The 140,515-nt window shown below is 39.8% G+C and overlaps 3 protein-coding genes across 4 annotated transcripts; 2 read left to right on the top strand and 1 right to left on the bottom strand.

Annotated features, from left to right (window-relative positions):
* Positions 1-19,332: 19,332 nt before the first annotated feature.
* On the top strand, positions 19,333-39,461 carry SLC39A6 (solute carrier family 39 member 6). Of its 2 annotated transcripts, XM_058830569.1 has the most exons (11): positions 19,333-19,419; positions 19,977-20,274; positions 20,754-21,535; positions 22,720-22,900; positions 23,190-23,359; positions 24,642-24,851; positions 26,510-26,579; positions 27,852-28,229; positions 33,367-33,447; positions 35,838-36,028; positions 36,134-39,461. In XM_058830569.1, exons 3-11 carry the CDS (start codon positions 20,783-20,785, stop codon positions 36,284-36,286), a joined length of 2,187 nt encoding a protein of 728 aa, XP_058686552.1. In that variant the 5' UTR covers positions 19,333-19,419; positions 19,977-20,274; positions 20,754-20,782; the 3' UTR covers positions 36,287-39,461. The 2 variants fall into 2 exon arrangements, with proteins under 2 accessions (XP_058686552.1, XP_058686553.1); XM_058830570.1 differs by lacking the exon at positions 19,977-20,274 and having other exon boundaries at positions 19,346-19,419.
* A 136-nt stretch (positions 39,462-39,597) lies between these two features.
* On the top strand, positions 39,598-44,570 carry ABITRAM (actin binding transcription modulator). Its single transcript, XM_058830571.1, has 6 exons — positions 39,598-39,730; positions 39,806-39,857; positions 42,030-42,159; positions 42,871-42,947; positions 43,019-43,088; positions 43,157-44,570. Exons 1-6 carry the CDS (start codon positions 39,667-39,669, stop codon positions 43,283-43,285), a joined length of 522 nt encoding a protein of 173 aa, XP_058686554.1. The 5' UTR covers positions 39,598-39,666; the 3' UTR covers positions 43,286-44,570.
* CTNNAL1 (catenin alpha like 1) lies at positions 44,518-100,540 on the bottom strand. Its single transcript, XM_058830567.1, has 19 exons — positions 100,313-100,540; positions 79,878-80,067; positions 73,602-73,789; positions 68,733-68,852; positions 66,453-66,542; positions 65,973-66,143; positions 64,754-64,954; positions 62,814-62,900; positions 59,627-59,785; positions 58,064-58,156; positions 57,602-57,752; positions 51,579-51,616; positions 48,317-48,367; positions 48,066-48,220; positions 47,153-47,201; positions 46,274-46,330; positions 46,042-46,161; positions 44,779-44,862; positions 44,518-44,679 (listed from the first exon to the last, which is right to left on the bottom strand). Exons 1-19 carry the CDS (start codon positions 100,436-100,438, stop codon positions 44,518-44,520), a joined length of 2,292 nt encoding a protein of 763 aa, XP_058686550.1. The 5' UTR covers positions 100,439-100,540.
* Between the last annotated feature and the right edge of the window lie 39,975 nt (positions 100,541-140,515).

Raw genomic sequence — 140,515 nt, 5'->3', positions numbered from 1 at the left:
TAACTTCACAGGTAGCTTGTGTATTTGTCCTGGATGTCTTCTTGCTCAAGCTCATGTATACTCTTTGTGAACCAAGAGATATTTTTATTAATAGGCAGTCAAAGGTACAGATCATACTGAAGACAAAATGTCAAGGTATAGAATGAATTAATTACTTGATCAGTTCCTATTCCCTACAGGCTTTCTAAACAGTAAAAGATTCCTTTGGTTCACGATCCATTCAGACTTTGAATTCTGCACAGAATGACAATTTAGGACGGCTTCCTAATATACACACAGCGCTCTCCGATGTCAAGGGTTTTGGCAGGAAGTGCAAAACTCTAATCTGTACAATATATATAGTACGTGGGAAAAATTATGACTCCTGACAATTTGAAATTCTGCCAATGCTATAGAAATTTTTATAATAGCACTAAAAGACACCTTTCTAACTCAAAGACTCTTTCCTGCCAAGCTCCGAAAATATGCTGCTAATCATGATGGAAGTGGAGCTGTTAAAAGTTATAACCATTTTATTTTATTACAGAAAGCACTAGACAAACTGTATTAGAGGCTGCTACTCCTTCTATCGCAATGTCTATATGGTAATGAAATAATTATGTCAAGCAATTACTTTAAAAAATATTCTTGCAAATTTTGACTATATGGTTCTAAAAAGCTATCTATGTTGAAGACTGAAAATGCAGTGCTTACATTTAGTTTGGTAAGTTACCAAAGATTACAGGCTTCTGACAGGCTGGAATTTTTCTTTTTCTGGGAATAAAAAGGGGCATTCTCTTTGTAGCCACAAAGTAAGTGGCTGTACTTAAGTACTGGAATGCTGTGATGAGATGCCTCCAAGCCCTCTTGTCTCCAGGGGGTGACTAACTCCAGTGCTTCCCAAGAGGTCAGGTTCTCCCATCCTTTCGTTGTCTTCCTGGCCCACCTTCAGATGCTCTCCTGTTAGTCCATATGTGCCTTGAGCTGTGGGGACCAGAACTGAACACAGTATTCCAGGCGTAGCCTGATATGTGCTGCATAACTGATCATGTGGATTTTACAGGCTGGAATGGCCCTGATTAATGTACTTATTAATCTCCTTTATTGGTGTGACTTCAAACACTATTTTTAATTATATAAAAATTAAGGAAAATGCAAACAGTTGCTCATTTAAATCAGGCTTAAATTAGGCTCAAGTAAAGAGCTTTGGGAAGACAGGCTATGCTTCAAAGGAAACAGTAAACCATGCCATTTGTAAGACACAAATCCTGCAGTGTATATAAAAATTTACTGAGAGAAAAAGTCCACAGAATTGAGTTGCAGATCCACAGTTGCGGATTTGGATCAATGCACACCATAAGCAAAACTACCTTGGGAGAAGAGATAGAATGGAAAAGAATGCTGCTTTGTCCCTTTTGGAGTATGAAGTGTTAAAACCACCAGACTTTCTACATAGAGACATCATAAATTACACAGTTGTAACAGTAGCAAAGGAACTGATGTTTTTAGGGGAAAGAGTTATTAGCCATGTTTTTCCTATAACTGTAAAGAAGAAGCTTTGAGTCAAAATGACTATTGCAAATGTGGTTAAAGACTCCACAGATAAACTGCTTTTAGAAGATTTATTTGCAAAAAAAAGAAAACAGAGTTTTAGATATTAACAATGGAGACCTACTAAAGCTTCCACAAGATTACAGTATCCAAAATATTAAAGATTGGCAGAAGCATTTTTTCTTTTCTTTGATGCACAATATATGTCTTTTTCCCCACTGTTGAGAAACAAACCTTCTGGTCTAAAGAATTCATTACTGTCCTACCATTTTTAAAGCTTTCAAACCCAGCAACTTTTAAAGCTGCTTTTCTGGTTTTGCTTGCTACTTATCTATTTTCAAGGAAGATTGTAGAGTTGTTTAAACTCTCTGCTTGTCAGTTCCTAATTATAAGCTTTTGCCTTGTTAAAATGTTTGCATACATATTCTTCAAAAATTATTATTTTTCCACAAAAAGGACCCTAAATATAAAAATATTGTGTCCGGAGGCAGTAAAATTTAGTTTTTGAAAATAATGTTCAAAACATCTGCGGAGAGATAGAAGGAAGAGAGTTTAAAATACTGTATTCTAAAAATTAAAAGACCTTGCCAGTAATGAACACTGACAGTAAACTGAACGATATGATGATTTTGCAGCTGCATTCTCAGCTGTCCATAATTAGAATGAATACTACACATATATAGAACAATAATTATTGAGAATCTGTCCCAACATTGTGTCTCAGCTTCAAATGAACAATATCCATCCTACATGGACTTGTAGGATATGCATTCAGGCATGAAATTATCACCATAGAAAAGTGAAAATTAACATCTTAAATTAAGAGTTGCTTCATGATTAACAATGTTATTTACAGTAGGATTTGGAAAGCTAGGGTATTCCATAAATAATATTCTATTCAAAAATGCCATTTGGTTGCCATTATTCTATTAGCAACAGAGTTTTCTTCCTCTTCCACTTGGTAAAAATGTTGTGTATTAATTTATTTTAGTAAGCATGAGGAAGAATAATGTCCAGAACCTTCTGTTACTTGAGTTAGGCAACCAAATACATCAGGTGACTGAGGGGTTACCATGGAGCAAAAGTAAAGGACACATATGACTATTTACAAAAGACCTGTTCAAAAGACTGTGGAACAAAATTGTCTAGGGCTTGTAGGGCCCAGGAAGACTTCAGAAGGTACCAGACTTCAGAAGTTAGGTTAATTTCTGATTCTCCACTTCTTTATTTTGTGTTAAGTAAATGGTCTGATCCATCTTTTCGACTACTCATCAAGCTACAAGTTTTTAACAAGTTTTGGGACTACTACCATCACCCTTCCCAACCCTCAGTTTGATTCCTGACTAAGGCACAAGATAAATTGCTGCTGCCAGAAGGCACAAAGTCAAACACTAGGTCTTCCATTACTTTGGTGCTTGAACAAATTTTCAGTAATAATGACTCAGTGGTTTAACCCCTTGCAGTTCACACAAGGGACAGGAAGATCTTACCTAGAGTCAAGAGGATGACTGACAACTCATACCTCTACATCTTCAACTAAATCATTCCAAACAACACTTATATGTATGCACATATGTATGTACGACTGCTTACTTACATATTTGACTATTAAAATTGCTTCAGCTCCCAAACCTACTGAGCCTGAAATGGGCTGCCCACAAAAAAGAGTTTAGTTTTAAACTTTGTGTAACCTTGTGGGCAGTTGCAAGCTTGTTTTCATTACATATATGTGACTGCATTAGTGTCTGGCACCAACTGTGAACTAATAAGCTCTTCAAGATGTCTTGAGAGACAAGTGGTTGCTAATGTGGTCCCTGGCATTTTGACTAGAGCAGACTCGTGTGCTGTTTACTCATAAAGCAGAGAGCTTGTTCATACCTGCTGTCCATACATCAAAACAGCTCAGATAAAGAAACATAGAACATCCTGAGTTGGAAGGGACCTAAAAGGATCACCAAAGTCTGAACCCTGACAAAGGACAACCCCAAGAATCACACCATCTTTGTATAAGGAGCATTAAGTAGGTATAAGAGATAACTGGAATATGCAGGTCACAAGACAAAGTGATGAGGGAAATCTCTGCAGAAAATAATACAGAAAACATTGCTCTAAATACAGTATTAGATCTTTCTTCATTTTGCATCTTTCTGTCTTTCTATAGGAGCCTTCTCCAGCTTCTGACTGCAGAGCTAGAGATTGTGGAGATTTTATCATGAGTCCAGAATTACATGATAAAGTGTGAAATATGCTCCAGAAATATCTGGTGTTCAACTTTGAGTTATTTGAAAAAGCCTATTTTGAGTTTCCAGGCTCATGTTTGCAAAAAAACCCTGAAAGTAGAGATTGCTGAATCATCTGATATCAGGAGCCAAATTTTATTATTATTTTAATCTTGAAAGAGTGGAGACTTTTAGTCACTCAGTCCTGTTTTCAACATTGGGCTCACTGTTTTTTAACAATTATGATTAGTCATATTTGGCCTTCTCCATGCTCATTTCTGAAATACTAAAGTGCATGTGAATCAAGTTTCCTTCCTTCCTTCCTTCCTTCCTTCCTTCCTTCCTTCCTTCCTTCCTTCCTTCCTTCCTTCCTTCCTTCCTTCCTTCCTTCCTTCCTTCCTTCCTTCCTTCCTTCCTTCCTTCCTTCCTTCCTTCCTTCCTTCCTTCCTTCCTTCCTTCCTTCCGCCACTTCCTTCCTTCCTTCCTTCCGCCACTTCCTTCCGCCACTTCCTTCCGCCACTTCCTTCCGCCACTTCCTTCCGCCACTTCCTTCCGCCACTTCCTTCCGCCACTTCCTTCCTTCCTTCCGCCACTTCCTTCCTTCCGCCACTTCCTTCCTTCCGCCACTTCCTTCCGCCACTTCCTTCCGCCACTTCCTTCCTTCCGCCACTTCCTTCCTTCCGCCACTTCCTTCCTTCCTTCCGCCACTTCCTTCCGCCACTTCCTTCCTTCCGCCCCTTCCTTCCTTCCTTCCTTCCTTCCTTCCTTCCTTCCTTCCTTCCTTCCTTCCTTCCTTCCTTCCTTCCTTCCTTCCTTCCTTCCTTCCTTCCTTCCTTCCTTCTTTCCTTCCTTCCTTCCTTCCTTCCTTCCTTCCTTCCTTCCTTCCTTCCTTCCTTCCGCCACTTCCTTCCTTCCGCCACTTCCTTCCTTCCGCCACTTCCTTCCTTCCGCCACTTCCTTCCTTCCGCCCCTTCCTTCCTTCCTTCCTTCCTTCCTTCCTTCCTTCCTTCCTTCCTTCCTTCCTTCCTTCCTTCCTTCCTTCCTTCCTTCCTTCCTTCCTTCCTTCCTTCCTTCCTTCCGCCACTTCCTTCCTTCCGCCACTTCCTTCCTTCCGCCACTTCCTTCCGCCACTTCCTTCCTTCCTTCCTTCCTTCCTTCCTTCCTTCCTTCCTTCCTTCCTTCCTTCCTTCCTTCCTTCCTTCCTTCCTTCCTTCCTTCACTTCCTTCCGCCACTTCCTTCCGCCACTTCCTTCCGCCACTTCCTTCCGCCACTTCCTTCCGCCACTTCCTTCCTTCCTTCCGCCACTTCCTTCCTTCCGCCACTTCCTTCCGCCACTTCCTTCCGCCACTTCCTTCCTTCCGCCACTTCCTTTCTTCCGCCACTTCCTTCCGCCACTTCCTTCCTTCCTTCCGCCACTTCCTTCCGCCACTTCCTTCCGCCACTTCCTTCCTTCCGCCACTTCCTTCCTTCCTTCCTTCCTTCCTTCCTTCCTTCCTTCCTTCCTTCCTTCCTTCCTTCCTTCCTTCCTTCCTTCCTTCCTTCCTTCCTTCCTTCCTTCCTTCCGCCACTTCCTTCCGCCACTTCCTTCCGCCACTTCCTTCCTTCCTTCCTTCCTTCCTTCCTTCCTTCCTTCCTTCCTTCCTTCCTTCCTTCCTTCCTTCCTTCCTTCCTTCCTTCCTTCCTTCCTTCCTTCCTTCCTTCCTTCCTTCCTTCCTTCCTTCCTTCCTTCCTTCCGCCACTTCCTTCCGCCACTTCCTTCCGCCACTTCCTTCCGCCACTTCCTTCCTTCCGCCACTTCCTTCCTTCCGCCACTTCCTTCCTTCCGCCACTTCCTTCCTTCCGCCACTTCCTTCCTTCCTTCCTTACGCCCCTTCCTTACGCCCCTTCCTTCCTTCCTTCCTTCCTTCCTTCCTTCCTTCCTTCCTTCCTTCCTTCCTTCCTTCCTTCCTTCCTTCCTTCCTTCCTTCCTTCCTTCCTTCCTTCCTTCCTTCCTTCCTTCCTTCCTTCCTTCCTTCCTTCCTTCCTTCCTTCCTTCCTTCCGCCACTTCCTTCCTTTCCGCCACTTCCTTCCTTCCGCCACTTCCTTCCTTCCGCCACTTCCTTCCTTCCTTCCTTCCTTCCTTCCTTCCTTCTTCCTTCCTTCCTTCCTTCCTTCCTTCCTTCCTTCCTTCCTTCCTTCCTTCCTTCCTTCCTTCCTTCCTTCCGCCACTTCCTTCCTTCCTTCCTTCCGCCACTTCCTTCCTTCCTTCCTTCCTTCCTTCCTTCCGCCACTTCCTTCCTTCCTTCCGCCACTTCCTTCCGCCACTTCCTTCCGCCACTTCCTTCCGCCACTTCCTTCCTTCCTTCCTTCCTTCCTTCCTTCCTTCCTTCCTTCCTTCACTTCCTTCCGCCACTTCCTTCCGCCACTTCCTTCCGCCACTTCCTTCCGCCACTTCCTTCCGCCACTTCCTTCCTTCCTTCCGCCACTTCCTTCCTTCCGCCACTTCCTTCCTTCCGCCACTTCCTTCCTTCCGCCACTTCCTTCCTTCCTTCCTTCCTTCCTTCCTTCCTTCCTTCCTTCCTTCCTTCCTTCCTTCCTTCCTTCCTTCCTTCCTTCCTTCCTTCCTTCCGCCACTTCCTTCCTTCCTTCCTTCCGCCACTTCCTTCCGCCACTTCCTTCCGCCACTTCCTTCCGCCACTTCCTTCCGCCACTTCCTTCCGCCACTTCCTTCCGCCACTTCCTTCCGCCACTTCCTTCCTTCCTTCCGCCACTTCCTTCCTTCCGCCACTTCCTTCCTTCCGCCACTTCCTTCCGCCACTTCCTTCCGCCACTTCCTTCCTTCCGCCACTTCCTTCCTTCCGCCACTTCCTTCCTTCCTTCCGCCACTTCCTTCCGCCACTTCCTTCCTTCCGCCCCTTCCTTCCTTCCTTCCTTCCTTCCTTCCTTCCTTCCTTCCTTCCTTCCTTCCTTCCTTCCTTCCTTCCTTCCTTCCTTCCTTCCTTCCTTCCTTCCTTCCTTCCTTCCTTCCTTCCTTCCTTCCTTCCGCCACTTCCTTCCTTCCGCCACTTCCTTCCTTCCGCCACTTCCTTCCTTCCGCCACTTCCTTCCTTCCTTCCTTCCTTCCTTCCTTCCTTCCTTCCTTCCTTCCTTCCTTCCTTCCTTCCTTCCTTCCTTCCTTCCTTCCTTCCTTCCTTCCTTCCTTCCTTCCTTCCTTCCTTCCTTCCTTCCTTCCTTCCTTCCTTCCTTCCTTCCTTCCGCCACTTCCTTCCTTCCTTCCGCCACTTCCTTCCTTCCGCCACTTCCTTCCTTCCGCCACTTCCTTCCGCCACTTCCTTCCTTCCTTCCTTCCTTCCTTCCTTCCTTCCTTCCTTCCTTCCTTCCTTCCTTCCTTCCTTCACTTCCTTCCGCCACTTCCTTCCGCCACTTCCTTCCGCCACTTCCTTCCGCCACTTCCTTCCGCCACTTCCTTCCTTCCTTCCGCCACTTCCTTCCTTCCGCCACTTCCTTCCTTCCGCCACTTCCTTCCTTCCGCCACTTCCTTCCGCCACTTCCTTCCGCCACTTCCTTCCTTCCGCCACTTCCTTTCTTCCGCCACTTCCTTCCGCCACTTCCTTCCTTCCTTCCGCCACTTCCTTCCGCCACTTCCTTCCGCCACTTCCTTCCTTCCGCCACTTCCTTCCTTCCTTCCTTCCTTCCTTCCTTCCTTCCTTCCTTCCTTCCTTCCTTCCTTCCTTCCTTCCTTCCTTCCTTCCTTCCTTCCTTCCTTCCTTCCTTCCTTCCTTCCTTCCTTCCTTCCTTCCGCCACTTCCTTCCGCCACTTCCTTCCGCCACTTCCTTCCGCCACTTCCTTCCTTCCTTCCTTCCTTCCTTCCTTCCTTCCTTCCTTCCTTCCTTCCTTCCTTCCTTCCTTCCTTCCTTCCTTCCTTCCTTCCTTCCTTCCTTCCTTCCTTCCTTCCTTCCTTCCTTCCTTCCTTCCTTCCTTCCTTCCGCCACTTCCTTCCGCCACTTCCTTCCGCCACTTCCTTCCGCCACTTCCTTCCGCCACTTCCTTCCGCCACTTCCTTCCTTCCGCCACTTCCTTCCTTCCGCCACTTCCTTCCTTCCGCCACTTCCTTCCTTCCGCCACTTCCTTCCTTCCTTCCTTACGCCCCTTCCTTACGCCCCTTCCTTCCTTCCTTCCTTCCTTCCTTCCTTCCTTCCTTCCTTCCTTCCTTCCTTCCTTCCTTCCTTCCTTCCTTCCTTCCTTCCTTCCTTCCTTCCTTCCTTCCTTCCTTCCTTCCTTCCTTCCGCCACTTCCTTCCTTCCGCCACTTCCTTCCTTCCGCCACTTCCTTCCTTCCGCCACTTCCTTCCTTCCTTCCTTCCTTCCTTCCTTCCTTCCTTCCTTCCTTCCTTCCTTCCTTCCTTCCTTCCTTCCTTCCTTCCTTCCTTCCTTCCTTCCTTCCTTCCTTCCTTCCTTCCTTCCGCCACTTCCTTCCTTCCTTCCGCCACTTCCTTCCTTCCTTCCTTCCGCCACTTCCTTCCTTCCTTCCTTCCTTCCTTCCGCCACTTCCTTCCTTCCTTCCGCCACTTCCTTCCGCCACTTCCTTCCGCCACTTCCTTCCGCCACTTCCTTCCTTCCTTCCTTCCTTCCTTCCTTCCTTCCTTCACTTCCTTCCGCCACTTCCTTCCGCCACTTCCTTCCGCCACTTCCTTCCGCCACTTCCTTCCGCCACTTCCTTCCTTCCTTCCGCCACTTCCTTCCTTCCGCCACTTCCTTCCTTCCGCCACTTCCTTCCTTCCGCCACTTCCTTCCGCCACTTCCTTCCGCCACTTCCTTCCGCCACTTCCTTCCGCCACTTCCTTCCTTCCGCCACTTCCTTTCTTCCGCCACTTCCTTCCGCCACTTCCTTCCTTCCTTCCGCCACTTCCTTCCGCCACTTCCTTCCGCCACTTCCTTCCTTCCGCCACTTCCTTCCTTCCTTCCTTCCTTCCTTCCTTCCTTCCTTCCTTCCTTCCTTCCTTCCTTCCTTCCTTCCTTCCTTCCTTCCTTCCTTCCTTCCTTCCTTCCTTCCTTCCTTCCTTCCTTCCTTCCTTCCTTCCTTCCTTCCTTCCTTCCTTCCTTCCTTCCTTCCGCCACTTCCTTCCTTCCGCCACTTCCTTCCTTCCTTCCTTCCTTCCTTCCTTCCTTCCTTCCTTCCTTCCTTCCTTCCTTCCTTCCTTCCTTCCTTCCTTCCTTCCTTCCTTCCTTCCTTCCTTCCTTCCTTCCTTCCTTCCTTCCTTCCTTCCTTCCTTCCTTCCTTCCTTCCTTCCTTCCTTCCTTCCTTCCTTCCTTCCTTCCTTCCGCCACTTCCTTCCTTCCGCCACTTCCTTCCTTCCGCCACTTCCTTCCTTCCGCCACTTCCTTCCTTCCGCCACTTCCTTCCTTCCTTCCTTACGCCCCTTCCTTCCTTCCTTCCTTCCTTCCTTCCTTCCTTCCTTCCTTCCTTCCTTCCTTCCTTCCTTCCTTCCTTCCTTCCTTCCTTCCTTCCTTCCTTCCTTCCTTCCTTCCTTCCTTCCTTCCTTCCTTCCTTCCTTCCTTCCTTCCTTCCTTCCTTCCTTCCTTCCTTCCTTCCTTCCTTCCTTCCTCCACTTCCTTCCTTCCGCCACTTCCTTCCGCCACTTCCTTCCTTCCGCCACTTCCTTCCGCCACTTCCTTCCGCCACTTCCTTCCGCCACTTCCTTCCTTCCGCCACTTCCTTCCGCCACTTCCTTCCGCCACTTCCGCCACTTCCTTCCTTCCCCTGGAACTGCAAGCATTAGAAATGTATTTTAAAGACACTAACAGTGATACTCATTTCTAAAAGCATTAAATAAGCTGTACCTTAGGGTTTTTAAAATAGACACCAGAAAACAAAGTTCCATGTAGAATCATGAATTCACAACAGGTAGATATTAAGGTTTTTATACCAAACACACACATTAAATGTAAATTCTTACATGTCTCCATTCCTCTCTATGATTTAAGCTGTAACTGCTTAGGAGACAGAGCACACAGAATACCTGAAGGCTTTTCTGATCTGCCAAATTTGAGTCAGCAGTGTGAGAAATGAGATCATGAAAAAGCACCTTTCTCCTTTTCTCACAAATTACATTGTTAGTTAAAACATTCTCCCTGGAGGACAGAACTTCTCTCACTTCAGGTCTCACTTTTGCTTCATCCTTTCACCAACTTGTAAGAGTCAGTACAAGTTAATTATTGGGCATTGGTCAGTGCCTTCAGGTAAGCAACTGAAACGCCTTTCAGTGAAAAATCAGACTCAATAGTGCTGCACTAAATCAGCACATTCCTATTCCATCCGGGACACCCACAGAGGACTGGTTTCAGCAGATGGTATAGGCAATGTTTGTCATGTATCTATGATGCCCAACCCAAACATCTGATCTCTGCATTTGGTGAATGAAGCAGACTGAATGCACCGTCCTTTCTCAGGACACCACTTAGGAGGGGATTATTTCCAGGAGGTTCAGTGACTACAATTGAATTGTGTAACTGCTATACCTTTTTTTTTCTTCCCTGGTAAAAATATTCCAGTGACACTCTATAGAAAATAAACTTTTCTCATCTGTGGAGGAGGGTGAAGAAATGTGGTCATTGGGTTAATGATTATACAATACTCATTTTCTGGATGCTCACTTGCTACTTGATTTACAGACAGGCCAAAAACCTCACACAGGACCAACTGAGCATCAGTGCAAAATTTTCCTTTTAAGAAGTTAGTCAGAAAAAGATTACAAACTTGGTGCCTAGACTATTTTTCAGCCAATGTAAAAATTCTTTTTATTCTGAATGCTACCAATGCAGCAGCTCTGCAGGAGTTCTCAGTGTTGATAATATTGTTGAGCAAAATCAGTGAAAAAACTCAGCACAGAAAAAATTATGAAGACTTGAACTGAATATTCTTACATGCAGAGAACGATTTTTTTTTTGGCTGTCATATCAACAAAAAAATGCTCTCATGCTCTATTCTCAATTTTTTTTCTCAGTTTTACTTTTGCACAGACATCTTAAAAGCATAAATGGTAGGAGAATTAGTATCTATTATCAGTACATAGAGTTCTGTTACTTTTTGAATATATAAACATTAACACATTTGAGTAGCTTTGTGAAATTGACTCAGATCTGTGAATAGCATCATCCAGTCATACACTTGTAACTGTATTACTATGGAATGTTGTGAAGAAGCTTGCTCTCAAGCTGAAGGAAGAAAAACAGGCAACTGCCTTACAAGAGGAAAGTTCAGGAGTGAGCAGGATAAGAAACATGAGACAGCTAAAACTTGGAAATTCTCTTATGTACCAAACAGAAGAGAGCACTGAACTGCCCACACCTCACAGCAGAATATGAAGTGTAACACCTCAGAGAATCCCAATGACTGAACCCAGACAAACTGTGACATCTTAAGTAATGCACCAGCGCTCGCTTTGCAGGGCTGAAGAAAAAACATTCAGGACATTAAGGGACAGGCTGCTATTTTTCCTGGAAAAGATTGTTAAGAGCAAAACCAGCAAGCACGGCTGAAAGCAAAGGAAAGGTACAGAATTTGACAGTTATGACATCAAAAGTACCTGTGCACTTGAACATTTCAGGCAAATAGAATTGTATCTGAAAAGCTTAAGGTAGGAGACAGTTTTAGCAATAGCTCTCAGGCCATTGGATCACCTGAATCAAGGCAGAATGAAAAAGTGAGTACAGCACAGCATTTAGTGTGCTGTCAGTGGCCAATAACAGATACACTACTTACTGAGCTGTGGTTTTGTTGTCATTGTCTGGCAGCAAGATCATTTGTTTTAATGACCTTCTGCCATCATGTGAAAGCAATAGCTCTTTTGATTGGGCGTGTGGTAAAATTAAAGGCTAATTGGTATTCCACTGACAATATACAGTAGGTGCCTCATTGTTCTGCTGACAAGATCTGATGGATGCTGCTTCAGGTTCAAAGGAAATTAGTTTGATAGGAAAAAAACCCTGAAAACCCTGGCTGTGCCAGGTTTTCAAGTTATCTACTAGTATTCTATTTCACAAGAGATATTATACCATCCAAATGTAATACATACCAGCCAGACAATAATGCTGAATATTATTGTGGCATCTGTTCACTGTATGAGGTTACTTTTGTATCATAGTTTTGAAAAAAAACACACCACTAGGCAGCAAAAATTTAACAAGAGTTGCAGACATCAGTGTAACAGTTCATCAAAACAAGCAACTCTTGAGACAATATCAGGTCTCTTACTTCTAGAAATGTTACAAGAAGTGTATCTAAAGTGTAATAAGTGCTACATGCAGTTTTAGAGTTAATCTGGTTAGGTACAATTAGTACAACACACTTTGGACACTATCTGTTCTGCAGAATGTAAACAAGCAGCTGTGGCATGTCCCAAGAGCTACCCAACGCACACGTTGCTATTTCTTTCCAGAAGGTGCCAGAGAGAAATACAGCAATACTTTTAATGTATAGATTATGCAGTAAACAACTCTATCTGTGAGCCAGCCTTTGTGTCAGAACAGGTTTACTTCTTACATTACCTTAATGGGATTCATAAAAGCTTTACTTTATGGTCAGAACTCAAGCTTACATTAAAAACAAGCTTTTAAAATTGTATGGGAGCACTGGATTTGGACTGAAGAATATAAATAAACAGGTTTAGATTCTGAGATGCTGAGTGCTCATTAGCTTCAGTGATTTCAAAGGCATTTGGGCTTGAGAACTAATTTTAAACTTGGGATTAGGAAGACAACTTCACAAAGGCACGCCTTTCAATTTTCTTCTGTATTCAGCAGAGAACTGAAAATACAGTAAAAATTGCAGTGCTCATACATGCTTTTTGAAGCCCGCCTTTAACTGCCCTCGCTTTGCAAAGTACCATGAACTCCAAAAATTTATTCCAATAGTACATTAAGCAGCTATGATTTCCGTTATTACAATCCATTTTCAAAACATAGAAACTAAAGTGGCATCATTTTTCTGTTAGGACAAAGCAAAGCAAGGTACAAAAAAAGAAGCAGGCTGTGTCAAAGGGAAGGGTGGCCTATTGAAGTACAAAACACTTGCTCGCGGTGAGAGACTTCTCCAGGGTCAAGCTGTTCAGGTATAAGCAGTTTATTACATGGGTAAAGAGAGGGAGAGACCTGTGTCTGCCACCAGCCTCAGCATCCAAGTGGTCCAGGGGAGGGGAGAGAGTGCGGGGAGAGCAGGAGAGAAGAGGTTAAAGAGGGGGAGGGAAGAAACAAGAGTAACAGAGGGAGAGCGGGGAGAACTAGGGAGGCTTAGGAGACAGGGGAGGACAAGAGCGGGGTAAGAGGGGGAAAAACCAAGAGGGTAAGAGTAAGAGCGGGAGAGGGGGAAAAACAAGAGCGAGAGAGCGGGGAAAAACTAAGAGGGTAAGGGAGGGAGAAACTAAGAGAGTAAGAGTAGGGAGAACAAGAGAGAGAAGTTCCTGTTACCATACAATATATGTCTTTCTATAGTGAATATTCTAATTCCCAGTAACCAATCACTACGAGATACACCCACTTAAGATTTTACATACAGCCTATAAGAATTACTACATTAACATACAGGGTTGCATTTCAAACTCTAAAAAGCTTTACAAATTCTTCCCTTGCTTCTTGACCTTTGGATTCTCTATCAGCAGAAGGAGATTGTTTCATCCACAGGGATTCTCCTTTAGCTGGCTAGGCTATTGTTCTTTGGTCATATAGTAACTAGTACTCAGCATCTTATGACTCAAAGCAAGCTTTCATTTCTATTTCGATTCTAGGCTTCATATTTTCAGAATCTTCTGCCAAACAATCACATTCATAAGGTTTCCCTGTTTCATCCTCCCCAACAGTGGCCAACCATAAATCCAGTCCTGTGTTCAGCCCAAATAAAAGAGCCACAACAAAGGTCATCCTAGCACAACATCCCTTTTACAGGACACTGCACCTAAAGCTGGAGAGAATATGCTGCTACCACAAACATCATTCTTCACCGTGAATTTTCTCATTGCAAAAGAGTGTTGGATGGTTGTCTCAGGTAAAAAGATGAAGGCAATCAGTATTGAAAAGCCCAGTGTTAACCCAGTGAAGTTGGCAGCCCATCTTTGCTGACTGAGCCAGGGCATTTGAGATTCAGGCTTCTATTTACACAATCAAATGTGTAAAAAATGGAACAAACAAATGAGGAAGCTATTGCTTCCGTGTTTTTTAAATATAACTTTTTCTAACTAAGCAGAAAGTTGTTGATTAAATAATTGCTACCCCTGTATTTTAGATACCCACGAAACATGCACATTCTATGATACAGAATCTCTTTGGCAACTTTTAGAAGTAAAGAAAAGCTCTAAGCACCAGATTATAAACTGTACTCAGACATTTTAACTATTATATTTCTATGGCACAGGCACAAAGGAACTGAATCGGCATCCTGGGATACCTTTTAATTATGTAGAAAAGTCTTCTGTGAAGATACATAATAACTTATGCTACTGAAAACATGCCATGCATGAATAAATGCTGTTACTCTCTTCCTTCAACATCTTTCAGTCAGTAACACCTACAAGAATGCATAAAATTATTGCATATTATTGTACTGTGTATATATAACCTTGCTATATAACAAAGTGCGGTTTTTTCTGCAGTTCTGAAAAGATTTCTCTGGAAATCTTGGAAATCTCTGGAAATAATGTGTTTATATATATATATTTTTTTTTAACTCACTTTCTCCATATTCTTCTCTAGTATACTTTGCTGCTGCTTACACTCTTTTCCTGAAAACTCAGCCTTTCTGCATCTGAGATCTAATGCCACCACAATACCCAAACAACAATAATTGCTAGAATTTACCAAATCTCATTACCCAGTATAGGCCAGGCTGTTGCTGCTCTGGATCCCACAGCAGGGAGGCTGAGCAGGTTTTCTCAAAAAAAGATGGAGATGCACAGTACCCACACAGAGCCAGTGATAGAGATACACAGACCAAAACAGCCCTCATGCAATCACTACAGTACCAGCATCCACATCCTGTTCCCCCATCTGGATGATTAGGATGAAAGCCTGTGAGCAAGGACTGCATACATGGATATAATACAGATCCCTCCAGCAGCAGACTCCATCTGTCTAGTTACTGGCTGCTGGATCTTCTGGCGTCTCCAATTGCTGGCACCTGGAAATAAAAGCCCCTGAGGCCCATAGCCCCACAGGCTGCTGGCTCCCAGACCCACTGGAGCATGTGCACACATGCACACACTGACACACACCCTGTGTCTCTCTCTGGTCTTAGTCAATCTATACTCAGCTTCTGAATCCCCTGGCCTGACACTTGCCCCATGTACAAACAGGCTCTCTCACAGCTTCACCCCCTAATTCCATGGGTCCTTCCAACAGCTGGCATGGACCTCCAGCTTAATGTTCATTAGTAATTAATTACACACACTGATGTATACACCCACAATATGCAGGCACTCCAGTCTTTCCAGTTGCTGTCACTTCAGACACACAAACACCTATGACATACTTACGGCCACCTGTCCAATTGCTGGCACTCAGACCTCTGCACATTTATCTTTCCAGCTGCTGGTGTCATAAGCAAGGGCCCCTGTAATTCCTAGTGTCCTCTCCAGCCACTGGGATTTACTTATCCACCCACACAGAACAGACAGACCCTCATCCACAAAGTTGCCAATGGAGTTCAGTAACATGCAGAGCATGTTCAGCTACTTACCAGCAGCCTTGCAACTGGCCCTTATTGTCACCTCTTCCCTATCTTCTCATCTTTGTCCATTCTCAAATCACCTCAATCCTCCTTTTACCCACCTTGGTCTTTCCCCTAAACATTTTATAATAAGCCTTGCACAATCCCAAGAATCCCCATCCCTGCATCCCATAATGACTTCAATGTCCTTCTCAGGGTGATGGGATGTCTGTAGTGATCCAGCCAGCTTCTCCCATTAACTTATTGGGTGAATTTCACACTTGTTCCCAAGGCTGATCCTTCTCCTTTGACAGTCCCAGATGCAGATCAGGACTTTTCCCTTGTGCTTACCCAGTGACTTGGTCACTGGAGTTTCCCCTCAAGTCATGGCAATGAGCCTCTGATACATATACACAAATAGCTTATGCCAGGACACTTTTCTGTGTTATATCATTACATTATCAAGCACAGCTTAACAGTTTACAAATTATTTCCAATACTGACATTCTACATGCATCATAAACATTGAAGAACACAAAACATAATCAAAATTACCAAACATATAAACTGCAACAGACCCAAACTGCAAAGTTTCTGGTTTGTATCGGTGATCATATGTTCAAATCCCTAAGGACTTTTTCCACAGACTTCAGTAACTGACAGATGAGGCTAAAGGCAAAAGATGCTCTGCAGGGGGAAATAGCATAACTTTAATATTTTATTTCTGTTCTTTACTATTTAATTAATTTCAGGGCTTATTTTTCAGAAATTATTTGCAAGCAGGTCATGTCTATAGCCATGATTTGTAAGAAAATGTATGATACAAGTCAAAGCCCCACCCTGGCAGTCAGTGCTTCCCCAGACATCTGTGCAGCTAAGCACAGCACAAAAGGATCTTGCTGCTCTTGCTGTGAAGCTTCCAGATAATTATTTCTTCAGCTAAAACCTCTCTGTTAAAGAGGTCTTCAGAAAAGAATTTGTTGACATGAGAATGAGCCACTAAAGACAGGAGCACAGGAGAACATCATGGAGATTCTTACATAAGGAATTCTGTACTGACATATATTCATATATGTTTTTCTACTTAAGAAATGACTGTTATGTATTTGTGCTAATTAAAAAAAGAAAATGAAAAAACAAACCAAAACTCCCCTCCAAAGCTCAGTTTGTAGGCTGCAAAAAATCTGTAGCCATTTGGGAAACATAACTAGTAACACCAATTTTATTTTTTTCCAGACAGAATTCTAAGGATTTTGAAAACCACCATAGAGTGCAAACGCAAACAAAGGACAGTGCTACATTAAAATGTATCTTTAGGACTTAGAATACAATAACATCAAATATGCAATTGCCAGCTTGTTGTTCAGCATAGTACTGAAAAGAGGAACCTATTGGAACAATAAAAAGGAGTACCTGATTCAGGGATTTCTTTACAATTGTGAAGTGTTGTTAATAGAATAAAAGGATTACTGGAGATTTTAAAGAAAGATATGGGAGTTTTGTGTGAGGTTTCAGCTGTCCAGAAATTGTATGGTAACAACTTTGCAGTTTAAACTAAAATCAAATTTTTTAACTTTCAGAGTATTCATTTATTTTATAAAACATTTAATACCTCTAATCACATAGCTGTTCTCAAAAAAAGTTAAAAGGCAAGGAAATAAAAAGCCTTCCAAATCTCAAGAAACTTTTAGGGGTAGAAGCTTTGGACCACAGAAGGGTGGCTCTCAGCAGCATGCTCAGGCCCACTTCCCTATCATCACCTCCATTAAGAGTATAATATTGAGTTCCCTGATGGACTAAGACAGCAATCAAGCTGCTTCCTGGTTTGTTCTCCACCAGCTCTCTAATTAATGCTTCCCATTTGTCCATGGGCTGAGAGATTTTTATACATTCATTAAGCCATCCACAAGGATCACCAAGACCTTTGTTTTATGTAACCACAACTGCTCCAGTGCCCATGGTTGGGTATGTATTCAGACTAAAACACTCAACAACAGAATGGGAAAAAAATATTAAAGTACTTTAATTTTACCATAAGAGAACCATACTGAGATCAGTTCAGGTAAAATAGACCTCACCTGAAATGTTATTGCAAGTAAGTGTTTTAGGTGAATTGTTTTTACTGTAAAATGTATTTTATTTTTTTTTTGCCTAGCTGATGTGTGTTAACTACTCAAATTAAATAAAAAAGATAGAGAGCACTAAAGACTAGTTCTGTGTGACCTAAGCTCTGACACTTGGGTTTGTAAATGACCATGACAAGATGTGAAGGGAAACTCCAGATTTGACACAATGAAACAAAGACAGTCAATTCATTCAAGAGGCTAGAAACAGGGGCTGTATCATGTAGCAGCTGTAATTTCAAAAGATAAAAAAAAAAAAAGAAAATGATCCAAAACCAAATGCCTAACATTGGCGTCTTAGATATAAATGTTGTGTTACTGAAATAACAGAAAGGCACCTGGTAAATAGTATTCCTGAAAAATGAATTAGCATTAAACAAACAAACAAAAAAATCCAACCCCACCCACTCCTGCATTTAAAGCCTCCCTCAGTTCCTTTGGGGGAAAAGAAAAGGGAAAAAAAAAAATACTAGGGGTGAATGACAGAATTTTTTCAATACTTCAAAAGCAAGTGCATGGAACAAATCCATAACCTTCTGATGTGTTGCTCTCTATTTCTGGAGTTTCACAACGCACACTTCCATTCTGTCCTTCAGTCAGATGAACTCAAGAACAAAGAGGTTGAATTCAGTCAGTGAGTGGGAGGTATTAGACATAAAGAAGAGACATCTGTCACCTCCTGACTGGTGAGCAAGGTGGCTGTCAGGAGCTCAGGCAGCAGGAGAGAGATGGCTGAGAATCGTTTGGATGTTAAGTTTAAGTCACTGTCATAACATTCAGAAGTCATCAGTAAAGCCAGATACTAGGGCAGGATTCAGTGCTGCCTTTGCACACTAGCAAGCTGAAAAACCTTGGCAACTGATCACACAAGAGAGGCCAAATTCCAGAGGCAGCGGGCATGGGTAAGCACAACTGCATCCACTTTACCAGCCATATTAATCACGTGGTGATAGAGAGAAAAACTCTGGGAATGTTGGAGAAAGAAATAGGAAGTGTAAGAGAGCCTGTGTCTGGGACTCAGCGTGGTGAAGGGCTAATGACCATTTAAGTGCCACAGCGAAGTAACATTCGAAATATATTTTTCAGAAGAAAGCAGCATGTTTTTAGCAAGTTTCAAGCCTTTCTCCATGGTGATCTCAGTCCTTTCTTACGTTCTCTTTGTCCTGGTGCACAGAGTGATTCTTATGCCAGAAGATTAATTATAATGACAGGTTTGACCAAGCAGGGCTCACCGCAAAGGCTTTGTGGATGCCGTGGAAACCCGGCATCCCTTGCCACTTACCCGCACCCTTTGCTCACAACCGGCCAGCCCAATTCCGGCCCTTGCTTGCCCACACACGTACTCTTTTAAACACCGGGACAAATCCCTTTCCCAGCCTCCAAGTGTGTGTTGCCACACCCAGCGCCATCATCCAAAACAGCGCTGCCAGCCCTCAACGACTCGTGTTTTCTGGGAGGAAGAGACCTCTCTGACTCTCATCCTTTTAACTCTCTGGCAATTATTCACACCTCCCACGAAACACTAAATTCAAACTTCAGTGTTTTCTGAAACAGGGAGCCTCTTGGGATCCAGCCTTCCTCCCGGGTCACCTCCTCCTTGCTGCTGATTCTGTGTCCTAGCGTGACTGCAGGCACCCCTTTGGAAAACCGGGAGGCTCGGCTGCGGGCCCTGGACAGGAGCGGTGGGACCCCGGGCAGGCTCCCGGGGCGGCTCCGGTGCCGTGAGGCCGCTCGGGCCGCACGTGAGGCGGCCCCGCCTCCACCGGAGCCGCCGTACCCGGAACAGGAAAGGGAAGGGAAGGGGCGCGGCGCGGCCGGCGCGGGCAGGCAGCGGCGGGAGGGCGGCTCAGCCCGGCCCGGCGGCGGGAGAGGTAACCTCGGGCTTCTTTTCCTCCCCCTCCTCACCCCGATTCCTGCGGCGGCCTCTCGAGGTGCGGCGTGTGCCGCACTCAGGGCAGCCGCCGCAGCCGCCGCGCTCAGGGCAGCGCGGGCGGCCGGGGCCGCCTCCGCCGGTGCGGGGCCGCAGCGGGGGCCGTGGGCGCTGAGCGGCTCCTGCGGGTCGCAGAGTGGGGGACAGGCTGTGAGGGACCACGGTGGAGAGTCTGGTCCAGCCGCCCTGCTCCAGCAGGGTCATCCCCGAGCACGTGGCACAGGATTGCGTCCAGACGATTCTTGACTGTCTCCAGTGAGGGAGACTTCACACCCTCTCTGGACAGTCTGTTCCACTGCTCGGTCACCCTCACAGTAAAGTTCTTCCTCATATTCCGGGGCCACTGCCTGTGCAGCAGTTTCTGCCAGTTCCATTGCTGGGCACCACCGAGAGGAGCCTGGATCCGTCCTGTCGGTACTCCTTCAAATACTTATGGACAACGACGAGGTCCCCTCGCAGCCGTCTCTTTTCCCCGTCTTTTTTTGTGGTGTTTTTCAGGCTGACTAATATTTTGGCAACGGAGGTTCTCCATCTCTCCCTGGAAGAGGGCTGAGGCAGGATAGCCCTGCGTGCAGGCTCCGCGGGAGTTGATTCGCAGCCCTGCTGAAGTGTTTGTGGAATGAAGCGCACAAACTCTCACACTTGTGAGCACGCGGTCCACAGCAATGCTCTGCTGCCTCGTGGAAGGAGCCGTGCGACACTAACGTTACAACAAAGACGGAACGTGACGGCATAAAAAACCAAATTTTTGTAGACGGCTGGAAACACTTGCCCAGCTGGTTTGCCAGAACCTCTGGTGAGAGAGAGGCTTGTGATGAACCAGTGATGAAGGGTTGGGAATTTCGATTTTTAAGCAGGAACGTGTAATTTATTGCTTATTCATTGCTAAGAGAGAAATTACAGGGCTTCTTTTAAGCACGAGAAAACCCTGACCTAGAACTTAGTTGGTGCACCCTTGAGGGCTCTCATTGTATAGCCCATATTAGAGTGACTCAGAGCTAAACAAAGGCAGGCTGGCACCTGGGGAGGTGTTCATGGCCAGTGACCTACCTCACTGTGGCATTCAGCTTCTTCTGTTGCCCGAGGCAACACATCTGGGAGAAGTTCTAAATGTGTAAGAAATTTAAACGTCTCTTGCTGCATTGATACTTTGAGGAGGAGGGTTTTGTTTTGTTCATTGTGGTGTTTTTTTGTTTAAACAAATTATGATTGTGTGTTAGAAAGGACAATGTGATTGGTTGTGTGCAAACTATTTAAATTTTCCTCTTTTCCCAGATTATTTTCACTACTGAAAAGGAACTGCAATGGAGAGTACGGTATCAGTTATTTTCCTTGTATCATTTTCCATACTGCTGTGTGAAAGTTACCACCATGGAGTGGAGACAGCTACTGTTGTGCATACATCGGAGAGAGCTTTTCCAGAAAAGACAGTGGGTGTTAATAGTGACTTGGCAGGACTAATACAGAAGTTGCACCTTCAAGAACTTTTTAATCGTTATGGAGAAAACAACTCTCTGTCAATTGATGGGTTTAGAAAACTGCTACAGAACATAGGTATAGATAAAATGAAAAGGATTAAAATAAGCCACGATCATGATCATGATCATGACCACAGTCATGACCATCATAACCATGACCATGATCATCACGCTCATCATAATCACGTTTCATTGAGTAAAAGCTCTGAGAAGACTGCTTGTCCAAACCATGAATCTGATGCTAGCAAAGACCACAGGAGCAGCCACGCAAAGGAGCCTCATAAAGCCGAAAGCGTGGAGCGGCAGCAGAACTTTGTGCGCAGCAAGAACACGGTTCATGAGATCACAGCGTCCGTCATCACCGCTTCCGCAGGTGGCCACGCCGAGCTCCAGAACGTGCAGCCTGGAGAAGTCAAGATGGTTGTTCGTGTGGGTGCGGCTGGCCCTGGTACCTTTAATGTCACAGGGGGCCGCAATGCCTCCTGGCTTGGTGCCACGAAGACAAACGAATCTCGTGCTTCTCCGAAGGAAGAAGGGAGCTACCTCTATTCTAAACTGAAAAAACAAAGCACTCAGGAGGTGAGGCTGGTTCTGTTGTATTCTCAGAAATCCTGATCCACCAGGAATGTTGTCACAGCTTATTTTTCAGATGCTTATTGTTTACCTGGGTGCAAGTTTTGTGGTGTAGCAATACCCGTAGCCAAACACATGCAAACAGCTTTCCTTGGAACTTAACATTTTGAGGTAATATGCTGTTATGCTCACAAGCTCAGAGGAAAACTAAGTTTAGACGTATACTTGGTTTAATGTATTTATGATTTGTATATTTAACTGTTACTAAACCTGAAAAGTGTCTACAGTTTTAGACTTGCAGTTTTGCCTTAAATCAGGAATCTGCCTAGTTTTTCTATTAATGGCTTGAAAGTAAAAAAATCCAGTTAAGGTACTGTGATTCTTGACAAAGCTGTCTCACATTGTGATAGTGTAAGAACTGTCCTCCTCTAACACCTTCCACTCCCCATCTAACAACTGTATGTAAAAAACAACTCTAAAAAAGGCTGTGGCAAAATGCCACGTTACTTTAAAATAGTATAAAATTAGCACGGATAAAGAATACAGTTGTGTTGTAGACATTTTTCTTAAAACAGTCAGATCCTTTTCCATTAAAGGCTTTAAGAAGCAAGCAGCATCTTAATGTTTGCAGCCGTGCCAGGTAATTCTGAGTAGGCGTTGTGTGGCATGTGATGGTGGGTGCTGAATTCACAAGTTGTTGCTGTGTTCTGCACTGTTGAAGCAGAAGTACTGCTGGTTTTTAAACCCGCTGAGACTGTGTGTAGGTTATACAGTGGGGAGCTATTTACTCGAGGGAGTGTATGTACAACATGCTTTGTACAAGATGTTCCACAGCAGCCACTGCTACAGAAAGGTATTTGACCTTGTTAATGCTTCTTTAGGTGGCCTTTAAAACTGACTGAAAGGTATCAGGCTTTTTCTATTTGTACATCAAAGCATCTGACCCATTTGTGCTGAGAATGAGTAATAATTACACGTCATCTACCCAGCAGACTCCCAAACCAGCTTTCTGGGGCAGGATTGGGATGGAAGTACATTTTTTACTAAAAGGATTTGTTACTGGTTTTTGAGCTGTGTTGATATAACGGCTTTCATGTGATGCATTTCAGTTAAGATGGGATGTGCAGTCCTTTTAAGGTGTATCGTGGTATTTTGGTCCTGGTTAATCTTTAACATGTCTCTTTCCACAGTGCTCCAATGCATCCAAACTGATGCAGTCGCATGGAATAGGCACTCAAGTACTGTTGACTGCTACAGAATTTAGTTATCTCTGTCCAGCTCTTATTAACCAGATCGATGGCAAATACTGCATAGTCCATGCTACTAGTGAAAAAGCTGAAACTCCTCCAAAAAGTTACTCTCTGCAAATAGGTAGGCTGGGGTGTTTTTTGTAACATTGAAGCTTAATGGAAAAACGTTTGTTGGTTATAAATCCAAGAAACCTATTCTCACAGTTGTAAGAAGTGTCATTTTCTTTTGGCACTTCACCAAGATTAGAGAGAAATCTTGGTGGCATACCTTTTGTTAACATCTGATTAGTTGAATGATCAGGTGTGTTTAATAATAGAAATGTTAAGCAAACAAAATCATGTACAGCTGTTACTTACTGTTGTTACTATATATATATATTTTTTTTTTTTTTTTTTTTTTTTTTTGCTAGCTTGGATTGGTGGCTTTATATCCATCTCTGTCATCAGCTTTCTTTCCTTGCTGGGTGTTATATTGGTACCACTGATGAATCGAGTATTTTTCAAATTTCTTCTGAGTTTTCTTGTGGCACTGGCTGTTGGGACCTTGAGTGGAGATGCCTTCTTACACCTCCTTCCACATGTAAGTGTTAATTACTGTTTCATTCATTCATTATCTCAAAGCAGAGAACTTGACAGCTGTATGTATTAGTGCCCTATTAGTTCATACCCGTTTGATGAGTCACTTCTCAACCCTGTTATGCAGGTTGTTTGATAGAAAGGTTTTCCATTTGGAACATCTGTATAATTAATTTCACAGTCTTTAAAAGTTCAAGAGCTTCATAGCATTATCCCACTCTTTATTTCCTGTTCTTAGTCATATGTGCTGCCATGTCCCTTTATTGTTCTTTGAGTACAAGAGTTTTGCATAAATTTTCTTAGTGGTTTACTGCAGTACTGCTGCCCCCCCCCCCCCCCGCCCCCTTTTTTTTCCCCAGTTTAATGGACTTTAGAGATAGTGGAAATTGCTCACTGGACACTTCAAATGTGAAATGAATAACCAACTATTTCTTGTTACAAGCCACTTATGTTGATGGCTTACCCATTGTGTTTTTGGTTTTTTTTACCAGAATCCATAATTTCTGAAGTCCTGGGGAAAATACTACTTGATAGATTTTGGAATTGCTGTTAGATAATAGGGACAATGAACTGGGAATATGATTGCTAAATTTCTACCTTTCTTGGAGTTCTTAAACAAGTTCTTAAATTCTCTCCCCTACCTCCTCTCCCAAAAGTAACTTGTTCCAGCTTTCAAATAAAATGGATAAAAGTGACTGCAGATTCTGTAATCCGCCACGTAGTTCCTTTTCCTTTCAATTAATTTCGCATTTGCTGTGTGAGGTTATGTAAATCAGAACATGTGTGAATGAGATGTGGAAAAAAGGGTTTTTATTTCTGAACATACCAGTATCCAGTAAGGAGAGGAAAAGCCAGACTTTCTTTAAAGAAAAAAATTTCAGCCAACTTCCTTGTAGAAAAAGTTGTTTGACATCTATGAGTTTTCTTAGATGGGAAACTAACTGCTGTGCTGGCTGGGACCACTGCTTAAAATGTGGTTTCCCTTGATGGTGTCAGGAGTTTGTGTAGGGACAGCTGTACACCTTGGATTAAACAGTGTCTCTGCAGCTTCAGTGTGTGGGCCTGTGCCAGACCTGTTCTCAGTCCTTGCAGTGTTTCTTCCTTACAACAAATTTCCAGCCAACGGATTCTTTTGTAATTGTTTGAGTCCGTAAGCAGAGCATTTTCCCTGTGGAAGCTGTTAAGTCTGGACTACAGACATGAGGAAAATGATGTGAAGAATATAAGTTTCTTACACTACAGTTCTTTTGGATATAATGACTTTCCCCTTTTTGTTCTCTCCTTAGTCTCATGGAAACCATCACCATCACCACGAAAAGCCTCTGCTTGATCAAAAAGGCTCTATGTACAAACATCTTGTTTTTCAAAGTACAGAGGAGAATGCTTACCTGGATTCTACATGGAAAGGACTTACAGCACTTGGAGGCTTGTACTTCATGTTTCTAGTGGAGCATTTGATCACTTTAATAAAGCAATTTAAGGACAAGAAGAAAAAGGTGGGGAGACTATTACTTCGTAGCTCTGATGTATTGCATACTCATTTCTGAAAACACTTATTAAAAAAACTTTCCATGAATATAATATATATATTGATTTTTATAGCAATGGCTGACTAGATTAGTGTTAGAATTTCATTTTCATTAGGGACACATACACTTCTAAAGTATGTGAAAACCTTTTTGTGTTATCCTTTTATTAAAGGCTCTTTGCTATTTCCATAACCAGACAATATAGTACAGGCTTTGACATTGTAGAGAATTGTTTAATAAGCAAATGTCCAGTTGTATCTTTAGTTTTAATGGAGTGATTTAGGATGTCACTTCATTACTGACTTACATCTGACATCTTGAGACATTTATAACTATCTGAACTGGTTTTATTATTATTTTTATTCCAATCCTGGATGTAATAAATTTGCATTGTACAAGTATTGTACTGCTGTTGAGGAGGGCACTTGCACAGACAGGTAAGGGTTGGCAGTAAGTGCTTACATAAATAAGCATCCAAATATGCTGTAGAAAGTGACTTTATGGCATAGCATTCTGTGAGGAAACATGGTCTGTCAAACCCCTTGGTGCTTTCCCTTCTCTTCCACAAAAACACAGCTCTCAGATTGTTATACTGGTTTTTATGTGTAAGGTAAATAACTGGATTTTGGCAGGTCATTAGTGTTGGTAACTTGACAGTTGCTGGTAACAGTTCTTTAAAGTCCAGTGTAGCCAGGAATAAAGAATGATATCAAAGCTGACTCAGTAAGAAAGATGAAGCAGAAGTTGGTGATACAGTAGAATCATAGAGTGGTTTGAGTTGGGAGATATCTTAAAGGTCATCTGGTTCCAACCAATGCTAAGCCTTACTTGAACAAAGTTAGTAAATACTAATTATTTTAAATTAGTTTAAAAATAGCTAATTGCCAGGCTGCCTCAAAGACTGATAAACTCTGTTTAGTTTTCTCATTAAATTGGTCATTAAGGCAGTAGTCACAGGGCAGATGCCATGTAAACTCTTTCATCATGGGAGGTTGTGTTGGTGTGGTTTATACTGAAGCTAAGCTGACTGTGAGATTTCCCTATCTAGTTAAATTTGTTTGACAGGAAAGAATATGAAGAGTTTCAAGCCCAGCAAGAATTTTGTCTCCTCCTAGCCACAAGGAATGGCTTTCCAGTTAGACTAATTATGCCTTCCTAGATATTGAGTCCCTGATCACAAATTGTTGTGATACAGACTTTAGTGGGCAAGGAGATATTTTACTTGGTTTTCTTTCTGTGCATTATTAAAAAAACATTATATTGACATTATGATAGAAAAGAATTAGTGGAATAAATTACTCACCATTTGATATGTTCGCTTCTCAGATTAAAACCTGCTTATTTCTTGTGAAAAATGTAGGGCATTTATGTGTGTGGGTTGGTCTGTTTGTTTGTGGTCTTTTTTTAGTTTGTTTTGTTTTTATTCCCCTCTTATGGAGCCTGAGGAACCTTTGTCATCTTACTTTAGTAAGTTTCTAATATTCCTTTTCTACACTCTTTATACGGCTTCCATGTTGTCCTCTTCCTGTGCAGGCTGCATAAATGTTGTGAATATAATGTTGCTCATGTATATCCTGAAAAACAAGTAAAATATTCGTAACTGCAGTATTTTCTTTTGGAATAAGAAAAAAAATGAAGATGATGGAGAAAGTAAGAAGTTTTCAGCAAATGAAGAAAAGTTGGATACGGATGATCGTAAGTCGCATTAATATCACACTGTTGTTACTCTGTGGCAGCACTGTTTACAAAACACCTGACTGATTGCAGCTCGTAGATCTGCTTCTTACTGTAGGTTGGGTCACTGCCTATTTGAATTATTTTCAAAACAAAACCTGTCTGCTGTTATGTAGAGCACTAAGTCTGTCTGCTGCTTTCCTTTGAAAAGGATTCGTGGGTTAGAAGTAGTGAATTCAGTTTTGGAACTTAAAGCCTATTAATTCTGGATTTAGCTGCAGAAGTTGAAGTCATTCTGTGAATGTTGCAATACAGCTACTGACTTCTACACTTCTCTTTGCACTGCTAGATGTTATATGTATGACTCAACTCATTATTTAGATTTCTGGGTTTTGTTCGTTTGATTTATTATTTATTTGTACGTGTAATATTACAAAATTCTAGACAATACTTGAAGTTCAACATTCAGAGTGCAAATGAGCATGTATCCCCATGATCATGCTTTAAGCCAAAACACACCAGACTAGTTGCTTGTTAGCTCTTGTTGCTAAAAGAGATGTTCAGTTTTTCAGAGTAATTTTATAACTGATGAAATACTTGTCTGTAATGTAAAAAAAAAAGGTATATTTATTCCTTTAATTGCAGAGGAATAATTTATCAAGTTTTAGAAATTAGTTAAAAGACCCAACTGTGGTGTGTCAGCAATGTTCATATGAGGGTATTTCATGATCTGTATTGATGACTTTGTTTTTTAGTGTTTATTTTCAAGGTGTTAAACTCAAGTGCCCATATTTGTTTTGAAATACACGAAATGCAGTTGAAATACAGTTTCCAAAATTATCCATCACATAATCCTCTTTCTTGAGCCCTGAGATAATTAAATGGCACAAGCTTTTCAGATAGTTGGTTTTTCTGAAGCAATTGAACTAACAGTCGTCATGCTGTGAAACTGGGACTTGGAGCCTTTTGCTGTTGTGTTTAAATCGCAGTGAGTCTTACATGAAAAGATTTTTTGCCTTTTAGGAAGCATTTGTGGCCATAATGTGAGGGCTGCTTCAGCAGTAGGGGACAGAAACTAAAAGTTTTCCTTATTTTGAGCTATTGGGAACTATTTCTGAAGTCTGAATAAGTTGTGGAAGCATTTCAAAAAAATCTCCTGGTTCAAGAAATTGGATTATCAGTCTCAACTTCTAAACTTCTTTACTGCTTCACATAGTCAAACTGTTTATTGTATCTTTGCTTCTTAGATTATTTTAAAAATGTGTAATATTGTACTCTGGTTTTTTGTAACAGGGCCGGAGGGCTATCTAGGGACAGACTCCCAAGATCCATCAACCTTCATTTCTCAGCAGCCAACTGTACAAGAGGAAGAAGAAGTGATGATAGCTCATTCTCATCAAGAGGAAGTTGACAATGAATATGTGTCCAGGGGCTGTAGAAACAAATGCCATTCTCACTTGCACGATACTCTAGGACAGACAGATCATCTAAGTCACCATCACCATGACTATCATCACATTCTGCACCACCATCATCATCAGAACCATCACCCCCACAGTCACAGTCAGCGCTACTCGCGCGAAGAACTGAAGGACGCAGGGATAGCAACTCTGGCGTGGATGGTGATCATGGGAGATGGACTGCACAATTTTAGTGATGGACTGGCCATTGGTAAGTGCTAACTTGGATGCTGCAGCTTCCTTGGATGTGAAGGCAGTGAAGTCTTCTAGCTGTCTCTTACGTCTTTTAGGGATGTAGCTAATTAGAGGATCTCTGAAGCCTAAACTTTTTTCTCAGAGCATCATCTTAATGAGTAAGAAAAATCTCCGGCTTAACAACCTGGAGGTGATATATGAAAAAGAAATTATGTGTTTGCAGCTGTGTTTCATTAGAAAATCTATAAACTGGGCTTCATTTCCTTCTTTTGAAGTGTTAAAGCTAACATTTTTCAAAACTAAAGATAGGCTTATAAAAAATATTTAAGATTCAGTGCCTGCAAGTGCTTAGCAATTTTTTAAATGTTAATTGTTTTTAGGACAAGCTTGTATTTTTCATCACATGCAAAGTAACTGTTTTTTTCACTTCAGTCAGACCACTGGTACATTGGCTTCTTTACCTCTTTTTCTCTTTCATCTTCTTTTGTGATGCAGGAAGGTCAGGTTCTATACTTGGCATATCTGCCTGCCTGCCTATACTGGGTCCTGGTTACACATCAGTGTTTCTGCAGAGGACTGGTGGGTAGGGATATGAGGCCCTGGTTTCAATCTGTTTTAGCCTGAAAATTTTGTTTTCTGAAACAGTGGTTATACTACACCCGAAACCTTGTTCCTAAAGTTGAGCATAATAGTCCCTCTTAAAAAAATTGATCAGGTATAAACAGTAATTTTACTTGTAAACAAAACGTTTATCTTTTTGTTCCTGTTTACTTCATGCCCCTATTCTTCCCTTAATGCATGTAGTTGCTCAGTCTTTTTTGACAATGTTTCAATGAAAATATTTCATTATCACAAAAATAGTAGATTGAATATTTTGTTTTGGACTTCTGTCTGGGAGGTCAGGTTTGGGAACTCTCATGTTTTTCGTAGAAGGATAACTAGACTACAGGTATATTGAATTTAAAAGGTTAAAGTAAGTTACAGAAAGTGAAGTCAAATCAATAATCTTCAGTACTTATGCTAATCTTTCCTGATCTTGACTATTGTATTTAAGACTAATCTTTACAGGTATTGGATTCATTTCCAGGCTGTTTAGCATACTGGAGGCAGTTCAGCAGTATCAGTCTTTCTGTAAATTTTATTGTAGGAAAAAATTCATTCTTGTTTGAAGAGGAAACCCAATAATAACTATTTTCTCACAGCAATATTTGCAGTTGTTCAGATTCAGTCAATTCAAAGTGTAATGTGAAAAGAGACTTTCTGATTTAATCTCATTTTTGATGAAAGTTGAAGCATGAAATGTAAATTTTTGAGCAGATCAGTAGTGAAAAATGTGGTAGAAGGAAGATTTGCATACAAATGACACAGAATCAATTACCTCTTGGCATTAGGGAGATTTGGGAAGGAGCTATGACTTTATAGTTATGAAGGGAAAAGTATGAGAAAGGTTAATAAAGGCTTATTGAACAAGTGAGAGCAATAGCTTTCAGAAGTCCTGCTGTGTAGCTTGTTCAGGCTAATGGAAATATGGGTTTCTTTCAGTTCTGTATGTGCTTAAAAGTATTATGGGAAAACATCAATTTGATGGTGTTGTAAAAATGCCAATGCTACTTGCGTAGTAGTTCATCTGTATTTTAAAGAAGAAGTGAACACTTCTGTAAAGATAGCTTTAGCCAGCATAACCCTTCATTTAAGTTCATTCACTTCATGTGATTTTTTATTCATAAGTTTCATCAGTTGTTTTTTTTTCCTCAAATCTGTTGTGCTAATTAGGTAGGAACAAGATTTAAAAGTACTTATTTTTTTATTAAGATGTGAAACTGTTGCATCTGACTCATTTGTGCAAAAGGATCATCTGTGATTTGAACTTTTATGTGTAATTACAACTAAATAAGTAAAATGCAGAGCACTATTTTTACACTAGTCTTGCATACGTATTTTTTTCTTTAGCTTTTGAGAGAAGTCGTGTCTTAAAAGTATATTTTAAGATAAATCAGCATCTTGAGAGGGGATAATGCCAGATATATTAATTTCATCTTCAGTTTGTTAACATTTCAGGACTTCTTTTTAGCAGTGAAAAAATAAAAAGAAATATTCTTGATATTTAAGCTTGTACTTTGATTACTTCCTTCTTTTTCTCTTTGAACTTCCTAAGTATTAAGTTTGCCCTGATCTTGTCTAAAGCTCTAGTGTTTGGTTTATCACCTCAGCCCTTACTTTCTCCCTGCTTTCCCCTAAGTTTTCTATTGGTGCCATCTGTTTTATCCAGATCATTAGTGAAGATACTGAAAAAAATTGGGTTGCAGTTTTTGTTCTGGTGAGCTCTACTTCTCACCAGCCACCAGGCCCTGTTAGCCCAGCAGTCCAGTCAGTGTGCAAGCCCATATTTCCTCTTTACCCAGATAAGACAGTGTCAGAAATCCTACTAAAGTTCTGTTATATTCACCATCTGTATGGTCTATTATCTCCTCAATCTGGATGCAGCTTTTGGACAGGAATTTTAAGAGGATGATCTTCACGTGATCTTTTCAGGAGCTGAGATGACACTGACTGCTCCTGAGTCCCATTCTTTGCCTTTCTTAAAGATGGGGATAATGTTGTCCTTTTCCCAGAGTTCTAGTGGGGCCTTCTGTAGCCGTGGTTTTCCACACATGATCGACAGCAGCTTTTTAGTCACACTAATAACTCTGTCAGTACCCTCAGGTGATTCCCATCCTGGGATGCACCTGAACATTTCCAGTTTTTTCTGCATTTCTCTGAACTGTTACTTCTGTCTTCTGATGTCTCTTTCTTTCTGGAATGAAGTTGGAATCTGGCTTTGTTGACAAAGACTGAGATGAAGGCTGTGCTGGTGCTTTGCCTCTTGTCATGTTTACTGCTATGTCTGTCCTTGGAGTCTCGTTAGTTTTGGATCAAGCTGGGCTTTGGTCTTCTTCCCTCTTGTTCCACTGCTTTTAGTTTCCTTGTTGCCAGTCTTTGTTCCTATTTCTTGTGTGCTTCCTTTTTGAATCTTAATTTATTAGGACACACTGCTTAGCAGGGCACATCTTCTGCAAGTGTCCCCATACAAACAGGCTTGTTTGTGCATCTCTGTATTTTACAAACTGGCCACCCCTTCTGGGCACATTTTTCCTTTTGACTGATTCCCAGGGTATTCTGTGCTGCAATTCCCTAAATAAGTCAAAGTCTGCTTCAGTAAAGCCTGAAGTCCCAATTTTGCCTCTTCCTCTTCCAGTCTCCTCCTGTGTCCTAAACTCAGTTACCTCATGCTCACAAGATGTCATTTCTTGCAGTATTTGCCATCAGTTTTTCATTGTTTTTAAGCAGCTGGTCAATTTACAATGCTAATCCTGGCTGGCTTTTGTGTCATGTGTAGCAGGAAGCCATTACCAGTACAAGTAAGGAGCATCCTGGTTTGTGTGCCCAGTACTATTTCCCCCACAGCTGGAGGCTCTTTGTGCTAATGGTGATGTCCTGTGTTCATAGGTAGGCTTACTCACCACCTTTCCTTGATCCTAGACGATCTGTAACCTTATTCTTAGTGTTACTCTGACTGACCAAGAGTCTGAACTGCAGTTCACATGTACTTTTATACTGGAGCTCTCTGTGATCCAGGAACCCCTTTATGGAGGTAGCCAAAAAAACTCCAAAGTGAATTGTATTCTGTCCCTGTCGGCAGTTGGTGTCTATCCATGAGAGGCCAGACAAGCTTTGGAGGCGTCTCCACAGGATCATTCAGGCAGGCTCTGGGCAACCCATGGACTTCCCTGGCCAACAGGTCACCAGGTCTGTCTTTTTTCTGCATAGGAGGGAATCTCCTATCACTAAAAAAAAATGTTTCCTTTCTTTTTGTACTTCTCATCTGATGTACGGAACTGCTGGATGGGGCAAGGGCTCACTTATCCTCTGCTGCCAGGGCCATGACCGTGTTCTTCCGATCAGTAGCTGCAGTGGGGACAGGTTCTTCCTGTTGCCAGACTTGACTGTTTTCAAATGTCACTCATCTCAGAGTTCATGTTTTCTGTTCCAGTGCTACTTTGGTTTTGCCTTCCTCTTTAGTCTCATGGGCTTGGGCTTTTGCCTCTGTAGAACCTCTTCTGAGGACCCTCTCAATCCAGTTTGTTACCACTCATCCAAAGGTGCCTGCTCACCATGTCCTGCATCCTCTTGCCTGGATGCCACAGCACACACCTCAGACATAATGTTGCTGTTGTTGTCATCTCTCAGGGAGGAGCATCAGTAATTTCTTGCACTTGAAGACCTGGATAGCCATGTCTCCCTCAAGAATTAGGTCAGCATGTAGTTCCCCCAGTGAAAACAAGGAGTTGTCTCCATTGGAGTCATTGCCATTGTGGGAGCAATACTCCTGGGTCCCTTGTGTGCCAGCCACTGTGACATGGCTTTGTGCCTCTTTGACTGCTTGTTGGCAGCATCTTGTTTGCTGGCAGGCTCCTGGTAGCAGCTGAAGAGGAAGCTGGATGTGGCTCTGCACCCTTGGAGAGGCTCTCCATGCAGCTGGGGACCTGACATGCAGTGTATGAGCTGTGGTGCAGCCCTGCAGTGTGCTGTGTCCTCCTGAGCTGCTGCCAAACAAGAAAAATGGCAGGCAACAGGAGGAGCAGAGAAGATGAGAAAGATGAGGACTGTTGGACTAGTTTAAATGGCTTTTGTGGTTTTGGGGCTTTTTTTCTCCACTTAAAAGCAAGCTGCTGTGGAATTTACCTAAAAGCAAGATGCTTAGAAGTTGATCTGTCACTATTGATTTCATAGCTTCTCTTATTTTTGTCTTGACTTTCTTAAGGTGTCTGACTCTCAGGTGCAGTTGAGCTGCTTCGTTCCCTTTGTATCTTTTTTTAAAAAAAGTATTTTTAGATGGTATTTCCTTTAATTGCATTTTTTGGGAATGGTGTTGTTGGAATATGTTTGGCTTAGTTCAAAAATAAGATCGTGAAATTTGATTTAATAGCAAGATTTGGAAGAAGAATTTTGTGATTTAAGAATCATAAACAACTGTTCTGTTAAAGTTTAAATGCTTCCACTAAGAAAAAATTGAGTGTAATATATGTCCTAATATGACACAAGCACGTGCAACAATGCTTCTGCACTTGATGTCTGAATGTTTTGTTTGCTTTTTTTTTCCTGTCTCTTCATAGGAGCAGCCTTTACTGAAGGGTTGTCTAGTGGTTTAAGTACTTCTGTGGCTGTATTTTGCCATGAATTACCTCATGAGCTAGGTAAGACACCAGCATTTCCATATGCTGCATGGTTATGTACTTGGAAGTGCATGTGGGAGAACAAAATTTGATCAGAAAACTTCATCTGTGTCGGGTTGTCTATTCAAGGATACTTCTGATTTCCTTAGACTGTTTAACCATTTCTTAATTCAATTAATAGTTTTAAAATCTAACTATTTCAGCTACTTTGTTTAAAGCTGTCGCTTGCAGTTACAGCTTTTTCTGTCTACTTTAGTTGTAGTTTTTATTCTCCTTGTATATAACATAAGTTTTGAATTACAGGAGAATGCATGACAGAATTTGCTTTTCTCACATCTCTCCTTAATTTTATTCCTGTGCTTGTGCTGCTAAAAGGAAGGTCACAATTAGTCAAAGTACTTTTCGTATAACATTTGCTGCTTTTTCATTAAGTCTTGCAAAGAACTGCTATAGCTCTAAATTAAACTTGAAACTGCTTAGAAATTTTTCTAGAAACAGTTTGTCTTTCAAGCTCAGGAGATTTAAATTCGTGTTCAGCCCCATGAGACATTATTGTCGTGTCTTCCAAGATGCGTTCAGTATTTGGCCCTTTTGAAGGGCAGCTGGTGAGAAGAGGATGGATGTGTTTAGATGAACTCGAGACAAAGCTGATTTTTCCAGTTGTCAAATTATTTCAGATATGCAACTGGTGTTTATTTTTTAGCTGTCATGGTCACAGTCATACTTGGTGTATAGAATGAAGAAACAAGAGTTTGCTTTCCCTTTTTTTCCCTTTTTTTCCCTTTTTTAAAGGTTTAATTCCCCAGAGGGTAGAACATTCAGTTTAGTTTAATGGAGCTTGTAAACCAGTACGTGTAAACATTAAACTCTATGTAACAGCTTGATGTATTTGTACAGTAATATTACACAGAAATGTGGTATTGTGGAGAAAACATACCTGATTATATGGGTTGGGAGGAATTAAGTCTTCCATACTAATCATGGAACTTGTATTAATTATACATAGTAAATATTTTTAGTTCAGATATAGGAAGTAAATTCATCTTATGAACCTGATAATTTTAGATTCAACTGTTCTGTTGCTTTTAGAAATAATAAAAAAAAGCTTTTAAAATTTAAATCATACTTCTTTTATCAGAGAAGAAAACTTGATAGAAATACCTTCTTTACCAGAGGAGATGAAGTGGCCTAGGAAAATTGAAACAAAAGTTGAGGTTAGCTGGGAATAAAATTGTATCATTTTTGTTAATGCTAAGCAATGTTTTTAATATACCAGTTCATCTTAATTGCAATAGCTTGTAGGAAAAGCTGTTGTAACAAATGATGCAAATCAGCTTTGAAAATCACTTTTGTTTACTTTAACTGGAGATAACTTATAAAGAATCCATTTTATTTTCAAATAATAAGCTTATATTACTCTGGTTTAGAAAAAATATGTTCTGAATTACTGAAAATCTGTTTCTGGCTGGTGGTCTTATCATTCCTTCAAATAAAAATAAGGTGTCAAGGATCAGTTACAGAAATTAATAAAGAAATTATTTTAAATTTATAAAACAGATTAAAAGTACAAAGAGCATTTACAGGATAATAAACTGAATATGCAATTGAGTTGGAATATTTTTAGGAACACTCAAGCATATCAGGTACTGCAGCATTTTAGTGGTAATTTAAATTCAAACTGCTTGAGGATATGAAGCTATTAGAGACCATCCAAAAGAGGGGTACGAAGATGGTGAAGGGCCTTGAGGGGAAGCCATCTGAGGAGTGGCTGAGGTCACTTGGTCTCTGCAGCCTGGAGGAGACTGAGAGGGAGATCTCATTGCAGTCTGCAGCTTTCTCATGAGGGGAAGAGGAGGGGCAGGCACTGATCTCTTCTGCCCTGTGACAGGACCAGAGGGAATGGCCTGAAGTTGTGTCAGGTGAGGTTTAGATTGGATATCAGGAAAAGGTTCTTCACCCAGAGGATATTTGGGTCCTGAAACAGGCTCCCCAGGGAAGTGGTCACAGCACCAAGGCTGAGCATTCAAGGAGTGTTTGGACAGTGCTCTTGGGCACATGGTGTGACTCTTGGGGATGGTCCTGTGCTGGGCCAGGGGTTAGACTTGATGATCCTTGTGGGTCCTTTCCAAGTCTGGATGTTCTGTGATTCAGCAAAAAGCTGAGTTTTTCAAAAATGCAGAGACTTTAAAGTTTTAAACTTAGAGCATTTGCTGCTGTGGTGCTGTTCATGTGTACCCTTTAATATTCTGTCCCTCAGTGATTTCTGATTTAATGAATGAAAAAAAAAAAAAAAGGCGAACAACAGCATAAAAGTAGCTTAGTAATCCTGTAAGTAAGAGAACTGTAAATAAGACAACACTGCAGTACTTGCACGAGAATGAAAACTTTGTCTTGTTTTTTCCTCATTACAGGAGATTTTGCTGTCCTTCTAAAAGCTGGTATGACTGTCAAGCAAGCTGTGCTTTATAACGCTCTGTCAGCTATGCTGGCCTATCTTGGTATGGCAACTGGCATCCTTATTGGTCATTATGCAGACAATGTTTCAATGTGGATATTTGCACTTACTGCTGGCTTGTTCATGTATGTGGCTCTTGTGGATATGGTAAGTGCCTAGACCTATTTGAATTTTGTATAACACAGCTTAAGAATTAATGATTTGAAGCAATTGTTTCTTTTGAAGGCATTTAACACTTTCTCGTTTGTTTAGGTACCTGAAATGCTCCACAATGATGCCAGTGACCATGGATGTAGCCGGTGGGGATACTTCCTGTTACAGAATGCTGGGATTCTCCTGGGTTTTGGGATAATGCTGCTTATCTCAGTATTTGAACATAAGATTGTATTCAGCATAAACTTGTAATCCTGGTTGCCAGGAAGACACCTTGGTGTTAAATTATAAGTGGTAGGGGTTTTCTTCTACGAATTTTCTTATTGGGAAGGTACATTTGATATAGACTAGATATTTTTATTGGTGTGCTTTGTTGTTGTGTACTTCCCTCCCTTCTTGCCTGATTGAAAGGGAAACTGTAAAGTTTGGGGTTTGTTGGGGTTTTGTTTGTTTGTTTTTAATTGTGTTTTTTTTTTTACTTGGGATTTAGCATTGCTTATGGTACTGTGGAGAGTGGTACTTAGTAAAACATGGCCAAATCTATATTATTTGTATTGTCTGTACTGTTTGGGGGGTTAGGTTGGTTTTTTTACTGAATTTATTTACTGTATGTAATTATATGTAATGTTTTTTACTTCTGTGGTTTTGTTGGTTTAAATAGATAAAACAACAGTGGGGCTTTTTTTTAGCAGTTAGAATCAGTGGATACAAAGCACAGTGGGCAAAGTAAAATGAGAACAAAACATAATGGTTAGCATGTGTTTTTTGGTAAAAACATCATTTCTTCTGCATCCACCTGGTTTATACAGAAAGGCAGATAAGTCCATTCCATCCTTTGTGGTGGTGCTGATTCTCTCAGTAGCTTGTGGATTCCTGTGTATTTTTCCAGTTGGTTTCTACCCCAAACAAATTAATATAAAACCGTGTTCTAAGTGTTTACGTCAAATGTTTAACTTGTTTCATCCCTTCTGATAGGAGTTGCTCTTCACTGATTTCTCAAATCAGCAACAAAAGTCCAGTTCTTAAATTGCCAAAGCTTTAAGATATGTGAATTCCATCAAAAAGACTTTAAAAGCAGTGTTGTATCCCACTTACACTGCCTGAAGTGACAAAGGTGTATTAAAGCCTGTTTGATATCAAGGGGGAGGAGTGCTACAGGCTGAGATAAACAGTCATTTCCTACAACAGCTTCCTGAAGTAAAGTGTTGATTTACTTTGGGAAAATGAGCTGAGTGGGAGAGCTGCCTACTTCTAGTTCAGTGTGACTGCACACAAACCTATGCTATATTGTTTGCAAGAACTAAAGCTGAGAAATCCAAAATAACAAAATCTCTTTGGTACCATAATCTAGAGAAACAGTGTGTTAAGGATGATAAGTGTATACTTAAGTATATAGTTTAAGCCTACAGTCTTAATACGTTTAACCACCCTGAATGTCACTGAAGGAAGAAGGTTGGAAAAAACCAATAGCAAAAGAAATTCTGCATTTGTAGGAAAGGTGAACAAAGTCGTTTAATTATGAATAAATAACAGAATTACGCTATCTTACTAGCTGGCTTTAAAGATCCTAGAAATAACACAATTAGAACCTATTTCTAATCCACTGCTTCAAATCATCAGCTGAATAAAAAGCTTGAACAACCAGAGAAGTTCTTGATGATACTGTGTATGACAGGTTAAAACAGTTTGTTGGTCTGTCACACAATGGAAGTCGGGAACCATTCTATCACCTCAGATGATATTGAAACAAAACAAACAAAAAATGTTTTCAGTTCATTGAGAGGTCTGAGGGGTCTGCTCTTCCTTCAGCCTTTCCTCAGGTTAGCAAGATTGTTATTTACTTTTCTGCTCACAGTGGTGAAATCCTGTTCTGCACCTCCTTTGAAGCCAGGAGTTGAGAAAGGTGTACTTGCTTCAGGTCTCCTAATGCATCCCTGTGTCCTAGCGGGCTTTTTAGGGCTTGGGCACAGTGTTTACCTGTGGTGTGGGAAAACTCCATAAATGCAGCGTACTTTAGCCTGTGGGGCTTCCATCGTCTGCACCACAATCCTGGCTGCTACAGAAATGGGGCATCTGTAGTCCTGGATTTCAGACTTGGATGAGCTCAGTTTGCTTTGAATTTTTCACTGCTGGTTTCTGTTAGCCTACAGCCATAATAGCTGCCAGTTCAGCTGGACTTCTCTTGTCTGGATTTGACACAGGAAGCAGGCGGGTAGCCTGTTGCTCAGGAGATTTTAAGATCAATGACTAAACTATGGAGATAAATCTACCAATTTAATTGTTTCCAGTGGGCTCTTGGCTGACTTTTGATGTACTCGACTGACATTAAAATATCCACATATCAGAACACATTGCTAATTTAATCATAAGAAAAATGAATCGCCTTTAGAGCATGTGGGCAGAAATGTCTATCCTGTATACAAGCATACTACACACATTCACTGCTCTTCAATCACTGATGGAGAAATGTCCATGATAGGCAGCTGTCCAAACTGATAACTGAGAAGGCTACAGACTGAAACTTGCTGTAGTTTTGTATCAGCAGGATGAAAAAAGGTTGGTTGTTGTTTGTTTTGAGTTGGTTTGTTGTTATTTCTCTGTCAGCCTTATAAAGTAGAATCTGGATCTGTTGCAATGTATTCATGTTGGAAATACTCATTGTTTGGCAAACTGGTGGGGCAGAGCCTCTAAGTAGCCCTTTATTTTTATGGGTATATTTTTCTGCAGCAGTTTTTACTGTGCCTGGCTACTCTGGATAATAAATGTGTCTGCTTTGTGTATTCAGCTGTAGCTTAATAATGGTACAGACCTTAATTTATGCTGTTACAGCTGCCTTTAGTGCCTGTGCTAGATGCAGGTAAACAGAGCTGGATTCAGTTCAGTGCTGGATTAAATTTTGGGTTGTGTTTTTTCTGTAACATATTCTTCTAATGGTTTTGGCCTGTATTTGTACAGAAGATGTCATGTTACTTTGGGCAGCAGGAGTCAGAGCAAAGGTGTGGAGGTTCTCAAGTTCTCCCCTGCCTGGCCCGTGGGGAGCAGGTGCTGGTACGGTTTCTCTGCATCCTCTGTGCCTAAATGTGATGCCAGGTGTGTTGTGGGAATGCAACTCTTTTATGTTTATATAAAACACAGCCCAGGCTGAAATGGAATTCAAAGGCTTTAATGGAATTCACAGAGGCTCTCCTGCTGCCTGAACTGAGACACCAGTGCAATTAAAATCTCTGTGGAAAAACTGGTGGTTATGTTTTCCACGAGCAGGAAACAAAAAGATAATTTAATGGAATGTGGGTGGGGTTTTCTGCTTGTTTTGTTGTTTTTTTGTTTTTTTTTTTAATTTAAAGTACTTTTTTGGTGTGTGTATATATGGTCACTGCAGCTGTTACTGTATTGCTGTGTGCTAGAGAAAATAAACCACTGAACCAAACCGCAAACGTCTGAGCGTTTTTCTCAGCGATGCAGATACGAGGAAAAAACAAAAAAAAACCCCAAAAACTAAACGGTAGTGCTGTATTTCCTCGGGGTTTCCCGTGCCGGGGCGGGGAGAGGGCCGGGCTGGGGCCGCCGCTGCCGGAGCCGCCCTCCCGCCGTCATCGCGCCGCGCCGGCGGGCCGGGCCAGGCCGGGCTGGGCATGGCTGAGGGGGCGGCGGGGCCGGGCGGCGCCGAGCGGTACTTCACACGCTGGTACAAGCCAGGTACCGCCGGGGGCCGGGCCGGGCCGGGCCGGGGTGGCGGCGGGGCCCTGACTCCTCTTTGTGCCCTTCTTGCAGACGTGAAGGGGCGGCCGTGCGAGGACTTCTGCGTGCTGCAGCACTCCAACAGGCGAGTGGCCGGCGGGAGCCGGGGTCCGCCTCTGGCCGCCGGGCCCCGCGCTCGGGAGGCCTCGGGCTGCGTTCGGCGCTGCCGCAGCCCCGGGCGGTGGCTGCAGCAGCCGGAACGTGGACAGGCCTGGCCTGGGACACAGCACCGGGCGAGCCTGCCTTGTCCGGGAAGGTGGGAGAGTGGCAAATCGGCCTTCCCATCCTTTAATTACTTCTCCAATGAGAAACAGTGGGGCTTGGCCTCCTCCCCGCTGAGGGCCCCCGCTCACCCCCCTCGTACTGCTCAGCAGTGTCCGTGGTGCTGCCCTCGCTCCCTTGCACCCTCTCCTGCTGACAGGGCCCCATACACTGTTCCTAGGGATATCTCTGGAAAGACCGGACGTGGCGCTCAGTGCCATGCTCTAGGCGACACGGTGGTGTTGGGTCACAGGCTGGACACGATCTCAGAGGTATTTTCTAACCTAATTGATTCTGTGATCATCAGCAGCACAAGAGCAACGTTCCAAAAGGCCTTTCCGTAATGACATTTTGAAGGTGTCTGCTTAACTTGATTTAGAACTCCTTCAGTTTGAACAAACATTCAGCTTTTTCTAGATAAAACTTAATTGCTTTTCCTTGTACATTTGTGCACTAACGGATGGTGAAGGCAAGATAAGAAAGTGTCTTGCTTCTGGTTGGATATAGCGGGATATCATTATTTGGAGTAGATCAACCTGTACCTGATGTGTCTCAAGGTATGGAGTCTCCTTCCATACCTTACCTCCCCCTGCTGCAGATGTTAGGGCATCAGGAGCATTCTGTTTAGTTCCAGAGGGAAGGTGAGGCAGCATTTGTGTTCCTGGTGAGTTGCTTGCTCTAGGAATTCAGAGTAAAAGGAAGGGCATGCTTGGCACAGGGCAGAACCTGTGGCTATTTCCTGCAGTTCTTCCTCAATTCTTTTAGAAGGGAAACCAGAGTACCTTCAAGTAAGAGGTGTGACAGTAACAGCAGGGAAGGACACCCTTCCATTTGTACTGAATACTAAAGGTTACTAATCTCGGGTGTCTTAATAAAAACAATAGTTTAAATCCTGTTGATTTGTTCAATTGTCTATGAAGACTGCTACTTTGAATTCTGAAATATCAGGACCCTTGGATTTCACAGCAGCTTAACCAGATGTTCTGCAAAGTATTTTACCATTATTATGTTAAGGTAAAATAACAATTTAATATATATATATATAAATAACATATGGGGCTGTGGCTCAGTTTGCTGTTTTTAGGCAATGTAAAGTTGTCTCTTGATTTTTTTGTTTTGCCAGGTCTCAGCTCCATGAGGTGATAGCTCAAAGATAATTTGTCATCTTCCCCTTAGAAGGAGGCTGGGGTGAAGGGAGGTGGCTTTGCTGCTAGGACATGTTGGATGCATTCACCAGAGTCCAGCTCCCTCTTGTGGGAGATACGCAGCCAGAACTCCCAAGGAGGAGTGTGGGGAGATGGATACAGCATCCACAGGGAGAGATCTGGTTCTGTGCCCTGGTTTTCTCTGCACCCTTCTGTTGATTCTGGTGCTTGCTGTAGGTTTTATACTCTCAAACAGAATAGCTTCCACTCTTCATTTACTGTCAAGTTCATGCTTGTGCATTAAGCATGGTTCTAGGCCAGGCAGGCCTAGTCTCTTCAGCTGGGCTTGTCTCAAACTGTCCAGTGTCATGGTAAGAAATAACCCTCCTTTAGAAAACAATGAAATGCAAGCAGCAAGTTAGCTAAGGCCCAGGTCACTGATGGATTCATCAGCTGTAACTGTTCACTACAAAGGGCCTTTAGCTGTTGAGAAACACTGCTTTGTGTTACATTTTGTGACAAAAGTACATCATGCTTTACTTGTTTGCCTTAATGTGAGTACCTCTTTCAGCTGCTCTCATGGGGCACAACAGCTAGAACAGCACTGGCTTATTTACAAGCAGTAGTTCTGTTTCAGTAAGAAGTGTAGGGCTTTTAACAGTCCAGTCTGGTATCTTAAAATGAAGCATTTTCTGTGGGAGTGGTTTTAGGTCAGAATGCCATTTTCATTCAGTTTTGTACAGCAGCTGTCAAGTAAGATAGTCAGAGAAGGTTGTGGGACTTGTTTAGAGCACAAAGGTGTGGCTTCTTACAACTACAGGAGAATAATTATATTCTTTTTTTTTTTGCAGAATTTGTGTCATCACCTTGGCAGAAGCCCACCCTCTTCTTCAAAGTGGGAAAACAATAAAAAACATTAATTACCAAATCAGTGCAAACTGTAGCAGACTCCAGAATAAGGTCTCCGGGAAGTCAAAAAGGGTATGGCTTTTTGATTTCCTTAGCTTTCATTTTAATCTCTCATACTGCCTGAGATCTTTCTGTCCTTTTTTGGATAGAAACCCAGCAGGTTACTTTAGTATTTAATTTAAAACCAACCCCTCTGCACCTGAAGAATTCAGACTTCCTCAAGAAGTGCCTTTGTGCCTGTCGCAGCCAGGGTCTCGCAATGCTCCTACAACACTGGTGGTTTCCAGTGTTGCTGAAACGCACTCACTCCTAGTAATTTTTTTGGTAGTGTACAGAGGGACATAAACATCCCTGAAATAATAAAAGTTTATTTCTAAGAAGATGTAAAGGATTTGGAGACTACTCTTTTTTTCAAGCAGATGGAGATAGCAGATGGGCCAGTTCAGTGTGGTGTTTTTTTGATGATGCAGTTTAACTTGCTTACACCAAAATCAATGGTACTGTTCCTCTCCTCTCTCCTGACTTTGGTCTTATGAAAATACAAGTTTTCTAGTCTCAAGAAACTTATTTATGACAAAATCTGTAAGCTTGTAACAAGCTTCTGTTTGATCTGTGCACATAACTAAATTGGCATCTTCCCTTCTGTAGGGAAGCACAGCTCTGGAACTTGGAATGACCCATAATTGTCACACATCCTTCCTTTTAGGCATTGCTGATGATAATACTTCCACAAGCCCTGCGTAATTAAAACTACAGACATGTTTATTTATTTTCCAAATGCAGGGAGCTCAATTTTTAACAGAACTTGCCCCTCTGTGCAGGATATCTTCATCAGATGGAGAGGAATACACCATTTACAGGTAAGGTTTTTCCCATTTTTTTCTTACCTTGACATACCACACACATCTACAGAATCTGAACACTTTTGCAGTTGCATACGAGGGCGGTTGATTGAAGTGAATGAGAACATCCTTAGTAATCCTGCTCTTCTGCAAGAAAAGGTAAGACACTTTCTTGTTCTTTATTTTTCAGCTTTTATTTCACTGCTAACTTCAGTCTCGCTTTCTAGCCATCAACTGAGGGGTACATCGCAGTGGTTCTACCCAAATTTGAAGAAAGCAAGAGTATAACTCAGGGACTTCTGACGCAGAAGGAGTATGAGGAAGTTTTGTTGAAACGCCGCAGTTCTGCTTCATGAAATCAATTCTACACTTCCCGTCTGTGTTTGATACTAAATAAGTGACTTCTATTGTACACTGAGAGTTTTATACTATTGGAAAGGCCCAGTGCCAGATTTTAAAAGTGGAACTAAACTCCTTGATTCATAAAAGAATAAACTAGTTCAAGTAGTTTGGATATTAAAATTTCTGTAAAAACTTGATATAAAATTTCTTATTCTCTGAATTCTAGCACTATACGTTTTTAAATACGTTCAGAATGGCATGTTGGAGATAATTTATGTTCCACAATCAGCTTTGCTTCTGCTTAATTCAAGCATAGTACATACAGAAAAATCATAGCATTTAGCTATCATGTAATTTAGCTAAACTAATACAATATAGGTGAATGGAAAATAAAAATGCAACAAAAGCCTATGTACAAAGAGCAGATAAACTTGACAATATTTCACACCAAGTTGTACTTTCATAGTATCCTGAAATCAAATAATGCCCTCTGTACAGAATTTTGTAATGATCAGTATCTATTTTCTTCAATTTTAGATGGCATAATGTCAAGTCTGCATAATACTTCAGTGGTTCTACAGGCAATTTAGAGTCTGCTCACTAAGTTTTAATAAAAAAGAAAGCAACAACTGCCATCTACAAATAGGGTAAAAGAAAAAGCGTTTGAGTTAAGACTATCAATCACTTAGAAATACACTTTTTGTAGAGATGAATCATGTCAAGATTAAAATGCAGCTATTGGAAGAGGGTTTTTTTTTCCCTAGGACTACTTCATTGCAGGTATAACTTGTAACTAAGGTAACATTTCAGTGCTTCAGGCCACAGCCTTTCAGACTATATTCCTGATTCTGCTTTATCAAATACATAGACTGAAATAGGCCAGAGATGAGTTTACAGACTTAACAGTAGTGTTACATATAATGTATGCAGCACGGGGGTCTTTACATAAAATATCTATTAGCAGCATCTTTGGGTTGACAAATCCATTAAGACATTCATAAGCATTAATTACAAAATCGGTATCAATAGTGAGTATAGGAAAGGCATTCACATTATAAAAATACAGAACATTTAGATTAGCTGGTGTTTTAATGGCTAAGTAATGGGACATCTATTAGATGTGACAAAGGTCAACAGTTTTATATCAAATTAACCTGGCTTGACTTTCCACAAATGAAAGCAGTACTGAAACTTCAGCAAGTGTTACATTTTCAAATGGGAGTTCCTGCATTTCTCAGTGCTAAGATTACTTGCTCTCTAAAAACGTCATATTTGTTACATGATTTTCTAAAGACTTGATGCCAAATGTGTCCACTCTTCTTTCTGGAGTACGTGCATTTGTACCAGTTCGTATTCTGTCTTCTTTCCATGGTGGAGCAGGCTTAAGACAATCATTTCCCGCTTTATTCTGTGTATGTATGTAACAAAGATTTCATAAAAAAAACCAGACAACCCCACCAAACAAACCCCAAAACTTTTAAATAGTGCAGATTGAGCAAGTACTCACCTTTCTCAGTAATTTGCAGCAAAGTGGAAGAAGTTGACATAACAGAGTCATCACATTCCTTGTTTTCAGAATGCATGCATCAACCTAAACAAGACAATTAATACTAGAAAAATTAATACTCCATACCTGTGTTAGGCAGTTGGTTTTGGCATGAGATGGTGATCTGCTTTGAGCTAGGTTAAGTAATACTTGTCCTTTTGAAATATCTCCTAATCAAATGGGTTTGCCTGCACTTTTTAAAATTTCTCTCTAGTACATGTAAAACAAGAGCATCCCTTCTGTTAAGGATGACTTGAGCTATGATGCAAACACATCCCAAGAGAATGAACTAGTAATAATATATTAAACAGTAACAGAAGTCTCTTGGAAAGGCACTCTTACAGTCTTAAGTATGAATCATCGCAATTCTTCACAGTTTTCCTTTTGTTTCATGTCTTGCCAGCATGATTTAGAAAGCCATGCATCATCTAAGCCTTAGTTTGATGTTACACTAGAAGTTATCTTAAATCTTAACACTCAAGCACAGGTCACAAGCCTGAGCCCTCAAACATTAATTTGAGAACCTGTTATTGCTGTGTACTGATACATCAGTGTATAAAACAGACTGGGGTTCCCATTTAATTTAGAGAGTGTAAAACAAACCATGCAGTAGCCCCGAGGTGCTCAGTTTGGTTCTGAGTGGCTTGCATGCTTTAGCAAGTTTGACACCCCGCTGTAAACTGAAACACCTTTTCCACAGCCAATTGGAAACAAACATCCAGGTGCATGGAAATGGTCTTGCTCACATTAATCTCTGCTGGCTCAGGGACCCTGATCCCCTCTGATCTTTGCAGATCTACTTCTTGTGTTAACAGTGATGAAACTTTCATGGCATCTGTCTATGTAGCTATTTATAGCAAATATGAATATCAGAAAAAATCTGTGCAGTCCAGGGTAGACGCTACCTACTGAGAAGCAAATGTGTTTCAGTAGTGGAGTTGGGGGTTTGGAATTTGTTACATTTATGTTAAGCATCAGTAACAGTAATAATAGTAATTATTACAGTGGTGGAAATACATACTACCTTCATTAAAATTTTGATCCCTGAAGTCCATACTGAGGTACACTTAATTACAGTTCCTGTTTATCTTAATGGAGTTCTATTGGATTACAGTACTATTACAGACTAGTTCCATATTTTGACTGGAGCATAAATTAGTAAATTACTTTATTTCAAAACAAGGTAGGTGTTACTTTGAGACATATATATAATTTTTACCTTACCTTTGTAAATGTAGCACTTTTACCCTGAGCAGAAGCTTTAGCTGCTGTCTGGAGCTGCTTGCACATAGAGATGAGTTTTTCAGCCTCCAACAGAAGCAAAGGCTTCTCATCATGATGTACCTGGTACATGGACCAGGAAGACAAAATAACTCTGTGTTAAAGACTCCAACATCAAGTTAAGGCAGCCCAAGCAAGTTCTAAGCAGCATCACTGATGTCGTAAGATACATTACCTGTTCAGAAAGAGCATGAAGAGCTGAAGCAAGCTTTGTGCCCTCTGTAGCAAAAATCTGAAAGGAAGAAAAAGCATGTAACAAAATAAACCACAACAGAAGGTAAGGCTTTTTCCCTCCTCTTTTAATAGTGTGCTTTTAAGTAGAAAGGTAGCAGGAAATACTTGTTATAATGGTATACGTCTGTATTTCACAAGTCAGCAGTTTGCAGTGACTTCTGAAATCACAAGCTACACTACAAACTGCCATCTTCACAGATAAGCAGAGTTTAAAGGTGACAAAAGGCTTTCCCTTTACATATAACAAAGCCCCCAACTTCCAATTATTTTTTGCACCGTGGCAGCTCACAAATGTTTTGGGGGTAGATGACAGCTGCCCTTGTTTGTTTATTGTCCTTTCAAAGGTAACTAGTCTCCTGTTACACACAGGCATGCAACCTGGAAATAGCATCCCACATCCCTTCATTTGGGCCCTTGTCTTCTGTTTGCATTGTGCAAATTTTTACATCTTCTCTCTTTCCCATGAAAATCCTACTGCTCAGGCTAGGATTTAGTATTTGTTAACACTAGCAGGGACTGAGCTGAGCGACACAACAAATACGACAAATATGTTGAAGTCCACTGTATTTGCCATAATGCCAGTTTGCTATCCCTCCTCCTAGCTGGAATCTATCAGTGTAATGATCCTGTCTGAAGCTACAACTGGAACACTGGGAAGCTCACCTTCAGAATATGTACCAGAGTTAGACTGCTCAAAATCTACGGCTGCCAGTCAATTCATGTACTGTACACTGTACTTGTGTGTAAGGAATCAGACACTGAAGTTCCTGTTTGGCTTCACTCAGAGTGTCTATGTCTTATTTTGTTAAAAATACACTACCTCTGCCTGATGAAATAAATCTTGAGTAGTTTTCAGAAGTCCTTCTCCTCTGTGGGAAATAACAAAACCAGAAGATATGTCATTTATAGACTGCAGATTATTTTGGTTGCTACTTACAAAAATTACAGTCTCGCCACTGAACATTTACAGTTCACACCAGTGAACTGTAAATATCAGTCTTTTAGAAGAAGATACTAGACACAACAGTAACTACCTACAGGAATTGCATTAATAATATTACACAAACACCTCAGTAGCTACAGCACTGTTGGGGAATTAACAATGGCTCAGTTCTCATAAGCTGAACAAAACTAGAAATCCATGTCTCTGGCATACTGTGTATTATTGGAGTAGTAGGTAACAAAAAAAATCTCAACTCTGGTAAAAAAAACCCAAGAAAACCTAAATTCTGCAAGTAAGAAAGCTGATGTTGCAAAGGCAAGTTTCAGATAAACACTTTTCAGTACAGCAAGGATCAGTAATTCTCATCTACAGTTATAGCTCATCTACAAGTATATACTTGTGCTTTAATTCTCTTAATTTTCAAAGTATTTATGAAAATAGTTCTTAAATTTTTTTCTGTACTCAAGAGACATTTAAATAGATGCCCTCCAACAAAACAGGTGTTTAACCCTTTAAAAATAAAATGGGGGTTTAAAATTACAGGGTTTTTAAACAGCTTAGAAATTTACAAAATTTATAAAGCTTATAATTAATTTTATTTAATTATTATTATATTTTTAATTATAAAGCTTAGAATTAATTTTAAAATTTATAAAGCCTACGGACAGATTCAAGTTCCTTTCTAAATGGGTCCCAATTATTATGCTCTGAAAATGAAAATTTGTTCTTTCTTATAAACACTGTTAATACTATTTTTCTCACCAAAAATTGCCACATGCAGTGTAATTACCTGGTAAATAAATACATGGAGTAGGCCATACTTGACATGCCTTGCCCATGTTGCACAATCTCATTCTCTTGATCCTCCCATTTCTCTGTCTCAGAATCCACATCAGATGTTAGCAGATGCAATTCTAATCCAAGTTTTGCAATTTTTGCCTGTTCCTGTAAATGGTGACCATATGTATGGCACTTAAAAAGACATTCTTAAGTCAAGATAAAAATATGAAAGTTTTTTTTACTAAAATGATGGCATCTTACCTCAGTATCTAGTTTGACTGGCTTTAATGCTTTCAGATTTGCATTATGCTTCTGTTTCAAACAAAAAAATAAGATTTTTAAATAAAAGGAATTGGTAATCTTTCTACTAACAAATCTTAACGAGGTAGCTCTATATTCAGAGAAAGCCTTTGTAGGAGAGTTCCAAAGGTTCAAACAAACTTCTCTGCAGAAACTGCGAACCTGTTCTCATCTGTCTGTCCTGAAATGGCAGATGCAGATGCCCTGAAATTGCAAGGAAAAAACCTCTTCCACAGTTCTTGGGCTCCACTTCCTAATGCAGTAGTCTCTTCCCTTTACCCTGTAAATCCTCAATAATACTCAGGACTAAACAGTCTTAAGAAAGTTCTCCTGCACTGATTTTTCTAAAACTGATGGAAGTGATCTGGCTAATAGCAAGCTGATGTAGGCTACAACCGATATGAATGCTGGTGTGAGGAGGAAGCCCATTATTCTGTGCCACTCTGTGAGAAGCAGCTGTAAACAAACACTGAGACTGTCATCTTTTTGTGGGTTTCCTTCTTTTATTTAAGTCATGAACTATCCAAAATATCAGTCTAGCTGCAAGCCAAATATTAGCTCATATTAAACAGTAATTAGCGGTACTGATGTGAGTGGACTACCTGGTAAGTCAGTGCTTGCCAACTGCATGACACACTTAGGCAGTAATTCATCATTTATTTCATAATTATTTGCTGTTCTTGGCTTTAATTTCATGTGCTGGTGCTGTCACTGTGCAAAGACAGCAAAACCACCAGATGTGGGAGGCACAGGCCACATTCAGAAACCACTGGACTGCAGAGGAATAGTTCAAAGTTGGTGTGATATCTTGGAGAGGTGTGAGGCACAGGAGGAAGCTGGATAATCTCAGTACCCAAATGAGAGCCTTGTCTGAGATTCTGAAAAATTATGAAAAAAAACCTGCTGCTATTCATTAGTGGGAGTACTTAGTCAAATTAGGCTCAGTAATGCCTGCAGGGGAAAAATAAACAAAACAACATTGTTCATTGTGAACAGCATCAGAAATGAGATTCAGGTGCCATCTCCACTTCTCACTCCAAGAATCTGAACAGAAGTATTCATACTGAAGTTCCTAGTGCAATTTGGTGCTCAGCTGGCTTTCTGCCATTTCTCTTTTCCCATCCAAAAATGTTTAAATATTCTGAATCTTATGAATGTCTACCCAGATTAGACATTGCAATTCTGCCTACATATTAGAAATGCTGATCTCATATTGAAACATTTAGCACAAAGGACTGATGCTCCTAATTGTGATTTGACTATAGTGCATATTAGAAATACAATTTCTGAAATGCTATTTTTTAGGCAGTGTCTTAAGAAAGGAAGACAAAACCAAACTAGATTTGTTTGTAAACACAAACTTTGGTCTAGAAGATATGGCAAGTATTTAAGCTGCAGAGTGAAGAGTATTCAAGAAAATCAGCACTGATTACAAGTTTTTCCATTCACAAATAACTAAAGAAATCTTAGAATTTTTTGCTTAGAACTTAGAAGTTTTTGCAGTTTTCTCCACTCTAGTGTTCACTTGCATTATTTGAATAGTACTATTGTTAAAAGTCAGATCCAGTAGATATGTTATTGTGCTTTTAAAACATGATTCGACACTTTGAAGTATAGAGAAAAAATATGCATTAAGTACACACATGAATCATCACTGTTGCTCTGATCTTCATCTACAGCATAGTCTAGGGTGCCACTCATTATCAGCAAACAGCACAGTGGCAATTAAACAGATGTAACAAAATATGTGATCTAATTAGATTGGCAGGAACAGTGTGGCCTCTGTGCAGGGACAGCGTGGGCGTCAGCCAGGCACAGCAGATCTGTGGTGGCAGTAGGGGGAGGAAAGGCTCTGCTGAGAGGAACAGCACCAGGAAGAGAGGCAATTCCAAAGCTCAAAGCATCAGCTAGGCAAAGAAATTACTCTGTGAAGAAACTCTGGTGTCCTGTGGATGCAATCTATATTTCCTGTCTACTTCAAACTCTGTATTTGTAACTCTCCACAATGGTAAGTATCTTGCAAAACTCAAAAAGAAGGCAGCAACCTTCCAAACAGTAACAAACCAGAACTGCTTAAATGCTGACCACAAAAAATTTATTGAATTTTAAATATGAATTTGAATATTAAAAACATGTGAATCCATAAGTGGGATTCTGCCTTCAAACATTTAAACTCTAAATTATGAAGTCCAGAAGCAACATGTCTTAGTCAAACTGGCCAGGGACAGAAATCCCATCCAAACTTTCAATATTTAGTTCAATAACTGTGAAATTCACCCATGTTCATGCAGCCTAACGTATTTAAATATGCAGATTGGATTTATAAAACATTTTTATAAATATTGTATTTCTGAAGCTTTTCTCTTTTCATTAAGGGTCAGAAGTTGTGTTTGAAGCTGTAGAATTGCAGCACAGAAGACATGGAGACAGAGGCCTATTTCAAACCCAAATTCCTCAACAGTACAGGTTAAGGAAAGAAAGCAAGGAGAGAAAGAAACAAGCTAGAGCTTACTGTTCCTTTTTAAGACAATTCTTTCCCTTTTTCCTACTCATGGAAAGATTCAGTTCATAGCAAGTGAATCAAATGACTGATTACATGACGCTAACAAGGTTTAGGAGGCTTCCTAACGCAGAGATGCTCTCAGAAACAGTGTAATATCAATTAAAATCAGCTAAGGATATTAAATACCTCATACCTAAAAACTGGGTATTTGGTGTAACTTTCTTCTCTACATTAAACACACTTGATATTAAAGAAAGAAGCAAGAACCCATTATTTAAAGAGGCTTCAACAGGCTTGAACATGAACCCTTGTTCCAAACAGGTTAACTCAAGCTACAATATTAAGTCTTGGTAGCATGATTTGTTTTTTTCTTTTAGTTTTCAGTATTTTGCAGCATATTCCTGCTGTTTTAATAGCAACAATGCACTTTTTTATTATATAACATGACAGTAGAGTATGCGGTAAAAAATTAATGAACAGGAATTAAGGTTTATGTATAATCAAAGTGAATAAAGCACTACATAACTAGTTACATTCATCTTCAGTCTGTTTGTTATTAATTTCATAAACTGACAGACTTTGATATTTTACTATCAGCCATCCAGTCAGGATGCATGTTACCAAGATATTGTTATGTCCCCTTCAAGTTGTCACAGGGAAAGAAGTCTAACAGAGAACAGCAGGTACAAAGTAAACACAACAAACTCAAAAGCAACTTACCCCTGGTCTGGGCAGTGATAGGTAGACACGCTTCTCTCCTATGAAGAACACACAGGTTTATACCAAAATCTGTATGCAGATTTTAATCAGTGGGATAAAATGCCTTACTTCATCCTTCCTTAAATTGCAGTACTATAAAAGCAAATTACTTACCTGTAATTCCTCCTCTCTGAATACTGCAGAAGATCCTCTGTCTCATGCTTTCAGAGACAGGCCAAGAACTCTGTACTGCTCAGATTTTAGCAACTGGCAATTAAGAAAGCTTCTCTGAACATTTCTCTCAGTAATACTTCTAGTCCCCTGCAAGTATTTCACAAGAAAGTAAAGCAACTCTCTACCATGACTCACTAGCTACATGCACTTATTTTGTTGCAAAACACAGAACATAAAATTGTAGCTCCATGTATGGCTTTTCTTGGCATGGATTGAATGGTCTGAAATTTGGAGCAGACAGTGACACTAGTGAGAAATACCTACACAGGTTTTCCTAAGCAGTGCAAATAAAACTCCCATATTGTACTGTACTATACCTGTCCCATGTGTACTGCATTTTATAAAGAAGAAAATTCTACAGCATTTTATGCACTTATTGAATTGTTTCTTGTGTTGCCAGGAGCCTGCAATTTTCCAAGTCTGAGCAAAACAAATTAAGGAAGAAAAAATCCTTTTTGGATGTTATTTAAAAGTTGATAAGAAGACATTATTTTCAAGAAGAAACAGTGCCTGGGCTAACAGCCTAAGATTAGAGTTTCAGTTACCAGAAGACATAATAATCTATGAAGACTTGCATTTATTACAATAGATTCAGGAGAGGAAAGTCTGCTAAACCAAATAAAAATAAGTAAAAACTTTAAGAGCTAGTAAGGAATTGGTACTACCAAAAAATCCAGAAACAATCAAAAAAACCCCCACCCTGCCAACTAAAACCCAAGGGCTACTACAATGGATGTCACTACAGGTTTACATAGAGAGGATGCATCTCAACAAAGGACAAGCAACAAACCCCTCTACAATTGCTAAATCCTCCTCTTGTATCAGCTCCTAGAGAAATTCCATCTGAGTTCTCAGTAGACAGTTCTTTTGTGCATTCAGGATTTTTTGAAAGCATGCCCTTTATCTCCTGACACAACAGGAAGATCATAATCTCCGTGTCCAGGCAACTGACTCCTAAAATTTTAGAGTGCCATGAAGTATCCTTCAACCCTCTTGAAATATACGAAAAATTCCTTTCTATGATCACCTTTTCCTTCCCCTACACATTCATCTTGTGAAAGATGAATGATCTAACAGGGCACAAGCTGCGTAACCTTTTTTCTGAAAGCAGTTATTTGGATATTAGTTGCTCAAACGTATCCAAGCAAGATTTCTCCCTAAAGACCGATACAAATTATGAGAAGTCATTTAAAACATCCTGTACATCAAAACATCAGCTAAAGGGCATGTAAGAAAGCATGTAAGACATATAAAGAACAAAAGTGAACTTGCAACTTTAAATGCTGCAGCACAAAAGATCTCTTTGGAGCTACGTAAAAACTTGTTGTGCCTTGTTAAAAAGTTCAAACACAAAAAGCTTTGACATAACATATGGAATAAAAATGCTCACTGCAATGACAGTACTTGCACACACAAGGCAGGCATTCAGAATTACAGAAACCATATGGAAAGTGGTGGCAAACAGAAGTAAGAAAATAAAAATTGCCTTTGCTCTTCTAGTCATAATTTGACTTAGCAAGGTTTAGGTGCTCACCATATTCAAAAAGAAGAAAGATCTAACTTTATTTCTTGGAACATTTTAAGAAACCCTAAAGACCACAAAATACATAAAAAATACACTTCATCAGACCCACAGATACCAGACCTTTCAAAAGAGCAGATCAACTCAGACAGAGATATTCCTACTTAATCAGAAAATACTTAATTCCGTCAATGTAATCACAGAACTTTTATTTTATTCCATTAACAGAATATACATATATAATTTTTTTATGTATTTAATTTCCTTAGTTTGTGTGTCGGATCTTTGCTATTATATCAAGGCTTTTTTTTCACCATATCATGGTCTTTTTATTTGATTCTGCCTTTGTTTTTCCTAATGTGTTTTCTTAAACATTTTTTTCCTTTTTCTTTTTCCACTTAAAATTAATTTTCGTTGTTTCATTATCTTTGTCTTCTAACTTTCTGCTTTCTACTAGTTCCAATCCTGTTTTTCTCTCCATAATACCCCTATTTCAACTTTTAAATCACACTTTTGATGTCCCTTCTTGTCTGAGAGCATGGGAGCATGTCTGCTTCACTCTTCTTTCTAGAATTTGAGCTAGTTCTAAAATTCTGATCATTGTCACCTATTTATCACCTACAGCCCTTCAAAAAACTCGTGGTCATCAACTCTTCTGAAATCAAGTGGGCTAAACAGGAAGAGGAGGGCAGAAAAGTAGGTTATCTTCAGAAACCATTCTCTCACTTCTCACCCAAGTTACAAGGGAGAAAATCAGAGGATTATTTATTTACATTCTTCTCCACCATATTCAAATCAAAACATTAGAAAAAAAGAGACTGGCTGACAGCCAGCAGCTTGGATTGATGAAAAGTACTTTTGTCAAGTGTTTCATCTCAAAGTGCAAGAGCTTCAGAGTTAAGCATCAAATGGAAATAAACCAAACAATCCCTCTATGGGCAGAATCAAACTTCCAATGCCTGGCAGGAGCTGCGCTCTCACGGAGCCTGTCACCCTCCTCATCCCAGCCTGGACACACCAACCTTGTGAAGAACAGGCCTCCTCACTGCTGAATTAAAAAGTGGTTTAGGACTGAGCAAATGAAGGACAACTCTACCTTACTGTACAGTCCTACACAGCACAGGAATATTTCCAAAATACAAATGAGGATTACTGGGCTGTGGTGTGCTCACCAATCTTTATCACCCCGCTGTGTCTGTGAATCCTGCTCCCCGAGAGAAGCCCTTTTCATTCTGGGCATGTTCTGGTACAATTTCATTAAAATTGAGTAAAATATTGCTTCACTTTCAAGCTAAATCCAACTCCTCCCATGTGCATTTGGAACCTCAGCATGAGAATTACCTCATTTTTTGTTAAGAAAAAAACATTTGATAAGGACCTATGCAATTGCTCATAAAAATAAAGAAATTAGTATAAACAATGTGAATCTACTGTAATCAGAAAAATGGTTCTTTTATTTGATGTGTCCAGCACATTTAGTTACCATTCAATTTTTGCATCTTAAGCTGTATTCTGTACTCTCTAACAAAGCCAAACATTTTAATTGGCAGTACAAAAATACAAGTTCTTAAACTAAGGAGAAAAAAAATATACCTCTTACTGTAATTCTATCTCTTGTTACATACAGTCACAATTTTACTAGGAATAAAGCACTTGATACATTTTAGTCTGTAAAATAAAGACACTTTTACCAACTTCAACATTAAGACAAGTATAATAAATCACAAGAAGAATAAAGTCTTATCAAATATTTGTGAAACTCCATTGTGTTTGGAGGCAGAAGTTTTGTGAATGCCATTTCTATAACATCTGAGCAACTAAACATTTCATTTATTTACTGGATCACCAGTTGTGTTTTGCCAGAGAAGAGAAGTGTTGGAAATGGCAAAGTAACTTCAGGGTATTTTCTGGTAGAAAAAAGGTAGGGGTATTAGGGTGAGATTGTTCACATCCCTTTTTCTTTCTAATGACAAGAGTCACGCTTAAGTCCAACAAGAGAAGAAAACAAGCAAACAAAACCAGATTGGCCCACAATACAGAGGAAAACTGTAGAAAACAGGTGGATATATGAGACCAAATTACTTCTAAGGAAATTAATTGGTGGTTACTATGAAACAATCCAGATTCAGAGGAAAGTCTCTTACTAGGCTGGGCCATGTGACAACGAAAATGGAGATTTCTTAACAGGGTTTTGGTAATACAAGATCTAATGCACCCAAGCCACAGAGAGAACACAAGCTATGTTTAGTACCTTACCAGTGTTGGTATCAGAACACTTCATGCTGAAAGAAAGACTGAGGAAATGAGAGACACTAACAAGAACACACTTGTGTGGTTAAGCCAAACAAGAGAAGTCTTCACTGCATCACTCACGATGGCCTCCAACCTGCTCAGCAACACCTACCCATTTTCCTCTCCCTCCTTCAAGCAAGGACATTGGGTTGCCATTGTGAAATGATACTTTAAAGAAAGTGGAAAATACCACTTATGGAAAATGTGTTATCTGCCATCAGCAGCCCCAAGAGAAAGTTATTAACTACAGAGGAAGCTGGGCATCTGACATCAAGAACAATTTGTTTGGAGAGCCAAGGATATGCTTTGCTGTGGCTGCATGATCCTCATCCTATTATTTTTAAATACAGTAATATCTATCTATCTATATATATGTATGCACACACGCACAGACATAAATATATAAAAAGGTTATCATTCAACCTTGCCAGACCATTGTATGAATATGAAAAAAAATCAGATACTGCACGATCAGCCCTAAAGATTCTGAATTTATTCTAAAGCATTATCAATAGCATAATAACATAATTTATGTTTCATTTTATAAAATATTCTCTTTAAGGAAATTGAGTGAGACCCTGGCTCCCAAAACAAATAAACAAAAAATCTGCTGAAAGTTAAAAGGCCCATGAACAGGCTCTCTGATTGCTGCACATATTTATGTGGTATTCCAGACCAAGGTGGAAAAACAGCTGGGATAACAATCATGTTTTTCTCAAAAGTCTCAAACTGCCAATAACCTGCAGTACACACAATTATTGTAAACCCACTCAGAATGTGTGAGACTTTACAAGTCTTGAGGCTCAGGCACACACTCATTCACCAACCAGCAGCAGCAATTTAAGATATTACGCCCAATGACTGGTTGCAGCTGTGCTCAAAATGCTGGCAGTAAAGAATTGCTTACACAAAAAATTAAGAACAGAGAGTTAAACTACAAAATAAAGTCTGAAAATGAAAAGAGGTCTCAGAAGCAAGACAAAGTATTGTGTCATTGATAAAGTGTCATCTAACCTGAATAAGGATTTACTTTTTCTGTATCTTGGATACAAAAAACTAAGTGCCCATATTTAACTAAATCTAAGCTTTTGAACCTGAGCAATTTTCTTAAAAATACAAGACATTCAGTATTATTATATATTACATTCTATCTGTATGCAATTATACCTTAAAGACTGAAACAAACACGTAGTTCTAAGAAGTATGACAAGCTACACTAAAGACATAATCTGAAAGAAAATTATGTGGTATAAGAATGAAAACCAAAATGCCTTCAAATTACCCTATGCTAAAAGCAGACACAGAATTTTTTTTCCCTTAAGGTTCCAAGCTTTTCTTCTACATGTTGTACAAATACCAATAAACTTACCAACCACAGAAAATATCCCAAGATTGTGCAGAGTCGTCAGAAATTCCATCCAGGAGAAAGGACAGCAGTTTAAAAATCAAATAACTACATTCACTACATTATGAAGTGAATACAAGGCAAGCTGACAGTATAGAATATATATGTATATATGTATTTTCCACAAATACAAGACATTAATTGAACATGTCACAATTCAAGTTGTATCTTGACTGCCATGAATTAATGAAAGGTCCTAGTAAAACAAATGGTGGGTGAAAGCCCTACAGCCCTTATGCTTGGACACTGCTGGCAAAGAGCTGTGTCTAACACTTTTGTGCCCTTTGAATAGTTCTATTTCTTCTGCTGCTAGAAGTAGTCCTAGTGCAGAAAATTAAACATAGCTAATCTTATGTAAATCAGGCCTTTAAATATTTGGCTGCTTTTATTTGAAAAAAAACCTAAAAAAACCCAGCAAGCAGCCTGATTTGACATTTATAAAAACACAATATACTTGTGTATTACTACCTAGATCCCGTGGGAAACGGATGTTTACTGCACTCCACTCTTGAGAAAACAGAATTTCTTAAATCACATTTAAAATTCTTAGATTTGAAGGTACATTTTTCTATTTCTACACAGCATTCTTACCTCTTCTTCCTTCAAACACATCGTTGATTTCTCTTAATAACAAAGACATGTCACTCAGTTGAGACTCCCAGGCCTCACAGAACACCTCAAGATTTTCTTTTGCAATCTTGCTAGATGGATGTAATGCCAGGGTTTCTGCAGCAGAAATTATCTGGACAAAGAACAAAGCATTTGCTATTGCAAGTCCTAGTACACAGTGTTCCACATGAATTCACAAATGCCTCCACAGGCAAAACACAAAATTAAACTGCTATTATTACGTCTCCATATGTATTCATCTGACATTTGCAGGCTTGATCTTTGTTGCGCGCTCTTTTAGAGACCACCCATCATCAGAGCAAAATTCCTTCATAGAAATGAATGCTTTCAACATAGGTAAACATTAGGTCTCCTAAAAATTCACACAAGTAATTTTTATTGATTTATGTGTAGTAGAAGAGGCCAGTTAAAAGCTGAACATACCTGTGGGCCAGTGACCTGAAAAGTATCTTCTGCATGTATGCAAGTAATCTCAAGGGGCTCAGTTCCAGAAACATGCCTCAATAAGCGACACATCTGAATTTGAAAAAATATGAAAATAATTGTAAAATTGTGCATTGATTAGTAGTGAGAAAAGGTGCACATATGAAAATATATACAAGCAAACACTAAGTTATTGATTGTCCTTTCAAAAATTTACTGGGGACTTCTCAGGGAGAATTAACAATAAAAAAATGGGATTAAATCCTGACTTGAAAGGTGTGGAAAACCACTGAGAGAAAGAAAAGTCTTAATAACTAACTTAAAGTTAAACAAAAACAATTTCATATATTTATGACTGAATAAAACTGAAAGTAAACACATACAGAACCTGGGAAAACTGCAGCATAAATAACTTTAGCAGAACAGACTTATTCAGCAATTAGCAACCATGTGGAAAATTTAGGCTTTCATCATTCGGGGGTCTGAATTATCATTGAGCAAATCAGTATCAAATAAGTTTAGGGAAGTAATATTGTTTCCTTTTTTCTTTGTTTGTTTTGTTTTTTTGATTGGTTGGTTGGTTTCTTTTTGGTTTTGGTTTTTTTTCAGGAAGATTAAGAGTAAACTTTGGGTCAAGGAGGAGCATGGAAGTTTTCAGATCAAAAGGAACTTGTAAGACAGAGACAGCACATATGAAACTTATTACACTATCATCAGACATGCTATAAAGTCTCACATGCAAGCACTATTTAACCTCGTGGTTAGACTTGGAAAAAATTAGTGTCTCACTGGAACACTGAATAGTCATAAATCAAAGGGACATTAGAGCTGAAATTAACAGCTCAAAGCATTGTTCTGCCTGGAAGTTCAAGGGTGCTGCTTGTGCATATTCATAGTTCTGGGAGGAATCTTCAAGCCCTGTATATGATAATTTTTTAGAAATGAGTATTGGATACCATTCAAGTACATCTGCTGGCATCTCTGTATTTTAGATCAAAGTGATCTATATTTGTATGTCTCCTGCTGGCATAGGTACCTCTGCTCGTCTGTGAGGGAGACAGCAACAAGGTCCATGTGGCTGACATCCCCTGCACACACTGCTTTCCACAAAGCAGGAAGATTTTCAGTGGCCCTCTTGACTCATCTTCAAAAAGTCAAACTCACTGCATTAAGAAACTTAACTGTCTCTCCAGCATTCTTGTATACCTGTATTCAGCTATTGCTGGATGCCTGCTGCTTGAAAGAAAGGGGTTATCATTTCCTCTTGGATCAAGAAACTTACTTTTTAATTAATATTTTAGGCCAAACGTCTACATACAGATTGAGTCTAGACTCATGAGGAGAATTAGGCATAAATGTAAATCCCTTCTACAACACTTGCATGCCACAGTGACATCTTTGGCTCAGACCCTGACAGAAACAATATAAAATTCAACAGCATACTAGGAAAATAAAATAAAATGACAAAAACACAGACCAAAGCCTTCCTAAAGAACAGATTGATGTAAATCCAGCCACTCATTTTCTAAGTGTCCTATACAATGAAAGGAGCTGTGAACTCACCTCAACAAGCTGTTCTTTCTGCTCTGATAGCTTACAAGTATATTCTGCTACAGCTTCAAGATTTCCTTCTACTCCTGTGATTTTTAATGCTTTGAGAACCATATGATCTGTATGGTATTTTAGAAGATCTGCTGCCAGAGATGTTGCTGCGCTGTGGACCTTGAGTAGCATTAAAAGAAGAAGAAATAAGCCATGGAATGAAAAAAAAAGTCTATCCAGTACCAAGTCAAACAAGCTTAAGAGACAGATTAATTTTTCAAGCAAAAAAATTACTGCCATGGAAGCTCATCTACAGCTTTCTTATCTGGAGTTATCTGGAGTTCTTATTTCTTCAATTACTATTCAAAGAATAAAGATAAAATCCACCACAATAAAAAAAAAACCAAACCAACAACAAAACTCCCCCCATAAACAAGAAAAATCAACTCCACAACCAAATATGGAGAGAAACAAAAGAGCAACTGGGTAAAATGAGGCCACAAAGTTATCACACCATTGCTTTCTGATTATGTTACAGCTGGGGAAAATCCAGGTGCATGAATCTGTGGGTCATCAAGTTCAGCATAAGCAAAGCACAATGGCCACTCCAGTTCTCGTAAAGAAACTCATTAAACTGTGTGAATCAGACTGAAGCCACACAAATCTGAATTTATAACAGATTAGAAATTAGACTTATCAGTGTCGCAAAGAAAAGCTTGAATATATTTAGATCATGACACAGCCTTAGGAAAGCATAAAGCATGTTTTCTACAAGGAGATGGGTCTTGAAGAAGTCTCAATCAATCTCCCTACACTCCCAACAAGCAGGGAGAAGCTTTTAATTTAAACACATCCCTAAATCCAGACACACACTCAGAAACCATGCTGTGAAGGACTGTGGTTGACAACAGCTATCAGTGACAGCTGCTTCTAGTTCTAGTAACTAGTCACTAAGTTACCTGTGCCCTGCAATCAGCCCCATCTTAAGAATATTGGTAAAACCAATAAAAAAATATAGCAGCCTCCTTAGAAACAGCGGAGTACGCTCATAGGACTATTTTAAGTCTTGTAATACTGCACTCACTTTGCTAGACTACACTGAGTACAGAACGAACTTGGTGTTCAAAAGAAAGTATTTTCCCAGCTCTTATGAATGCAATGAGCTTGGAACTCTCTCCATAGAGAAGAGTGCTTACTGGAATGGTATGTTGGGGTTTTTAAATCACTGAACTCCATTTTTACCCCTTTCTTCCAGTAGTCCTTCCTGTGCATCCAGAATTAAATTCTTCTGGATTTGTTTTTTAATTTCACAAAAGACAAGCCAACTGAATTATTGCCTCAAAACCTGCTGCAACTTTTTTTTGGAAGGGGAAAAACCAGCTATGACAACCTGTTATAAACTATTTATATAACATTGCTCACATGGCATTAAAAATTAGCACAAATCACTAATCCCAGAAATGAAGTCAGCTCTGAAGAAAGGCTATCTGAAAGGCTTGTAACGTTGAAGTAGGAACTGGAAATTTTCATTTACATGTAGACTACACAGAGATCCCCTTTTCAGTAGAGATTATTTTCATGCTGATCCAAAATATACATATACTTCTACTCAATGCTGTCTCTAATCATTAGCAGTAAAATAAACTCAAGAAAGAAATATAACTTCTCTTTCTTCCATAAAAAGACAGAGATTGGTGAGACACACTTTAACGAGGCTGTCTTTTGTTCTCAGCCACTCAGGCTATCAGAAACATTTTAATTAGAGTCACAATATTTGAATTTAACCAGTAGAAATCCCAGTTGCTGACTGAAACACTGAAGCACCCCAAGTCAGACTGACAGGACAGCTTTCAGCCATGTACAAAAGCATGGCCATTCTGGGATCAACTCAATCACTACACAGAGAACAAAAAAACTACATGATTCTCTGAACTTACTTCTGAATCCCTTCTTTTACACAACATATTCCTGCCACCTGTAGCTTTATGATCAATGCAATTAGTCACATCCTAATTTAATTGGGAACTCTTCCACCTCATTGAGCAGCTGGGAACAATGTTACTCAAAAAGGATAATCTCACAATTCACATTCCAAAGTGAATGCCACTTTGGAAAACCTCTGCTGCCCATTTCCTCCACAATGGTGACCAAATTACAAACTAGCCCATAATCAAGGTGCAAAAAATCTGTATCCTTCACTTTCTGGATCCCAACACTCTGTCTGACAGCAGAAGTGCAATTGAAACAGATTGAAACAGATTGAAAGCACTGTTCAAATCTTCAGCATAGCTGCAGGAACTATAGTCCAGAAGACAAAACTTCTTATTTTGCCTATGGTAAAAAAGGGGAGCGCAATTTTTTCAGCAGCTGAGGTTTTTCAGTTACAGCAGCTGACAGCTCAGCCTAAGTAAGTTCACCACACTTCTCTAACATCTTTGCACTGCTCTGTGTTGAAACTCTCACTGCTCTTAATCTTCACTTCTCCATCTGTTTAAAAGAACAGCAATTTGAAGCAGTTGAAAAAATAGCTGAACAACGTGCAAATATTTTGGAAGCTGCCAGAAACCAGATTCTGTATTTCCTTCAATTCTGTAGAACAGACAAGGCAGTAATGTTATCCTTAGTAGGAAGGGTGAAGACCCTGCAAGTGCAGTCTATCTCATGTACCAAATGAGGCAGCTATTCCATGAGTGCATGCAAGCTGACCTCAGCACACTTGCATTTAGGAAAAGAAAAATTATTTACCACAGACACATACACAGCTGCCAAATGCTGAGAAAAAAAAGCTCTGAGTATAAGGCCCTGTCATAGCTAAGGAAATCAATGGGACAGGTTAAATACAAATAAACTGCAAATGTAATATATTAATTTAGGCACATACTAGAAGAAAATATATTTACAAACAGTGATGTATGCACCCCGAAGGGAAGTTTGCCTTTAAATTTAAAATAATGGTTACACACATAGTGCTTATGTCCAAACACTTCTTTTTTTGTGAGTTAGCAATGAGCCTATGCATCCAACATATTTCTAATCAGTAAGGACAAAGATGATGTAGCTAGCTCCATAATGTTATTATGATTTGGTTACTCTTGTCTATAAACAGACAACAGTCCTCTGGGGTATAGGATTCCATTTTACAACCTCATATATAAAAAGTAAGAAAGTCAAACTTTTATTCACCTTATCTTGCTTAAGCTGCACTTACCTCCCTTTTAAGTTCATTCATGCACTGGCACGTTTTTAAAATGGCTACTTCCAAGTCTTCCATGAGATCTTTTGTCTTTTGGTTTTGCTACAAACCAAAGAAAGAAAAGAACAAGACATTACACAAAAAACCCAGCAAACCCCACCTTCACATCATATGTCATTAGCTCAAGAAGCTTTAGAAGACAGCCTTTTCTTTCTAGATGAAATGCTTTCACTTATGTAGCCTGTGTATATTCTACTCAAAAAATTATTTTATAGAAACATTTATCACCAAATTAAATCTAAACCCAACAGTGATGCAATCTGATTGACTGCTTGTGTTCAACATGCATTTATTTTCTAAATCTAACTGAGTTTTCAGGAAAAGGGTTTCCTTGACATCTGCCAGAAATCTTCTACCTGACCACCCTAAAGTAAAACAACCATTTAAGGCATTTTTTTTAATATAAACACCCTTTTAAAATAAAGTGGTACCTAAAATGTTATACACCAAATGTTCTATATTGAATTATAAAATGATTCTTCAGAACATTCACCTTGCAATGAAGCTGTTGAGCTGAAAACAAAAATCCACTTCAGTGAGCTGTTACTATTTTATTTGCTACTGTGTCTTTAGTCACAGCTAGGCTGGGTTATTTATTAATGAAAACACTTAATGCATAAGCACACATGTACACACCCAAGAATTTTCACAGATCATATATATGCATAATCTCGTACTAGGCTCTCATTTCTCTCTCTTGAAATGTAGCCTGTAAATTATTTAGAGGTGATTACTTTCCAGCAGTAATAGAGCTTACAAATAACCAAGAGTCCTGGTTTTGGCTGGGATAGAATTAATTTTCTTTATAAACGTGGCATGCTGCTGCTTCAGATTTGTGATAAAAGCAGTGCTGACAACATGGTGTTATTGCTGAACAGGGCTTGCACAGCTGCCTACCGGAGCGAACCACCAACACCAAACTAAATGCAGGTTTAGCTCCTATAGTTGAAGGGAGTCTATGCAATTAATTTTCTATATCTGTGTTGTTTTCATAACAACATTTAGTATTATCAGTAAGATTTATATGCTCTTCAAACTACACTACTGCATTAAAAACACCTGACTGCAGTACCTGATTCAAAGAGGAAAAAAGGAACAAAAATGCTTTCTAGTAAGAAATACATCCAGTTAAGTAAATATCCTGTACCAGGACACATCTGCTATATTTCAGTGTTAATAAGACTTTGTGCTACACATATTCCCAGGAGCAAGACTGAAAACAAGTCAGCATCAATATCAGAAGCTGCATTTTCCATCTCTGCTTTTGCTTCCCCTTTTGCATGTATCTTCTATCATTTTCAAGGAACAAGTAAGACAGATGATAGAGACTTAACATGCTTCTTCTCTAAACGCTACCATCATTTAAATAATGTAAAATAGGACAAACAATAATAGCCTTATTGTTTCTCTTCTCTCTCCATTATATTAAAAAAAAACAAACAAACAGTCAATATTTTTACAATGTTTTCCTTTCCAACAGTTTAACTGTTTCCAATATTCTGTTGAAAACAAGAAAGAAAACTGTGGTCACTGCTATGGGATCAAGACAATGGCAATCTCTGAACTACTCCACCAAAAGACTTCACTGTTTAAGACTGTGCAATGATACTTCTGTTCACTGCCTTGTCTCCACTCACATCTTCATTAAAATTAGTCTACTACCATCAGTAGCCTAATTTAGCCATGAAAGAATCAATGAAGCAATACCACAGGCATAGGGGGAGGACAGAACATATGGAAGCTTCAGAAGCACAGAACAAACTGTGGCTTCCTTGATCAACTCCCACTGTGAGTAATACACTCAGCTCTCTGTTCCTACACCAGAAGAAAGACTGCATTCAAAATTTCTTTTCAAAGTAGAGGTGAAAAGATTTACTTTGCTAAAAAGCTCTTACAGCTTGCATCCACACTGAAACCAGCTGCTCTAGTTCCATTTTAGCCTGTTTAGACAGCTCCAAAATGTGCTCTCTGTGCTCATGACTGGTATAGGCAGAGTCTGTGAAGTCTTCTGTATGTTCTAGGATAACTTCCAGCATTGTTGAAAGGTTCTCTTTTGAGAGAAAATAAAGATTCTCACGGAGACCTTCCACCTTATTCTGAAAAAGAAGCACATAATTTCCTTGAGAATTTTCATGATTTCGTTTTGACACAAATGCAGAAAACAGATCCATCACTTTACATTTTATTTTTCTCCTTAGTGCTTTTTAAAATTATTCCCTTATTTTCAAAGTAATCCAATAATTTGCTTGTGTCCAGACCTGAAGTTTGGGGTTTGGGATGTTTTTTAAAAGTGATAATACAATGAGGAGTTTACTAGCCCCTCATCAGGAATAACAGCAAATACACCACTGTTCTACTGCTGTCCATAAAAAATTTCTAAGTTTAGTAAATTTCAGAAATTAAATATGTGTTCCAATTTTGTTTGATCCTTCCACATCCATGTAATCCATTTTGAGTAGTTTTCTAAAATTGTGTATGTAGCAAATTGAATACTTTGGGGTACTCTCAAAAAATTTCAGTTGAAATTTAAAGAGGGGAAATAGATAAATAAATTGAATCAAAGTGATTCAGGCTCAAAAGCAGTAAGCCATGGTTGCTCATTAACTGTTCTTAATGGAGTATGAAATTTAGAAAAGCCTTTATGAGGAAAAAAGTCCACTGAGCTACAGGATACAATTTCAATTCAGAAGATTTCTTCTGAATGACATTTCTTTTGAATTTACTCTTTTATATGTTTGTATGAATATTTTGGTGAGCAGATTTAAAAACACTATCACTTACAAAGCAAGAATTCTCAAAAAATTATTTTAATGAAGGTCTGATCAGATCCTGATACTTCAGTTTATTCAATGTCAGTGCATCACCTCAACAAAGTATTAGAGTTCTAAATGCATACTGATTCAGAAGGAGAGGTGTATTTTGGCAATGACTATTAAAATATAGACACCTCTTGACAGATTCTTTAACATTTTGGGACAGTTATTTAAGTCAACATTGCTGAAGAGATGCAGCTCCATGATCTCAGATCTAAAACCACTTTTTTTTTTTCCCCCCAAACTCCAAGTTAAGAGGTACTTCACTGTCCGCAGAAAATAATATTATTTCTACTCCTACCTTGAATTCTTTGATGCCAGAATATATGCTGATGGGGGCCATTTCATTTTCTCCATTTGGTCTGGAGTCCGTTACAATCTCTATGACCTGTTCCAAAGCTAGTCTCATCCGATGAAAAACTCCATCTTTGTTAATACGAGCAGATTCACAGTCTGGATGCCTCAGACAAGTCTTTTTAAAGAAAGCAGAGTAACTCTTATGAAAGAGTAGACATGCAGTATATGGAAATCAATGCTTCCTGCTAAGGCAAGTCTCAAGAATGTGTTTAGAATATGGTGAACTCCTTCTGTTAAACTGCTGGTAAGTCAAATTCACACCGTTACTTAGAATAAAAAGATTTTCTTTCCTCATTCTTTACACTTACACCCTTCTTTAGCATGAAATCTAAAGTGGGGCCAAGAGAGGAGAAGTCAGCTCTCTTGGCAGATGCCGTGCTTCGTGATTTAGCCAAGTTGTGTAAGGGTGCACAAACTCACTCACCTTTGAAGCAGTCAGGAGCATCATAGTGCACTTCTCAAGAACAGCCCTAGATGCTGCCATTCTAGCCTTTTTCTTCTCATCCTTCAAATCCTAAATACCAAAGGAAAAAAAAAAGAGACCTAAATATTACGCAGTATCTAAATATTAACTACTTGTAAGACTGGAAAAAGGAAACTCTCATGCAGGTGAATGGGTTGTGAGAAAGCTTTCAAATTTCTGACAACTGCTATTTCCAGCCTAACTCATGATCTAGAACTTACTTTTCAGACAGGTTTTAATTGATGCATTTATTCTTGGCTCTCTTCAATTCAGATTTCAAAGAAGGAAGAACTCCAAGATACAGAGTATGTTATGTAAACTCTTGCTAATTTTGATACCTTTATCATAAAGCATTATTCATAAAAGAGAAAAAGGAGGTGAAAAGAATAGCTGACAAGAAGTATTTTCTGAAATGAAGGGGAGGGTAAGATAGAGACAGAGAACACTTGCTTTTCATTGTACTGCAATGGAGGAAATGTAAACTAAATCTTTTTTCTATTTGAGAGTTATATTTGCTAAATACCAGTAATAAAAGAAGCCTTAGTAAGTTGAAAAAGCAATTCCTTGGTATTTCTCTGCTCTGAGTACAGAAACTCATCAAGAACTTTCCAGGGAAAGATAGATACATCTGCAAAACTGAACTATACCCCCAGCAAAGTTCATCAAAACAGAAGAGTTGAGAATCAAAAGCAGGGTGTGGGAGAAGAGGGCAGACATGAATCCCTGGACATGCAAGAGGTTCTAACAAGGGGAAGAACTTAGAAAGCTGCAACTACAATCTTCTCACTGCTCACAAAGACAGCTGAGTGCTATCTGACGGTCAAACAGGTAACTGAATGGGACTGGTTAAAGGCTTATAGAATCCTAATGTATATAATAATATATATAATATATTAATCCTAATATACCCTAGATTAATAAAAACACACAGATAAATCACAGCAGCAGTCTGTTTTGGCATTTTTATAATGTTTGTATTTAGCAACTACAGAAAATCTTTATGATCAAAATCACACTGAAAACCAAACCAACAAAACAATCAAACAAGGAAACAGTTGATTTCTGAAATTCTGACATTACACTGATAAATCTGATGGCACCCAAGAATTTATGGCACACTTAAAAATACTATGTGGGATTTTTCTCCCCATGAAACTAGTAGTGCCACACAGTTGTCTTCACATTGTAAACTGAGCATATCAAGGAAGTCCTGACACAACTGAAAAAGTGGTAATGTAGCACTCTTAGAAAGAGTCAAGTAGGCAAGGAGGGGGGAGCAGAAGACCACTTAACATTGAAAATCCAACATAGCTGAAAAGACTACAACTTCCTAATAATGCATGTTTCCCTTTCAAAGGAACTGCTGCTTCAGGGAAAAAATACTTCCGGGGGAAAGAAATTCACTTCTAAGCAGGTATTTCCTTTAATTTTAAGCAGCTTTCCCAGTAATGGTTCTTTGACACCAAGCATGCACACATCCACAGTAAAAGGAAACACATGATGCCAGCCAAATTGGTTATACAAAATGAATTCTCAATTTTGCTGGATATTGTGGACTCTGTATAGTTCTATCAAACCCTGGTTTAGTTCTGAACAGAGGATTGGAGTATCAAGGGAAAGCAACTAGAGGTCACAGCAGAAGTCCTAACCCTCAGCAAATCCTTAAATTTACATGGAAGTAGTGGGAAAAAAGCTTCCTGTATGACTGAAAGGCTTTGAAAGAGTAGCTGCATGTGAGAACTAAAACTCATTGCCCTAATGTAAGAAAGTTTTGACCTAAACCTAGAAAAATATTCCATAATAATAATATTAATAAAACAAACTCTAACAAGCCACCAAGCAGATTCTTTATTATATTCCATTTGGAGTTTTCTAAAATAATGAGATCCTTTTACTACATGCAAACATCAAATATTTCTGTCAAGTAACAACAGACAAACTCTCTACAGGAGTAATGAGGTAGAAAAGTTAGAGCCAAAACATAGTGACTGAAGCCAAAAGACAGTGCAAATAACACACACCCAGGCTTCTGGAAGATATGCAGGGCAAACAGCGCAACCACATTGCTCAGGCTGAGCTTTAAAATCAAACGGCATGTTTTGGCTGGAGCAAGGAGAGGGGAGGTTCCAGAGACAGGATGCCAGCAATTGTTTTGTTTTCTATTATCATCCCAGAGGAACCCATACCTTTCTGATAATAAGATGAAGATGATACTGTGCAACATCTCTCACTAATACTTACATTTTGCCGATCTCCAGTTAAATGAGCAAACTCCACCATTTCATTTCCAAACTGGCTGAATATTTGTACAAACTCCTGGAAACTACTGACTTTTTCTAGTTGCTCCATTGTTGCAAGAACCTTCAAGATAAGGGAAAATACCATAAATTATCAAGATGTTGAACAAAAAACATTATCATTGGACTAGGAGTACTATTTAAGCATTAATAACAGCCAGAAATCAAATGGAAGTTAATTACCATGCGTCATTCTAAGTGAGTCATTTGTTGTCAGCCCTCAAAAAACATTTTCCTTGCTCCTCACAGTATTAAGAGTAACAGTATTAATGGATTCAGCTTCCAGATTCAGGAAAAAATGTGGTTTTAAATTTAATATGACAGTGACAAGTGCAAATTATATCCCCATGTTATATCCCTGCATTGTAACTTTCCATTTCAGATACCTAACTTTTAAAGTTTAGCATCACAATTGCACAGGCATGTTTCAGTGGCTCTGTATATTAAAAAAAAACAACAACAGAATTCAACAAAACTGAACAAAAAAGTTTGAAAGTGAATACATAGTTTGATACTTCCCATAAGAACTCTAACTCTGGAAAATTTTATTAGCTGCATATAAAACAAAGAACTAAATACACTGAAGTTGTATCAAGCTCTTACTCAAGACACATTAAAGCATGTAAAATCAGCCTTTTTTTAAACATTCAGCAAAGACTATCATACAGCTTATAAATTACTGATTACTGAAGGTATCCTGTGAAGTCACTACATTATGGATTATAACAGAAATTAACATCTGCTTTTTCAGGTTAGACATATACTTGCTAATCCCAAGGTGATCTTTCAAATCCATTAAATGTGTTCAGAGGGGAAAACACAAAGCAGTTCTGTATTGTCTTTCACACTGGTTATAAGACACTGCATGAAAATTTAACAGACTGTACTTGAAAGGGAGTATCTTCGACTGATTTTTCCTTTTCTATGCCAAAAGTATCTTCCCCACAACTACAAAAGCAGTGTACACACCTGATTATGACAAACTCCCCGTTCCCTGTCAAACTCTCCTAGAAGCACTCGTTTGTGGCAGAGCAGCAATCTCAGCTGTAACCTAACTAAAGCAAATGTCCCACTAAACGCTGCAACTGCTGTGGAATTCACTGCTCTATCAAGCAATATTACATTATATTACAGCATTTTATTACTTTATATTATTCATTTATATATTTATATTATATTACAGCAATCTGTCTGAGTATATTATGTTGGACAGACAGTTCCACAAAGGCTGCAGAAACAAGGACCTTTCCTGATTGTGGTGTTGATGCATGAGAAAGGCTGGAGTACAAAGGACTTCGAAGGGAGATGCATAAAGATGTGAAAATAGCAGTATGAGAGTGGAAGAAGGAGAGAACCACAGGAACCACAGGGAAAGCGAGGATGTAGAAAAGTAAATGTGCCATACACATTATATACTATATACATACAACCTAATGTCCAACTTTCTCTTCTGAGAATCGATAAAAAGAAATAATAATGATGCTCAACTATTCCAGGTTTAAGCAAATGTAGTACTTTATGAGTATGACCCTCGTTGCAAACAACTCAGTTTTCTGTTTCTCTCATGACAAATTTCTTAATAAAAATTTCTTCAATAAAAAAAATCAGTGAAAGCACATGCATTTCCCTTACACCGAATAATTCTAGACATCCCAGGCAGAGTTGACATTCTGAAAAACTGTGTAGACAGCTCTAAATTTGTCTAAAGCTTATTCAAATGCTGACACAATACAAAAGACCTGTGATGTCTTCCAAATTTTTCATTTTAAAACTTTTTCAACAAGAAACACGCAGATAGCAATTAAGACATACATTTTTTTTAATTAAAAGGTTAAAAAAATGTAAAAAATCCAATGCTTTAAGCTCTTATTAACATCTAAATTAGCACTAGGTATTTATTGCACAGCTACTGCTGCAGGATGAATGTCGCCTTGCAGACAGCAATCGTGGGCTGACATCACTTCAGGGCACATCCATATTTTGATCCAAAATGAACAGTGCAGCAACTCCCCCACTATCTGTCACTTCCCTGCTTATTGTTCTGGCTCTCCTAACCTGACTAGTGACAGTGAGTGGAGCAAAACCTTAAGCTCACTGATGCAGTGACTAAGTGTGATGGACAATGAAACTGCTTTTGTAAGGTAGGAAAGATGTGAGCAGGTATGGGAGAAAATGTATGCGATCCAAGAACACAAGGACAGCATATATGGTGCAGAGAATGTGGAAGCAGGAAGGGGATCACTGGGGATCATCAGCCAGAGGCTGGATTCCGGAACAGATCAACATTCTGGAAGATCTCGATCACTTTGTTGGTCTGAGAGAGTAGATGTTCAACCACTCTTCTGTTTTTCTATCCTTTGCCTTTGACTCTTTGTTCACAAGAGGAAGACAATGACAATGGGGGAAAAAAAAAAAGGTGTTCAGAAATAGGCAGCAAAAAAAAAAAATGGCAATAGAAATTTAACATTGGGCATTCAGTCTCTTAAGATAAAAATGGAGCTGAGATCTTCTGGAACAGTGATGCACATCAAGAAGCCAGGATCTTCTCCAGTTGGCAGTAGTGATGATTCTCTTCCTACCTTTCCATCCTCTTTGCCATATTTGCTACTGTCTTAGAGTATTTGTGTGCACTTTTAAATTCCTGCCCATATTACCCCACTACCACACTTCCTGTCTCCTGCAGGAAGAACCTCTTTGTTATCCCTCATAGTGGTGTCTGACACACTTTTCAGGAGTGTGCTCTATAAAAATTAGGGCATATATAAATACTAGGCCTGTAAAAGACACCATCATTTGTTTAATCTGGTCCAAGAGATGTGCATTGTTCTACTGCTACCACAGACAAAAGCAGACTTTCCCAAATGTGCACTATGCACAGAAAGGAAAATGCAGTAAAACCCAAAGTTCACAAAGACTAGCTGTGTCCAGGGGGGCATCAGGCACAGCATGGCCAGCCAGGCACAGAAGAGGATTTTCCTGCTCTGCTCTGTACTGGGGCAGCCTCACCTCAAGTGCTGGGGACAGTTCTGGGTGACACAATATAAAAAAGATATTAAGCCATTAGAGAGTGTCCAGAGGAGGGCTATAAAGATGGGGAAGGACCTCGAGGGGAAGCTGTATGAGGAGATGAGGTCACTTAGTGTTCAGCCTGCCAAGGAGGAGACTGAGGAGAGACCTCATTGCAGTTACAATTTCCTCATGAGGGGAAGAGGAGGGGCAGGCACCGATCTCTTCTCTGTGACAGGACCAGTAACAGGACCCAAAGGAATGGCCTGAAGTTTTATTTGGGGAGGTTTAGATTGGATATCAGGAAAAGGTGCTTCACCCAGAGGGTGGCTGGACACTGGAACAGGCTCCCCAAGGAAGTGGTCACAGCACCAAGGCTGAGCATTCAAGGAGTGTTCGGACAATGCTCTCAGGAACATGGTGTGACTCTTGGGGTGTCTTGTGCAGAGCCAGGAGTTGGACTTGAGTTCCTTCCAACTTCGGATATTTTACAACTCTATGACTATGGCAGTCAGAGTCAGATACACTTTGGACTATGAGATTGCTTGAAATGCTTTCAAAATTAAATGCTGCACCTATGCTTACTATATTTACATTGGTGTATATATGACAATATTTTCATATATATTTCAAATTATCAGAAACCTAGCCTGCTCCTGAAAGGATATAGCCCCCCCTTATCCTTTCATGATACACATTTGCACAGTTTCTCCACAGCCTAAACCCACCACTTTTGGAAAGGTAAATATATTAGGATTACTGCAGGCCTGCAGACGACAGCAGAAAAGCAGCAAAAGGTATTAAACGCACCATTCTGGTCTTCAGTGCAAAAAAAGACCAAAGCTGCAAGGAACTCCAGCAAACCGATATTGATGAAACTGCTACCAACTGAGTCAACCACTGGGAGAAGAAATGAGCACAGAGACAGCAGACTAGTGCTGCCAAGTCCAAAGCCAGAGAGAAGCAGGTAATTTCGCTGGTTTTGAATCCTGGACTGAACTAAGTGTCCTGGATCTAGGTTGCTGCAAAAGAGACCAGTGGGTCTCGAAAGTAAACTGGGACAAAGGAATAGAGACAGTACGAGAAGTCAAAAGTGGAAAGAAGGGCACTACTCTGGATTACAAGCACAAAATTAATGGAAAACCCCAGGCCTTATCAGGGTCCCATTTTTCAAACAGGATTTTTCTATTTTTGTTTTAGCACACTGTGAAGAAAAATGGAAGAATATCCTAAAGGCAAGAGAGTGAAGTCTCCACTGCATGAAATAGATTACATTTGAGGTTAAATGGGCCTTCATACATTATTTAAACCAACTAAGTAGTTTCATCCTAAGTTTCAAGACCTAAGTTCAACTGCACAAAAACCTTTTAATCTGTAAACCTCATTTCACTTGTATACACTTCTATGTGCATTCCTCACAGCTTTTTGCTTAGATGCCATACCACTCTCCTTATCTTGATCCTGACAGTACAAACATCCTGTTATTAGCAAGTAGATTTATTGACCATTTTACCAACAGACACACTTTTCACCACACAGCAAATTTGAAGTTAAATAAGCAGTAACAAAGCATCTTCTCCAGCATAATAAGAATAAAGCAATGTGTGTGACATAAAATGCAGAATCACTGAAAATTGTTATTTTTATCCTACTGACTTAGAGCCATGTAAACATGTACAAGACATTACTTTTTATCTCTTTACTTTATAATTCCTCCAGAGAGACAATGATAATATCACATTTAACATCACTCTTTTGCACTGTCTACAGGTATTAGTTAAACAAAACAGAAATGAAGCTACAATACCTTGTTCCTGGAAGTTATAATTTGTTTAATAACAATTCTGTCTGCTAACACCAGCACCTTTGTGACAGAAGAAAGCAATAACCTTGCAGCTTTTACCACACCCGTTTTGTCTGTAAAGATTGTTATGTGGCTATCAGATTCCGGATGATCCAAGCTTGCCACATCTGTAAGTTGTGCAATTGTTTCACCTGGAAGGAAAAAAAAAGGAATAAAGTGACTTTATATACTTAGAAGAAAGATACTGGGCCATTAAGCACTCTTAGCTTTTACCTTTGAGGCTAAGACAATTTCAGAGCTAACTACAACTCTTTATTTCACTTCTTTCGACTGACTGTTGGTGGCACCCTCTCCATATTTAAATGTAGATTACTATCCACTACTACCTTATTCTTCCATCTGTAACATACACTAATTTTCTTACAGTAATCTACAGCTATTTGAGGGGGGAGGGGGGAGTGATGGGTGGAAGTAAGGAGTGTGGATGGAGAACACATTCATGGGAGGCATTTTTCTGATTTTAATAGCTAAAGTCAAACCAGTGTCCTCACTTGCAGCATCAATCCAGAGAAAGAGTGGTATGCAGCAAGGAAGAAAGAGCTACAAATTCCCCACCACTTTCCAAATTTCAATTAGCATTCCCATAATTTATGGGTTTCCTATTCCTGTAGAAGTCTCCAGGCATGAATAGTAAAGAGATTCCAAACAGCAACTTTACAGCTCAGAGGACTGAAGCATGATTGTGAGACTAGTGCACTTTACATTCAAAGGAGGGCCACTAAACAGAGCATTGTCAGAGACAAGAGAGGAAAAAAAGGCAAAGGAGTGCTGATTTTCAGTTCATCACTATCTTTTTATTCAACTTGCATTTAGTTAAATAGATAGTTAAACAGGCTTAGTTGACCACTTCTATTTTTATATGCAGGTAAAAACTCTACATCCACTGCAGCTAATGGATTCCTTATCTGAGAAAGAAACACAGACCCTATCCAATTTAATCTTTTGGAGTACCCTAGATAGTAATGCAATACAGGAAAGACAGATCATTTTGCTAGTCTGTAACCAGAGAAGGAGCAAGCTCTGATACATGATTTCTGTTAGCGTGCAAGACAAGGTGATCAACCTACACCTGACCTACAGATCGTCCTTAAAAATAAAATCTAGGAGATTTGATCAAATTCCCTATAACTCATCTGCAAAACCTCAATGAAGGTAATTCACCTAAGCAGGCAAAATACTCCAAAAGCCTGATAAAGCCAGTGCTCCCATTTGAAGAACCTGCATTATTCTGGTACTCCAGAAATACCACACACTATAGAAAAAGGAAGGCCTGACAGTCCCTCAAACCACAGAGCTCCAGATTTCATAGTACTTCTCTCCTCTGATAATTGTAATCCCCTGGGTTCTTAAGCTGCCAAAATAGTACTGCATTATGGAAAGGAACTGGCAGTACATTTTCTGGGAGCAGGCCAGGTCACAAAAGGCATGCTCCAAATAATCAGTCATTCCACTATACCGTACTATAGTACGGTCTGAGACATCGAGTTCCACAGCTGAAGGCCCTAAAAACAGATAGAAGCAAGAGGAATTATAAAAGTACAGCTACAGTTCAGAGAGTGAGGGGCAGCCAGATGCACTCCCAGTGAAGCTGTAGGACAAGTCTCCAGTCAGGCAAGGAGATCATCTGACAGTAAAACACTTTGGCCATTGCCTTCTCCACAGTCCAATTCATTTCACTTCACACCAGTCTCTACTTGTTCACCTTTTTCAGCAGATTAATCTATTTCTTTGACCTCACAATATCTGTGACAACATAAAATGCTGTAGAAACACACAGAGAACAATTAAAACAGATGCAAAGTTCTTTTGGTAACCAAGAAAGGATGCGCACCATTATCCCATTTCTTATGCTGTAGGATTCATCTTCTTGAGGATGAATCAAATCATAGGTGAAACAGCTAGCCATACAAAGAGCTCAGAGAACACTGAAACACCTGCAACATCTGCCTGTCAAAAGCTCCAGGCAGCCATAGAAACTCAAGTCTTCTGTTAAAAGAACAAAGGCTTTGTTCTCTGCCTATGGATCTTCGACTACAGGAACAGGAATTAAGCCCTGGGAGTCAGCTATGAGGAACAAGACCTGTTACAGTAAAGGGATGGAGCTAGGGAAGCTACACCCAGCTGGGTGTACACCAGTCCAAAAAACACATCTGAGCATGTCAAAGAAACAGTTCAGTGTCACTGCAATTCTCCTGTCATGACAGAGATTATGACAATTGGGTAGAAATGATAGAAAGTCGCCTGTCATGTCCATCTCAAAGAAGGTTAACAAGAAAAATTCAGGCAATTGTGGGCTAGTCAACCTCACATCAGCCTCTAGGACTACCACTAAAATAATTCTGGAAGACATTATCACATTAAGCAGAAAAAGGCAATCAGGAAGAGCCAGCACAGACCGGCCAGGTTGAATAGTCCCTTATTGATCTGAATGCCTTCTACAATGAGATGACACTGTTTTTAAAAAAAGAAAGTAACGAATGCTGGGCATCTCAGCTTCAGCATGGCCCCTGCCATGATCTCCCATAACTTCATCAAGGGATGTGGACTAAGTGAACAAAAATGTGTGTAGGAAATGAACCTGACTGTTGGGCTTGGGGATGCTGATAATGGGTACAAAGTTCACTGGGCAGCCAGCTTCCAGCGGTGTTCTTCTGGGACTGACAGGAGTCATGAAAACTATTCCCTGGATGATGACTCAGCATGTTCAGCAAGTGTGTGAACAATACCACAGTGGGTGAGTGTCTGATATTGTGGGGGGCAGGGCTGCTAGACAGAGGAACAGGCTGAAAAAAAATGGTCTGATAGAAAAAATCTGTGAAGTCCAACAGGGCCAGTAAATACCACATCTGGGCCAGGGTAACACCACTCAGCCTTACATGCTGAGATCAGATGTCAACAGGGAATCTTTGTGGGGAAAGGCATGGGGTGGCTCAACAAAGAGTTTAACAGGGTCAGCAATAATGGCCAGCTGCACCTGGAAGGCTGCAGAAATGATTCTTCCCTTCCTTTGGCACCTGTGAGGCAGCATCTGGAATACCATGCCCACATCTGAGCTTCTCAGTACCTCAGCTGACATAGTGGAGCCAGTGACATATGGGGAGAGCTTGAAGAGGGGAAATTTCTTCTTACCCAAGAAGAGAAGGCCAGTGACAGAGCTTTCTGTGCTCTACATCTATTCCCCAAGTGGGCAGGTATGGAGAGACACAGACAGACTGATCCCAGTATGTATGGTAATGAAAAAGAAGCACAGAACAAGACGTAAGAAAATACTTTCACTACAGCAAAGATGGACAAACACCCGTAAGTAAGGGCACAAGAAAGAAGTAAGAAATGAGAAGTGCACAAGAAATTGCATGATCTCCATTCTTGGGAGTTAAAATGGCCCTTACAATTTCAGTTATTTTGTGATTCCATTTAGCCATTTAAATTTCCATTTTTCAGCCTTCTTAATTTAGCCCTCTCTGTACTGAAACCCAAAGCAATAATAGGAGAGAGCTACTTATTGCCTTTATTTTATTCCATGTCTTCCTTTAGGGCTACGTAGTCAACTGGCAGTGAATACTGGAAAAGTTATGACACTTATTCCTGACATGTGCTTTCTCTTTTAGATTAGCTGGTCTTTCCTAGTTTTAGAAAGAAAAAAAGGACCAAAAAAAAATCACAGATGGGCATCTAAAATGTGCTTCTTTAAGTTACATTCCAGTACTATACTGTCATTGTAAACATTGACACTGTGCAAGAATAATGTTACGCAAAATCTGCTACATGACCCTCTGCAGTGTTTTAGGATTCTATTTTGAGTCAATCAAATTACAAGGTTTATTACAAGGAAATAGTCATAACAAGTCTGAAACACTTCAGATCACTGATTATACCCTTCACAAGAGACAGATACAACATCTGTCATCCTTCAAAGCCTCTGCAGGATACGCAATTGATTTAAAGACTCCCTACTTTTCTCAGAAATTGAGATGCTTAATGTTCTAAATCCTTTTGTGTTGAAGTCTATCTTTTATGTCTAACAAAATCTCCATTTCTGAGACACAATCTAATTTATTGGCTAAAAAAAGTATGAACAGCTCTACCAGATTCCCTGCCCTAAAGAGCAAGGGCTTTCTACTGTCTATGCCCTCAGAACATTGGGCTCTGTAATACAGGTCACTATTCTTGGCTATAATTGTCCAGGAATTTTTTTGCCTTGCTTGGAAACACCAAACTTATTAAAAATGGCACTTGAGTAACCATGTTCAAAAACTGAGTTCAGACAACATTTATCCATAAGAATTAATCTGCTCAAAGGACAACGTTACTTTGTCCAACACTGAACAGTCCACAGAGATAATACTGGCACAAAAAACCCTCTATCAAACAAATAACCAGGAGCAAACATGTTTGCTACACTGAATTTCCTATGTAAGTTGTCGGTTAGATCTCAAATGCAGGGAACAACTGAGCCGTGCCAAAGTAAATGTGAGGCTGACAGAAATGTAAACAGCCCATATCTTCACTCCTCTAGACTGAGGCTATTACTGAACCACAGGAAATAAAACTTACAATGAGAAAGAACCTTAGTATTTTGCTGGGATAAAGTACTGCTGACTATTTTTAGGTTCTGAGGTCCTCCTGCATACAGTGATAGGGATACTTAACCACAGCATAACTGTGAAGTCAAGAAACAGATTCAGACTGCACTGCTCTCCCAGCAGCTGAGATTATCGATGTGAACTTTGGCAATTTTGGCTTGTCAGCATTTTACTTGGATCTCTGAAGAGAAAACACATGCTTCACATAACAAATTGGATGCTTTTAAATTAGGACATTTCTGTTTGCAGCCAAGTTTACTGGAGCGACTAGGAATTTTCAGGCTGAAGTTTATCCAGAATAGTCCTTCAAATCACAAGAACAATCATTCACCATCAGCATGTTTCTAGACATTGTGACTTATTGTTGAGGGATTTTCAGAGGATTTCTTACAGCACTATGCCAAATTCCTAAGCTTCTCTTTTCATTTAATAGTATGAACTGTGTCCCCAAAGTCTGAGGCCAGAACAGCGATTCAACAAGACATACACCAGTTAGGACAGCAAAGACAAGTTTTTCAGGACTCTGAGGTAATTTCAAAGATAAAAGCCAAACACCCACCCAAGCCCCCTTTTTAACTTAACAGTTTCAAGTACAGTAACCCACATCTTGGAGTAGAATACTGCTCCATCCATCAAGACATTAGTGTTGAAGGGTTATTGAAGGGTTGTTTATCTGAATATAAAATACAGACACACAGAAGCTCAAGATTGTCTCCCTGAAGCCACAGCAAGCAGAATGTCTGTCACAATTGCAGGTTCATCCACCTGCTCAAATTGGGAAAGCTTCAAGTAGAATTTCCCATAATCCAAAAGTATTTGAAAGAAAAGACAAAACCTCATCCCACTAACAACAAAAGGAACATTCTACTAGATGTCATTGTGAAGCCTTCACTGCAGATCTAAGAATATGCATTTACTGAGGGCCACTGAAATATTATGCAAGGAATAGTATTTAGTATCTAGGAAGGTAGTTTCTAGCATGACACTGACATTCTCCTACAGCATCAGAGAATGCACCCCCCTATTTGCCTAGACAGAGTCTTCTGGGGGAAGGAGAGTGACAGCAGGCAACTCAATTATCCACACTTCACATTCAATTCACACACACAGCAAGTTCGCAACAAAACTTGAATCCAGCAAAAAGGCAAGCACAATATGATTTTCATTCTACTGAGGCAAGTCATCAGATGACTGATGTGAGTCATCTTACTGAGTCCTGATGAAATATGGGTTGACACTGACCTTCATTCAAACACTGAGATTTGAAATTCAGTGACCTTAATAACATAACACTCAATTTAAAATAATCCACTGTTTTAACTTGGCAGCAATAAACTTTAAAGTTGTATTCCCAACACTCTGCTCTTTATCTGTTGTAACATCATAAAAAAGAGCAGTCAAGTAATTCCTTGTGGCAAATGATCCTATAAAAATTAAAGCCAACACACAATTCCATTCCCTATTCGTAAGATGACAGTAATTTAAGTAAGTGACAAAATCAGGTAACAGATCAGGCCTTGAATGAACCAGCAGAGGAAGGTTAAGCAATTAAATAATAAAGCTCTTACATTATGCCTGACACTAAAAATAGTGTGCCAAAAATGGCACAAGTACAATTTCATGAGTAACTACATACCTGCTCTCCTTGCCTCGATGCAGGCAACACTCATTTCCTCCTTCAATTCATGGTTTTCGTTGGCTATGGCTTCACCCACAGTAACAAATCTCCCGACTGCCAGGTTAACAGCTTGGCCCACTCGCTGGATTGCTTGCAGAGTCTTGTCTGAACGCTTTGGTTTATCCTTATGATTAATGAGAGTAGTTATCTGCAAACAAGCATAATTATTTGTTAGAACATTTTAACTTTAATACTAAAGAGGCAAGTTTTGAATTGAACTCAGTAATACACTTTTACAGTACTTCACTAATAAAATTTAGTGTTGCACTGTGTCATGAGGTATCATTTAACTTCTCAGAAAATGAAAAAAACCTGAAGTGCAATTAAGGTTGCTCATCTGCTCAGTTTATCTCAAATGAAAAGAGGGATTTTTATTTTTATTCCACTCCCATTTGCAATACTAAAGTAAGCTGCCCTGGATCTCAACAGCCTTTCACACTACACACACACAGACCTTCCCCCATTAAAATATCCACCATAGTCATAACTTAAACATCCTCAATTACACATTTCCTAGAGTTTAGAAAAAAGTTGCCATTTAGATACACGTTATCAGTAAAACAATTTGTGAGGACATTCCTATTTTGAACTCCTGACTTGGCTTTTCTGCCCACTGCAAAGTGCTATTCTCAAAGTCCCTCTTGAATCACACAGACTGGAGATCAGCTGCACGCTGGCTGCAGGAGACTGAAGATTTGTCCCAAACATGAGGAGACAAAGAGATCCTTTCCCCTCACAGAGGAGAAAGGCAGGATTGCAGACGCAGCTTCTCAACAAAGGTGAGCATGAGGACAGCATGCAAACCTACCACCCTCAATTAACCAACTATACACCGCATTACAAACGTGACCTTTACATTTTTTGGTGCAACTCCCTTCTAGAGAGAAGCAGGAGAGAAATTAAACTCTGCAGTTTCAAACACCTTAAACCAGCATTAAAATCCAACAAAAATAGTCCTGCCTGTCCTTGTCTCCCACTCATGTTTGCAACGAGTTTATTGTTGTGGGTTAAACCTCAGTTGTGGAGAAGGTGATACTTGTTGTTTTAGTTTTCCCCATAATCCAGTGCCCAGTCTGGTTCACTGCATAGCTTCATGAATATTTTTGGTGGCAAAAGGGAAACAGTACAGCCTGAGGAGAGAAAGATGGGCAGAAGTGCTCCTTTCAGCAGGAGTATTTAAAATGCCCACAGAACTCAACTGTAAACCACATCCCCAGGAGCTCAAAGATGTCTGTTTAGAGAATCTCAGAATTACATGAATTACTTAAGTGTCTGAACATCTCAGCTATATCAGCTTGATCACAGACGTCTTTGCCACTCCTCAAAAAAAGTAAACCATCATTCACTCATTCTCCTACCAGACAAGCCTGTGGTGGGACAGAAACATACAAGCTGTACCTGTAATGCTCACTACAGATTCAAGGACATAGCAGGAAGCAGCGTAGGAACTGTTCTGCTTCATGATTTGATCAATGCCCAAGGATTACCCCTCAGATATCACTGAGTCGTCTTTCTGGAGAAGAAAAAGGAGTGGTATTGTTTAACCCCTTGCTGAGGCTGGTTTTGAATGCCAGGAGCTGGTTTATCCAAGCTTCCAGAATTAAACTCTTTGCAATGGGAAATATCAATACCTCATAGAGCTCTTTGCACACACTAGAAAAATAAAAAAGCCAAAAAACCTAAGAGATGTGCTTCCCTATAGAAGAACTCCTATGAGAATGGAAGAATATTTTGTCCTGGTACAAGACATCAGTACAGAAATGCATTGTCTGCTCACTGCCTTCTTATATATGCCCTACTTTTCCAATTTGTGTCTAAGCTACAAGGTCTTTCTATGCAACACACAACATATATTGCTCATACAACAAATCTGTCCCTGTAAGGGTCCCCTGGATCATCAAACTTCAACTCCAAAGCCTATGAACCCCAGATGCCTTTCCAGTGAAAAGGTCTTCTTATGATGGAAACAGAATCCTAATAGAGAGTAAACTGAGGAAACATCTGAACATCTTCAGATTCATTTTAGATGAGGAATGACATTCCTCAAAACACACAATTACCATCACTTCTGACCAACATGAAATTCATGGTAAGAACAACTGCACTATGCAGCTTTCCTGAATTCTTGCGTTGTAAGTACCTCAGGTATACAGAATTAAAAAATACCTGTCAGCAGCTAACCTAACAGTGCCAGCTGTTGAATTTTTGAATAGGCATGGCTAGCAATCCAACTGAGAGCATCAGTCCAAATGCTGAAGAAAAACAAACTGATAGAGTGTCACAACTTTTAAACATACAGCAACCCAATACCGGGTTAATATTACATTCATACAGTTATTGACTTCTCAGAAGTATATACAAAATATTCTGGCCTAAAACAAACTGCAAGTTTTCATACTGGCTGTAAATTTACCTCCCACAGCATTTTACACCAGTAGAAGTTTAAACATGTTCTGCATAACCCTGAAAAAAAATGCATATGCAAATAACACTGCAGAGTGAAAGGAATCCCACTGTCTCTTACAAATCATCAAGGGCATTTATTTTAATTCCCATGTTACTGCAGTGGTATGCAAATAATAAAAATCATTAGGATATCACAGCTTAAATTGCTTTACTAAAGTCTTACAAAATACTCTCAGGAACACGAGTGCCTTTTACATTTCTATAATTTCTTTAGCATTCTCTTCAGAGGGCATCATAGTTTTTGCAGCAAAAAACAACCCCTCTACTCTCCCCCTGCCAAGCTTAAGTAAGAATAAGGAGCTGTTTTGACAGGTCTATCACCAGTGTAATCTTAACCTCATGAAGTCCAACAAGGCTAAACACAAGGTCTTGCACTGGGGCTGGGACAATCCCTGGTATCAATACAGGCTGGGGGATGAATGGATTGAGAACAGCCCAGCAAAAAATAACTTCGGGGTACTGGTGCAAGAAAAATTGGATGTGAATCAACATCCAATGATGTTGATTCACATCATTGGGCTGTATCAAAAGCAGAGTGGCCAGCAGGCTGAGGGAGGGGATTTTGTCCCTCTACTCTGCTCTGGTGAGATCCCACCTGGAGAGGGGTGTACAGCTCTGGGGTCCCCAAAAGGAGAAAGGCATGGACTTGCTGAAGACAGTTCAGAGGAGGGCCATGAAGATGGTCAGAGGGATGGAGTGCCTCTCCTGTGATGACAGGCTGAGAGAGCTGCGGTGGTTCAGCCTACAGAAGGCTCCAGGGAGACCTTACAGCAGTCTTTTAACATATAAAGATGGCTTAGAAGATTAGTAAAGACTTTTTACCAAGGCCTGTAGTGAAGTAGAGAGATCAACAGTTTTAAACTAAAAAGAGAGTAGATTCAGATTTAACTTAAAGAGGGAACTTTCTACCATGAAGGTGATGAGGCACTGGAACAATTTCCCTGAGCTATGGAAGCCCTGTCATTTTAAGAGTACAAGGCCAGGTAGTTTGAACCAGCTGGGGCTTAGATGGGGCTCTGAGCAACATGGTCTAATGGAAGATACCCCTGCCCATGGCAGGAGGGTAGAACTAGATGGTCTTGAAAAGTCCCTTTTAATCCAAACCGTTCTCTGATTCTATGACCTACTCTAGACACCCACTTGAGTAGCTTGTATAGATTAAACTCAACCTATGGTTATACACAGCAGCGGAAGCTTCACTCCTGGAATAATAAACTCTTAGCTGAGTAATATTCATTCCTCTCAGACTGGCTAACTTAGGGCCAGTATAGTAACAATCTTTAACACTGGAATAGAGGGAAGTTGGTTGAGCTCCACATTTTTTTCTTTTCAGAGAAGTCAAAAAATTGTATGGATTGACAGTTAAAAACAACCATTGTGAGAGAACCAAAAGAGAAGTTGGTCAAGAGGATTGAAGCATCACAACAAACAGCTTCATGTAACACCTCTTTCATGTGAGAACAACATTATGTAGCAAACGCAGCCTATACTGATACCAGATTTGCATAAGATGTTTCCTATAAAAAAAACTAAGTAACAAACAGCCCTGAAATAGTTGTAGGTAGGTCATGATAAAAGAAAGAAAGATATGAAATATAGATCAGTTAAAGAAAAAAGGGCTGGGTTTGATTCTAGAAACATGAGTTACACATAAACCAAATGAAATAATGTCAGAAGCATGATGACAGCTGCTCAGATACAAGATGGGCTTCTCACAACCTGCCACCTGCAGAAAACACTGCTCTATGAACAATGAGAAAGAGATTTTTCAGAATTATGCATTCTCATTACCTCATAGAGCATTAAGAGTGACAGGTACATCCTCCATATCAAATGGAGTTTTGAAAAAGCAGAGATAATGGCAACTGCAGTTTAGGATTCTTTTCAAGACTTAATCAGGCTTGTAATTAACAGTCAAGAGTTAAAAAAATAACAAGATCTTAACTTAGCAAGGAGAGGCATTTCACTAGTACGTTAAGTGACAAACTGAAGGAAACTGTGATGCCAATAAGCAGTGCAAAGATTATTTAACCAGTCCAGCACTTAATAATAATTGCCTCAGAGCAGAAATACAGTGTCAAGCATTAAAAGGCCAACAAGAAAGGCTTCTAAAATAAAGAATAAGCAAAGGTTTTGCTCTTAACTTTTAAACATTGTTGAAAATTAGCATAAAAAATTGGACAAGTTAAATGAAGAAAAGGAAAGACCCATAAGAAACTTAACAAGGAATTTTCTCCCCAACAACCAATCAAAGAAACCCTAAGACTGAACTAGTAGAACTTGAAACATTTAAGATGTTTCACATTACAAGAAACTGCTTTTCCCCTACAGTCCATCCAGTTGGAACCAGACTAGAACTATTACCATGTTTTAATTTTTTTTTTTAAATAAAGGAAACCCCTGCAAGTCCAAGAACATCATCTAAGTGCTCCCTCAAATTTAACACCTCCCAAATATTTAATCTGTTATATTCTGATCCTGTATTTCCCAGTCACCAACATCTGTGATGTTTGGACAGGAGTTAGCAGCTGAAAAGATTACCTGCAAGTCTCTTTGAACAAGAGCAATACGTTACATGCTGTTTACTTAAGGATTTACTGATCGGGTCCTAGAAAGGAAACAGTCCTTTTGATGGTACTCACCCTCTGTTTAATGTGAGTTCTCACATCAAACTATTTCCATGGAATGTTTATCTGAGATTTGAGACAACCAGTTTAAGGAGTGTCTCAAGAATCTGTCAGCTACAATCTTTTGTCACTTGTTATGAGAAGCTATGGAAAAATAATGGCCTTTTCGCAAGAACTTTATCAAAACTAACAGATACAGCCATAATGTATCAAGATGTACTCTATATTTAAGGAAACAAGCTCAGTTGGGGCAATTTTTGAGCAGCTGTTTTCAGATCTTTTTGAGGGCCTTCAGATACTGACATTTAAGTCATTATACGCTTCATGCTCAGGAAGCATCATGACAGCACACTTAGCTAAAAATATTCTAATGTCTATTTATTGTCAGTGTAATTAAGTCTTGCATGACAGAATTAAGTGATACTTAAAGAGACTGGGTTTCACAAGGTATTTATAGACATCTATAAATAAAACCAGAGGAAACATAGCTATTTCACAGCCCCAGCTACAAACACAAGAGTTAAACTGACATGTCATGTAGGAAGATATCCTGCCCACCTATCTCCCTAGGAAAGTACCTACATTGTACACAGGACAATTTAGACTCTCAAGAGTAGTATTTGTTACTGCCTCTTGTGTGGTGGGTTGTCCCTGTCTGGATGCCAGTATTCACCAAAGCCACTCTATCATTCCCCTCCTCATTAGGAAAAAGGAGAGAAAATATAATAAAAAGCTTGTGGGCTGAGATAAGGAAGGGAGTGATCACCCACCAGTTACCGTCACACCATAAATAGACTGTGCTTGGGGAAATGGAATCAATTTATGACCAATAAAATCAGAGCAGGATTGTGAAAAGTAAAACTCATCTTAAAAATACCTTCCCTTCTACCCGTCCCTCCTGGCCTTTATTCCTGCTTCTCTACCTCCTTTCTCCCAGCAGCACAAGGAGACAGGGAATGGGGGCTGTGACCAGTTTCTCACATGCTGTTTCTGCTGCTGCTCCCTCCTCAGCAAGAGGTGCTCCAACATGAGATCTCTCCCATGGAAGACAGTCCTCCATGAACTTCTCACACATGTCCTTCCCATGGGCTGCAGTTCTTCATGAACTGCTTGTCCTTCCCACAGCGTCCTCTATGCAATGAGGATTAGGTGCCTTAGAGTAACAGCTCCTCTTCCATTTTGTGTATTTTCTGCTTTCTACCTTCCATTAACTTTATAATGGTAGAAAATATGTTTCCTAAAAAAAAAAAAAAAGTAATACCAGGAATGAACAGTCTTTGCTAAAAGAAGTGTATTAGCACTACCTACTCGGAAAGAAGTTACAAACCCCTACAAGAAGAGTTCTGTAAGGTAAATTGAGTTGCATTTAATACAACACATACAAATCTTGGTCAAAAAGGCCATTCCCACACTGCTTGTATTTTCATTTTGTACTTTCATTAGTTCATCTTGAGTTTGGGGGCAGAGAGGAACTTCTAATATTACATTTTAGGTAGTGTCTCTCATCAAGGTGTTGCATACTCCTTGAGGATGATCAGGTCTCCAGACTCATTTAGCCAGACAGCAGCACAAGTCGTTCCAACACCCACACCTGCTACAGAATACAACCATGTGTCAGAGAGAGCGGAGAAGCAGCAACTGGCATTTGACATCCTGTCCATAAGGGCTACAAGCAGAACTGCCACATAGACTTCTCATCACAAGATGAGCCTCAGGGATCTTAGGAAGTGAACAAGGACTACCTGCTTGCCTGTCCTAGAAAACAAAAGTCTGTTAAGATTAGATGCTTGTCCATGCACTAATGGAAATCTTAAGTGTTTTTTTACAAATTCAAGCACTGAAATATTTTTTAAAAGTTCAGCTAGTGCATGGACTTTTGGAATCGGAAAATACTTATCTTTCTATTCATATTTAATTTTGTAGAAAAATTCTACAAATAAACTTTGCAGAAACTCAATTTTGAATGTTTTCAAAGGTTGGAAAAGACTAACTGAAATGAAATTCAACTGTACTAACTACTAATGCACTCATTAATTTTAAGAATCCGCATTTTTTTTATGCTGAAAACATTATTTCAGGCAATGTCTCCTACTTTATGGACTATTGAATCAGAACAGTTTCTTCTACATGTTATCATGCAAAAGGGCAATCAACCCTTCTTGCAGAAGGCACACAAATCTCAACACATCACTCAGGATGCTGAGCCAACACCTTCGAGACACCTTCCATGAAGTGATGTAATCCAGCTAGCCCCTATTTATGAATTTTCCTCACAGACTTCCTCCAGAGGGCTGGACTGGTGTCTAGAAGAACAGAACAAATGCACTGCATATGCAAGACTGCGGAGTACTTAGACATGTGGCATTGAGACTGTTGTTTTTGTACTTTTACCTGGAGGCTTTTTGGAAGTATCTTCTCAATGGTTTTATACTCATCTTCTATAAAAACCTTCAGGGAAGCAAATTAAATAAACTTAAACAACCTGTAGGCTGGTTCACTTATCTGTGGGCAAATTCTAACAGGCTTTGCAGAGCCTCAGGCAATCTTTCACATTCAGTGTCTAACAAGTTGGTAAGCCACCTCTGAAAAGGAAGGAGGAACAATCCATGACCCACAGTGACAAGCAGGAGCTGCCAAGCAACACAAGAACAGCCCTATCAGCTCAGCTCACTGGGGTACCTAAGCTAGCATCTTATATCCCACAGTCCTCCACACACTTGCCTAGAAAAAATCATGAGAATTAAACAAGCAACACAAGCTATAATGCACTTGTAACTAGATTTCCAGCTGGCTACCTGAAAACTGTACATTAAATTTTAAAACACCACAATACCTAATTGTTCACTTCTCACAAGCACAATAGCTTCAGCAGATAGAAATATTATCTGGAAGGGGTGAAAACAGACCTCTTCACCTCCTTCACATCTGCACTTCAAAATCTACTCTTTGTAAAGTTCACCAAGGAAGAGAAGAGTACACAACTTCAAATTCAAATACACACCTCAGATTATTAGTACCATTGCTATGTATTTGTTAGACATTCTTGGAATTCTTAAGAGATCAAAAGAAAGGATTCAACCCAGAGAGAGACTGTACTGTAGTAGTGAATACTCTTTGTGCTGACTGCATTCCTAGAAAACCAAGGAACTTATAAATTTCAAGAATTTCAAGTTGCGAATCAAACACCACTGAGAAAATGATTAACTAAAATGTGATATAGATGAACTTGTTCAAATGCAGTGCAACAATTTGATGACACCAATTTATTTTTTCCTCCAGTGTTGGTTATTTTGGGTTTGGGGATTTGCAGGGTAGATCTTCTTTGTTTGGTTTTTTTGTTGTTGTTTGTTTATTTGTTTGTTTTGGTTTTTTTTCAGAGCAATAAGAACTCTGAAAACTTCAGGACTTCTTGGTTTTTTCTTTTTATGCCATGGGTTTAAATTGCCTCCAATTCTTTTATCTTTTTTTTTTTTTAATTGTTAAAAGGAATATCAGAGGGAAAAAAAAAAAAAAAGATCACAGCTCACTATTCTTACAGCCTTTGGATTCTTGATATTACGTAGAAGATTAATGACTGATTAATGAGGTTATTAAAGTACCCTACTGTAGAGGATAAATACTCTTTCTTTTTAATGTTCTCTTTTCACAGACTCCTTAAAACCAGGGATCTCCACTGATCTGCAGAGGTGAAGTAGAAAAGTACACAAAAAATCAACATGCATTGCTGATCTTTTTTCCACACATGGAAGAAGAGACCGATCACTGGAAAACCCTCAGTGAGGCTTAACCAATGATCAAAGATACCTTGTTTACTCTTACTGCCACATGCTGTACAAGTAAGAGGACTTCCCCACCTTTCACCCAAAAACAGCATCTTCAGAATTTCCATAGCAATGAGTGACCATGAAAAAGATCAAAAATTTTCAGACAATTCAAGTTCAACCTTTCTTCTCTTTTTTAAGAGATGTACGCATGTTCATAGAATGAGATGCCCAAGCAACTTACAGGAGTTGGCAAAGATAGTTTTTCAAACAAGGTCCAGCTTCTTCTGATAATACAATAGGTGCATCAACAAGCACATTGGACATTATAAAATATGCTTTACCTATTAAAAGACATGTTCAGAAGTAAAACTGGCTTTCTAACTCAACTGCTGTCTTGAAGTTTGAAAAGCACAACTACCTCACTAGAAAAGGTGAGCATAAGCTAGCAGACCAAATAATTGGGTTTCAGGGCATACAAGGCAGTACGCTTTCCTTCCCTCCTGCTGCCCTTCAGTATCTTCTTACCCAAACAGCTAGATTTTATAAACAAAGCAATTCCTGCTTTTAATTCCACACCTAGAAAACCTGGGCAGGATTAAGCCTAAAATCCAACTCAGAGGGAAGTTCATTGTTTAAAGTGTACTTTCAGATGTGGTCAAAACAGATGCAGACTTGTTTTCAGCACCTGAGAGATGCAAGTCTCAGAAATAACTCAGTTTACTAACATAATCAGGTAACCTCAAAACCAGAGACTGGCAAACAATAACTCTGGCTTTTCCCCCCAACTTGTTAATGTACCTTACCTCCTACTGCTTGTGCTAACAATGCCTGAGCCAGCTCTGAGTTGATTATTCAAAAAAACCCACCACTGTTGTGGAACTAAAAACTCAGACATAAAGGATGTAGCAGAGACAACACACTTATTTCACCATGAACTGAGAATTCTTTCTATTCAAACCTGGATTGGCTCCTGAAGATGTAGAAAATGTTCCTCCTTAGCTCATAAGCAGGTGGCTTCCCTTCCATGAATACCAGCTATTCAATCCTTCTTACACTGCATGTTCCCAACAGAACAGTTCCTGCAGCCTCTTTCAGAGAAGGCTTCCTTAGCAGCATTTTGACATCCCACTTCAGTTCAGAGCGACACCTGGTATTCCATTTTGAAAAGCACAGACTTGCTCTAGGGATTAACTGAGAAGTACATGTGTTCTGGAAAAGGCTATGCGAATCCAACTACTATCCACCTACTTGGAGTGCAAAACTAAACAAAAACTTCACATAATCCAGGAACTATTATCTTATTTATGCTAAAGTGCCTGTATATTCTTTTGATTGCTTCACTGAAGAGCTCCAGGGCAATAAAAACTCTTTCAGTTGGAAAATTTAAGAACATTTAAATGTAACACAGAAATAAAATACAGGATCTTTGATAATTAAAAGGGAGCACTGGTCTAACTCCTACACGTTAAGTGCTTGCGACATGAGACAATATTACCCTCCTACTTGTAAACATTTTTCATGTTTGTGAATAAACAAACAAACAAACAAAAATACTATCACAACCCCCATACTGAAAAGATGTTACTACAGAACAGCTTTGCTTTATTTTTATTTAAAAATAGGATTTCTGTGGTTCTAAATGGTTATATTCGTTCTGTTTAATAAAAACATGTTTCTGCAAGACAAAAGCAACAGCACAATTTTTTAACTTTTCTATATACAGCTGAAAGTACTTTGGGATTTGCTCATAAATTACTTTTGCAATTTGTGCTTGGGAGTTATCTTACCATTTGAGAATTCATTTTAGGCATATAACTAAGAAATAACTCAATTCAGTATCTAAAGTAGAGTAACAGTTATAAATTTGCTCTAGAGTCTATATCACCTCTCATTTACCCCATTAGCTTTAAACAAGGCTATTAATGAAATGCAATATAGCTCAATAAGTAAAAAATAGACCTTAAGGTCTAGCAAGGGTTATAGTTTTCTAATAAATTAAGAAACATAAAATAAATCCATGCAGAAAGCCACAGGCTCATAGCACCACACAACAGTCTTACAAAACTATAATCAGAGTTGTTTTCAATCATTAATTCATAAACCATCCTTTGGGGATTTCCCTACCTAATCTGTCTAAAACCATCTGTTAACAATGCTGAATAGCAAGAAAGCTGCTCTAATTCTTCTTGTGCAGGATCACAGAGAGGCAGTTTTGATTTAGTACTCATTCTACTGGAGAACTACAAAAAATTGTTTAATCTGGAGAAAAGTCATTAATCAGATTTCAAAAATATGAAAGACAAGACACCATTGAAAAAGGGCAATTGATTTTCAGCTATGTCAGTAAAAAGCATCTTCCTTCAGCCACTTGAAATGCTAGTCTGACTCATTTATCATATCAAAGACTAAGGTATTGAACATTATAAAGCAGTAGCCAAGCTTAACTCAAAGCCAATTTTACTATCCAAGGTTCACTGAAAAAAAGGTCTGAAACCACACCTGTTTCATGATAGTGCTGTTGCTCATGTGATAAAATGTGAAAGTGTAATTTTCCTTGCAAAGCAGAATATAATTAGTGATAGTAACATCATTAATTATTAACATAATGAAATAATTTCATTTACCTATTTAAGTTATTCTAAGGTACTCCTGGGCTCCCCAGAATACCTTATAAACCACAACTGTAAATGATTATCTGTTTCTCTTTCAATATTTCACAATGGCCTAGCTTCAATGACTAAAAGTTGTCAATTAAAAACTAGTCTCATTATAAAAGGAAACCTGCAACCACGTCAGCCAACAAGTACAATTGATGCTTTGAAATAATCACCTTTTCTACATCCAGATGATAATCTTCTAAAATTAACTCTTCTGCACAAACCAAAGTGAAACAAACAGGCTCCTTTAGAGGCACAGAGCACCAAGTGTAGGCTAAGTAACAGCTGAGATTCTGACAGAAAAAGAATTCGCAAGGAGCGCAAGATGCTTAGCACCAACCAGCAGCTGACAACCTGCAATACCTATGGAACCGCAGGGAGAAGAGTCACTGAGTTAGTGACTAACTGGAACTACGGAGGTGCAGCTCTGAACCCAGGCAGCACCATATGCTTCTGGACCCACAGCAGTTACAGCATATGATCCATGGCAGAGTTTCTCTGCTCTACAGGATGTAAACTCTTCTGAGTTTAGCAGGAGGTTTGCCTTCCTCCATACAAGCCTTTACACCATAGCTCATAATTTTATTACTCAACAGTAGTGCCAAATTTCAAGCCTAAAGTCAGTACCAAATTAATTCATAAGATGGAAAATTCTGAAAAAGAGGAGAAACAGCTTCTCAAAGCTTTCAAGTTACCGGGACTTTTAAAGTACTGAAAAACAAAGACAAGGTCCCAAGAAGCATTTTAAAATGAGTGCATGCAGATCTTTTTTTTTTCTTTTTTTTTCCCTTAGATGCAATGAGCTAAAGACAAATATGGATCATTTTACTTTTTCCAAAAATGTATTTTCCCATCCCATCCTCCAAAAAGAGCTATAAGGGGCAATGCACAAGCTCTGGCACCATACTGGAGCAGTAACAGCCAACAATGTAAGAACCCTTTAGCACCTTAGACATATGAAAGAGAAAGACCTAGAGGTACCAAAAAAATGCCCAGTGAAACAAGGCAGCCAAGGGATTTGCTGGAACAAATCTGTCAGTGCATCTGCTGCATGGGAAATGCAAATAAGACGAAATAGATCTGAGTTTGGACTGATTGCTGAAGTTCAGGAAGGGAATGAGACTATGCATATTCCTTAAGATTACGAATATTGTCCAGAGAGTATATGAGACACTTCTATTTAGATTCTAATTGAGAAAGAGAGAACACATTTGATTAACAAGTTCAAAAGTAGGTATGCAATGAGCCTGTACTGCAATACAATATTTTGGTTATAGACATTCAAACATTAGCTTATATACAAGACTGAAGCATGATGCAGAGGAAAAAAATACAGAGAGAATGTGGTGGGTCCCCTCCCACCCCAAATTTTTATAGACTTCCAAGAATAAAGAGCTAGTGACAAATAAACTAAAAGCCTAACAGTGTTTTTAATATAGGTCTGCTTTAAAGCTTAGAATAAAACAACCGAGTTTCAGAAGGCTCATCTCTTCCAATCTCTCCAACCTGCCAAGGTCCCTCTGAAGGGCTGCACAGCCCTCTGGGGTATTGGCCATTCCTCCCAGCTTTGTGCCATCAGTGAACTTGCTGAGGAGGCCTCTGCTCCTTCAGCCAAGTCATTGATGAACAATTTAAACAATGCTGGTCCCAGTATTGAACCTTGGGGGACACCACTTGTGACAGGCCTCCAACTAGAACCTGTGGCACAGATTACAAACCATCTGGGATCTGCCATTCAGTCAGTTCTCAGACCACCTCACTGTCCACTCTTCCTGAGCTGGCCTATGAGGATGTTGCAAGAAACAGTGTCCAAAGTCTTTCTGAAGTCGAGGTAGAAAAAACCTGCTGCTCTCCCCTCATCCATTCAGGAAGTTGTTTCATTGTAGAAGTCAATCAGGTTGGTCAAGCATTATTTACTTTTAGTGAATCTATGCTGACTACTCCTGAACCCCTTCTTGTCACCCCTGTGGACAGAGATCACTTCCAGAATGAGGTGTTCCATCACCTTTCCAAGGATTAAGGTCAGGATGAGTGGCCAGCAGTTCCCTGGCTCCCCTTTCTTACCGTTTTTGTAGGCTGGGGTGACACTGGATTTCTTCAATCATCAGGCACCTCTCCTGATCTTGCTGACCTTTCAAAGACACCTGTGAGCAGCCTCGCTGTGGTGTCTGCCAGCTCTCTCAGCACTCACGGATACATCCTGTCAGGGCCCATTGACTCGTGGATGTCAAGTTTTCCTACATGTACTCTAATCCAATCTTCCTTGAGAGGCAAAAGTCTTCCTTCCAATATTCCTTTACTCTGGTCTCCTGAGTTAGAGATTCATGAGGGGTTGTCATGTTGTCAGTGAAGACTGATGCAAAGAAGGCATTCAGTAACTCCGCCTTCTCTGCATCCTCTGTTACCAGGGTCCTCCCTTCATTTAGCAACAGGTTCACATCCCCCTTAGTTTATCTTTTGTTATTGATGTATTTGAAGAAGCCATCTGAAGACTTCCAAGCCAGCAAATCCACAAAAGAGCTCCCCCAAAAACACTGTTAGCCTACAGACAAAATCCAAAGGCCAGTGTCAGTAGCACTGACAGCAGCATACTGAACTCCACATCTGCAGTTTTATACTTCTCTTAAATCTCTCTCTTGGACAATAAGTGCTTTTTCAGTTCCGTGGAGAATAACATCAGTTCCACTAAAGATACAGTAATGTACCAGCTATTTCAGTCCATTTCTTCAGGAGTTATAACTCTGATGTATGCTGTTACTTCCTTACCACAGTTTCACCCTATTCTTTTGACAGAAAATAAGAACAGAGCAGAGCAGTCATTGATAATTGTGCTCAGCTGCAAAAGAAAGTGAAGCAATCCCTAATCCAGAATGTACCTCTGTGAGGTACTCAGAGAATTTGTGTGGAATCAAAGTGATATGCAGAACATGATATGTAAATGTTAGATAAAATGAACTGGAACAACTTGCCAACATTAGATGTTATTCACGAAGATTTCAAGGGGCTCAAAGACAGAATGGATTGTATCAACTTTCCCATGCAATCTCCTGCTTAAAACCAGGTAAACAGTCAAGGTATGAATGTTGCCATGATGCTTGTACATGTCAAATCAATATAAAAAGTTAAAAAGAACTAGTGGACACCCAAATAAATATGATATATTGGCAAAGATTTAACAAAGGTGTTTGTTAAAGGAATTACTGCCTCAGTAAAAAAAAAACCAACTAGATTTCTCTGTAGACATCACCAATTACTTGGCTAAGAAGATACTCCACTGAAAGAAAATTAGGAAACAAAATTTACACCACAGTTTTCAAAAGACATCAAGCAAGCATCTGAGAGAAACAGAAGCATTTTGTATAAATATTGAACTCATCAAGACACAACGATGAGAAGGAAGATGAAGGACATCAGAAAGTGAATGATTACTTACTTTAAAAGAGTTACACATAAACCTGTACTGCAACATGGATTATTATATATAATCATAAAGAGAGAGGAGAGATAAGCAAGTAATAAAATGATGAAAAATTGTTGGTGATCCAAATTTATTTGGGACAATAAAGATAAGGTCTGACTACAGAACTACAGAAACATCTTGCAGCACTGACCACGGAACAACATGTCAAACCAAAAAATCACTGCAGATCAAAGTGATACAGATGGGAAAATACATTCTTAGCTTTCCTTATGAAAGCTAGGTCTGAGCTGACCATTACTCCTCAGCAACAAGATCTTTTGATTATGAAACAGACATCTATGAAAAAATCTGACTTGTTTATGATGAAAGCAATTTCCACGATCATCTACTCTAGTTCCCTGCTCAAACCAAGTCCAGTTAGAGTGTGCTGTGTATAGTCTTATCCATTCTGACCATCTCCAAAATTGCAGACTCTGCAGGAGCTCTGCATACCTCATCCAGTGCTTGGCCTCCCTTACATTGAAAAAAGCCCTCTCCTATATCTCATTAGATTGTCCCATGCTCCAACTTCTGTCCATTGCTTCTTGTTCTGTCACCATATATGTCTGGGATCAGTCTGTCTTCTCCATACCTACCCTTAGCTGGGTAACTGTAGGCTGCAGCAAACTCTGCCATTGTCCAGATAAAAAAAAAAAAGAAAAAAATCACTGCAGATTCAAGTGATACAGAGAGGAAAGCACCATCCTAGCTTTCTACATGAAAGCTAACAGACCATTACACCTCTCTTCTTGAGGTGGAACTTCAGAGTGAAGCCCACTGCCTTCAACCTCTCTCTTTATGTCACATACTCCACTATGTCAGTGTTTTCCCTGGTACCGTGGAGCACAGAACTCAACATGGTACTGTACCCCATGCTTCCTCACAAGTGCCAAACAAACAAACAAAAAAAAAATCACTTCTGCAGTCTGCTTGTTACATTCATGTTACCAACCCCAGGTGCAGCTGGCCATCACTGCTGACCCGCATTCAACTTGTCCTCCAGGACTCCCATGCAGAGTTTTCCTGCAGACAGCTGATCCCAGCCCGTACTGTTGCATGGTGTTACCCTGGCTCAGGTGCATCACTTGGACTTCACAAACTTCCTGTCATACCATCTTTCCAGCCTGTCCCTCTGTCTAGCAGCCCTGTCATCCACAGCATCAGACACTGCCCAACTTGCTGTACAGTTCACATGCCTGCTGAACGTCCATGCTCACCCCAACATTCAGATCATTAATATAGATGTTAAACACCACTTGCCTCCATATCAGTCCCTGATAATTGACCAAAACAAAAAACCAGAGAAAAGTTTACAGATTATATACAGACCTCTAGCTTGACGCACAATGGCTATTCTAAAGTTATACCTTCAGTCTGAAAATGGCATCAGTGAGCTTTTCATATTATTAGGAAAATATCAGCTGTGGGTTCTTCTTTAGAGTCTAATATACAACTCCAGAAACTCCTGGAAAAACAGAACACTGGCAGAACATTACGTAACATTTACTGAAATGGGAATTATTTTAGCTAGTTTCAGAGAAAGCAAGAAAAAATACAACAGGTAAAGAACAGGTTTGTTTCATTCATCTCAAGGCACTGTTAACTTATGTAGACTCTAAGACTGACAACAACAGCATTCAGAAGCATTGTAGCATTTTGTAGCTAAAATAAAGAAAAGCTTAAAAGCTTGTATTTTTTACTATATAGGTCAAGTCAATTCCAAAACCTCTGGCAGGATCTCCTATACCAAGAAAATTGGAAAAACATGTTCAGTAACATATGGGCATGCAATCATCCTCCAAAGTGCTGATGACAAAATGGGCTTTCTGAAAGTTGAGCAGCTGTAATCACATTGGTCTGCACTCTGGATGCTGGAGGATAGGTCACCTTCAACTGTGAAAAGTGCCTTTGTTCTTTCAGAAATACAGAAGTATAGGATGATTTGGGATGCAAGGGAAAGATAACCTAGTTCCCCTCCTGCTCTGCCAAGGGCTGGGACACCTTCCACTAGATCAGGTTTCTCAGAGCCACATCCAACCTGGCCTTGAACACTTCCAGGGATGGGGCACCCACAGCAGCTCTCTGGACAACTCACTGCAGTGTCTCACCACCCTCAGAGAAGAATTTCTTCCTAACATCTAATCTAAGCATATCTACTTTCAGCTTAAAGCCATTCCCCCTCGCTCTATCACTACACACCTTTGTAAAAAGTCCCTCTCCAACTTTCTTGCAGGTCCTCTTTAGTTACTAGAAGGCTGCAACAAGTCTCTCCAAAGCCTTCCCTTCTCCAGGCAGACAGATCTCAAAGTTTCCCTCTTTCTCCCCAAGTACCTGACTGTGAAGGTTGACAAATACCTATTCTGCTGTTTCTCAGAATGCTTCCCTAGAACAGACCTAGACAGACAAACTCCTACAGCTATGAAGGTACCTGACTGTTCCTACACTGGCACAGGTTCAGAATGGCAGCTGCAGAAGTCACTGGTGGAGCCACATCCTGAAAAGTGATTTTTCCCTGTCTTTTCTTTTCCTCAACTGTATAAACAGCTTGTTATTAAATGAGTCAGCACTGACCACTTCAAACACCCTTCCTGATGTGCCTTGCCAAAAACTTTCCTCTAAATAAATGAACCCCAAAATAATTAGACTGGAAATGGGTAGCAGCAGCGAAGGAGATGTCTAGACTTTTCAAGAATACCATAGCATTTAAGCATGGAAAACTGAACTAAAGACACCTACCTCAGAGAAGAAAATACCACTTAAAGAAAATTGTGGTGCTTGACCCCAGAAGTCATATTTTCTGAACTGCATGCCACATGCTTTGCAAAATACTGTGCAATATTCTTTTCACAGGACAACTATGTAGATAGTGAAAAAGAAGTGTTAGCAAATACACTCAATACTGTGGCTTAAATTTGTCGTCTTTGTCATCTGTGGCACTCTTAAAAATGGGCCACATCAGGGTCTGAACAGATCTAGTTTAACTCTGTAAATATTCTAAGTTTTAAAACAAATTTTAATTGGTTTAATAAGTACATGCAGTAATGACTCTAAGGGTAATTTCTCCTGCTGGAAAAAGAGGAATCTTATACCATTGCTGATAGAAAACGTACTCTGTTACAACACAGCATAAAAGGAAAAAAAAACCCAAGCTGCAAAATGCAATTAAAGAAAAATCAAACAAAACCAACCCTCACAATTGCTGAGGAAGAACAAGCAGGCAAACACATGTTTACAATATTACAATGAGGATGATGTACGGTACAGTACATGAATTTAAATAAGAATCAATGCAGCTTTTTTTTTTCTTAGAGAAAAGATTTAGCCCCACATGAGCGATTGAAAGTGAGTTTGTCAGACAAGGCACCTTTTGTTTCCTCTTTGCTTAAAATAAGTAGTGAAAAGCAGCAGGAACATTCTGACTATTTTTTTCAGTAGTATACAAGTACACATAGCGCTTCTCAGATTTTATTAAAAGGGTAAACAGTGAAGTTAAGTTCACAGTAGGAACAAAGCCCTCTGCAAGTGTATTTTGTACAAGCAGAAAAACAAAGTCCTGAGGGTTACTGCATTCACAGCTTATGCAGAATCCACAAGCAAATTCTGAGACTAAGAAGTACTCTATATAAACACAATTTTGCATAAATTTCCAAACAAAGCCAGCCAGTGAGATCTCAACTGAGCAATCCAGATGGAATGGTACAGGCAGAACTGATGAACCACTACAGTAAGTGGGACATTTTACCAGGCAGGTGTAGGGAGCTACTGCTGATATCATCAGCAACTTCAGCCTGAATCTGAACAGAGCTCAGCGCTCACGCTTCAAGGAACACACTTCTCTCAAGTCTGGAGTGCCTTAGCAGGAAAACAGTGAGTCCTGAGTGTTCACAAATGCTCAGACACGCCGTATACAGGGAAGTGAAAGCCGCTTAGCCATTCTGGAAGATGCTGTCACGGGCTTTGTGGTCAATGAAAAATCATACATGACACACTTCTCTGCGGGTTTATTGCAAAGGTAGTAAGATCACTGTTATTAGAGAGTACTCCAGAGAAATAAGAATATCTTCACATAAATCTGCTAAAAGAACAAATTTAACATATGCAACTAAATTCAGCTTTTGCAACTGGATGTGTTTCTGATTGCTCTTCAGCTTCCTAAAAGAGGTCTGCCCATTTTATCTGTTACAGGACTAGAAAATACATTTTACTTTACTTTGCTTTGGAGCAAGTGGCTCAATCCCTTTGAAATGCTTTGCTGTACTGACTGTGATTTCTCCAAACAGAAAAATTAATACACATTACCATAACGGGCACAAAAACACAATTACCCATCAGAAACCTTTCCTGCAGCCCAGACATACAAATGCAGAACAAGACTTACCACAGTTTGTTTCCAGATGGATTATGAGGATATAAACACAATTTGACCTCGCCAGGACTAATTATTTTTCTATAGATGTTACATACTGTTTAAAGATTTTGTACAGACATATTTTGACTTGCTAACTTTATCGATCAGTGCTCAAAGCACAAAAATCCTATAGAGCAAATCCTATATGCTGTTTTCAGAAATTATTTTTCAAGAAACAAAAGTCTAATGAGTATGCCAAATGCTAATTTTGTAACTAAATGTCTGAAAAATAACCCAACAGCAACAACAACAAAAAACATCAACGCCAAAGCGACTGGCATAAAATTATTTAGCAGAGTACTGAAAAACCCGAATTGGGGGGAGGGTTTAAGTTCATTTACCACTGTGCGGGACATGCTAAAAGGTCACCAAGATAGCTTGCCTATTATCGAACCTCTTAAAAATCGAGCACTACCCCGGGGTGCACTAGGAGCTCCAATCAATGCAACGCTCAGGCCAGACCGCGAAAACACAAAGCTCCGCCGAAGCCCCTGGAAGACGAGCGCTCTCTCCGGCGCCGAGCACGGAGGAAAGGAGCGCGCTCCCACGCGGGCAGCCAGCAGGCGGGAGGCTCGGGAAGCCGGGAGCGCTCGGGCGGCGGGGCAGTCCCTCCGTCCCCCACCCGCCGCGGCGTCCCGGGGCTCGGACGGCCGGCGGCACCGCAGCGCCCGGCGTTACGCAACGCTCCCCCGCGACCTTGCGGGGAACTTCGGAGTCTTTCTCGGGGAGGGACGTGCGAGCAGCATCACCCACACGGCACCGGCAGCCGCCCGCGGCCGGCGGGACCCCGGGACGGGCGGGAGGGGGCGCGGCTCAGAGAAGCCGCCCCCGCCGGCGCGGCCGGAGAGAGGGGGCCACGGAGCGACCCGAGTGCGCAAACTTCGGCGGCGGCCGAGCTCCGTCCCGGGCGGGCAGAGCCTCCCGGCGGGACCCGGGGCAGCCCCCCGCCTCCCGGAAAATTGCGGGGAAGGGGGGGGATGGGAAATCGCTCTCCCGCGGCGGTCTTCCTACCTGTGACACCAGCGGCACCAGCGTCTGCTCCACGGAGCGCGTGCGGATCTCCAGCCCCGCGTCCGCGCCCAGCCCCGACGAGGACGAGGAGGAGACGCCGCTGCTGCTGCACGGGGACGTGGCCATAGCGGGGCAGCCGGGCCGGGACCCCCTTCAGCCGCGCCTCCGCCGCGCTCCCGCACGGGCAGCCCGCGCCCCGCCGCTCCCCTCACGCCGCTCCGCCCCCGGGCCGCCGCCCCCGCCCGCCGGGGCTCCGCTGCCGCCGGGCGATGCCGCGCGCGCGCGCTCAGCCCCCCCTCAGCGGCCCCTTCCCCGCCCCTCGGGACGGGATGGATTTAAAGCGGCAGCTCCCGCTCGCACGGCTCCTCCTCTCCCGCGGCCGCAGCCCCCCGCCCCAGCCCGCAGCCGGCGGAGGAAGGGAAGCGGGGCTGGTCCCGGCATCACCGCTCCCACGCGGAGTTTCCCCTCCGGTCTCGCTCGGGGCGGGGGCAGGCGGAGGGTCCCTGCCCGAGGGGGGAAGCCGGAGCAGGCGGTGGCTGAGGGGCTCGGGTGGCCCCAAGGGACCGGCCCTGGGCTGCAGCGGCACCGGCTGTGGCGGGAAGGGCGGTCTCGGTCGGGAAGTGTGGGGCGCCGGTGTGGGGGCCAGGGAGAGGCAGCCGAGGAGCCGCTCTCTTCTTGAGGAAGGCTGCAGTCACGATTCGCCTACTTTCAGCATCCGGCGGGCTGATGAGGTGTCTCAAACTAAACGCCATCAGCTTCTCTCTTAGAAGCCTTACGGCGAAGGGGGGAAAAGGCTTCTGGCTTTGGGTAATTTGTATTCCGTACCTGGCCGCTCTTAAGAGAACAGCTATCCTGCTTCTCCGGGTTTGCCCAGCCCTGGTGCTAAGGCAAGAACATCTGTGACTGATCTAGCAAAAAGAAGGCAAAAGTAATTCAAAAAGTAAAAGTGGTTTAGTTTGTGTTGTGGGGGTTGTTAGGGGCTAAATTCACTCCTCCACTTCGTTTAGTAACCTGTGCTTGAAAAGTATCTGTACACGGATACTTACAGGTCTCATTTGGCTTGCGTGAATTTGGTACGGCAGATTCTTCTACAGGCTTGTCTGCCCCAAATTGTGGACAGGGAACTCAGCTCTTCTGGCTGTTATCCAAACTAGCAAGGTGCAAAGCAGCTCCAGCCCAGCACTGGGACCACTCCGTGCAGTGCGGGACAGTAAATCACTTCCACGTAACTACTTAGTTTTCTGGTCAGAGAAGATGATTTGTGTTTGACTGCTCAGCTCTTGCGCAACACAACTCTGTAATCGTGCCTTTGGCTTTCTTTATGATTTAGATCAGGGTTTTTGTATCATTTTATGTCTTCAAAAAGATTTCTGACCCTTTTTGCACATAGTCTTTTCCACAATTTTGATACACAGACATAAGATAAAGGACAATATTTGTTGTCCTTTAGACTCCTGTGGGCTTATCCATATTTATTAAAAAAGAAAATTGCCAGAGCTGCAAGTATAACACTAGATAACGATATGACCCTATTTCTCAGCTCTTCAGGAAATTGGTTTCCAACAGTCTCATATTTTCTGAAATGACATCTTATACAACATCAAGTGTTTCAGGAGAGAACTGAAGGCTTAAACCTGCCATGGTGCAAAAACATCTGGTGAAGACTTGAAATAAATGCTAGTCATGCTTGATCAAAGTATTTACAGCACACTTGAGATTCCTTGTTTTGTTTTTCTCCCAAACTTCTAATTTTCTTACAGTGTCTTTTTTTCTTTTTCAGGTAATATGTTTTTCTTTTACTTCTCAATAGCCATATTCTGAGCTCTGGCACCAACTGCTTTCTTTTACATTTTGATAGAGTACTGAGGGCAGGTATGGTTGCACCCTCCCCAAGACTCCATGCTGGTACAGGAGAGTTCTGGATCATGAGCAGAATCATCCACCAAAGTGTCAGTAATACAACAGAGAAGTGCATTCCTTTTCCCCCTGTTATTCCCACTTATTATTTTATGAATATTGTCGTAATGCAGGTTTACTGTCATCAGCGTCTACAGACAAAAATCTATGATTCACATCAGAAATGCACTAGAAGGCCATGAATACTTGGATGCACATGTGGTTTATAATTTGACATTTTTGTCACTTAATTTTAAAGACAGCTGCTTGTCATCTTGAACACAGTAACAGATCAGATATTCCAGGAAGTACAGGGCTAGTAACAGAAGTTAATGATTAATTTTGAAGATTGTAACTTTTTCTTTTTCAATAGAAGAAATGTTGAGTTTAAAAGTTGCAAAAATAGTTTAAAAATAATTTTTTACACTTAGTGGACAAATCATGTGAACTTTGCAATGCCTTTCTGCAGACAGAAGTTCTGTTCCCCATCTACCACTTTGTTTTACTTCTTGAATTTTGTTTTCACTTGAGAAGCAGCATTAGTGGGTGGTGCTAGTGACAACACTGTCTATCTCTCAGTTCTCTTCCTCAGGTGCTTCTAGTTTTAAGCATGGAAACCATGCTCTGCTTCTGGAATCCTGTGCTAGGCAAACAGAGAACATGTTGTGATGTTTTTAATATAACACAGATGAGAAGCTCTAGCATGCTGCAGACTAATATCTTTGAAGATACCTTGAGGAGATCGTCAAACATCATAGCCTGGAGCTTAATTGTGCTTTTTAATTATGTTAAGACAATTTGAATGAGCCAGTGTGATAGATTGCAACCACACCTTTGGCACACCAACACATACCTCTGAGGGAGCACGCTGTGCAATACACAGCAGTAGAACATTTTGCATGCAATCATCTTCAGCCCATGAAAGCAGTAGCCCATCACCCCACAAAGAACATCCTTCATGGCTGCAGGGTGTGAGGACCACCCACTGGCCACGGCAGTCTCATGCTACCACTTGAGTTACCACTTTTCAACTCTGCTTTTGAACCTGCAAAGCATTTGAAGTATGGAAGACCAGAGTAATGCCTAATGGACTGTATTTCTAACTTCATAACTTGGTGGTCAAGGGGAAGGAAGTGATTCATATCCTCATAGCATTATGAACATGTTAATCAGGTCCTCCCTGTATTGTTTCCAGACTTCACTCAAGGAGGTGACACCTGCTCTCCTCTGTCCATGATCTTGGGTTCTGTGACTGGTGACCAATTCCTACACAGAATGCAAGCCAGTTTTCCTTCATCTAGCACTTCACTTTTACTGTTCCTATCAGAAGTATCTTTTGTGGGAGACAGCTTTACTACTTAGCACAGTGCTGTGCCAAAGTTCTCAGACAAAAGTGCTGTTCCCCACACTCTGACATTCTGTCAAGGATGGCTGTTTCGAGCCTTCATGCATAGTTAGGCCTCTCACCATGGATGGTGACCTCTTAGCTTTGATTAGAACTATATGAAACGTACTAATGTGTGTACTAAGCATATCATACGCTACCCGTGCCATGGCTTGTTTGAAGACTCTGCCAGTCAGCCTCAGTTTGATGGGGCAGCTGGCACCTGCTCTTACTTTTTACCTAAGATGCATGTGTTCCTGCCTGTTTAAAGCAAAACAAGATGGGTAACAACCCAAATGGTTTAAATTATGCTTTTGCTAATCTGGTCACTTTGACTAGCATAAGGTTCAGCATTGAAGACAGAAGCCTTTCCCAGTTGGAGAAACCTTCCTTAGGAAGCAGGTTATAGTTGTTCCATATGTGCTGTTGAGGCACATGCAGCAAAGCAGATGCCATTTAACCAGTCAAGACAGGTTTGAACTTGTGAGCAGTGAAGAGGAGCTTAGCAGTCTCTGTCCACAAGGAGCAACAGTTTGCGCTTCTCTAGGAAGCACAAACTGCAGGGAGAACAGGGAAATACTGGTAAAGCCCAGCTGATGAGATCAGAGTCAATTTTTATAATGAGCACTTTTCAACACATGCTTATAATGAATAAGACATAAGAATTAGCTAAATTATTAACACTTTGAGGATGAATTCCAAGGGGTAATTGGTCTTTATCCTCCCACAGAGAGCATCCCAAATATCCAGGGGTGAGAGGAAGCAGTGCCTCCATTGCTTCCTTATCTCTCAGCTGCAGTCTGGAAAGCAGAGCTGAGTGGGCTAAGTGTCAGATTCCTCCCTTTCTCTTTCCTTCAGGTGAGATTAAAGTTATAGCAGTGTGGGAGGGGAAAGCACATCAATCATCCTTCCAGATGAAATTTAGAAATCCACATTAAGATTAAGCTTTTCCCTCGATTGCCTTTGGTTTCCTCTAAAATTGACAAAGTCATATTTCTTTTTTTTTTTTTTCAGTGGGTATGTTTTGCAGGCAGCTTGTGAATCAGTAATTTTAAAGACAGCTAAAAAAATTAGGCTTTTGAGAAATATCAAAAGATGAGAGACTAGCATTGCATGAAATGTCTAATCCTGATTATTAGTGGTTATTAACTTCAAAGTACATTACTTCTTTATAAAAACAATCAATCTTTTATGTTTGCTTCATGCCCCATAGTAAAATACTCTTTAAAAAGACTACATTTTTTTTACATAGATAGCATTTCTATGACTTTACAGTGACTATATTTGTCATTTTGTGAATTTACTAGTTTCACAGTTGAATTGCAACAGTTATTATAGAAACTATGAAGAAGAGGGGATATAAAAGTAATGGATAGTCATATCTGAAGGTCTACAAGTTAGTGTCTATTTTTTCCTGAAGATTTATCCAGAGTAATGATATAATAATAATATATATATTCAATATGTATAATATCTGTGCCCATACAGCCAGAGGGTGATTTCAAGCTCCCTCTCCCTTTGAGTTTGCAATGTGGTAGTTGTCAAAATCTTCAGCAAGTAACAGCTATTTTGCTTTGGAACTAAGTGTGAAACACCTCTGAAACTCTTCTGTCCCCTTTGTCTGAGAAAAATGAGGAACCTTGTTTGGATGGTCAGATGCTGATAGCCTCTTTTACAGAGCTCAAAAGAATAGAGTTACCTGTGGTAGGTCTCCAGGAAGTCTAAGGACACAGCATTTTTCATCTATCCCAGCACCCCCAAGAGACTTCTGTAATGAGTAGCAGTTTTTGAGAAAACGTCTAGGCACAAAACATATGTTTCCTGCATCATGCTGAACACAAGGAACACAGAAGCTTTAATCAACCAATCAAAATAAAAGAAAGAACATTAAAGTCAGGGCCTGAAGGTTACATCCCACTTTTTCATTGATGTTTCCTACCAAAGCTACCTGCAGTTGTAGAAGATGTGTGTCTGAGGCAGTGGGGAGGAAGGGAAAAATTTTCAATCCTGTAAAAATATGCTTTTTTAATGATAATATAAGACTTATTGGCAAGAAAAGACTTAGTGGATAATATATAATAGATGCTGCTAGAGTTACCCAAGACTTTTCATTGTAAGACCCATGCTTTTGGTTGAATATGAATTTGCTGAGTTTTAAAACAGGTACTGCAGGAACAGCTGAAGCTGCTCTGTAATAAAACCTGGGGTTTTTATTTTTCTGTATTTAGAGCTTCCTTGTGATGTCCTTTAATACATATTACTGATATATAGACTTGAGTCTTACACTGATATTGGTGTGACAGCTTTTGGAGGTGAAAAGTCTCACCAGTTTAGCTTCAGCTGTGAATTTGGCCTTATTTCAAAAGGACATCTGAGAAATACAGTTTCAACTTGACCTGTAAGTAGGAATTAATCTGCAGTTTTGTAAAGTCATACCCTAGGAATGGTAGAGTACAGAGTTCTTTTCAGACAAACACTACATGGATTTATCAATGCATTGCTATACTCTTTCAAACTCAGCACTGCTATAGCATCTCAGGCAAAATCCCCTAGATGAACCATTCCTAGATGTTAAGCAAAAGTTTTGCCTTCCTTCCTTGCAGTCTGTGAAGTTCTTCTTTTGCACATACATATTTTTTGAAGGACTGTGGCTGAGGCTTATTCATTACATCAAGGACCTTGTTCTAAACAGGAGCTAACACCAGTTTTAGAAGAAGGCATGAGCAGCCATGCAGGATGCAGATACAGGATAATCAGCCCTCATGGAAGTCTTAAACTGACCTGTGGCTAGGATTGGGAATAAGCTTTTGATGCCAAATCTTTTATCTCTTTCAAATCTGTGATCATCCTAGCACTGAGTGGTATTTTGTTGTTTTTTTAACAGTTCCTATGGGTTATAAAATAAATATGGAGGATTAAAGGTTCGAAGGAATTTCTAGCCTGCAAAATCTTTAAGAGCATTTGCCACCTAGCAACAGCCAGGAACGTGCATTTCCTTCAAACAATCTGCAATTGTGTGATTCAGAAAAAACCTCCACAGTGTTTATAACTGCAATCCTAACTTACGTAGGAAGGAAAAATGCAGCAAAAGGCTCTGGTTACATCACTGACAAAGGATTTCATTACCATAAGAAGTCCCTAACAGGGTGACAAATAATCAAGATTAAAAAGAATGTGTGAGACCAGCAGAAAGGGAAACAATGACGTTCCCATTATAGCTGTGGCCTTTGCAATAAATGATATGTCAGCTTTTTCATTTTGAATTGTGCTGAATAACTTGGTGATTTTAATTCATCAGCAAATGAATACTTAGATTAGAAGCTATTTTCTTTTCAAATGTGCGTTTGCTAACTTAGTCATGCAATAAATACCACACTCCTTGAAAAGTGTGATAATATAGATACTGCTTATAGAAGATAATGATTTAAACCACAGATACTCTGTTGGTTTGCTCAGATACGTGAGGAAAGTATGGGAATTATATGAGAGGAAGTGTAATTGCAACATGCATGAGCTGGCTGGCTATCAAAATCCTGTTGGTCTGGATTTTGTGATGTTAATGAGATAGTAGGGCAAAATTACACAGATGCTAATGCACATGGGTTCTATTTAGATTATTATCATGCGTAAGTCTTTGCAACATCTAAGAATATACTTTATTGAGTATCAGTTATCCCAGTTGTTCTGTTTTCCTCCTTTTTTTTTAAAAAAAATCTCATTAAAGGAAAGAACCTGGGGATATCTAAGGCCACTGCATCTTTCAGACCTCCCTGATCTCCAAAATATTGTCATTTGTTAAGGAATTTCACTAATCCGACATTGCTAAATTAACCTGGATCTGTTTTAAAAAAAATGAGCAGCTTCTAGACTTGTGTTGATAGCATTACTTAAAATTCTTTATTAGCAGGGTACTAAACCCCACTTTTTTTCAGTGAATGTTCTTTATAAAAGACGGGTTGTAGTTTCTTCAGTTAACAAACCAACTTAAGCCCAACAGACATTACTAATATACATTACTAACAAAATACTTCTAATGCTAAAAGATATTGTTGCTAACCCCTTACAGGCAGCTGGTAGGATTCAATTCTGTTTCTGGCAGCAGGAGAGTACATGTTGAAGTATCAGAATTGGAGCAGAAAATTGTAAGTGCAGCTGAAATGGAAGGGGAAGCAGCAAGCTATTGCCAAGGGAGCACAAGGATTTTTGAAATAAGTACATTCAGTGAGTTTATACTAAATATTAAAAGTCCCAGAAAGCATAATGTAAATAACTGAAAATTTAGAAGTCTCTCTTTTTCAGTCATGTTCAAAGTACTAAAAGCATTTCTTAGAACATGACATTTGTACTGAATTGCCAGTGCAATATCAGCCATTTTTTGGAAAACATCTAACGTAGACAGGCCTGAATAGGCAAAAGTTTTGATAGCAAAGTTTTGATGAGATGTTGCAGTGCAAGGAGAACATTGGCAGAATGGATTTTTGCTGTACTCACTACCAGTAGTCCTGGCATGGTGACTCTTCCATTGATGTACTTTGGAGTGGTGCCACATGAGGACTGCATGTTCAGGTATGCTTGGGACACTGTTCATGTTCCTCAGCAGGAGGAAGTTTGTAGGTCAGGCGGAAAGCAGTTCAAAGTCCAAGCTTTCTTCTTTCACAGTTGATCTATTGTAACAATCAGAATGTGAAATCTAACTGTGGGCTTTGGATAAGGAGAAAATAGTTTCCTAAACAATGTTTGTTTGATTATGCCATAAAGGATGGCAAAAGCCCTGCTTCTCTGAAAAGAGGAGAAATCAATGTATGGGATACAGTTTGTGTTTTCTGAGTTTCAGGACTTAGGCCATCTATTTAGCCTGCATGTTGCTTCAGGATTCTCAAGACCTCATTTACTGTCTATGCCTCTATATGTACCCAATTTGATTTCTCACAATACTGTGTCTCTTACCAAGCAGCATAATTAGAAAAATATCACTCTACTTTAAAACAGTGTATTTTTTAAAACTTATAATTATATCCTGATGGAGTTGCTCCCTACTCTGCCTGTTATGCTCAAATACTGGTACACACTGGGTAGGGAATCTCAGCCCTTCCAGCAGAAACTGCAACAACTGTATTTCATCAACCTCTGTGTCCTCCTTAAAAGTTATGATCAAGGTGCCAAGGGGATACAGCAAACGATTATATTCTTCTAGCTCTAGCAGAGCTTATCCTTGACTTTGAAAGACAGATGATTAAGATTCACTTTTTTTTTTTTTAAATGGGCACAGTGGAGGCAAGACATAAAGTGAAAATCCACCTAGATTAGTGTAGCCTGGTGTACAGGTCACACATGTAGTTTTCATAACCTGATCTAAATCCCTGCTTAGCCAGCTTCACATCATGGTCTTGAAAATAAATTCCCACTTCCCATCCTCGTGTTTAGCTATAGATGTTTCAAGGTGGCGTCTTTTTTTTTAAGAAATCACAGTCAGGCTTCATCTTCATTCGGATACAAAACAGACACTGCTGTTATCTCCACAATTAATTCTTACCTAAATTCAGGGGGAAAAAAAACCCTAATAGTATCTTTTCAGTCTTAACATTTTACTAATGTACTTATGATTTACTGCTCTTTTTATTTCAAAATAGAGTTGGGACTTAAAAGTGTAATCTGGAGCAATTCGTAGTACATTTAGCAGTGTTTTAGAAGGTTTACCTTTCATCCCAAACAAAGAACAGTAGAGTCCTCTTAAAGTTTTAAACATAAGTTTATTTTGTCCTTCCTAATGTTCTTTTCAGTATCTGAAGGTGCTTTAGGACATTTCCCACCAAAGCCTTCATAATGGAAACTGAATTAATAATTTTGACTCCTAAATCATGTATCATTTTGCTTCCTTCTCTTAAAACTTTCTTTAAAACAAATCACATATTAAATATGAATTTTAGAGAAAGTTCAGTTTTCCAAGGGCACTTTATAAAAAGCATAAGCAGCTGTCTTCAGACAGGGATTTTGTGTATATATGCTGATCCCAACAGACTTAATGTGCATGATGGAACCGTACTATAGCCATGCAATTTGAATTAGACTGTTACTTTTATATCTCTTATCACAACTCCTTTCCAGTTAACATTCTCCTCATTTAAATCCTGCATTTGTAATCCCTTAGGATATTTTTCCCCTATTTTTACAGATCAAAATATTCATAAGATTAGAATCAGTAGTTTGTCATATTCCTCATTTGAATACAGCAAACCTGCTTATAGTTGGTTCTGCTATACCTGGTCACAATTCTTTAGCAAAGAAGAATAAACCCCTACAAACTGTTTTGTTGCCTTATACTTCTCCCAGTAGGGTTTAATTGAAGGAAATTCTTTGGTGAGAGTCAAAACCCTTCAGACACTGGCCTAAAAGTGTTCCAGTGGAAGTCAGCTGTCATCTCCTGAGTCCTCTGGGTCAGGCACTGAGGTCAGGTCAATAAAGGGCAGGTTTGTGAATTCCCACTTACATAGCCCAAGCTCTGGTCAGAAGAAGGCTGTATTCTGGCTTCCCACCACCTGATAACTTTTCTTACTTATCCTCTGTTCAGCACTATGGATGTTCTCAGGTTTTGGCAGACTAATGTGGAAAGATTGCTAGCAGGAATTAGGCTGAGGGAACATGCACCTATTGAACCTTACAATATTTATAGTTGTCAAGACTTTATTTTTGTCCTGTTCTAGAGTTGATAATGAGAGACAGTTTATCCCTATTTACTCATCTCTTTTTACACTTATTTCCTGTCTAATGTGACAGGTGCAAAGGGGGAGGGAGGGAGGGAGGGGAGGAATTCCTTCCCTGCTCTTTGATTTTGTGACCCTGAACAGTATTGATCATCAAGTATCCCAGTATTTGAATTCACCTTCTAATGATGAATTCACCTTCTAATGATACATATTATTTGTTATTCCTCTGCTTTTCAGAGATACAGACTTCTCCAGTCAAAGATCAATGACAGAGCAGATTTGTTCCCAGTAAGAAGGTACTACCTTCTTTTCCTTCCTTGGCAATTTTCCTTCAGAAGAATCAGTCACTGACTTCCTGGGGTTATTTTTTAAGAGATTTCCCTTTGATCTTAAGAATGTACTGGAAGCTGATCCAACCATAGTTAGTGTTCTCTTTTCTGGATTATTTATGTGAGGCCGCTGGGAGAATTGGTGTATTCCTTTCTCTGGCTTTTACTTTCTATAGATCTCAGCCTTGGAGAGCATCTTGGAGAGTATCTTGGAGAGTCAGAAAAAGTAACAAAGTAACAAATGGTCTTATTGTTCCACAGGACCTCATACTACTCCAAGAAAAAAAAAAATGAAAAAAAAAGAAAAAAAAAAAGATAAGATTTGCATGGTTTAGCTGAGTAGGTGTTTTAATGATTTCTAGTTGAGACATGTTGCTGATAAACTTTTATCCCTTTCCAGTGGATGACAGACAAAATTCTGAAACTGTTAATTGAAGGTAAATTTGAAGAGTTTTTTTAGGTGGGAAAGTAGGACTGTGTTAAGTTCAGCCTTGGAAGAAGACAATGCCAGGAACTATGATCAAGGATAAAAAGGCTAAGTTTAGGCTACTCCTTAAATTTTTTTTATCTGAGGTCAAACTTATTGTTAATAGCTGCCTCTCTTTGCGCTAAGTCATGCAGTTTAGGGCCCATATAAAAAATACCAGTTCAATCCATACTTTTCCAACAAAGCAGCTATAAAGCACTAACCAGTTCATTCATAGCCATTCAATCTGAGAAGGATTTCTTCACCCAGCTGTAATATTACTTCATGGAGGAGTTCCATGTTTTCAGAGGAATGTTTAAAATCAAAGCCTGTTGGCAAATGGAGATGGCTGAGCCTCCTCTACTCCACAACCCTAAAGCACAGAGGGCAGGCAAGGCCAACAGGCTAAGCAGGCTTGTTAGACACAGCTTGCTTTTTAGGACAATTCTTCTGACACATTTTATTAAGCTCTAAGTTGGATATAAGTGGAACCTGTTGCTCCATTATAATGCAGAGCTAGGAACCTTCAGCTGTCACAGTGTCTGACCTAATAATAGCTTTCTCCAAGTATTTGTACTTGGAAAAAGCTATTGATCACTAAATCTGAGATTAGAACAGGAATCTGGAGCCCTATAACAGGCTAAGATTGAAGATACTCTTTGAATATGGTTCCCTAATGTTCATAGATATGTAGCACATCTTAGTTCAACAAAATAAAGGGATACTGGATTAAGTTACAATATCTATTATAAGTCACAAAACTGGTAGTTCCTGAAAACGCCTTTGCATTTGAAAGACTCAGGAACCATATATTGTAAGGAAAACCTGAATGAGCAATTACATAAAACTGGAAGGGCTCTTGTGCAGCAACATTTACTTGTGTGCCAGTAATATGTTCCAGGCAGCTGTGATCTCTTGGAGAAGGCTATAAAGAACATGAGTCTTGTTTTCTGACAGCCTGTAATACAATTTCTAGCAGCCTGATGGAACGAGAATAATTTCTTTCAATTCTTTTTCCAGTGTAGACTTTACTGGAAAATGTAAAACAAAGTGTACTTTAATTTCTTATATTGTGTTATTTGTTATTTGAAAGTCTAAAATGAGGCTAATATTGTTGGCTATAGATTCACTGGTAATTTCTTTTAGTTAGTTGAATACAGAGCTTTCATCAGATTTCTACAGTGAATATTTTCCCAAGTAAATTCAGAATTATTTTCAACAAATGTTTCATAGTGAGACTGAAATTCATTTTATGCAAACGTATCACAGATGGTGCCATTCAAATGAATGAGTGTGGAAAGAAATGCATAAAATTGATTCATCTAATTATTTTAAATACCTATGGGGAAAAAATAGTATCCCATACTATTTTCAACAGATTTTGTATCCTCTCTTTAAAAAATGCTGATCCCACAGACTTTTTTTGTTACGGATTAGGAGTGATGTTTTTAAAAAATATGTCTTTATAAGTATAAACCTGCAGCCTCTAAACTCGCCTTCCCTATTATTTTTTCCTAAACGTATTTTTAAAAACCTCTCATTTTCTTTCATCAACTAATGCATCTAGCCTGTATTACTTCCCTGTAATTATTTTCTATATTTTCTTCTGTAATCATTGTTTTTGTCATTTATCTCAAGGGAATTTGAATTACTGAAACAAGCAGACTCTATTTTGTCATCATTTTAATGATATAATTTTGAAAATTTATTTAATATTTACCATATTGTTCATGGATCCAGTAATGCACTCCGCAATAACCAAAAGCCTGCTGATGAAATCTTTGTACTCAGATTAGTTTGCTGAAGTTTGTCACTTTTTCCATGAAATGAAATTTTCCCATTTTGTCTGAAATATTAGCTGGTGCAAAAGGATGTCTGGAGGAGCAGAGTCTACAGCGTTTCCATCCCCTGCCGCTGTTCTGATAATCAGGAAAGCAGCACATCTGTCACTTTTAGCAGATGAGCAGTGCTGCTGCCTTCGGAAGTGAGACACCTGAAGGGATCTTACCTGCAAAGGGCTATTTGCACCTGTGGTGTAGGAATTATTCCCATATGCACTCTCTTCCAAGCGTAGCTTTTGGCCCCCAGCTTGGTTTTAATAAAAACAGTACTCAAATTCTAAGTACTTCTGACTGATTTGAATTCTGTTTATCAACAGGTACACTATGTTCAGGTATTATTATCAAGTTAGAAAAGCTGCTAATGCCAGAAAACTGAGGTGGCTTTTGTATATTTTAAATATGTAAAATTCATGAGTACTTATAAGCGATGCTGCATCCCATACTTCTAATGAAACTCTACTTGATAGCATTTCAGTTTTTACACAGTTCAACTTTTCAGGTGCCTTTCATGATCTAATTCTGCCAAAGTATTTTTTTTTTTTTAAATTCTAATGTGAGAAAAACACAGCCTTTGGTTTTAGCAAGAACTGTTTTTAACCAAAATAACACAGTTCACCATTTTTTCAAACTTATTTCTGAGACTGCAATGTAGTCTATGCAGTTAAAAATGTGGCAATAAAACAAATAGTCTTATAAATTCTTGTACAAGATGTTCCAAGAATGCAGTCAGAAGAGAAGGAGACAAAGAGGACTGGTGAAGGATAAAACATTGTGCAGGCTCATTTGCAGTTCTAAAGTGAATGCCTTTATGTGGCTGCTGCCTTTCCTTTCCTCTCCTTCTCAAAAGCAAGACTTCCAGGAGAGACTGAACTTTAAATTCGTTTTGGCATTTCTTACTAGGAGGAATTTACTAGTAGCTACAGCAAAAACAGTTAGTGATTTAGGACTAGCTTTGACGTATTTGCTTTTCCTTTAACTCCTTAAAGACAAAACTCTAGTTTGCAACATAACTAGCTGGGTTTTTTCTTTCTCTAGTTTGCAGACTGAGTTAGGGAAATATAAAGAGTTGAAGGTGCTTGGACTTCCACAGCGATTCTGTAGCTAAGTCATAAGCAGATGCCTGGGTTCTTCTGTCCTCTGCTCTAACCATGAGACTCACTGTGTGTTTTTGCCAATATATATGTGATAGCTCATGGATTTTGAACTGATTGCATTCTGGTTAGGAAGCTGCTCAAGAAGTAGTTGAGTCATTGGTGGATTATATTTTTAACTGGTGTCATCATCTCACCATCCATTCTACCCAGCATCAGTTTGGCTGTTGCAGACCACCCATTTCCTTTTACTCTGGTCCTGCCAGAAAGCATTTCTAAGCTGCTCTGCACTGCACTCCGCCACTTATGCAAATTCCTTTAGATACTATAATATACTGCTTAAGTGAAACTAGCAACCTAAGTGCTACATGAGAAGCAGTTAGGCTTTGTTTATATCTAGAGTATAATTCTGATTATAGAGGCAAAATATGCCAAACACTACACACACACACAAAGATATCCTTAACAGGTGTGCTTTATATAGTAAAGCTTGAAGATGCTTCAGGTTTACTTTCACACAGATTATTGTTACTATTAATACAGTGAGAAACTATACCAACATAAAATTTGAGAAGTTACCAGTTCCAAGACACTGAATAAAGTTTCACAACTATGGAACAGGACGATCTCCACAGAGCCAGATAACAAGGGAAGAAGCATAGAGGCTGAGTTCTGGCAGGGTTTTTAATTCATCAGGCAAATTGGAAAGTTGACTAATATACCAATTACACTTTTTGTAACCCTGTGCTAAATGGAAAACCACCTTTCAAACATTGGAATGTCATGGGGAACCACTCTAATCCCTGTGTATCACACAATGAAAAAGCTCTACCACCCTAAACCAAAGGAAACCCAGGGCAGACACTTTTAACAAAAGGATTTAACTGTTTCTCTCTAAAACAAACCCAGAACATTGGCTTTCCACCAAGCAATTCAAGCTATGTAAAGGAGAAGCACAGCTAAACCAGCCTGGGAACTCTGACTCATGGGGTCAAACGCCCTCCTTGTTGCAGAGGGGAAGTGGTTTGCACCACCCTTTTTCCTGGCACAGCCCATTTCCTCCTCTCCTGCTGCGGGATGCAGCCCAGCCCGCTGACCCATGAGCCCATGGTGTTTTATGTTCTCTGCCCACATCAGAAAAAGGATAAGTCAGTCCACCACCAGCTCCTTGCCATCTCATACAGGGCAGCAGCTACTTGCTTTTCTGTGCAGGCATTCAGAAGGGCTCACAAGAGGGCTTCAAATATTTCTGTAAGTGTTGACATTTTGGATGATAAATTCTTCATTAAAAAATTGTTACTGACCTGACTAATACTTTAGTAAATCTGCTATTAATTTTTGGCACTTCACCAGAAATTTCAGCATGATGAGAACTTTTATTGTTCAGTTTAACTCAAATACACTCTGTTAAGATTTCCAAAAAAGGTGTAACTACTGATTAAATGCATTGAATATGGTTGTGGAGTCTGAGAGTGTGCACGAGGTTCTGTGCTAGCCTTCCCAAACCTTGCCTTCAGTTCCAGCTTACTGGTCTCCCGACAACTCAGAAGTTAAATTGAAGGGTACACTCTCAGTTGTCCTGTAATTAAATTCCTGGAAAAGCATGAATTCAGCTATTGATGTATAGTGGTCCTTTGCAGCATAGCCTTCACTGTCAGCCCTCCTTCCAGGTCACACAGACTGTGTTCAGGTCTGCAGCAAACCTCTCCTTTGGTCTTTCTTTGGTAAGTTTTGGCACTTGGACTCCATGACCCTTATGGGTTCCTTCCAACTCAAGATATTCTATGATTCTAAGTTGAACATCTACCTCTGCAAATTGCACCCCTCTCCTTGTTTTCCTCAAACTGGAAGCAGTGGAAAAAATACTACAGGTATACCCAGATCCTGTGTTTCTCTGGAATACCACTGTCCTTACAACATAACTGTCCTGCAGTTACCCAGAAAAAAAGCCCCTTCTCCCCCCTTCTTCTGCTCTGCTCCTTTAGGTGTCCTCCCAAGTGAGACTGAGATTTCTGCTCTCCTATCTGCTCGTTTAGGTACTGTGTAAGTCTGGGGACAGATCAAATGGTGATGGTGATTCCCTCCAGCAAATATCTACACATTGCCTGTGCACCTTAGAGCTAGACTGCAGAAAAATCCAAGCCACTGAGAGATGGAAATTTATACAAGATGGAAGGCTTCATTAATTGGGATATTTTACTGTGAAACAGTGTACTAGTGTTGCTTTGCAACAGCTAGTTGAGGACTATGTTTGTGTAGTCAGAAGTGTTGCTTTAGATACGTAAATTTCTAGCTGGCCCATAACTTATTTTCGCAAGACTGTTATTTTCTTCTGTACTGTGCTACCTCTCAACTGTCACGTTCAAGTGAGAGACTTCAGCTGAAGGATCTCGAGACTTATCTGTTTGGAAGGGGATTTCTGAGCATGGGGGAAACTGTCATTAGTTCCATCCTTGCATTATGGTTCTTTCTATCCATGTGTACATAACAAAACAGTCAACAAACAGTGAATCAATTCTCTCAGTAACATTCCATTGCTGAAATCTTCACAGAGTGTTGGTATCAATGACAGTGCCCAAATCTCAGAATTCTATTCCTGTTTCTGTTGTTCCTCAAGGAGGGGAAAATATCCTTCACTTTTTAAAAAAAATTCTCCAGCTCATGCATACTGGAGACAGATGATTAAAATATGCCATGGGTATGGCAATGACTTCACAGTTACTGCTTCCCAGTTTAAATCGTAAAACTTATGACTGCTCCATAAAAATATCTTGTAAGTTCTTCTCTTATGGTGAATTTTCATTATAAACTGCTTTATAAATTCAGCATGAACATAAAAGGAAAAAATTCATGAAAGTTGAGCACACTCTAAGCTGAACTTGGCAGCTGTACTGGGTAATATACATGACAGAAAAATGGAAAGAGAAGAATTAACAGGCAGTGGATATGAATATGAAATATGTCAGAGTTGTTCTAAATCACGAATGTTTAACAAAATATTCATTCTCCAAAGATAATATTTAAATTATTGGATTTCCACCACTTAATAAAATTTATAATTTCTTTGAATATCTTTTTGAAAAAAAAGGAAGCAGAGTAAAGGAAAATTATCAGATTTACTTTCTTGTTAAGCTCCAGTAATGAAACACCTATCTAGAAATGCATTTCTTTCTCAATATTGGCCGGGGTAGTAAAATTGTACACTATTTCCTTTCTTAATAAAAGATATATAGGCCACAAAAATTTCATTATTTTATTAGGAGATTTCAAGGGTGTCTGTCTTGAATTGAAGCAGCTTCATTTGGAATCCTTTTTTTTTGTTTTAGTTCCAATTACTCTAAGCCAGGCAGTGTCCCCCATCATTAAACTGATACAGTGCACTTGGGGACCATGGTCAATGGCACAAGAAACCTGTCTGGGAAGCCCAGGCTGCTGAGAAGAATGGGATTATGAGTTGCATCTGAGGTACCAAAGGAGGGAGGAGGGACAAGACGGTTTCAAACCACAACAAAATTATGGGGTTTTACATCTCTCAACTGAAATTTTCGAATTGAAATTTAATAATAAATCAGTATTTTTGTTTTTGGTTATCATCCATTTTTCAACATCAGAATTCCCAGGAACTGCAAATTATCAGTTTTAAGAAATCCCCCTGGAAAATAAAATGCCTGGTGGGCCTCTTATATACCTCTTACAGGAACAGCTACCTAAGCTTCCTCTCATTTAGCCTTCAGTTTTACAGGTCACAGGGGCACAACAGTAATAGCTTCCTGAAACACTCAACTGCTTGGGCTGTTTCAGAAGATTTATTTCAGATTTGTGGAAGTTCTGGGTCCTGAGAAGCTGGGCTGGGGTGTTGTAAGAACTTAGTCTGAGATAAAATGGCAGGTCACCGTACAAAATGGTCCTCTCAGATTTAGACAATCTGAATTCCAGTTTTGTCTTCTGAGGCTTGGCTGCTTGCTGGCTTCCTAAGCCTGTAATTCATATACAGAAAGATAAATTTCATATCCGTGACTGTGACAGCCAGTATGCCTTGTCTATTGGAACAAGCTCGCAGTACTCCGTACAAAGCAGTTCCCCAAAGGGCCCAGAATATCTAGGATCTGTGCCTGGGCAAAGCAGTGCTCTCATTGCTACAAGCAAAAGAATCCCATCACAATCATTCTTCTGTTCAGAGTATGTTTCTCTGATTCTTTGCTTTCTTTGCTTTCTCTGCTTTCTTTGCTTTCTTTGCTTTCTTCATTTTCTTCAAAGTCCTCACAGTTTCTGAATTTCCCTGTGCTGGCATAGTCAAGACTCTGTGTTATTCCAGAGAATTTGCATTTTGGTGTGGGGATAGTGCACACTTCTTTTCACAGTGAAACAGAGCACAGCCCACAATATGATATAAGAAACCCTATTCTGAAGAATTTTACCTCTATGCTGTGTGATACTACCTAGTGAGGTCATTAATCCAATTCATCAGGTATCTTGTTCTGTAAATTTGAGGTTAAAAGGAACCATGACATTAGGAACTGGCACAATGTTAGGGCAGAAAAATTGCCTTTGCATGTTTGGGGGCTATTATTAGTTGATTGGTTTAATTTTACACTGATTATTTTGCCATTCTTCTGTTTGCTATTGTTCAGTAACATTTTATTTTTCAAGTATTTTGGACCTGGTCTCTTCATTACTTGAAATTTACAGGTGTTTTATCTGAGAATAATTTGCTATTGGCACATTATTCTTCTCAAGCTCACAAAACAAATTCCACTTACTCTCTGTGCTCTCAGTCCCCTTCATTTTTCCCATGTAAATAGTTATGTGCATTTGAAGAGAACCTCAGAACAAGGGATAACAAAGCATGGGGGGACAGAATATGAGTTAATCAGACCTTGCAGCGGGCAACTGTGTACTATCCCTTCTTTTTCAAAAATATTTTTTGGTACTGAGATGCAGGAGATGATACCAGTTATTTCAAATATTTCAATGACACGGGGACACTTAGGAGAAACACAACTGTTTCCAAGCACTCGCTAATTTAGTTAATTCAGTTAAGTTGTCTCTTCCCCTGATGACTGATACTGCTGAGAGTTAAATGGATGACAGAACTACTCAAGTATCAGGAAAAATAAGTGTGAAATCACTCATCACTGGAGCGAGTGCTATTGCTCTTGTCCCATCCTGATAAACCTGAGCCACATTAACTGGGATGCCTGCAGGAAGGGCTCAGCCAAGCTCTAATTCCAATGGTCCTCCACTCTGTGTTCATTGCTGTATTCATCCTGTATTTAGACTTTGCCTCCAATTTGAGCAGTTTGAAGGGCTGCCATCCATGAGAGTATGGGAAATGCAGTATTTACGCAACAGAGCAGTTTTGGCTGCACTATACTTTGTGTCCTCGCTGCTCTGTGTTATACCACTGCAGTTGCACTGAACTTAACACACAGCCTCCTCCATGGCAAATTCCCAGTGATTTTAGAAAGCTTTCTCAGGATTTAGGTGGCTGTGGGTTAAACTCCTCAGAACATGGTGCTGTTTTCTTCTAAAACTGGAAACAGGAATGAAATTGTGATTTTCTCATAGGGCAAAACAGCTCCTGTTAAAGATTTTGGAAATCGCCCACAAGGCCTATGCAGCAGCTGTTGTGAAGCAGGGGGAATGGTAGAGAGCTGGGAACTGAGATCAACAGCTGCAGAATTATTTTTTACAGCTGTCTCATGCTCTTTTCCTTGGATATGCATGTTTTGGTTTTGTGGTATTTGAGAACAGTTTCTTATGACAAGCATAATTTTATGGGTCTGGGGTGGGGTGAGCATCCCTGAATGACAAGAAAGCTTCCTGGTTTGTTGTGATGAGCTGCCTGGAGAGCACTTCCACTGGGTTGAGAGAAACAACATATTTTCTTTGGAAAAGGTGTGCAAGAAGTAGTCACTGAACTTTTTGAAGAGCCCTTGGTAGGTGATGCTGCTGAGGAAGACTTCAGGGAGACACTCACTGATTGAGCCCTATGTCCATTCTGTGTGCCACCTCTAATCTCTTCAAAGTCCAGAGTTAATTGATTCCATTATTAGGAATGCAATAGTAACTTATTGTGGTGATATTTGAGGACAGACCTTAAATTGCACCAGGGATGGTTTAGATTGGATATTAGAAAAATAAATTTTTCACTGAAAGACTACTTAGGTATTACGATATGTTGCCCAGGGAGGTGGTGGAGTGACTGTCTCTGGAAGTGTTCAAGAAGCATCTGCATGTGACACTTGAGGCTATGTTTAGGGGTTATTATGCTGGTGCTGGGTTGATGGTTGGATGATCTTGAAGGTCTCTTCCAACTCTGACGATTCTGTATTTAATGGTGTAGTTAGAATCATCAGGCAAGAATTAAAAACTCTGCACTTAACAACAGCAACTGAAATGATGTGATCACCTTGAGATGGATGCAAAGAGGATAATGCAAAAATATCAGATAGCGTTTTAAGTAGGAAATATGTAACCTTTAGGTGTACATTCACAGTTTCCTCAGATAAATAATTCTCTACTGAATCTCTCAACACATGTTATTCTTCATACATGTGATTATTAAACTGTACAATTCCATCCTTTTGTCATATTTCAACCCTTCAGTCCTACTTATGTTGAAAAGTGATATTTTTCTATAGGAAGTGGCTGAAAATTTGTTTACTTATACAAAACTGAAAAGTCATGTTAGAGCAGAGGTATGCCATTGAATTTATCCCTTCTTACACACCTTGTTCTTTGTTTTGATGTGTTTCTTAGATCAAAGTTACTGCTATGACAAAAGAATTTGTCATAAATTCTTTGTCATTACTCTGCTGAGAACGCATCATTTCAGAAACCTCAGCATATAAAATTGAACTGCTCCAAGATTACAGCATTAAAAGACTTTTAGCTCACTATAAAAGAATATAAGCAGCATTTCAGTTACCAAAAGTGGTTTGTCATCATCCACACCTTTGCCATCTTGAACCAATTTAGAGACTGTGCTTGATAAATCCTGTAAAATACAGAGGCAACTTATAGAAGCTGGAAAGCTTTTAAGTGCCTCTTATTGATGACATGTATTGTTGGTGAATAAACCTCAGAATACTTGTATATTCTGCTGACAAAATGAAACATATCCTGAAATTCCTAGTCTTTGTTTTGGCATGAATGAGAGTGACAAGAAAGTTTTGTTACATACATATAAATCAAGAGTTACGTTATGCATCTTGTTATATGCAGCATATGATCTCACACTTAGGGAGCAGCTGAAATCCTTTCCATATGATGTTTATGAAAGAACATATGAAATTTGGGGTTCAGGATTTAATTCAATTACTTGGAAGTCTCTCTAGGATTGAACACTGATCATACTTCTTTCAACTGTTTCTAGTCTTCAGAAAACAGAAGAAATTTCCATGTCACTTTGTTTTTAGAAGATGTCTGGTCTCTGGAATGCTCACATGATCTTTCTCCTAATATCAGAAGGGTCCCAGCTTGCTTCCAGTTCCCCCAAAAGGCTGTAACTTTTATTTGTTCAGTGTGGTAGTCTGTGGGGATGAAAACATCAGTGACACAGTAAAACCCCCAGCTGCTGAAGGTCTCCTTTATTTATAGGATGCTGAGCCTGTTATGAAACTCCTATAAAGCACTAGCAAAACTTCTACTTTAAAAAAAAAAAAAAAAAAGAAAATATGGAATCCATATGGGCCAGTTTGTTTCATGTTTCTGCCCTTCCCACAGTACTCACTAAACATGCACAATAAAACATTCTAGACTTCAAATAACATGAAGTATTTTCTGTTCATATAGTCCTACATGAAGCCTGAAGCCTTTGAAAGGTTTCTTTTTTTGCATGCCATTTCCCTAACTGGGTTACAAATGCATAAACATCACACTTCAATATCCAATGGCTCAAATACCACACCCATGACTTTGTATTTCAAGTTAATAATTCAGGATAGCCATAGAATAACAGAAAAATCTTATTTTTCTTAGGCTTTGTTTTTTAATTTTTTTTTTTAAAAATTCATTTCCTCAGGCTGAGCTACAGCCTGAAAAGAGGGTTTAGTCTGTGACTGGATCTCTTGGTGTTGCCTGGCAAAACTTACAGTCATAGCATTTGACTGAATGGTTCAACCTTCCCCATATCCTTTGGCAAAGTGAATGAAAAAAACAATGTCCCTTACAATTAAGGACAGAGTGCACCCATGGTGAAAAAGGTTCTTCTGCCATCAGAGAGTGCTGACCCTTGTGGGGTCTCATCAGCTTTCACCTACTTGAGCACATCAGAAGCTGCCCCTCTTTTGACATCATCCTTAAAAACTTCCTCTGGTTAGCTAAGCCCAGGCAGATGCTGGCTCAGTCAGAATGTGCTGTCATTGATGATCTAGCTTGGATCAAAATTATGCTTTTTAAGTGATTCTCCTGATTACGTTCACTTACTATGTTTTTATTTGCATCACAGAGAAGTCTTTGACATGGCTGGATGAAAGTCTGACTAAGGACCCTAGAAAAGCCCCTCCTTTGGCATGAAAGTACACCAAACATTTGTTTCCATCAGACAGTGTCCCTCAGGACTGCACTCTGTGTGTGCAAGCCACTACTGGGCTGTCAGTCCAGGTGACCAGAGAAAAGCTGAAATGCTGAATGTCAGCACTGGGTCATCACCACAGCCTCAGACTGTGGGCTGCAAAGCTGGATTCGCTCCACTGGCATTGCACAACTTATTAACGCAGACATTGTCCTGGCAGAAAAAAACTGGGGAGACTTTTATTTTTTAGAGGTCACAGGGAAATGTCTTTTGGGTGGCAAAGTCCTATGTTCAGAGCTCATTGTTCTAGTTAGCATGCTTCCTGCGTTTGCATAATAGGTTTTGAAAATCAAAAGGGGATTTTGGACACAGCAAACTGGGAGGACAGTTCCACAGCCTTGAGGTGGCCAAAAGACCAAAGCTGGTTGCTTTTGTCTTTAATGAGGCTGTGATTAAGTCATGATGTCTACAGACTGGATGCTTTCAGGCTGGATGCTGGGCACTTGTAAAAAACCTGCAAATTAAAATTTTGTTTTATAAAGTGGGTCTCTGCTGGTGTATATCTGCATCTGCTCATCTTGCTGTGAAACATTGTCTTCACTTGGAAACTAGAAGACAGCTGACCTCCCAGAAATGGGATAAAAACCTGCTTTCTGGATTGCAATGTTATCATCAGTAACAGCTTTGTATGTTCCTCCTTAGGAAAGTTTTAAGTTAATAGCTGAGCTCAATGTCAATCTTGTGTCCTTTAGGTTTTGATTTTCCCTTCTGCTGTGATTAGTTTTTTTCTTCTCCACTGCCTCAAGGAGCTTCAAAGCCAGTCATGAGCCCCAAGAAAATAGTTTCAATGGGGCAGGAATAGGATGGGACGAAGGTATTTAGCATAAAATCATGCTGTTGTCCCCACTGGTATTTAGGCCACCCTTGGTAGAATAAAGGAACAGCTGGATATGTGCAGCAGTTATTTTTGGCTTCTGGAAAAATCAGTTTGGATTAGAGGAAGCTAGGTGCAAATTAAAGAGACCCATAGCTGTCGTAAATTTTCGAGGATTAATGACTTGTCTGTTAGCCCTAAAAAGGGTGAGCAGGAAGATGGAGGATAATCTGTTTTAGCAGAATTTGTGAGCTGCATTGTTGCCAGCATTTGCCCAGAAGAAACATTCAGACACGTCATGTTTACAGCAGCTGCTGTGAAGTCTGAGCAATCAAAACAGATTTCTCCCAGCACTCTGAAAACAAAGCAGGCCACACTGAATCTCCCATGCGCAGATGAGAGCTCCCAGCCATTATTTTCTGTTTATTTAGCGTGCCTGTGGAATGGACCGTGACCGGTGATTTCCAGTCCATCCCGCTGTGCCTGCGTGGGCAGAGGCACCACAGCTCTCTCTCAGGGGTGAGAGGCAGCCAGGCTGCCTGCAAAGGCAATGCCAAATGCAGAGCTAGGACTATTGCTGAGGAGAGCTGGTGCTGCCCATGGCAAAAGAGCCAAGACTTCCATCCCACAGTGCTGAGTAGGACGTTGTTTCTTGTAACAATCCTTCCCCTGGATAAGTGACTAGGAGGAGATGGAATTTGCAATGTAATCCTGCTTCTGGCTGTTGGAAATTTTTGAAGAGACTGCAATGGTGATCACTGATGTGCAGGGTGACACACACCTTCTCTCTTTCTAAAATGAGAAGCCACCACTCTGGTGGCAACGGATATGAGATCTGCTTGGTTACAGAAGAGGGTGAGAGCTCATTTGGACCAAAGTACAAATGAAATCAAGTATTTCAAAACATAATTATGGCAGAGACAGTAAACTGCACCCAAAGGACAAATTCTGCACCAAAATTTCAAACCCTGCCAGTTTATGTGCATTCAGGAACAATTTTGCATCAAACCAAATGTTCTTTGTTTTGGTTTGGTTTTTTTTTTTTTCTTTTTATGATGGCTGAGTCAGAGGGCAGTGGGATTTCCTCTGTAGAGAGCTGCACAGCTTTTTCTTTGGAGAAGCAAGGCCTCACATGGTTGTCACTGAGTGGAAATCAGAAAAGGTTCTCATTAAGACTCATAAGAAGTGGGATTTCTTCTCCAGATGACCCTGATTATGCCGAACAGTACAAAGAGGCTGTAGCAGAGCAGTGGGCTAATATCCAAATTTCCCCTTTTGTCTTTCACAGGGCTACATCAGGTAGGACCCCACCTTCACAGAGTGAAATTAAAAGACATGTTTCACCCTTCAGGGTTGTGAACTGAGCTTGATGAGCTGCAGTTTACAAAATCTTCTCTGTTTCTTTCAGATGTGTAACTAGGTTGACCTCTCCAAGCCATCAAGAGTCCCAGACTGCTCTATGGGTCATGAGTGAGGTCCTTTGCCTTGGCTGTCAGCGTAGTCTAAGTTTCATATGACTGCACAGACACCACAATTTGAGAAATCATAATATGCTCATTCCTTGAATAGGAATATCCACTAGCCAGTCTAGTTCCCTAATAACTGGTGACCTTCTTATCTGGATTATTTTCCTAAAACAAACTTTCAAATGCAAACTCATTATTGTTTTTCTCCTTCTACTGAGCTCTCAGCCTTGCTCACAGGCCTGCAGGGTTACAAACTGTCTCTGATCATATGCTAATGAGTCATTAATACTGGCTCTCTGTTAATGTGAAGAAATCCTCCCTTCTTAGTCAGCTTTTGTCCAAATAAAGAAGTCTATTCTGATAACAAAAATTTCAAAACCAGACAAGAATCAGTGAACTCTTCCTCAGGTCTTCCTCAGGGTTGCCTGGAGCAGGGCTCAGCTCACTTTGCCTCAGCCTGGCTGGTCCTCCCTACCACTGCTCCTTGTTTTATTTAAGCACTTTGAATCTAAGATGGTGTAATCGGGTTTCAGTCAGATTTCAACGACCTTAGATGGCCAAGAACAAAAGGTCAACACTGTTACTCACTGTGTGGCTTTACTGAAGTGTGACTTTTCACTATAAACTCAGCACAAGGTCATTTTAAGATACTTTTTACACTTTTGTTAGCAAAGGGGAATTTCCCATTCACTTCTGGACAAGGTTAAATAGCTGACAACAGCTACAGGTTAAATATTAAGCTGTTGGTCCTTCCTTTCAGGAGAAATTGCAGCTGTCTTCAGAAACGCTTGAAAGTTCAGGCAACATCTTGGAACTAGTACAAGGAAAGGCCATTTCTAATTAGTACAAGGGAACTCTACAGATTTTGAGTCAGACTCGATTGTCTCGCACCTTCATACAATTTTGCAAGATTAATAAAGGCCATATGTTGGTATTTGAAAAACTCAGCAGATTTTTTTCAAGAGCAGACAGTGTTTGCTTGTTTTATACTTAGCAGGTCTGAAGGTACAATCATATGAGATGGCTGAGCTGACTTCACAGCTTGCTATGTCTAAAAAATAATTCTCTCTCACCTTTTTTTTTGAAGTCTTAATTTTTATCACTTTTATGAGCTCAGCTGCCTCCTTGAAAGGTCAGATAGCCCCAGGTTAGCTCAGGGAAGTGCTGGGGATCTGTGCAGTAAGAGTAAGGAGGATATTGGTGACAAAAAGGAGCAGAGGGAGAAGAACTGACTCTTTTAGCAGCCCTGGGCTGATGGATCAGTTCAGTCTATTTGGTCTGACTGGACCCTTGAGGTCCTACAATAGATTTGCAATAGCCCAAAGCCTCCACAATCCAAGCTTTTGGGCACAGATTTATTAAAATATTTAGGCTTGAGTTTTTTCTTCTAGACTTGTAACTTCCTTTTTTATTTGCTTTACAAAGAGTTTGGTAACAGCTAGGATCTATACCTTATTGTGTTTGGATCTGCGGAATTATGATTGTGGTGATAACTTTGAAAATATGAACTGAGTTCAAGTCACTGGTTTGCTCACAGCTTGCAGTAATAGCTACTGCAGGGGGTAAAAAGCTGCCTTCATTTCAGACAGGGACTGTGTGCTTCCAGAGTGCATGATTTTGGCATTTTTTCCAAAATGTTACTGAATTTGGTATTTGTACTCTAAAGTGCACCAGCTTGTTGCATTTGGCCACCATCCATTTCTCATTCATTTGGATGGCCAGGACGGGCTGGCAGCTCCATTTTCCTTCCTGGTTTTCCTCACATGGTTTTCCAGGCTGCCTGAATTGTGGCACATGATGTCTGAACTGCTAGACCCCTACCTGAATAAAAGCATATACCATCATTTACTATCCAGCCATATTACCAGCCTAGGAATGTGGTGTGTGTTGGCTTAGCTCCTTGGGAATGTAGTTCAGAGCAGAGGCAAGAGCAGCCCTATTTCTAAAGGTGGCCATGACCCATGTTCTACGTGCTTGAATGGTGGCTTGAATAAGTCAGGCAGAAAAAGAAGCTAAAAGTTGGCAGTCTATAGCTGCACAGAAATAAGTATTTATTTTTAATTGCACCACTTGTGAAGTTTCCTAATTCACAAAGGTTCAAAGTGAAACACATTACCTTATTAAAGTTGTGTTTAAAAATTGCCTTGAAAAGGGCTGGAAAAGCTTAAGTGTCGTGGGACAGTCAGGAGGCCATTCAAGAATGTGAAATACCCTCAGCTCACAGAAGTGGACTGTGTGACTCCTTCTAATTCACTTTAGCTCAAACTAAAAAAGATGCTTTCCACATACCTACTTAAATTTGCTCTGAGAGGGGAACTTCAGAGAAAGGAGGTGCCTGGAAAATGGTCACTTACAAGCTTTTCCTACCTGCCCCTCAGCTGCTAGCTGCTCCTGGCTGGCTGAGCAGCACCCAGTTGTGTGAAGTGGTCAAGACAACAGTGGGTCAGGCATTGCCCTGGAAGAAAGGTCTGTGTAAAGTTTGGATGGAGATGTGTTTCAGTGGTGCTGCAGGCTTTGTGCAGTGGGGGAGAAAACCCAACCCACTATTGTAGTGTTTTATAAGCAGTATCTACTGCTGATTTGCTTTTGATATTAGGTACTTGGCTATTACTGTGAAGTTTCTATGAGGCTTCCCTTCTACTGTATTTTATAGATGCTAGTGTAAGTCTGGTTCACAGTGACAGATGACTGAGGATGCAGTCCTCTTTCCAAATGGTGAAACAAGTCCCGTAACATTTGCTGGCCACATTTGTCTAGGTCTGGGGTTAGTGATCAGTGCTATGGGACTGCTTTTTTTATAAGTAATACTCTAATTCATTTAATAATGCAAATGTGGTCCCAGCAGTACAGCTTTACTGCATAATGACTAATCTCTGTCACAGCAGGATGCTGAGAGTGAGTTTCCTTGGGAGGCTGTGGGTATGCATAATGAACAGCTATCCCTAATAAAGTCTTTTTAATCAGGAGTGCTCCTCAGATCAACTGAGTTAAATGAGTTTGCACTTTGTAAATACAGGGGTCGAAGTCTATGACTTGTATAAAACACCACATCTACTGTGAAGTGAGCATTTGAATACATTGACATCCTGGCCCTATGATCTAACTTCTATGCTCACGTGTGACAGGAAAGCCCATGTCACTTTACACTTCCTCCAAAGAATGAATACAGAGTGTGTGATAAAGCTTTTTGTGTACATATTTCATTTTCCCCCAATGACCTATGAAAACAAGTCACACCCAAGGACTGTAGCATTTCAAAAAGTTAAAAAAAAAAAAAAAAAAAAGAGAAAGAAAAAAAGATGTTTCAAAGATGCAAGTTTCCAGTACATTTGAAGAAAGCAGGTGAGAAAGGAGGGAGATACAACTTTAGGAAAGCTTCATCTGGAATTCATACCTTTTTAGATGCCAGGGAACCCAGTCTTCCATCAGAGTGTGTCTCTGTTGATTGCACCTTGGCAGGGAGATCTCTCTGAAAGCAAGCAGGGATCCTGAGATCTGGCGTTCACAGGACTGCCTGGTTAATAGAAACAGCTCTGCTTCCAGTCTGGGACTCATACAAGTATGACCACTAGAAAAATATGCCTTGGGAGTCTGGGCCATTGCAGTTGTTCTTATGCATTAAAAATCACTTCAGCAACACATTTTGTGTTTGAGAGACTATATTCCCTCATGGATTTACATTTGAATGTCACAGCATTACAATCATATGTGAGAATCACTAAGAAATATGCCAAGTTTGCCCATGATGGCCATCCTGAGTATCAAGGCCCATAACTTTCTATAAATACCTAAACAACAGCACTATACATAAAATATAAGTATAGGACAGATCTAAAAGACTGATATTTTATTCACAGGATCACCACCAAAGAAATGAATATGTGCTTCTTAATCTGACCATTGACTACAAGATTGTGCAGACTTACCTCAAATACAGGTGCATCCTTCCCTTATTGTCTTGTAAAGAGAAGGTAAATCAGTCTTGTGCTCCTGTAAGTATGATAATCTAAATTCTCAGTACAGATAGACCCATGAGAGTAAGATACTTTTTTCCTTGACTATTTCTTTGTTAATGACAGAAGTAAGAACAGCCAGTCATAAAAATTCAGATATTATTGTGGTTCAGGTAACTTTGTAAAATAGGCTTGAAACATCTTGGTTTTATGCATTTTTATTTTTATTTTTATTTTTATTTTTATTTTTATTTTTATTTTTATTTTTATTTTTATTTTTATTTTTATTTTTCTACATATTCAATGACTGAAGAAGAAGTTCTTTTCAAAGATGCAAATAGATGTGCTGGAGTGGTTAATAATTCCTGCCAATTTCTAACATCGTTTGCAAATATTGTCCACCTAGAGTTTCACACGAAACCAGTTTTGTAAAACTCTAAGTTCTAAATTTCATCTCTTAACTTTTTATCACACATAATCTCTCTGTCAGAGGGAAAGCCCATAGCCCACCCAAGGATGTCACACTGACTCTGCAGCTGCACTTTATAAACACAGCAGCTACTGCTCCCTCTTAGGGATGGAAACACTCCAGTCTTCTCATGGAAATCCAGCATAAAAAATCTATTTCTTCTGTTAAAAAGGGGATTTGCCTTCATTTTCTGGCTATGATAATATGATTCATTTCTCCTCACATACTTGTCCAGTTGAAATTTTAATTATTACAAATCCATGTCTTGCTTCTCTGGTTTTACAGTTTAACAATGCAAGCCCCTGCTAGGATGGGAAACACAGGGTGACCTGTGGAAGACCTGATAAAAACACGTCTACATGTGGTTACACAAAGAGTCATAAAAGAAAAGCAAAGGGTTCTGGGTTCCTTCTGCTAATACTCCATGGCAAGTGTAAACCTGAGGACTGTTTGAGAAGGCCAGATCTCTTTGCTTGAATTTTTAACCAAGTGTTCTGCACCTAAATCTCCTTTCTGTCATCCTGTGTGAGAGTGTATACGAAAGCTACAGCAATGTGCCACCTAATATGTTCTTCCTCTTCAAAGAAATCTGTGAGGTACTACCAAGTAAGGCTCAGAGAAAAAAATCACTATGGATTAAAACCTGGGGTATTTTAGCTTGTTGGAAAATCAGATATGGGATGTTCGTGAGAGTAAAAATTTGCTCATGAATAGTATTTGATTTTTTTTCTATTTAAGCACAATCACTATACATTTATTTAAATGTTTTTTTAAAAAAGATGGAAGGAGAGAAAAAAGGGAAACTATTTCCAGCGTCCCCATTCCAACTTTTCTCTCACTGAGAAAAGCTGAGATACCTTCAAGGGAAAATGGATTTAAAACAACTCTTTTGTGAAAGTGGTAATTGATAAACTGGTGTGATTTCAAAGCAATTCTCAGGAGCTCTCTGAACACAGTCTGAAAATGAAATTAAATCTTAAGGAAATTTCCTATAAAGGAATCACCTCAATTTTATAATCAGAGTTATACAGCCTAAATTAATTTGTTTGGCAAAGTGTTAGCTAATGTACAGCAATTTGTAATGTTGATATTTTTGTCTTCACAAACCTACAATCCATGTAATTTAAATTGCCACTGAAGCATAAATCAAAGGCTTTCAGCATCCCCTTCTGAGGATGTATAAGAGGTGTATATGTATATGATGCGTATATGTTAAATGTCCATTCTCACACAGTAGAGTAAATTTCATAATAAACAAGAATTGCAACATGATTTGGGAAATATACTCTCTAAGAAGAGTGCACAGCAGCTTGAAAAGTTATATTCCTTATCAATATGTTTAAAGACTCTCACTGTGAGCAAAAAGCCCAGATATATGTTTAAGGGAAATCCTGCCTCTGCTCTTCCCTGTAAAGTATGGCCAGAAGAGCCAGCGTCCCTGGGGTGGCTGATGATCACAGAGTGTCCCTGGCAGGAAACCTGCAGCTGAAGAGGGAAACTTGCCCCTTTTCAGGAGGGTGAATACTCTGATTACTGCTAGTGAGAGAAAAAAACAGGGTAAACCAAACAGCATTTGGCTGGTTGCTGAGAGATGCTCCTTGCAAGGAGATTCTCAATTTTTATTGATGCTTTCATAAAGCTGATGTCTTTATCAGCTTTTTTTTAAGGCTTCAGGAGTCCCAGAAGTTGTTGAGAAAATGCCTTGCTTACACTTTCAGGAGCTGGTAACACAGGATTCCTTGGCTAAAAACATTTTAATTTATTTCTTTTTCATCTCCTAGGCACTGAAACAAATACCCATTTAAGATCCTAGAGAACCACAACCCTTAACATCTACCATTTCTGTGACAGGAATTTTGGAGAGAAGGCTCAGATAGCATGAAACAAGAGTAACAAGAGCAACAAGAAATTGCTCAAATCTGTTCTGCAAGCATCCTGCAAAGCACTAGAAGTTGTTGGTAGCTAGTGCCTTGCTGACTGCTGGCTGCAGGACTCTGAGCTCTGCCTCTGTGCAACCTGGCTGTTTTCAGTGTAGTTGCTTGGGTTTTTCATCTGGGCTTTTTAATTTTCTTGTGGTGGATCCTTTTTCAGGTTCTCTAAGACAATTTCTTTTAGTTACTCTAATCTCTAAAATAGTCTGAAAAACAGTAGCCAAAGGCAGTGTAAAGAAGACAGCACAAGCACAGTGGTTCTGCTGCTGTCTGGCACAATGAGACAAGAGAGCTCTCTTGCTGCTGGAGCGTTCACATCATTTGAAGATGTGTTCTTGGAGCACCTTAATCTCAAGAGATATAACATGGCAGTTCCATTTTATCCCCAAGCTACTGTGAACCAGTACCACACCTGACCCAGCCTTGTCATGGACCTTTGTATCACAGACATGAATATTTTAAAATTGCCAATCCTCAACAAATTGAGCACAACCTGTCCCAGCTTTAGTCAGATCACAGTAATAGCATATGTTGGCTGAATGGAATATTATTCTAGGTTTTAAATGAAATATACCCACTGTGAGAGATAGCCCATAGTAACAACGGCTTTAGATAGGGGGTGGTGCTTCCCTTCGAAATATTCCAGGCTTTGTCCAGCTTTTTCAAATTGCGTTGTAAAAGCAAGTAAACATTCACATTTATAATACGTTCACTGTTTTATTGCCTAATTCATTCTCATTGTAGTCTTTTTTATTAGATATCAATTGCATACCTCGTATAGAAAGCTGTGCTCTTCAGGAGAGGAAGCAATTTCCAATTATGCATTCCTCATAACAAAAAATATTAGAGTGATAATGTTTTCTACATTTAAATTGTGAAATAATTTGCACTGTGAGATTAAAAAATCCTCGTAACAATGCCAAAGACAGAACGTTTCCAAAGAAAAATGTTCCCTCTAACAACCTGGCTATAAAACTGAGGGATGATAACACTTGACAGTTTTCTCTGGCTGAGGTGTATGGAGTCTTGGTTAACTATAAGCAAAAATGACAAATCTGAACACAAGTACTCTCATTCCAGTTCTCAGCATGTTGCAAAGGGTTGAGTGCTTTTAGTGGGACTATTTCTCTTTCTTATGTAGTTAAACTACTCCAGGACACAGTCTGGACAGTGTAATACTTCAGGGACTGCGTTTGCCTTGTGCAGCAGGCAGTGGTGGTGCCCTCAGGCTCAATCCCAGTCACATCCCACACTGTCTTCTGCTCTCTAGGGATCTGTTTTGGCTGCTTTATCCTTCCATTGAGTGCATTGTGTTGTTTCTCACAAAGATGCAACATCTTTTTTGGATAATAATATTAAAAAATATATGTATAAAACACAGATATGACATTTGGAGTTCTATTGGTTTTCCCAATGTTAATAGTAGCAGATGCTGGAAATAAATTTGCTATTAATTTACTTTCATGTCAAACACTCAATATAATTAAGTGAAGTGTCATCTAAACTCTGATGACTTACTTTCTAATTAAAATAATGTGTTAAACAGACTTCTAGTTATCATGCTAATACCTGTGAAATGCTGTTTTCAGTTTCCAAGCTCCACAGTCTTTTTAGTATCAGACTTCAAAGTCTCCTGACAGGAATTATGGGTAGGAAGGTCAGGACTTAGTGCTAGATTTGTTTAATGCTATCCTTCATGTGAGAGCACTCATTTGGGTTGTTAATTCCCTTTGCTAAATTTCACATACACAACAAAGCATGATTATCAGTGTTATACTTGGGTACCATTTGCTCCAGCTGCACATAAAAAAAAAAAAATAAATAAAAAGTGTTATTCTCCCTAGTACCAATAGAAATTACCTAAGTGCACCACAGGAATGATTTAAAACCTTAACCACAGTATATATCTGTGCTTATATACAGGAAAAAAACTCTATTTGTGTTAGTGTTAATTAAAGCCAAATTAGAAGAACAGAAAAAGAAATCTGACTGAGGAAAACATCATCAGGCATGCCACTTGCTTTGTAATTGTGCACATACCTAATTACCCTTCCAGAGAGAGGAAACACAAAGAACTCTCAAGCCCTTTTGCTTATTATCTGCTTTAGTACAACATTCTTCTTCTACAAGCTATTGCATCCAAACTTGTTTTCAGTGTTTCAAGCTACTCAAAATTATTTCTTTTTGTTTTTCTCCTGAGGAAAACTCTGTTCAATATTTTACAGGCTGATTAAGAAAATGTTTCCAGATACTCACCCTGCCTTTTTTATTCCTCTGAGTAATCTAATCCCTCTGCTGCTGGACTTCAAAATAGGATTATTATATGTGGTTTACAGCCTGAAAACTAGATATAGGATTAGCCATTTTAGCTCACTCCTACCTGATAAACTGTGAAATACTTATAGGAGAAGAAACCTTTTTCCAAGCAATAATTTTCTACATAAGAAATGTCTCTTTAGAAATATTGTTGCCTCAAATAACAGGATAAAATCACAATTGCTGTAAGTGGGAGGGAGGATGATCCATGCAAAAATTCTTTCTCATTAAAGTTTCTTGAAAAGATTTGAAAATCAGCCTCAGCTGGACGACAAGGAAGAAAATCAAGGAACAGGGCAAAGATCAGCAAGGCTATCATCATACTTCATTAGCAGAGAGTACGTGTGCCTACATAGCACAGGAAAAAGCAGCTTACAGGCAGAAGCTCTTTTCAACAAGGGGAAGAAATAAGAAGATTCCAAGTTTTAAGAAAACTAGTCATACACTGGCCAGCCTGCCAGTGGTAGGCTGAGGACAGCCTGAGTAGATGATACAGAAACAGCTCTGGAAAAATTTTCCAGAATGTCTCTTACAGTGCTGGGTGATTTGCTTTTATGTAAATGGTCCCTGGGACTCCTGGCAGCCTTACATTCAAACGCAGCAAAAGGACTTAGCTTCTGTTTTGGAGATTAAATAATTTAAGTTTTGTCATTTGCAAAGTTATAACCTCAGTGAAGTGTGGAAAAAACCCTGCTAGAGGCTATCTAGTGTCCACCATAAATCCTGTATATTGTCATGTAGCTCATACAGGGGCGTGTCAGCAAAGGCAAAGGGCTTAAAGAACATGACATCCAGTCATCTTCACTACCTCCTTCCAGGCCCTTATAAATGATGCTCAGCAAAACAAACCAAGTTTATTTTAAACCATACTCTACTCAGTCAAAAATAAAACAAAACCCGCAGTTCTTCAGAGCCACCAAAATGATTCATGTAAGGACAATGCTTTTTATTAGAGATACAAAAATTAAATGTAAAAATATTTGCTGGACTCAGGAATGGGACCAAAATACCTCTCTGTCAAAGCAATATGTTTCCAGGTGGTGAAAACCAGTATCACACCTCTGACTTGCCTTTGTGTGGGAGGGCATTTGCACAAATGGATCAAAATGATCACAGTACTCGGCAGTGGAGGAGAACACTGGGGTCAAAGGTATAACCTAAATGACACAGAGTGAAAACTGACTACTTGAAATCAAATGACATTGAAAAGATGGATATGCTTTTGAGACCTAGATGTGCAAATTTGTGATAAGTGTGAGAAGCTACTATGCACTGTGATACAGTGGCCCTGCCAGCCTGAGTGGTTCTCAAATTCCTGAACAAACTGGATGAAAATAAAATATATATTCTTTACCTTCACTGTTTGTCAACGAGATGGAAATGGAAACAAATGTATGACATTGCACTTTAATTGAAAACATAACTGTACTTGCCTTGAAGGAACTCTGTTGCCAGGGGACGCAACAGAGAAATATCACAACATCTCATGATAAAAGATGACAGTTCCATTATGCGGCTGCTGGAAAACAGGACAGAAAAAAAAAATAACATCCTTGACAGATAAGAAGCCTCCTTGTTTGTGAATATTGTGTTTTGTCTGGTTATTATATTCACTCTATGGGTTGAGGAAATTGATCAAAAAGTTCAGACAAAACTTGTTGCAGCAATTTAGGAAATAACAAAATGTGCCAACCCACTCTGCACTTTGGCTGTGGCTAACAGCTTTCTAGTGCAAAGCAAAGCTGGAAGGACAGAAGTGTTGGCTCAGAAAATCTGTGCTTCTTAAGCAGACTTCTTAAGCTGAATTCTGGCTACAGGACTTCATATCACCTTCAGTCTTGAGGGTTCATATGTATACCTGGCGTCACAGGAGGGCTGGATTGATGCACTGGGGGAAGGTGGAAGGGAGAAAGGAGCTACCTTCCTCTTTCTACAGAAAGGGCATAGGAACAACTGGAGCCCCAGAACTTAGAACTACAAATTACCAAACTCAGATTTGCAGGATCATCAACAATTTTCATGCATTGCAGCATGGTCTTAATCAAACTTTGCTCAGAGATAAAAAAATTTCAATGTCTGGAATAAATTATTGTCTGTAAAGAAGAAAAAATGTGAAACCTCTTTATAATAGCATAATAATGTAAACCTCTAAACAGGATAGGAGCAGAGGAAATAATACACCATGAGAAAAAGCGGGGATTATGGAAGAAGAAGGTTCAAAGAAAAGGTCATGGTCAAGGTTTTACTCAGAGTCTTTCTTTTTAAAATTATGTATGGAGTTTAGAAATATTTATAAGCATATACAGTTTTGTTGAAAGGGTTTAAGGACAAAAGGGTTTTGGGGAAAAACAATTGGGCAAGATAATTTGAAGGAATGTGTGGTCAGAGAAGACATGTCACACAGGGAGTAGACAGGGCAAGACATGAGGATTTCAGTGGGATAATGTGGTGAGTGAGAACAACTCACACCCATACCAGCTGGGACTCAGCATCTTTTCAAGATAGGTCACCTCTGTTTTACAGTGCTTTACTTGGATTTGGAGCCCAAAGATATGAAAACTTTAGATTTCTTTAATCTTCCTGTCCTATGACTCAAAAGACACTTTATCAGGTACCTTCTTGTCAAATGAGACATAAATCAAGAATCATCACAAAATGTAAACCCTAAGTCAGATTATCTCAGGCTCCAATGCTCAAGATTTTTGAGCTTTAATATGATTCTCTTTTTATGGTTACTAAACATATAGATACTAAATTATTGCAGTATTATTAAATTCTCTTGGTTAATATATTTCATAACTGTGTATAATATTTAGTTTACCACTAATCTTATTTAAAATTCAGTCTTACTCAGAAAGAAGCACATGACTTAGCAAAATAAAAGCTAACCTATTTAAGTCTCTTAGACACAAAACATAATCTCTTAAGGTTTTGAAAGGACAAAATATATACAGGCTAAAAGCAGAAGGATGTCCATGTACTGAAAATTAAAATATTCCTGTGATAATGTGCTTGTAAGAATTAAGGACTTAAAGTAACTGGAAAGAAAGGAACTACTCTATGAGAAAATATTTGAACAAACCAATAGGCTGTTCATACAAATAGCACCCTTAAAATGTAGGCTGAGGTTTGCACTTAGAAGTGAACAGTGATGAGAAATAATGGTAAAACCCCTATTAGTCATTCTTTGTTTATCAGACCTTCTTCAAATATACTGTCAAATTGCAGCTGATGGTTTCTTTTGAAAAAAAGGTATAGTTCTGGACAAATAGGTATAACAAAATGTGGAATAATAGTGATGCAGAAAATAAAAGAAAAAAAAGAAGCCCACCAGGTATTTTACAAAGATGTGTGAAAATTACTTAATTTTAATATATGGAAATATCTGGATGCAATTATCTATAATAAAATGGGGAAGGTACATCCTGTTTCCATGTCATAAAAACAAAACCAAAAAAAAAACAGAAAGGGAAAAATCTGCCTAAGAGGCTGCTGATTATATTTTTTTTTCCATTTCATGAACACCCACCTAAAATTTATTCAATTTATTTTTCAACTGCTGCCCTGAAAATGGTAGAATAAATTTCCAACATTCATAAGAGGATTTTTGTAATGTATTGGGGCTACGATAAATTGATTCATATCATAGCTTACTGGGCATATTGAACACTTGCTAAAGTAAAGAATAAAATGCCACTTTCTTTATTTCAGCTCAGAAGCAAGCCTTCAGAAGATGCAAACAATCTAAGATTTGCTCCAAGAGAAGAATAACAATTTCTATCAGCCTGGGACAACTCCTGTAATGCTTTTTATGTCTAGGGAGAGATTAGATTTCTTCTAGGAGTTCTCTGAATCTCTGGGAGTGTTCAAGGACAAGCTGGATAGGGCTCTGAGCAACTTGGTTTAGTGGAACTTGTCCCTGTCCATGGCAGGGAGGTTGGAACTAGATGATATCCAAGGTCCCTTCCAGCCCAAGCCATTCTATGAATCTATGATTAAATTAAGGAAAATAAAATTTTCTTGTATGCGATGGAAATAGCAAGAAGAAAAACATGTTCTGTTCACAGATCTAGGGACAAAAAAAAAAGGCTCATGCAAAAAAAAAAAATCATGTTTAAAACATTTTCCTAGCATATTATAGAATATTGACATCTTTTATACAGTACAAGAAAATCTGTGTTTACTTCCTGACAGATGCTACATATTCCAAAGTGGGTCAGAAAATATTGTTTAGATATAAATTTTTATACAAAAAGTTACAAATATACAAGAGAGAGATCATGACTCTTCCATATCCTAAAGCTAATCACAACTATGCCATAATTTTTTTATTCACATTGATGCCTTTTATCAGGAATTTGGAAAAGATTGTGATAACAATTCCATTGGTATACATATGGAAAAATATGGAAGAATTATTAGAGATTATATAATTCAAATATGACCATAAGAAGCTGGGTCTGGGTCCATAGTTTTAGAGCTTACCTGCTAATATTTTAGTCAGTTTTGTACTGTATTATAAAATAAGAATGTTGTGTTTATTATAATTTAGTCATTCCTTCTACTAAAAACTCTATAAAGATGACTAATATTTGATGCAGTTGGATGCAGGCTGTAATGAATAAATAACACAATTTTTTGTTGTTTTTTTGGCTCCAGTGTGAAAGCACCTTTTTCAGTTTTCCCCAAGGCTAAAGGTTTATCCTTTTGTTGCCATCCTTATTATTACCCTGGTGTTCCAAAGGTAGAACAGTCCTCAGGGTAACACCACCTCTTGCAGACTGTTACAGACCCCCCTCCGGGCTTGTGCTTTTCCCTGATATTCACCTGAGCACGTCCTGCCGCAGTGACCTTGGGCTCACTGCAGACTTAGGGAGGGAGGACTCCCTTGCTGGAGACCTGTGGTGGAAAAACTTCTCATTAGGAATAAAGTTTTGCCATCTGTCACAAGCCTCACCTGACAGTTTAACCAAAACTCCTTGGCCTCCCCAGATCCCGAGCACTTCCAAGCCCGGTAATGACTAATGATAGTCAGGAAAAAAAAACAAAAAAACACCACAGCCATTGAAAACAAAATAATTTAAAGCCAGTCTCCCAAAGTGCTAAACACAAAGCAGAGAAGTGTGCAAGTAGAAGTCAGCTCAGCAGCTCCCTTTTATCTTGCCTGCTTGCTATATGTTTTTGGGTGAGTTGGTTGCATTAGGCACATGAGTAGTCTGGGAATGATACACAGCTCCCCAGCTCGGTGTAGCATGAGGCATGTATGCAACTCTTCAGTGCAGATCTTGCAACTTTTACAGCATGTTTTTTTAATGTTTTTTTCTGTTTGTTTCTGTTTTTCTTTTTTTTCTTTTTTTTTCTTTTTTTTTTTTTTTTTTTTTTTAAGGGAACATGTTATAGTATGAGAAATATAGACATGATGCAAACACACTGAGGTGGGTGACAGAATCTTTCTCTCCCCTGTACCTGGAATTTACGCTATTTCATGGACATCTCAAAGCCTTTCTATGGCCTGGCTCTCAGGGCTGTGAGGAAGGAAATGAACTGACAGTGCAGAGGGGTGGTGGGATTAGAGGGCAGGGTTACACCTGCAGTAAGGGGAAGGGGAAGACGCAGAGGGAGGGGGTGAGGCAAAGGGGGAAAGGGACAGAGCAGCACTTGTTATGGATATCAACAAGAAAGGTTAGAAAATTTAGCAACTTTATAAAATAGCAGGCTTTGTACAATAATAAGAAGAATATATATACAGTGAGTATATTGTATATCCCTTTAGATGCTGGGCACTCTTGTGCTCATGCAGCATCTGATGGAGCCAGATGGATTTCCCCAAGGAATTCCACACAGAGCAGATCCTGTCCATGGAGAGACATTCTCCCATCCTCCCCCTTCTGATTCTTTGAGCTAATATAGGATTTTCTCACAAGAAAACTCTGTTCCTGAAGGATGCTCACAGAACATTTTGCTGCATGGTTAGATACAGGCAAGGCCATGTAGGAGGGAAAATTGCTGGTATGGTGTGGGAGCTGCCTGCAGGCAGCTCTGTGACTGTGATGCAGGTGAGGTGACCCTGGAGGCAAGGGACCTGTGCAATCTGGCACAGCCCAAGGACCCTGCTGGGGTCCCACCTGTGCCTGCTTGGCGCTACAGTGACAGGGATCACACAGAAATGTGACCACACAGAATAGGCTGAGTTGGAAGGGACTAGAAAGATTGAGCTCAACTCTTAAGTGAATGGTCCATACAGGGATCAAACAGTGACCTTGGAGCTATTAACATCCTGCTCCAAACTGAACTAATCACTCACTCCTCCAAGGGCAGCCTTCTCCCAGGCAGGACAGCTGTGCTTCACCCCCTGATCCACACAAAAATCACCTTTCTCAACCATTTTGTAAGTTACAGATTATCTGAGTGGGCTGTCTGACTAACAGACAGTCTTCCAATGGCTTGGAACATTATCTCCATCCCACAGACACCAGTGCAGGTCAGGCAGGTGGGGTGGCTCCCATGTAGGGCTGCTCACTCTAATGAATGGGCTGCTCCACCCCTGTGTACAAGACCCAGTAGAACAGGGGTGTTCAGGATTGTCAGCCCCTTGAACACAATGCATTCTGCAAAACACTCAGTGAAGAAATTAAGGCAACAGGGAAGTGAATAGAAGAGGGAAAAGGACATGAGAAAGGAAAAGAAAGTTACTAGAAGGTAATGACAGACTAGGAAAAGGATCATTGAATAACTCAAGTTGGAAGAGACCCATAAGGATCGTTGAGTCCGACTCCCTGCTCTTTGCATGACTTACTAAAATCATACAATAAAATTAAGAGTATCATCCACATTCTCCTTGAACTCTGACAGTCTTAGTACCATGACCACTTCCCTGGGGAGCCTGTTCCAGTGACCAACCACCATCGCAGCGAAGAAGCTGAACTTCTCCTTACACAACTTCATTCCATTTCCTCATATCCTGT

Source organism: Poecile atricapillus, chromosome 2, assembly GCF_030490865.1.
Source record: "Poecile atricapillus isolate bPoeAtr1 chromosome 2, bPoeAtr1.hap1, whole genome shotgun sequence".
Classification (NCBI taxonomy): Eukaryota; Metazoa; Chordata; class Aves; order Passeriformes; family Paridae; genus Poecile; species Poecile atricapillus.
Note: the sequence above shows the minus strand (reverse complement) of the source record. Positions and strands in the feature narration are given on the sequence as shown.

Excerpts from the sequence above, each read along its gene's own strand:
- SLC39A6 (XM_058830569.1), top strand. The coding sequence starts at position 20,783 with ATGGAGAGTACGGTATCAGTTATTTTCCTTGTATCATTTTCCATACTG. Across the intron at positions 21,536-22,719 it reads AAAAACAAAGCACTCAGGAG|TGCTCCAATGCATCCAAACT; the intron begins GTGAGGCTGGTT and ends CTCTTTCCACAG. Across the intron at positions 28,230-33,366 it reads TAGTGATGGACTGGCCATTG|GAGCAGCCTTTACTGAAGGG; the intron begins GTAAGTGCTAAC and ends GTCTCTTCATAG.
- ABITRAM (XM_058830571.1), top strand. The coding sequence starts at position 39,667 with ATGGCTGAGGGGGCGGCGGGGCCGGGCGGCGCCGAGCGGTACTTCACA. Across the intron at positions 42,948-43,018 it reads GAGGAATACACCATTTACAG|TTGCATACGAGGGCGGTTGA; the intron begins GTAAGGTTTTTC and ends ACACTTTTGCAG. Across the intron at positions 43,089-43,156 it reads CTGCTCTTCTGCAAGAAAAG|CCATCAACTGAGGGGTACAT; the intron begins GTAAGACACTTT and ends CTCGCTTTCTAG.
- CTNNAL1 (XM_058830567.1), bottom strand. The coding sequence starts at position 100,438 with ATGGCCACGTCCCCGTGCAGCAGCAGCGGCGTCTCCTCCTCGTCCTCG. Across the intron at positions 68,853-73,601 it reads TTATAACTTCCAGGAACAAG|GTTCTTGCAACAATGGAGCA; the intron begins GTATTGTAGCTT and ends CTTATCTTGAAG. Across the intron at positions 47,202-48,065 it reads TCCATGTATTTATTTACCAG|AGGAGAAGGACTTCTGAAAA; the intron begins GTAATTACACTG and ends TATTTCCCACAG.